At 37.2% G+C, this 141,568-nt stretch overlaps 2 protein-coding genes across 3 annotated transcripts; one reads left to right on the forward strand and one right to left on the reverse strand.

Moving 5' to 3' along the window:
• Positions 1-65,729: 65,729 nt before the first annotated feature.
• On the forward strand, positions 65,730-88,112 carry CLDN16 (claudin 16). 2 transcript variants are annotated; one of them, XM_037039112.1, is made up of 5 exons: positions 65,730-66,366; positions 78,941-79,043; positions 82,156-82,281; positions 85,333-85,524; positions 86,177-88,112. In XM_037039112.1, the coding sequence occupies exons 1-5, from the start codon at positions 66,253-66,255 to the stop codon at positions 86,308-86,310; spliced, it is 669 nt and encodes a 222-aa protein (XP_036895007.1). In that variant the 5' UTR covers positions 65,730-66,252; the 3' UTR covers positions 86,311-88,112. The 2 variants fall into 2 exon arrangements, with proteins under 2 accessions (XP_036895007.1, XP_036894938.1); XM_037039043.1 differs by having other exon boundaries at positions 65,825-66,366; positions 82,117-82,281.
• Positions 88,113-98,495: 10,383 nt separating this feature from the next.
• On the reverse strand, positions 98,496-115,536 carry TMEM207 (transmembrane protein 207). The gene is made up of 5 exons (XM_037040657.1): positions 115,351-115,536; positions 113,458-113,495; positions 109,622-109,666; positions 109,026-109,168; positions 98,496-99,520 (listed from the first exon to the last, which is right to left on the reverse strand). Exons 1-5 carry the CDS (start codon positions 115,423-115,425, stop codon positions 99,384-99,386), a joined length of 438 nt encoding a protein of 145 aa, XP_036896552.1. The 5' UTR covers positions 115,426-115,536; the 3' UTR covers positions 98,496-99,383.
• Between the last annotated feature and the right edge of the window lie 26,032 nt (positions 115,537-141,568).

Below are 141,568 nucleotides of genomic sequence, written 5' to 3' on the forward strand. Positions count from 1 at the left end.
CATCAACCTACAGCCGTCAGGGAATCAGAGGGATGGATTCTGTGGTGAGGCTGAATGTTTTTGTTTTTTTATTCCAGGTCTCTCTGAGGCTGATTACTTCATTGCCCACAACTGTGTCTGTGAGGCTGCGGTGAACGCTGTTTACTCTGCTGTGACCCGTGCCCATCTCTGGCATCCCTGATCCTGTCTAGTTTCCTGCTTTCCTAAGAGCAGATAGATGAGAGAATGCTCAGCATAAATCTATCAACTGAAGAGGAAAAACAACTTACAAACATTAGCCTTTCACATAGAAAGCATAAACAATAGAGACATCCCTGTGACTGAGAAATTGCTAGAAAGGCTGACTATGGAATAGCAAAAGTCTTGTGGGATAGAAAATCTGCTGTGCAGCTTTCTCAGACAAAATTATCTCCTTTCTCTTGCTCAGTTTTCCTATTCTTAACAGTTAGAAATTGACTTCTAAAAGGTCACCCCAGTCTAAAGCTTTATGACTCTAAGTAATAATAGATGACACCTGTGGGTTTAACACACTGTCCTTACCAAGTGATGAGCTAAGACTTTCATAGGCACTATCTCACAGGTGGCAAACACAAGGCCCGTGGGCTGAATCCAGCCTTCCACCTTGTTTTATCCAGCCTGGCACCTTGCTTCTACCAGGAGGCAGCGCCAAGCTCTCGCTTAACAGTTAAGGAGAAATTATATTTATACACCCCTAAAATTATTTTGGCCCTTTGAAGGTCACCCTGGTGAAAACGAGTTTGACACCCTGCACTGTCCCCTTTGTGAAGATGACAGAGACACAGAGAGGTCAGATCGCTCGCCCAGGGTCCTGTGTGGCAACTGCCAGCACTGGTATTCCCAACTGCACGCTTCGACCCTGGCCCATGCCTTTAAGCTCCACCCTACAGTAGTTCCCGGTGTGAGCCAAATCAATGGAGGGCTGTTGACTTTTAGGGTTCAGCCATCCTTATCATGTGTTCCTACCTCCAGAGAGCAGTGAGTGAGATGTTCCACTCGGTGACTGCCCTTCTGCTCCTTTCTGTCCCTTCTCCATTTCTGCTGCTGCCCTCGAAGGTTCTATACCATGGGGGTCCAGAACCCTGTGGGTGGTGTTGCTGTGGAGGAGGAAACTGTGGATGAGAACAGCACACAGCCCACTGGGGTACCCCGTGTCCATGTGGGACTTGGGTTTGTGTTCAGCCATGATCCTGAGAACCAGGAATAAGTAGAAGAGACATGAAAGTACAAGAAAGTACAGACAAGAAAGTGCAGGTGAGACTCAGGGTGATAGACGAGAGTGTAGACAAACAAACAAGCAAACAAGTAAAAACCCACCCCCCACATACAATCCCAAGAACCAGCATGGCAGATTCTAAGGTATGGTTAAAGAGAAAAGTGAGAAAGTCTTTGAGATATAAATTTTTCACTTAGTGACAATGCCTATTAACACTGACTTTTCAGGGCTTCTCAGGTGTTAAAAGCTGAATAGATGGACACATTTTTTTAGTAAAAAATCTGCAATTTGCCATGAAATTATTTAAGGCTTGAAAGAAGAATGAAAGTACAAAGTTGAACATTTAACATGGACTTTACTATTAGAAGATACTTTTATTACTAGAGGATAGTGAGGTATGGGTAGTTATAAGTGAAAACTTTTGAACCCTCGTTCTATTACTTACTAGTAGAGTACCCTTGGAAAATTTGCAACTGTACTTGGGCCTTAGATTTTTCCTCTTTCAGGTGAGTAAAACTACCTCATAGTCCTGTGGTCATTAAGCAAGTCCATAGCTGCACATTACTTAGAATAATAGTTGCCAGCCACACGCAAACATATGAAATGATAGTTATTGTTTCAAGCACAACAGATGTATTTAGTTTGCTAACCCTTTCATTTCTAGATGATACATTTGTTCAGACTCTTGCCTTGACTTTATTAGAATCTTAATGTTATACTAAATCATGGTGACAGAATCGGCGGTGTTTCTAGCACACAGGTGCAATTTTGTGTTCAGAAACCAAAAAGGCAGCAATAAGAGGGGTAGAGGCTACGGAAGAGCCTTCTAGGCCCCTTGTCTGGTTCCTAGACAGGTGTCCCCTCGGAGTCCTGTGTGGTTCCCATGGCTGGGATTAAAGGCTCCTTCTGAGAAGGGGTGGACCAAGAATTTAGGAAGGAAGGAGATATGGTACCGAGTCATTTTTTTCTGCAAATCAGTGAGATTCTTTAGAGAGTTGGGGGGAAATATCACACTGAGTAAGATTTTTATGAAGTCTCTGCTTTATTATCACGTGGATTTTATAAACGCCCTTCAGACACTCCCCTCAACTCCTAGCCTAGCAGGTCTATCACTTTAGAAACAAAGGGGGGAAATAGTGGAACTTCAACCATAAAAATATGCTTTTTAAGTTACACTAATCTACTTTGAAGCAAGCTGGTGAAACAAGACTGTTTCTTTACTTTACATCTTCGCTTGTGTTCCCTTTGGGGAAAGGTTTCCTTTTAATCATCAGGAAGCTAGAAACAGCCCAGTAATTTGATTCTTAAGAATCACAGTCGTGCCCTGGCTGGTGTAGTTCAGTGGATTGAGCACAGGCCTGTGAACCAGGGGATCACGGTTCGATTCCCAGTCAGGGTACATGCCTGGGTTGCAGGCTGGTTCCCTGAAGGCAAGCCTCCAGCAGGGGACGCATGAAAGGCAACCATACATTGATGTTTCTCTCCCTCTCTCCTTACCCTCTAAAGATAAATAAATAAAATATTTTAAAAAAAGAATCACAGTCAATTTACTAAGATAGTTCATTTTTAATTTACTCAGTGTAACACTAACTATACTAGTCAGCATTCTCCAGAGAAACAAAACCAATAGGAGATTAGATGGATGGATGGATAGATAGATAATAGATAGATCTTTGCATTAGACACAGCATTATATGGAGAGCAGGGAAAGAGAGAGAGAGATTAATTTTAAGGAATTGGCTCATGCAATGGTGGGAGCTGCCAAGTTTAAAATTTGTAGATCAGGTCAATAGGCTAGTCTCAGTGAGGGTTAATGTTGCTGTCTTGAGTCACAAATATTGCAGTTTTAAGGAGAATTTATTTTTCCCCCACTGGCAGTAACTTTAGTCTTTGTTCTTAAGGTCTTCAACTGATGGGATGAGGCGCATCCGCATTGTAGAGGGTAATCTGCTTAATCAAAATCTACTGATTTAAATGTTAATTATGTCTAAAACATATCCTCACAGCAACACCTAGACCAGTACCTGAGCAAACAACTGGCCACAATAGCCTACCCACGTGGAGACATAAAATTAACCGTCATACTAACTGATAAGTACTGATCATTTAGAGTTTAAGGCTTTATTTATGCAAACTCACTTAAATCTCAGAAAAGCCACTGACTTAAGTAATAATCACTACAGATGAGGAAATTGAGTCCCATATAAGTAAAGTAGTTTGCCCAAGTTACACAGCTGCTGAAGGATAGAGTTGGCATCCAAACTCAGCACACACGGCTCCCGAGGCAGAGAGCTTTATGCAGGGCACTGTGCTAACCTAGAGCCCCTGCCCATGTTTTCCATGTCCTTTCCGACTCTCCAGAACACCCAGCACAGTGATGATACCCACCAGCGGAGCCTCAGCACGTCCCCAAATCAGTCATATCGGTGTGAGCAGTCGGTGCTCAGTAAGTGTTGGGTCGCTACGTGGTTGAGCGAACAGACAAATGGACTGGGGGAGACTGAGTCTCCGCTCTTTATGATGCGGAATCTGTGGCATTGGAGCACATTGGTGAGCTGCGACCTTCAAGGGGATGCTTGAGAGTTTTAGATGGTGGGTCTGGAGGAAATAAAACAAACAAAGAAAAAAGTGGCAATGTAATAAATATTGTAATTTTTAAAACCTTGGTCTTCGGAATAGGGCAGAATTGAAGATATGACGATGCTTTCCCCTGCATTGGACATGATGCTGGACGAGTGAATTAATCTCCTCATGCCTCTGTTTCCCAAGCTGGGAAATGAAACAAGCACGTGTAGCTCCCAGTGCTGTGGGAAGTGACCTTGATTGGGGGGATGCCTGTAAAATGTTGCCCCTGTACTGCGAACATGGAGAGAGCTTGATACGTGACAGCTGTGCTGTGAGACTGGATCAGTGACCCCTAGTCACAGGTCAGAGGTGGGGAGGCAGGCTGTGGTTTCATCATTTTGAAGTAAATATTTGAACTAAACTCCCAGCTCCGTAAGGAAGATAACATTTTAGGCAAAGAATTCATACTAAAATGTGGAACAGTTACAGATAAGTTAATTGTACCTCAAATATAACTGGAATATGCACTTTTACCTTCCCAGTAATTTCCAGAACATAAATTAGCTTTAAGTTAAAAGTCAATGTATGATTTTACCTAAAAATATAGATTCTGATCAAAACAGAGGCATCCGTACTGTGCCGCTTTAAGTAGTTTCTCCGGTTTCCTGTTTCTCTGCAGTGTCTGCTGTTTCTATTTTATCCATTTATGTCACTTCTCTGCATCCTCAAGGCTACTGGTGTCAATGTATGCATAGCAAGTGCATGTAGTAAGTGGTTGAGTTGGCCAGACTTGCCTACCACTCTCAGGAGTGTGGACTCCATCGTGCACTCAGCGATAAGGAGCAATAATGCAATTTTAATCAGACACCTGAGCAAACTTGTGTTTTAGAAAGATTTTATGGGGCTCCATCCTTGGGAAACAGGACACTGATTTCCTCTCTCTGTTTTAACCATTTCAAAGGTGGAGGAGAAGAAGCTGGGCCTTTTGGGTTTATACAGTGTATCAGTCTTGAATATGGCTTCTCCCTATCAGATTTCCAAGAACAGTTATATTATGCATGATTTTAGTCTCTAAACTCTTTAGTATGCAACAACTCTTACTATCTTGCACAGAGGAATAATAAGATTTGGGACAAGGAGGATTAATGAGGAATAATGAACATTGAGATTATTTCTAATTAATATATAGATGTAAGTGATTAGATCTAGCAATGGTTATTTGAGTTTTTTCTTGAGGGCAACAGAAAAACACGTAAAACTTTTAAGCAGGAGCAAGACATAAGAAGGTTTGTGCGATGATGTTTTTAACATCACTCTGAAGAATGGGGAATGGATTGCAGAGACTGGCCACGGAGGTTGTGTGTTCAAGTTAGGAGGGTTTGACTTTATATTCTGGGTGGGAAGGAGCCGGAGGTCAGGACTATAAAGAGTCTAAGTTGAGAGAAAAGTGGGAATATACTGTTGAAAAGTGTGGTGGGATTAGATTAGTTGTATGATGGAGACCTGTTAATTGCCTAATTAACAGGCTGTTGTTCTATGGTAGGACAGAGATCCCAACCTTTCCCCCCTTACTTTATCATATACATGAGAGAATGCATAACTCTATGTAATCCAGGGACCTTGGCCATACATAGCTGCCAGTTCAAGAATATGAATACAAACACAAGAAAAAAGAAAAAAGAGTATGTGTATAATACCTATACGTATTGAATCCTAATGGCATGCTCACTCTTTTAGGTCCTCAGCCTGAGACATATAGAAACATAAACTTGACTTCCCTCTATTTCACTGAAAATGTATTATTTTATTGCCAAATGTTAGCTCCAAGGAATATACTAATTGGCTATTAAATTACTAGATTAATTGCACTGTTTTATAATATTAATAAATTAATTATGATTCATCTTCTAATAATGTTCCTTGTCTGTGTGTCATAATGAAGCTGGCAAAGTCAGAGAGGCAAAAATGGCTAACAGCAGGGGCTGTAGCTCCAGATTTCTTGGTTTCCACTCCTGGTTTTGCTGCTTGCCAGCTGTGTAGTGTTAGGCAACATTAGTTACTAATTATCCTTTCCATGCCTCACTTCTTCCTCAGCAAAATAAGGATACGAGTATTTCCACCATCATTAGGTGGTGGTAAGGAGAGGGTTATTACATAAATCATTTAGAAGAAGGCGTGGCACATATTCACTTCTCAGTAAGTCTTATCTCTTACAACAACCGGTGTAGGAGGAAGACGGTGAGGATCTGAACCGGTATGTAAGAGTAAGGATGAAGAATAGGGTGGAGGTGAGAGGTTTTGCAATAGGAGAAGCTGCCTTATCGTGCCGTAAAATACAGTCTAAGGAAACAATTTACATCCGGTAACCCATAGAAAAATAACCAAAACTAACTGAAATGAATTTTCCAAAGGCATGTGTGGGTATGCACTTTCTACCTTCAGATAAAAACTGAACTCTCAGGAGATCTGCCCTCTCCCCCATCCCATTTTCACCCCCCATGAGAACACCTTAGAAATGAGTTCTTTTCTTATGAAACTTGTGCAAGGCAGAGGTTAAACCTGGTGGAATCAGGATCAACTAGTAAACATGAGAAACTGGGAGAGGACAGAGTGGAACGTTGCAAAATTCCCACCATTAGGAGTGAATTTAAAATGGATTTTTCTGTTACTCTGACCTGTAATACCGCACATTTGTGGGGTCAGGGCCACCAGGTGTCAACAGTTTGCTGGCTGGGTGTCCCAGACCTTACTGCTGCCGAGACCCCGCTGGCCCACCTTGGGCTGCACAAAGGCATCTTCCCCCAGTGACTGTCTTCCTCTGCCTCCCTGATGTTAATGGTGGGTACCCCCACGTTCTCACAAGCTTCATTAAGTAGTCACTAACTACATAGTTTACTACCCATGGCTATAGTGCTTAGAACCTGTGAGGTCTTGTTTCTGATTGCTACCTTATTTTATGAGAATTGTCTTTCAATTCTATGGTAGGATATCGGGAAGAAGCATTTAATTATAATCCAGATGCTAACGGTGCAGTCCAATTTGGTAGCCACTAGGCGCATGGAACTACTAAAATTTGAATTAATTAAAATTAAATTTAAATATTCAATTTGTTTGTGGTACTTGCATGGGATCTGTTTCATGGGGTCAATTCGTTTGTGGGCACTCACTGCACACTGGGCAATGCAGATGCGCGGCATCCTATGGTCTCCGATTCTTCTAGTGGTCCGCACCGTAGTAGAGTGTTTTCTATTTTTTGAACTTTTCTATTCCTCTAAAAACAAGTGTATTAGTTTTCTTTAGGTACTGTGACAAATTACTACAAATTCAGTGACTTAAAACAACAACTGTATTATCTCAGAGTGTGCTGTTCAGAAGATCAAAATGGCGGTTTACCCAGCTAAAATGAGTCGGCAGAGCTGGTACCTTCCCAGAGGCTCTGTCCCTTGTCCTTGCAGATTCTACAGGCCACCTGACTTCCTTGGCTCCTGATCGTCTTCATCCTTGTCAGTCAACAACTTTGGGATAAGTCCTTTTCTCCTTTGGTTCTGTTTTCTGCCCTCCTCTTTGGCTTATGAGGACCCTTATAATAACATTGGTCCCAGTGGGATCATCCAAAATAATCTCCACATCTCGAGTTGATTAGCAACCTCAATTCCATCTGCCACCTCCAGTCCCCCTTGGCCACAAATATTCCCAGGTTCAGGGAACTGAGGCACAAACTTCTTCAGGTGAAACTATTATTTTACCTAGCTCAATAAGTACATATTTTATAAAAGACAATGATGTTCTTTAAAGAGATTCAAAGTAAGTACATTATAGATAATTATTTGTACGTATCTAATTTAACAAAATTTTTGACTACATCATGAAATAATTTAAATTAGTTAATTGCAAGAAAAACAAGATAATAATAGCTTATACTTAGTGTGCACCAGACGCTGAGGTCTGAGAGCTTGCATGTACGTAATCATGAATGAATGCGTGAGTAGAGACATTAATAGCACTTGATTTTATTTTTTTAAATATTTTACTTATTTATCTTTGGAGGGGAAGGGAAGGAGAGAGGGAGAGAAATATCAATGTGTGGTTGCTTCTCATGCATCCCCTGCTGGGAACTGGCCTGCAACCCAGGCATGTGCCCTGACTGGGAATCGAACTGCTGTCCTTTGGTTCCCAGGCCCAAGCTCAATCCACTGAGCTATACCAGCCAGGGTTAAAACCACTTTAAATAGCAGTGTGGAATAAATGAAGGCTATGTATGGGATATTAACCAGAAAAGTGGGGTTCTCTTTCTAGTGTAGATACCTACTCACATATGAAATTTCTCTGAATTCAACTTTTTACATAGGTAAAAGGAGAGCAGATAAAATTATCTACATGGTCCCTTTCCACTCTTAAAAACATACTCTTTAAGAATTAAGGTAGAAGAGATGATAAAATTTTTTTACACACAACATTGAGCAGCACAGCATTGCTCCACATTGAACCCAAATAAAGCAACATATATGTGGTACCGGAAAACTACAGAGAGGTGATCTAATCAGTGATAGCAGAACATGTCTCATTTTTATCACAAATTAAGGTACACTGCAACTGGAGAGTTTTAAAAATGGGTGAAAATAGGCTTGGCCTGGAAAGTGTGATTGTGCACATTACTTCATTAAGGACCAAGGGTAGAAGAGGGGGTGTCCAGGGATCACTCGTATTTCCAGTTGTGTTAGACTGAGCGTAATTACTAATCCAAACTAGTACAAAAGCTGTTTAAACAACTTTTCATCTCCCTGCTTTATTTTAACCAAGTGTTTAGAAAAACACAGAAATGTTGTTGCCATTAGAAGGGCTACAGATTTAAAAAAAAACGATTTGACATTTCACAAATAAACCTTGGACTCAACGAAGTTCCTAAACAACTGAGATTCTCTGCTGCGGGCATTTGTGTGTGTGAGGCAGGGGCTCAGCGGAAGTTCATCCCGAGGAATGAAGTAAAGGCGTTTCTCTACACGTTCTGCAAGGAGAAGCTTGTTTAAAGATTGTATTTATTTATTGTTAGAGAGAGGGGGAGGGAGGAAGAGGGAAAGAGAGAGGAATGTTGATGGTTGCCTCTCACACGCCTCCAACTGGTGGCCTGGCTGGAAACCCAACACATGCCTGACCGGAAACCAAACCAGCAACCTTCTGATCTGTGGGACAGCACCCAGCCCGCTGAGCCACACCAGTGAGGGCAGGAGAAGCTTTTTGAATGGAATATACCTTGGATTCGAGAACTCTGAAGAGCCAAAGCTCTTAGATCAAGGTGTTTTAAAACTATTTTGTCTAAAGGGTGTTATTCTAGAAATCACACAGATTCTTAGAACTCTTTGGGCCAGTGATACTCTAAATATATTAACAAATTGTCAGTGATGAGTACCTTAAAACACTCTAACTTAAATATATCCTTACTCAAAAACCACAGATAAAAATCACATATATTATTAATTTAAAATTCCCCTTCATAGAAGCTGAAAACTAATCAGATAAAACTGCTAGATCTCGATTTCTGTCTGTATCTCTGTCCCTGGTTATATTTTCTATCTACCTATCCACCTATCTATCATCTATCTATAATATTCTGCCAACTATCGTGTAGCCCACTGAACATGCCACACATATTAAAATCCCATTACAATTTCAAATTCTTCCTCTTATTCTGATGAAAAAGTATGCTCTCTCTGGAAGATTATACTTTCACAGTCTATTACACACATTCACTCATTTATTCATCTTTCATATTCTTAAACAACCTATTATTTTCCAGGCACTGGAGGTACAATAATGAAAAGCTCCTATTCCAGCGATAGGGGTGAAAGGCACTTGAACAAACAGTTATAATGCCCTATGGTAAGCTATATTAAAAAATGTAGGAAAAGGGTTGTGGAGACAGAGGGGCGGGGCATCTAAAATTTGAGACAGGAAGGAAAGGCCAGAACTGGCACTAATAAGATGTTACTTAAAAGTGAATCTTCAACAATATTTATTAATGAATCGTTCATTATTTTTTCCATCCATTTCATTCACCACTCTGTGTCAAACCAGTGCCAAAACAAAGCTATTTCTTTTCTCAACTAATTCAAAATCTATTTGAGAAGTAGACCTATCAAGAACTAGAGTCCAGAGTGTTTGTTAGGAAAAGACTGTGTGTGTGTTTGGAAACTAGGGTGAAGTTGTGATAGGGCAGCAGGAGGAGGTACTGAGGTTGGGGAAGGCAATACGTGGGAAGAAGGAAGGTGACGGGAGTCTGAAAAATTTTGGCCCAAGCATATATTATATCTTCTAGGGAGCCATAAAATACGAAGCCTCATAGCAGACAGGAAGAGCGGCTGTGAAGGACCCTCCATGCTGAGGACTCTGGGCTTTATCTTTACGTTATGTGGAAGCCATAAATGCTTTTATATAGAAGCACAGGGTGTCTTCTGAGTGCTTGTCTACAACCACTCTGCAATATTCTGCACCTTGCTCTGTGTTCCAGGAAGTAAATCTTTATCATTGCATCTGGGGCTTCTCTTGTCTTCCGACTTGGACCAAAGATAAACACCTTTAGGAAATCAGAGGGCTGGAGGAGAGTGATGTGGCAGATGCTAGTGGTGTCCCGCTCTATCTTTTGTGTCAGGATGGTACATTCATTGTATAGGAGCTGCAGCTTTTTACTGACAACTTATATTTTAGCATCAATGAAGAGAGCCCTTGGTGCATGAGGGCCATCTTGCCAGGAGATGCCTAGGAGTTACACTACCTTCCACTTAACCAGTGGCCAGTAACCAGTAGTTGACCAATACAAGGGTAGAACATCCCAGTCCCCTTGGATCTAGACAATACCACCTCTGTGAACAATTGAGACTCCAGAGTACCTTGTGGGTTCAGGTTAAGGATGAATGTTTTGGGAAAACACAGTTTTTTAGCATCTTCCCTAGCCCTATTCTGCTTCCCTTACTCCTTTGAAGTTTTATCCTAATAGCACTCTCTGAATAAAATGTTTACATAAGATTGTCTGCCCAAACTTATCTTCTAGGAAGCCTGATTTAAGATAACCGATACTAGCAATAGTCCTGTAAAGCCAATTCTAAAGATTTAATTCTGGAGTTGTATCATACACCAGCTGGATGACAAGGAAGACCCTGTTTCTTGCAGTAAGTGGAGTGTTGATGGTTTCTTGGATGTCGTAGCAGTGCAGTTGCTAAGGTGATGGTGATGCATGACCTTTTATAGCATCTCTGGCACTTAAGAGAAGCAGGGAAAATAATAAAATGAAGGAATGAGGAATTGGGTGGTTGCATGCCTGCTAAAGCATTCAGAAGAGAAAAAGATTGATCATCAATTCAAAGCTAAGCATGAAAGTCAGAGGCCTTTTAGAGAGCTTGTCACCTGCCATTTGAGGGGACACTGAGCTGCTGACCAGGCATAGGACAATGAAAAGGATAGCAAAACTTTGAGAAGGCTAAAGTCACAGCCAAGGTACAACTCAGGATGGTGCCATGATAAGATATGGGCTTCAGTGATAAGCCATAGAAAGATTCAGTGGCTTATTATGTCTGTGACTCTTTTAGGGATCCAGTGGTCTGGAGCATACTGGGATATCCCCTCCAATGTAAAGCAGAAAGTATTGCAGTTTGTGTATCTTATTAAGAAAGCAGCAAAGTACAGCAATGCTGCACTTGCAAATACTGCACTGGGTGATTTAGCAAGTTATGTGGAAAATTTCCAGTGCTCAGCAAGGACCTTGAGCAAGAAGGGGCATGTCCAGGCTATTGTAGAAGCAGTCCTACAACTTGGGTTAATGGTGCAAGAGTTATCTGCAGGAGATAAAGGTACGAGTGGAGCCTCCGACAAGTCTCAACAAAAGAGTTTCAAAGCAGACAACTGAGATTTGGGAGCAAGATCATGCCACCTGCAGCTGCTGGAATGCTACCAGGCACAATATATTGGTCAGGGTCTCTAGAGAAACAGAATGAACTATATAGATGAAATAAAAGCATATATATATACATATATATAAAACATTATATTAACATTTTATATACAATGATTATATATAATTAATATAAAATACAGCCCTGGCTGGTGTGGCTCATTGGATTACATGCTAGCTTGTGAACCAAAGAGTTGCTCGTCCAATTCCCAGTCAGAGCACATGCCTGGGTTGTGGACCAGGTCCCCAGTTGGGGGTGCTCGAGAGGCAACCACACATTGATGTTTCTCTCCCTCTCTCCTTTCCTTCCCCTCTCTCTAAAAAAATAAATAAATAAAATTTATAAAAATACTATTTTAAAATATAAAATACATATAATCTATAAATCATATGAAGAGGTTTATTGTAAGGATTGGCTCACACAAATATGGAGGCTGAGAAGTCCCTTGATCTGCTGTCTGCAAGCTGGAGAACCAGGAAAGTCGGTGGCAGAATTCAGTCCAAGCCCAAAGGACAGAGCACCAGGAGCACCAATGTCTGAAAGCAACAGAAGATGAATGTCTGGTGTGAGGCTCAGAGTGTAACTCACTCTTCTCCTGCCTTTTTCTTCTATTTAGGCCTGCAGTGGATTAGGCGATAGCCACCTGTGTTGGTAAGGCCTCTTCTTTACTCAGTGCACTGATTCAAATACTAATTTCTTCCTTAGACACCCGCACAGACACACCCATAAGTAATGTTTTACCAGCTCTCTGGGCATCTTTCGCTGTTAGATTGACACATAAAGTTGACCATCAAAGTGCACTCCTTGTCAATTTGGCTTCTACTGATAGATGTATCTCCTTAAACCATACTTCATCTCAAAATAAAGACAATAGCAAAGTGGTAATGCCAACTTACGTGATACAACTATCCTGTGTACAACTGAAAATACACTAGCCCCTTCTCCAGAAGAAGAGGTAATGTCTTTGAGTGATGCTTACTCTGCTCCTGATATCCCATAACTTAAATACTGTGGTGTAAAACTAACACCGATGTAATGTCACTATGTCTTATGTTACATGATAAGGAATAAGAGAGAAAAGAAAACAAGAATATGTACTTAAGGTATGTGTATGTACACACAAACATATTCCCAATAAAATTAGGAGAAAATACTCAGGGCAATTACAGTCCTTGTGTCTGTAACTAGTTTTATGGTCATAACTGGTATCTATAACTACCTTAAACTACCCACTCTATATTCCCTTTGCCTTCAGCAAGCTCCTCAGCAGGCCATGGTTCTTCACCTGGCAGGGTGGCCCACACCTTCATGCCTAAAGGGTCTGTATCATTAGTAGTCCTACTGGATTGGATTATCATTTTTTATTGACCTTAATTACAGGGCATGATGATACCAAGAGGTGTCCTAAAGGATCTCCTGTTGTCCAGACATACTCTTCTTTGCTTTCATTGTGAAATAGTAGTCTAATTTCCCCTTGAAAATCAAGATCACAGGGAAGGTAAATATCTGACCAAGCGACATAAGTAGCCATGAAAGCAGAGCTGCTTATTGTGAACTGGTAACTGCCAGACCCCAAGTCATAAATGTTAGCAGCCTCAGCAGCAATTACTTATAAAATGGAAGGACTCCATTTTGATATACCTTAAGTTGGTCCAACGAGCATAAATAAGCTGAATGAACAAGTATTCCAAGACTTCCATGTCACAGAGCAGCCTCAATGTAGCCTCATGGGAGACATCTTATGACCAGCTTTCTAGAGGATAAGAGCAACTCAGTCTTGGTTCATGTACGGTTCAGCTTGATATTTTAGTGTGGCCTACAAATGGGCTGTTATTACAGTACGGTTCCACCCAGGGGCAGCCTTGAAAAACAGCAGTAATGAAAAACTCTAAGCCGCACACAGGGCTTTGGTCAGTACTACTCACCATCTCATTTTGTTGAGAGACAAGTGGCTCAAAATCAGGATGTACATTAAGGTATGTGGAGTGGTGAATAGCCTGGCTCGTGAGTTAGAGCCCTGTAAGAAGCAAAATCGGCAGACCAGGGGTGAGGAGGTCCAGGGGATATGAATGTGGATGGACATGGGAATAAGTTCAAAATGAAAGGAATTTACCATCTAATATTGGTGCCATCAGAGAGCACCACTATCAAAGAGCTACGAAACAATCTGGTGTGGTTGATGGCTGGTCCAATAGATTATCAGCCAACCGCTGTGCTTTCTCAGTGGACTCATGAATGGAGTAGCCATTGTGACAGAGGTGCAGACTATCTATGGACCCAACAGCATGGGCTCCCTTCACGAAAACTGATCTAGCTCATGTGTTACAGCTAAATGGCCAACCAATCTAGGAACAAATTTTAATGCTGAGCTCCTGATATGACACCTCCTTTAAGGAAGCCAACAAGGCACTCGGAGGCAAGTTGATAATACTGGATCCCTGTCATCCTGACACGGGCAACAATTTGTTCTGAGCAGTAATGACACATATTTTGAGTATGTGTTTACCTTTCTAACCTGCAGCATCAGTCAGCATCAGATACAAGGACTCACAGGACCATCTTATTGGATGGGATTCATCACAATATCACTCCAAATCACGATAAACCCTTTAATGGCAAAAGAGGCATGGTGGTGGGAGTTTACAAAGGAACCTGCTGGTCCTACTCTGTATTGAATCATTTAGAGTCTCCTGACCCAATAGAGCATGGAAATGCCCATTTTAAGGCACAGTTGTAGTGCAAGCCTGGAGATGATATACCCTACTGGGGACGACACTGTCCTTCTGAGAACAGTCTACCAATGGCCATTTTATGGTGTTGTGTCCCAAATAGGCAGAAAACATGAATTCAGAAACCAACAGATAGAGAAAATAGAGGCCCTATTTCATCATTCCAGGAACCCATGGGGAGAAATTTTGTTTCTTGTCTCAACTTTAGACCCTATATGTCTAGAGTTCCTATTTGCCAGTGAAGGGATGCTTCCACTCTGAGATGTAGCAAGAGTCCCATTGTGTTGGGAACCACTCTGCCTGGTTTCAGGAGTTGTAACTGCCCCCCATGGCTAAGGCTGAGTGAGCAGCCTCAGACTGTGAGCCACCAAGGAGACAAAGCTTGTCTCTGGCAGCAGCACTGCTTCTGCTTCATCCCCTGCCCCCAACACTTGGTCGGTTAGTCAGAGACGGGTAAGACCCCTCAGAGGAGGGGCAACCTAAGCCAGACATGATCACTTGGGAGGCCCTCAAGGAAGGACTCAGGGGCTGCAACAAAGAGGGAGTGATGGACCCTCGCCCTCCATTCTGACACAGCCTGAGTCCCCATTTCCATCTGGGAGAACTGTTTCCTGGCTCTAATCCACTTAAGCCTAAAAACCTATGACTGGAAGGTAGTGCAGCCCTTTGCCAAGCGGGATCTGGGGTGATCAGGCCTAAGAAAGAATATGTAAAATCCTGTGAAACCTGCTTTGTTTAGAATGCTCTCATTTAAATGATAAGGGTCCAAGCAAGAAGTTTGTTGCTCAAAGTTTTATGGTTCTTTAGCTATCTGACCCTGACTGAGAATAAGCCCTCATAGTTCTTTAAATGCTATTGTTTGACGCTTACCTGTATTTTTGTGCAAAACAAACCCAATAAAAGCTGTTGAAGAAGAGGCTCTTGGTCATTCTCCTGTGAGGGACTGACCACCTTTCCTCCCCAAGAAGATCATGTCTTGGCAGCTTTATTTTCATCCGTGGTGGATGGGGGGACTTGCGGGCAAAGTTGCCCCCACACCACTGAACTTCAGCTGTGGCTGATATTTGATCCCTTATAAACTTCTTCAGCAAGCATGTAAAGGGAATTACCATGCTGGCACCACTATATACACTGGAGTATTTTAATCCAATTACTCTCCCAGAGTAGGGTTGCTACATAAGGGCATGGAACAATATGTTTGGTACTCGAGTGAACTACAGGTGTCTCTTTACTTTATAGAAGAACAAAGATAGTAATCATGGCCTGCAAAGATATGGTAACTGGGGTGTCAGGTTTCTCCAGGATGAGAGTCTGAGTCATCTCACCAAACAAGCTGCCTAGGCTGCCTGAAGTTCCAGGGAAGAATAAAGGGAATGTTGAAGAGTAGGAGCAGGAGATGATTGAGTAGTACTTACAAACTTGAAACCAATCGCAGCAAAGAAGGCTTTACTTTATCTTATTGATGCTCCTCTTATGAGTCTCCCTGGGAATTGAGACCAACTCAAATTTGAAGAAGCTGCGAACAAATTGGGAAGAGCTTATCACAATAGCAAGTGGATCTGAGAAATGCAAGTGGTGGACCAAGGCAGAAGCTATGGGGACCGCTCCTGCTCCCCTCTGCTGGACTGGTGCATCCATCCCCTACTGGCTGCATGTCTTGGCTGATAACCACTCAAACTGACCTCTTGTTCTGGAAGATTGTCCTGGGTGGATTGAAGCTGCCACAACCAGAGATTTCTGAGAAGTTAAACTACCTTGCCCCAAGGAGTCAGCTGATAGCCCATGACTGACTAATGTACAGATACTGCAGCCCTCCTTTCTCTGAACAGAAAAAAATTTGTCTACTTTGGTTCTAGAGCATTCTATGGGATTTGATTCAGCTTAAACAACCCCAGAAATCATGTTTGCCTAGCTCTATTATTTGCCTTTTCTCGCTTTCCTTTCTCCCTTACAGATTTCATAAATCACTTGGTATGGGACTTTCTCTTATGCTCTGCTTCTAGGTTACCAGATATAAGTCAATTGGCTGTGACAATGGTTACCTTCCTCCACCGAGGACCACAGTCTCCTCTAGTGGTCACGCTCTGTAGCTACAGCTCTCTGAAGGCTCTCTCCTCTTTCCCTTCTAGGATAGCTTGTCATAATGGCTTTCTCCTGTTGAGAGTGCTGGGTTACCACTCCTTGAATATTGCTCACATCTTGAAAATATCTCCTTTATTTACCCCTTCTCAGTTCCCTCATTTTTGTGTGACATTGATTTCTTATCAAAATCCTGGCCTATAAATTAGGGACAAGCAGAGAGCGATCTGATCAGATTTTCATTAGGAAGATCAATCTGATATCAGTGTAAAGGAGAAATAGTAAGCAAGACAAGACCAACTACAAAGAGATCATTCCATATGTTATTGTAATAACTCAGAAAATGTTTGAAACAGATGCAACTTCAATACCCGTGGAGATAACCTGTTGAGGCAAAATCTGAGGTAGGGTGTAAAATTGATTTAAGGGTTCAAGTGTCCCAAGTTCCTGAGAGAACTGCATATGTTATTTTATGACTCCATTAAAACAATGGTTGTGTTCCCACAGATCAAATACATTTACACTTATGCTCTATGAGCTGTATTCTTAAGGGAGAATTATGCTTATGTGGATCGTTGTTTCAAAGGGCAAAACAAAGCAAATGGTATACTAGAGTTATAAGCAAAAGACAGTGAAAGTACAGAGAACAGTCATAACTCTAAGGTTATAAAGTACAGAATTACATTATTTTTTATAACTAAACACATCTTCAATGAAATTACTACATTACCCAAACACTTCTGAGTGATTACTTAAAATTTCCCAAAAAGACATATATGGGTTTTTAGGCATTCATCTCCCAAGGGCTATGTTTAATTATGCCCCATCATATTTGCTACTACTATTAATAGAGTTACAAATAAATTATTATTATTTTTTAAAGATTTTATTTATTTATTTATCTTTAGAGAGGAAGGAGAGAAACATCAATGTATGGTTGCCTTTCGTGCATCCCCTGCTGGGAGTTGGCCTGCAGGGAACCAGCCTGCAACCCAGGCATGTGCCCTGACTGGGAATTGAACCGCGATCCTCACAAATAAATTATTATTAAATATTATTTAAACATTCATTAGCGTTCAATGGGTTCCATGTGCATATAAATCACTAACTCTAAGTTTTCATATCAGTATGGTGGAGTGATGAATGAATAGTGTGTACGTTATTCATATAGACTTTATAATTGTACATGCTGCATACTTTATTACATAGTATATATTTACACATATGAACATTTAAATATATTAACATTTTATAATGGATTAAAATTGCATATGAATATATACTTTTAACCCAATTTTTTCTTTTGTCAGAACACTTAGAATTAAATTACTGTCATCACTTGCCCCTCCAGAAGTGAATAATAAGCAAAAATATGAAAATGTGAAAAATACCTAAAGATTTCAGAGAGCAGTGTGGCTGAAGGATAGAATGTTTATGTCTAGAGAGATTGTTGTAGGAGTTAGATGAAACTAAATTATGAAAGGTCTTCTTGTTTATACTCAGAATGGTTGGAATTTGGGAACTGATTGAATATTGACAGAGGAGGGTCAAGTAACTGAATTTCCCAGGTTGATTGAGAGAGGAGATATGATTTTATTTACAGGCATACATCAAAGATATTGCAGGTTCCATTCCAGACCAGCACAATAAAGCTAGTATCATGATAAAGTGAGCCATAATTGTATTGCTGGTGGAGGGTCTTACCTTCAGTTTATAAAAAACACAAGGTCTGTTGAAGCACAATAAAGTGATGTATGCCCACACTCAGAAGTGTAAGTACAGGGAATAGGAAGACTGGGCTTTTACTGAGAAAAAAACGTATAGGAAAATCGGCAGAATTCTGTGACAGCAGAAATGTTAGCCTAACGGCAGAGTTCACATCAGGAATTGTGGATTTAGGGAGAAAAATCTGACTAAAGACAGCTGTCCCCACTCTGACACACACGCAGCTCTGTTATGTTATCTTCGCTAATGGCATTGTTAGTTGCTGGTTCTTGTTATCTTACCAACTCTGGTGGCAAACAGGGAAACAGCAGCTGACAAGAGCTCTTAGGGGCAAGTAGGCAGGAAGAATTTTGGCTTGGATGGACACACAGTACTAGATGACAGGTCTTTCATAATTTCTTTGTTCCTTCTGTGTTCTATCTCAGTTCAGAGAATTTCTCTTCTCCTTCCAGACCACAGTCTCGCTACACCTCAGGAGTTTAATTTCTCCTCCCTTAGTTACATATTCTCTCACTGCACTTAAGGAATTTGGGTTACTTCCCATCACCCAGTTTTGAATTACCCTATTAGGCAATCCTGGAATTATTTAAAATACTCTCACCTCATCGCTTATTATTTTTGTTCTCTGTAAACACATCTGGTGTTTTCCCCATGTCCATTCTTGCAGTTGTGTTACCTGTCTCTTACTCATTCATTTCTTAAAGGTCCTAGCTCCACCTCTGTTTAGTGTAAACAGCATAAAGCTATGGAAAAACTCTTTGAAGAAGAAAAAGAATTCTGGTTCTAGTTCGGCCATTTGTTGACAGCTGTAAAGCGTTTGAGCAAATGTTTTACCCCCCTGGGTTTTGGTTACTCATTCTGACTAAATGAAATATGGGAAAAGATTGAAATAAATGCACTTTAGTGACTTTCCTACCCATAAAATTGTTACTCTTAGTTTGTCCTAGGTAACCTGTGAGCCTATCCATCTATTCTCCTGTGAAGTCATAATTGTATATTTGTTATTATATTTGAATAATTTATTCATGTATTTATGTAATATACTTTTATTGGAGTAGTGGCTGACTATATGCCAGGTACTGACTGGCTAAGCATAAAGAATAGTACGATTGTGACCAGTCCTTTCAGAGCTTACAGTGTCTCCAGGAATACAAACAAAGGTTCATGAGGATGAGGAACGAAGCAGAGGACAGAAATAGAAGGCGTGAAGGGAAATAAGACAGCAGGATCTCGGCAAATTAGGAAAGCCTCCCTCAAAGGACTTTACACAGAAACCTAAAGGATGAGAGTGTCCTGGGAAAGGAAAGGGAAGCATGCCCCAGGCAGAGGAAATGACATGTTAGAATGTCTGCAGTTGGGAGAGAACAAAGATTTGAAAGAAGGTCTGTACAGCAGGGGAAGAGAGAATGAAGGAAAAAGAAGTATACAGAGGTGGGAGTCTGGTCAGATTACGTTCAGGGTATTTTGAGCTTTCTTAAGGTTTTGGACTCCATGATGTAGACAATAAAAAGCCTCTGGAAAGTTTTATGTAGGAATATGCCCTGATCATATTTACATTTTAAGAATTTCAATCTGGATTTGAATAAACCCTGGCTTACAAAATGAAATGAAAATAAAATAAGCCCTGGCTGGTGTGGCTCAGTAAATTGAGTACCGGCCTGCAAACCAAAGGGTCATTGGTCTTATTTCCAGTCATGGCACATCTCTGGGTTACCAGCCAGGTCCCCAGTAGGGGGCGCTCGAGAGGCAACCACTCATTGATGCTTTTCTCCCTCCCTTACCTTCTGTCTAAAAATAAATAAATAAACTCTAAAAAAAAAGAAAATAAAATATATTTTAGGGCACGCTTACTATAGGCACAGCTCTAAATTCTTTGTGTGAGCTGTCCTACTTAATCTCACAACAACTGTATTTGTTTCTCAGGGCTGCGGCAACACATTGCCATAAACTGTGTGATTTAGAATAACAGAAATGTGTTCTTTCATAGTTCTGGAGTCTAGACGTCTGAAATCAAGGTGTCTGCCCAGTGGGTGCTGGCAATCCTTGGCATTCTTTTCCTTACAGATTCATCACTCCATCTGCCTTCATGGCGTTTTCCCCTATCTCACATCTTCTTTCATCCGCCTGTGTCTTTATGCCCAAATGCCCCGCTTATAAATGTACCGGTTGTTGGATTCGGTCCACAATGATCTGGTATGACTGCATCTCAACTTGATTACATCTACAAAGACCTTATTTCCAAATAATCATGTCCGAGGTCTGTGTAGACATGGATTTGTGTGGAGGGACACCATTCAACCTGCTACGATAACCTGCAGAGGTTAACCCAATTTGAGTGGTGAGGAAACCGAGGCATTGTGAAGTTAAGAAGTATGGTTAAGCTGCTGGTGTATAAGTGAGTACAGCCTAGATTAGTCTACATCAGCCTTGTCAATTCATAAGCATCAAAGTCAGAAAAATGATTTGTCATTAAAACCACTGTGTTTTGGGGTACTTTCATGCATGGCAAATGCTAACAGATTTACCAATCTTTTAAGAAGGTGGCCTATTTGAATAGACTATAGGATAATGAGGTACTGATAGATAAGTCAGGGAAGGGCATGGGAAAAAATATTTAGTCATCTCCAACATCTAATTCCATCTCAATATTTCGTGCACATCCTGAGTCCAGTAGAAAATATCTGCAGGTTTAGTTTAGAAAGGAACATATTTTTGATACTACACTTGATCTTCCCTGAAAGACCAAGAAGCGGTGGGGAAACACAGTTCTAAGACAGGATTTATTTTATTCCCCGTATAAAGCCCGCTAAATTGATCCAAAGTTGGAGGTAAAATGTTACATTTTTTTCTACATGAAATCAGTGCTTGGGGTTTAAGAATTATCATTTATGATGACATATAAGGTTCATTATGAATGCTGGATTGCTTATTAAATTCTTTACCATCTTAAAGATAATGAAAATAATTTACTTAATATTAAAAAAGAAAAATGGCAAAGCCTATTTTTAAAGCAACTAAAATTTTCTAATTCTGATTTTTAAATGTTGAATAAATTATTACCAAAGACAAGAGAACATGCAAACAAAGGTCATGGAAGCTATTACAACCTTAACTGAAAAAGGATGGTGTCTGGAGTCAGGGACACAGGGTGGATTTCAGTGTCGCCTCTGAACTGCTGTGGCGGCCGTGAGAACACACCTCCCAGAACACAGGGAGCATAACTGGCTGATGGCTCTCACTGCTGGCTTTAAAGTCCTTCACTGTGTTTGGGTTGTGGCCATATCTTCCGCAGGTCACTCTAGCCAATGACTGAAAGTGACAGAGAGACGAGGCTGACCCATTCTCTTTTGTGGGTGACTTTGGCTCATGAGCTTTCAACAATTTTGCCAAAACTTTCTTAGACTATAGACATTCCAGGGTGCTTTCACCCAACCTCCTCTTCCTCTCTCCTTTATTTTGGTCAAAATTGTAATATAATCTGGTTTTCCTCCTTTACTCTTACAGCTCCCTGACTATTTTCTTACACAAATATTTCCTCTAATAAAATGTTTGTTCATTTAGTCCCGTGTTGGCAGCTGCTTCTTGAGGACCCAGACTATACCCCTGAGCCTCAGCTTCCTCATGTGTGAATAGAACCTTTTCCATAGGATTGTAATAAGGTTTAAATAAGCCAGTGGATTTAAAGCAAAATTACACAATGACTGTCATTTATAATGTTTGAATTAATTAATGAAAACTTATTATTATTATGACTTAAGTTTCTTTCTCTCTTTTTGTCAAAAACACGCAAGACTTTAGCAGATCTTGGGCAGAGAATTATGTGTTGGTAGAGAGGAATAGATGTAAAACAAATAGATGATAAAATAGTAAATTAAAAGCATGCTATATATACAATTAATGTAAATATAAGTAACCAAAAAAGTCACAAAGACTTAAGGTTATTTTACTGAATAGCCATCTAAAGTGAAAGGCGATATTTGACCCCAGGGTGAAGTAATCCGGCCTAGGTGTCAGAGAGGCACTGGGGACTGAATTCTCTTTTGACTGTGGAAAAATTCAAGAATATTCAGGTTGAATTTGTGCCGTACCAAATATAAATCAAAATGTCAGGGAGAGATCTAGCAAGTGCAGCAAAATATTTTTTCTGGATTGAATTATCCCAGTAATTACATACATTTTGCTTAGGTTAAGGGCACACAGGTAATTAATGGTCTTAATTTGATAGTGATTACAATTTGAATCATGCTTTACTCACCATTATTTGTGTGAAACTGAAACTGGAGTGCAATTTAAAGAGTGAGTTTATTATTTTTTAAAAAGAAAAATTTCTTCATAATATGTAATAAAAGAGGAAGGTAGTGTAGGATCGCTTCATACCAATGTCAAACATAATAATAATAATTATTTTTTAATAAGGAAGTACTACCAAGGGAGTTTAGTTTCCTTTTTTTAGGCATTGTGCCTAGCATGTAAATTCTCAATGTGTTGTATTTAATTATATTGGAGTATTTCAGAAGTGGGACCCAAGATTGGAACCACCTCTATGTAGATCTGACCTACAGATCCACTGGAGAAGGATGAAAGTAAAAGGATGAACAAGTTGAACATTCAAGTTCACTTCCCACTTTAGAAATATTTATTACACTATTTTGGAATGTCTAATCCAAAGTTAAATTCTGCTTTCTGTAGCATAGTACTGTTAACATCTAATCATACAATTAGAAATCAAATTAGCTAGGTTTAGAAAAGTTATATAAGAAATGATTGTATTTGAATGTGATGGCTTTCCCTTCTCTTAGTCGCTCATGAGTATGAGCCAAAGTTACAATTCCAGGACATCAAAAGTACCTTGAAAAGCTGCTGTTTATCAGGGCTCTGTTGATTCTGCTGTATCAGCCGCCTCCAGACAATAAGTTTTAAGCAATTGTGCTAATGCTAAGTTATTTCATGTTTTGCCCTCTTTCTTCTGCCCTTCATCTTGATCTTTAGAAATGTGTCAGACCTTAGTGTGGTACCAGTCATTTAGCCATTATAAAGAAGCTGTGTGACATTAGAAATGACCTTGACCTCAACTTCATTTTAATTTCTCCCTCAACCCCTAATAAAGCACTAAGCCAATAATAAATACTCAATAATATTTGTTGAATATAAGATTTTCTAAAATGGGATTAACATGGGATCTACCCCCCAAAATTATTATAGAGATCAATACAAAGTCACAGATACTGCCACATACTTGATATTACCATGTATCAATTATTATTATTATATGAATTAACTACATTAACTAAAAGATTGTGCTGCTACCTTCACTCATAATTCAGTCTGAATGACATAGTGTGTTTAATGTGCTCCAATAAGCTCATCACTGAGTGTCCTCTTCCACCTCAACTTTTCACACTACTACCAATTTTCTAAAATATAAATTTTAGCATGACAAGCCCATGACTCTGAGTGTCCAATATCTTTCCATGTTTATGGATATGACCTCCAGACTCCTAACAGTAAGAAACAAAACAAAATAATACAAAACAAAACATGTACACCCAAAATATGTATATTTAATTATTTATTTAATATATCCATGGACCACTAAGTTGTTACACTACTTACAAACTACGAACATTTCAAATATCTAAAAATAAACCTTAAAAACCTTGTGATCAAGAGTAAATAAACACTAGTTTGAACGGTTTTGTTTTCAAAGAAAAGAAGTCGTGTGACCTTGGAAAGGTGACTACTTTAGTATTCAAGCCACCATATACACATATACATACAGGTTAGTCTATTCTAACAGGTGAGATATCAAATAATCCTCTTAATATATATTTTTATCTGACTTTGCTAGACTGCTTGAAATCACCATTTTTGTTCATGGAGTTGCTGACAAAGAGCTGGTTCTAGTATTAACAGTGACAGCTCAGCTTCTTTTGTGGTTTCCCTCTTCTTATCTCCGGTCGATGGTTTTGTGGACTGCCCCACGGCTGGCTGCTATAACAAATTACCACCAACTTGGTGGCTCCTGACCCATGAAAACTCTGGGATGATGAATGGATGCCATTTTGAGCCACTGAGTTTGTGGTACACTTTTAGCAACAGAAAGTAGTGATAGAATAGCAGGACAACGCCATTTAGTTCTTTGCTTCCACTGAGGGTAGCAAAAGCTAGATAAAACTGGTCGCTGATAGGGATACACGTACACTGCAACACATGGCTATCTTCTCCGTGAGAACGAGTGAGAGGAAGTCTCCCTCTCAGTCCTGCAGTGGACCTCCCAATTTGTTCATTTTAGGGCACTTTCCTTACCACAAGTTCGACACCAGACTAGTGGACCAGTTGAGTATCTGGCTGGTCTGACACTATCTGAAATCATTGCCATTACATTTGAAAACCTCTAAAAGGTGGTGTCCACCTATTTTTTGATCCCTCTCCCTTAATCTACTTCCTTTTCTCATGGCCCATTTGTGAAAACAGTACTGGGACACTAACTACTCTTCCAAAGCACAGTTCTGTTCTCTATGTTTTAAAAACTCCATTTCAACAGTTTCAGTAAGAATGCCCCTGTTCCCTTTCACTTGCAAAATCCCCTTTCGTGATTCAAGACCTAGTTCAAATATGACCTCTTTGGGAATCTTTTGCAGCCAATGACCATTTTTTTGTATGGGTAAAATTTGTATTGCCATATCTTTGTCCATGAAGCCTTTATAATTGCTTTTGGTATAACACTCATATTACAGTATTATAGTTAATTTTATTGCATTTATTGCCAAATTGTGAGTGGTTTGAGGCAGAGAACTGCTTTTTATGAAAGTTTCACTTTCTAATAACACCTCCATTTCTCTGTAAAATTATTCCTTCTCCATGTGTTTTTAGGGTTGATGGTCTCACTCTTCTGGTCCCCATAATGGCAAGACAGGTGAACCAACTCTGTACCAATTCCTGGGCTGCACACATTCTAGGATGACACCTGACCTAAACTGGGCCAGTAAGAGCTCTTTCTATTTCCTAAAAATGGTGGCAACAGGGAAGAATTCTGTTCTCTTTATGAGAACATGGAGAACAACGTAAGCTTACGACTGCTCAAAACTACGGGTTAGGCCTAGTAGAGCTTCCTTCATTACCGAATGAAGCCAGAAGATAGGGAGAAGCAGAAAGAAAAGAAGGAAAATCTTATAAAGTTTAATACCCTGGATTTGATGTACCTGAGAGCAGCTCGGTCCCCTGATCCTTCTGATAGCCCCACCTTTACGAGCACATAAAGTCTCCTTTGCTTGGGGTAATCAGGCATCTCTACACTTCACAGATTCTGCTTAGCACGTCCAGAGTACCTGCCAAGTGAACTGGCCCACAGCAGGTGTTCAGAGTAGTAGTTTAGTGAATAAGCATTATTCTAAGGATCTTTCTTTGGGTGGTGGGCACTATTATACTTACCTGAAAAAAAAAAAAGGAGACTAGAACTTTAAACATATGCAAAACATTACAAAGTTATTTTGAGAACTCCTTTGTATTAAACTTAATCTTATTCACAACAAACCCACCTAGTAATCTGGCCCTCTTTCTCACACCATTATTACATACTATCAGAGGTAATTAAATGTTTATGATAAATAGGGATTGCCATGGCTAGACTTAGACTCATTTGCTTATGACTTGTTGAACCTTTAATTTTGTTGTTTTTATATGTTCGTGTCTACCAACATATTGATTTCTGTGATCTTTCCTTATTCTACTTCAGCCAGATATTTAAACAATTACTGACTTGTGGAAAACCCCCAGATCCTAACCCTGTCTCTTTAAACTTTTGACTTAAGACAGCGAGGGCTATGTGCCTCTGTTTATATATTATGTTTTTGAAAAATTTCTAATAAAAACTTCTTGAGTAATAATTTTGTAGAAAGCCCAATCTTTCTTTGGGATGATTTAAAAATAATAACAATTTATCTTTATTTTTAATTACAGTTGACATACAATATTATATTAGTTTCATGTGTACAACATAGTGATGAGATATTTATATGGCTTGTAAAGTGATCACCCCAATATGTCTAGTACCCATCTGACACCATACATAGATATTNATATTTAAACAATTACTGACTTGTGGAAAACCCCCAGATCCTAACCCTGTCTCTTTAAACTTTTGACTTAAGACAGCGAGGGCTATGTGCCTCTGTTTATATATTATGTTTTTGAAAAATTTCTAATAAAAACTTCTTGAGTAATAATTTTGTAGAAAGCCCAATCTTTCTTTGGGCTGATTTAAAAATAATAACAATGTATCTTTATTTTTAATTACAGTTGACATACAATATTATATTAGTTTCATGTGTACAACATAGTGATGAGATATTTATATGGCTTGTAAAGTGATCACCCCAGTATGTCTAGTACCCATCTGACACCATACATAGATATTACTTATTGACTGTGTTTTTTATGCTGTACTTTACATTCTCATGACTATTTATGTCTAGTACCCATCTGACACCATACATAGATATTACTTATTGACTGTGTTTTTTATGCTGTACTTTACATTCTCATGACTATTTTTATCACTTCAATTTGTGCATCTTAACCCCTTCATCTTTGCACATAGCTATGAAACCTCCCTCCCATCTGGCAATTATCAATTAGTCCTATGTATCTATGAGTTTATTTCTGTTTTGTTTGCTAGTTTACTTTGTTTTTTTATTTTATTTTGTTTATTTATTTTTAGACAGAAAGGAAGGGTGAGAGAAAGAGAGGGAGAGAAACATCGATGTGTGGTTGCCTCTTACACACCCCTCACTGGGGACCTGGCTCACAACCCAGGCATGTGCCCTGACGAGGAACCCAACCAGTGACCCTTTGGTCCCCAGGCCAGGCCAGTGCTCAATCCAGAGCCACCCCAGCCAGGGTGACTACTTTGTTTTTGAGAATCCACATGTAGGTGAATTCATACGTTATTTGTTTTTGCCTGTCTAACTTGTTTTACTTAGTATAATACCCTTTTGGTCAATCCATGTTGTCACTAGTGGCAAAATATCTTTCTCTTTCTGGCTGAGTCATATTTCACAGTATACATGTACCACTTCTTTATCAGTGGACACTTAGGTTGCTTCCATATCTTGGCTATTGTAAACAATGTTGTGATGGACACAGGGGTGCATCTATCTTTTCAAATTAGTGTTTTAGACTAATTTGGGGTAAATATCCAGGAGTAGAATTGTTTGGCCATACGGTAGTTCTTTTTTCAATTATTTGAGAACTGTTTTCTATAGCGGCTGCATCAATTTTTATTCCTACCAACACTGCATAAGTGTTCCCTTCTTTCCACACCCTCCCTAACACTTGTGTGTTGATTTATTGATGACATCCATTCTGGGAGATGTCAGATGATAATTCATTGTGGCTTTAACTTGCATTTCTCTCATGATTAGTGACATTGAATAGCTTTTCATGTGTGTATTGGCCACTGATATGTCCTCTTTTGAGAAATGCTTATTCATACCCTCTGTCCTTTAAAATTAACAAGAATTTAAAGGAAAACATCAGATTTCAAATTATTAGAAAAATGGGTGATTTACAGTTTTTACATACCATTCTCCAGTAACTCTAATAGTAAATATTTATGTCGTTACAATATTTTTAAAAGAAAAAATCTCTCACAATCCTGAGAGAACCAGTATAAGGCATCTAAATGGGGTGTTCACATTCATTAACATCCCAGTGACATGCACCGAGTTAGTGCCAGGAGATCACCCATATAGAGGGAAAACAGTGATGTAACTAATTATTATTGCAACTTAGGTATGCAAACAAACAAACAAACAAAAATGGAACAGTTTCTGGGTCCATAGTTAGATTTCTAATTTGTGAATTTAAAAACATCTATTTGAGGGACATCTACAGTCCTCAATTTTTACATTTTAGTAAAAGTCATTAGAAATTAAACTAAATCTAAAGAAAATCAGGAGGAAAATCATGATGATTTTTTGCAAAAAATAGTAAAAACCATCATTTTGGTGAATTAAGCATGTGAAATCTTTTTTCTTTGCAGGTTATTATGTCAAACATATCCAAGAAATATATGAATAGTTGCATTCTTAGATAATTTTTGTAACTGCATTTTATGAGATTAACTAACAAGCCTGAAAACATCTTTTTGCAGATTGTTCTGATATAATTGCTGATAAAATATTGCTATTGTAGGCATAATATGATCTTAAAACTATAATAACATTCAAATTTAGATGTTTTTCTGGTAACTAAAATTTTGTATACAGTGAGAATAGACACATCATGTCTGGACTAATCTGTAGATTGCAGACTAAGTGCCTGTTGATGGAAACTTTCTGAGTTGCTGGGCACAAACAACACTGTGGTAAACCAAAGCCATGGTTATCCAAAAGGATTAGACAACCCTTCCCCAATCTCAATTAAAACCTAATGTTATTCATACTCAAACGTATAAAGTAATTTACTTTGTAACAAAGCTGGCATTTGAGAGAAAGAGGAAACAAGAGGAGGAAGGGGTGGAGAGAGAGAGAAAAAAGAGACAGAGAGAGAGAGGGAAATATAAATTTGTTGTTCCACTTATTATGCATTCTTTGGCTGATTCTTGTATGTGCCCTAACCAGGGATCCAACCCATAACCTTGGCATATTGGGGCAATGCTCCAACTAATTGAGCTATTTGGTCAGGGATTCCAAGTGGTCTTTATTTGAAAGTACTTTCTTCTATTCTGGTAAAGTACATCATAACCATTGTCATCGTAACCATTCGTGTGGTATTGAATGCATTCATAACGTCGTGTAATCATCACCATCATCCATCTTCACAACCCTTTTCAGCTTCCCAAACTAACACCCATGCCCATTAAACAATAACTCCTTGTTTTCCCCTCCTCCAGCTCTCCACAGCCACCCTTCTACTTCCTGTATCTGTGATTTCGACTCCTCTAAGTACTTCATATAAATGATCATAAGTGTAAAGGTTCTAAGACCCAATTATATGTGTGGAGAAGTTCCCCTACACAACCACTAAGCAATTCTCTGTGACACAATCTGGTTGTCCTACAAATTAACTTAATTCTTAATTATTTACCTGGAGATAGCATGTGATCCCACAGGTTAAAGGCTCAGCCTCACAAAATGTCTCCCCACCCCCACACACTTCTGAGGCCAGTCCCAAATCCAAGTCACACATATGCTTCTGACCAGTGGCCTACAAATCAGAGATTCCAATGACCCCACATTTTGGTTTGATTAAATTGCTAGAGCAGCTCTTAGGAGTGGCTCACAGAGCTCAGAAAAACATTTACTTATGTTAATTAGTTTATTGGATGATATGATAAAGGGTACAGATGGACAGCCAGATAGATATCTCAGGGCAAGGTCTGGGAGAGTCTCCACCACAGAAATTTCTGCCCCTGTGAAGTTGGGGAAACTCACCCTCTTTTTGCGGATGTGTTCATCTGTTTGGAAGTTCCCTGAATCCAATATTATTAGCATTTTATTGGAGGCTTTCTCATATGGGTATGGGCAACTATTAATTCCATTTCCAGCTCCTACCCCTCCTCTACAGAAGGCGGGAGGAGTGAAAACTCCAAGCTTCTAACCATGGCTTGGTCTTTCTCATGACCAGCTCCCATCCAGTAGTCCACCAAGAGTCACCTTATTAGAACAAAAGATGCTCCTAATGCTCTTAACACTTAGGAAATTTGGGGGGGCGGTTGGAGCTCTGTGCTAGGAACCAGGGACAGAAATATATACACATACCTATATACTATATAATATATGTTATATAGTATATATTTTTATAATCTCACATACAATATTTGACTTTTGTGATTACCTTATGTCCTCAAGTTTTATCCAAGTTATAGCATATGTCAGAATTTCCTTCCACTTTGAGGATGAATAACATTCCATGTATGTATATTACATTTTGCTTACCCATTATCCCTTGATGGACACTTGGATTGTTTCCATAAACATAGTATAACATATTCTTTGAGACTCTCTTTCAATGCTTGGGGGTACATACTTAGAAGCTGAATCATAGGGTAATACTATCTTCAATTCTTCGAGGAGCCACCATATTATTTTCCACAGTGGCTGTATCACTTTACATTCCCACTGTTAGTGTCCTAGGGCTTCAATTTCTCTACATCCTTGCCAACACTTGCTATTTTTTTGGCAGTAGCCAGCCATCTTAATGGGTGTAAGGTGGTGTCTTGTAGTTTTAATTTGCTTTTCCTTAATGATTAGTAACATTGATTATATCTTTGTAAGCTTATTGGCTATTTGTATATCTTTTCTAGAGCAATGTCTATTCAAATTCTCTGCCTAATTCTTTGCTCAATGGTTTGTCTTTTTTTGTTGTTGTTATCAAGTTTTAGGAGTTATCTCTATATTCTGAATGTTAATCTCTTATCAGTTATATCACTTGAAAATATTTTCTCCTCTGGGTTGCCATTTTATTCTGTTGATATGTTTTCTGATGCTCAGATTTTTAAATATTCATGAGGTCCAATTTTTCTATTTTTTCTTTTATTACCTATGTCTTTGGTGTCATATCTGAAAAAATCATTGCCAAATCCAATGTCAGGATGATTTAGTCATGTTTTCTTCTAAGAGTTTTATTCTTTGGGGCCTTATATTTAGGAATTCAATTTATTTTGAGTTACTTTTTGTACATGATGTTAAGTATGAGCCCAACTTCACTCTTTTGCATGTAAATAACCAGTATTCTCAGCACCATTTGTTGAAGACTCGTTCTCTCATTAAATGGTCTTAACACCCCTGTCAAAAGTCTTTTGACTGTACATATAAATGAGAGCTTATTTCTGGACTCCCTACCTTATTCCATCGATACACATATCTGTCTTGATGCTCATATTGCATTGTTTGATCTCTGTAACATTATAGTGAGTTTTGAAATCATTTGTGAATCTTCCAGTTTGGTTTTGCTTTTAAAAGATTATTTTGGCTATTTAGGTTTCTTGAGATTCCATGTGAATTTTGGGATGGGTCTTTCTATTTTTGTAAAAAGGTGCACTAATATTTTGATAGGGGTTGCATTGAATCTATGGATTGCTTTGGGTAGTATTGGTATTTTAACAATATTAAATCTTCCAATACATAAACATGGAATATGTTTCCATTTGTTTATGTGTCCTTTAATTTCTTTTAGTAGTGTTTTGTAGCTTTAATTATACAAGTCTTTTATCTCCTTAAGTTAATTCTAACCACTTTCTTCTTTTTGATGCTATTGTAAATGGAATAGTTTTTGCAATTTCTTTTAAGGTTGTTCATAGTTGGTGCATAGAATTGCAGTTGCATGTGTGTGTGTGTGTGTGTGTGTGTGTGTGACTTTGTGCCCTGAAGCTTTCCTTTGACCATTCATTAGTTCTAGCAGTTTTGTATGTGTGTGTATGCTTGTGTGTAACCTTTAGCGTTTCCTGTGTATTAAATCATATCATCTGGAAACAGATGATTTTACTTCTATTTTCCAACTTGGTTGGTGTTTCTTTCTTTTTCTTTTCTAATCTCTTTTCTAGAACTTCTAGCACTAGGCAATAGTTCTTTAGCTTTTCCTGGACTAAAACAACAAGCCCTACTTTTCTTATTCCAGTTATTCTTCCACATTTTATTCTGTGCTGGTGGAATCTTCCTAAATTCTAAACCTGATCTTTAAGGGCTTGTGATTTTCCAAATATTATAATGTCCAATTTCTAGCACAACACTCAAAGTTCTTTACAAACATGATCTGAACTGACCTTTCTGTTTTACTACACCTTGTACTCTCTGTATGTGGACAATATTTTTTTTACTGATGTTTTACTTATGGTTCTTCATCTGAGACTTGGCTCAGATTCCAAGTCTCCTTATTTCTTACCATTCATACATCTTCCCTCTCCTTTAAAATTTAGTTCAAACAACTCAGCTTGGATAAAGCCATCTTTGGGTCACCCTTTCACTTACATTTCTTTTTTCATGATCTCACAGCAGTTTATTTTAATCTCATGGTTCTTACTACACTTCAGTTAATATTAGCATTAGTTTATCTTTCTACCACAACTTTCAAATTCCTTCAGGGAAGGAATTGTTTATTCTACTTGTACGTTTACATCTTCTCTGGGTCATAGAGAGTGACACAGAAGCCTCTAAGTGGTAAGTATTCAGTACCTAGTTGTTATTGATCGGGATTCTAAGCACAAAAGTTAAACATATTAAGAAGCAAGTAGTAGTACAAAATAGTAGGAGTCTGGGATTTTGAACTCTGTTTCTTAGGTTCTCTTCTTTTTACATTTTTCCCCATTATATAATTTCCTTTGAATATGAGGGAAGTTAGATTTTTCTTGCCTAAAATTCTTGTTTTATAAGTCCCGAGTGTGTCTCAGTGAATTTTATATCATAATAAAGGCCACTGAGAAGTGCTATAAAGATAAGTCAGAAATAAAGTACGATTTATGAAGCATGTGTTCTCTGATAATGTAAGAAAAAAATCTAACCATTAATCCACTAATTTCCCCAATTCAGCAACTTTCAAAGTAGAAATACCACATTGGACTGAATATGTAAAGCAGGGTAAAATTCCAGTGAATCCCTCCTGAATACAGAAAAAAAAAGATCAATCAAATAGAAAAGCTCTGTAAGTACTTTCCCCCTGTTCCAGTCCACCCCCCCCACACACAGAAGGTGGGCCGGAAAGGAAGAGCATCCCCAGGAGCAGCAGCTCCTAGGTGATCGCAGACTGTGTGCAGTTTGGAGATGAAAGCTGGCTGCTTACTTTCAGGACGTTATAATTGGTCTCCACAGTGAATTGTTCACAGAAATGTCAAACATGAGTCCATTTCTCAAGACTTCAACAAGCCAAGATTGCATTAGAAAACAGCTGATGGTCTGAGCCATTGTATTAGCCTGCCTAAATTGAAATTCAATGGACATAGCTTTTTAATTAAGTCCAATTCTATTGCAGATCCTGATTCTTTCTTCTAGTTGTCATTCTAACAAAGACTTCAGTGGTTATTGAAATTTATAGTTAAATTTAGAAGGCGAATTTACCTAAATAAGAGACCTTATGCTCCTTCCTTTGAAGACTGCAGATGGTTTCATTCTAGACTAATTTTCTAATATTTTGTTGTTTTGATATTTTGATTAAATATCTTTCTAATATTTACTTCAGTTAACTGATAAACTGTTGTTGAACTTTTGGAACTTTTCTTATGGCATAGTAAGTATGATTTGTAATCAGGGTATCGATTTTCTGGATATAACTGAATATTTAACATGCTAGAATTTTGTTATTAAAGTGTTTTAAACACTTTCAGTGATTTTTTTAAATTTTCATCTGAGGACATGCTTATTGATTTTAGAGAAAGGGGAAGAGAGAAAGAGAAGGAGAAAAATGTCAGTGTGAGAGAGGAAAATTGATTGGCTGCCTTCTGCATGCAGCCTGACCAGGAACCAAACCCACAGCCTAGGCATGAGCCCCATTGGGAATTGCAGCCACAACTTTCTGGTTTACGGGATGATGCTCCAACCAACTGAACCACCCTGTGCAATCTTGTTTGTATTATAATTTGCCTTACTTCTGAAAAAAATTGCTGAATAAAGATTATCAGTGATTTTGCTCCTGAATAAACAACCTTAATGTACAAATTCAGACTTCATACCCCTTGCATTTGGATATCTAAATTTGACTCTCTTTACCTACTTAGTATTATTAACTCTAAGTTCCTTCCACATATACTTGAGCTCTAACTCGACATAAGTTCTTAGTAAATTCTAGTTGAATTGAATTAGTGCATTCTATTCAACTCATTGTAATTGTACAGTTTTGTCTCTAACTAGTTGATGGGTATAATTATTTGTTCTTTTTGATACATTTCTTTTTCTAGATTATAGCAAACTATATGTTCAACCGACTATCTCTCAGTGAAAATATTTTTAAATATCAACATTAGTATTAAGGACTAAGGGCAAAGAGGAGACTGTGATAAAGTTGTGTTCCTCATAGTTTAATGGCTGGAGCAGGCAGATACTGTTTATAATTTAATGTGACGTGTGCTGGTTCAAAGTAGAGTGTAAGGAACTTGAGGAAGATAAAATGGACTAACTCTGCTTGGGAAACATTTCTCACAGTGTGTATGAGATCTGAGGCAGTCTTATAGGATGAGTGAGAACTTCCAAAGCAGAGAAAATGTTAGAGCATTTCAAAAATAGGAGAAAAGAAGACACAAAGATGAAAAAAAAAATGACAGAGAAAGTCATGCCCATGGAATTTCTGAAATTTTGGTATATCTTTAAACTGTGGCTGAAGAAGAAAGTGTGGGGTTTGATGGGAAGGAAACTTGCTAATACTGTGATTTATAAGATGTGTGTGTGTGTGTGTGTGTTTGTGTGTGTGTGTGTGTTTAGTCATTCAGATGACCAAAATATATTTTTCATATATAGTTGGTCTTCATCCACAGTTCCTTGATTATAGGTACCCAAAGCCTTGGAATTTCCTGAGTGATGGAAGCATCTTTTATTATATTTGGTCTCTTGTCCTCAGTTCCTGAAAACACTTCAGAGCCATAAAAGTGAAAAGGGTGTCTTTTTATTCATGAAAAATCCCTTTCCAGAGCCATTAGGTTTATATAAATGGAGGTGACTTTTGGAAAGCACGTAAGGATGAGGGGTGGTTGCCAGGGGAACCAAGGATGAATAGAAGGTTGGAAACTCCAGTTCTATCTACTGATTTCTGGGGAGAGAAGAGGGAATAGAGATTGAATCAATCACCAATGGCCAGTTAATTAATTAACCATGACTTTGTAATGATGCCTCCCTAAAAACCCAAAAGGACAGAGCTTGGAGGATGTCCATGTTAGGCAACCATAATGATTCTACTCACCACCGTGCAAGGCCCCGGCTGCATAAGAACAGAAGCTCCGTTGTTTGGCAGTTCGCTCTCTCTCTCTCTCTTCATCTGGCTGTTGATTTATATCTTTTAATATCCTTTGTAATAAATCAGTAATCTAGTGAATAAACTGGTTTCCTAAGTTTTGTGAGCCTTTCCAGCAAATTAATCAAACCCAACAGTCTTAGGGAACCTATGATTTATAGCCAGTCGGTTAAAAGTACAGGTAACAATCTGGACTTCTAATTGGCATCCTGAGTTGGATGGGGGGGGTCTTTGGAACGTTTAATTTATAGCCTGTCAGAAGCACAGGTAACAATTTGGGCTTGCAATTAGTGTTTGAAGTAGAGGGTGGTCTTGAGGGACTAAGCCCTTTACCTGTAGAATCTGATGCTATTTTGGGGTATGTAGTGTGTTAGAATTGAGTTGAATTCTTGGACACCCTACTAGTGTCCTAGAATTACTTGCTGGCATGGGGAAACATATACACATTGGGTATAGGGTACACATTGGGTACACAACTGAGTCCAGGAACTAAAATAAAACTATATGCTTGATTTTTAACACTGTAAAGTATTTTCACTATCTTACTGGCCAAGCCAGTGACACTCTGAGAAAAGCTAGGATGTTTAACCGGTCTAGGCTGGCACATGTTGAGATGGGATGAGCTGTGATTGAGGCATGACTGGCCCTAGCCTCTAAATTGTGGAGCAAAGAAGAAATTGACTGATATATTTACAATGAAGTAGACACAAAACCAAGAAATTTTGCAAACTAAGTATATACGCCCAAAGTATAGAAATCTAGTTCAAGAAAAAGGCTCTGAAATATTCTCTGAAAGAGATGGTAACTTGGAAGCAGGTTTACTGAGACGTGCTTTTTGGAACACATCTATAAAAGGGCGAGGGAACAAGAATGGACAGAGGGAGAACTTGAATGATGATACAGTTGCAGTGAGAATTTGGCCACCCCCACAGGGAGCTCTTGATTTGGAACAACCCTTCAGAATCATCCCAAACTGAGGGAGGGAACCATGAATGTGTTCTCACATGTCCTGGTGTGTGGGCTGCTTCCTGGGATATGGGAGTGTATGTTTGGATGAGAAGCTCCCCATAACTTAGAGCAATACCTGTATGAGGGTCTCAGCTGTGACCCACGAGCATCCAATACTTTCTGAAAGCTCAGGAGAATAAGTACCTTAAGTCTTAAAAAGATTTGGGCAACATGCCACAGCTTCCATTATGTTTTATTTGCTATGATGTGAGCTGAGGCCTTGGAAAATAAGGATGCCTGAGGATTGCAAGTCCTTATAATTGCTACAGGGCAGGAATTGGGAGTGTTCAAGAAATAAAATCGGTATAAATATTCAACATTATCATTTGAACACAAAACTTAAAGCCATGGGTTATTTTAAAATGTCTCTCAACTTTGGTGAAGACTGTCTTTACTCATCTTGCTTCCTTTTAAGCAGGGAGTACAAACAAAATTCACTAAAAAGCACTAGGGTGAAAAAGGAGAGGCTTTATTCACAAAAAGAGTTTGCAAACCAAGAAGAAACGGCCTCAGGTAGAAACCAAAAGCAGCTCTGCTGAGACAAAGAAGATGCCCTTTTTTAGAGAAAATGCTCTACCCATACCTCCTATATCAGTTAGTGTTATGTAAACGAGGTTTTCAAATTGTGCAGTTTGGATTGGTTGATGTAAATGCAAATAAGGGTGCATTTTGGTCAGAGTGGGTCACGGTCTATTGGTTGGTTGATAGCAGAACCATGAGGCAGCAAGAAACTCCCCGTAGCATGGACGCAGACCCTGTGAGCAGGCAGGGTGTCGCGTGTGAGAACAACACTTCAGCTTGTGGTTCTGCCCAGCGTGCAGAGTAAGTGAGAGGCCACTGTCAGTGACCTGCCGCTACACTCTGATTTTGAGTTTAGGCCAAGTTAACCATAATCAGGCTGAGTCTGTCTCAATAGACAGACTCCTTCTTGGGGTTCAAATGAAATAATTCTCTTCTCTGGGTCCCCAGGAGATTCATTTGTCATTCTGAGAGAAAAGATTTCTTACTTCTTTATTTTATGTAAGGACAATACCACAAAGGTTTGTATTTGATAATGGACACAGAAATGCATAGTAAAACTGTAGAGTGTGATAGAGAGCAAGATAATACATGTCATTAGCACTTCCAGGAAAAATTGATGATGCTTAACATTTGAAATTATTGGCATAAATTATCATTCCCTCAAGAATTTACTCACACATCAGAGAAAATCTATGAAATAGCAAAATTTGGTCATTGAACTAGAGATTCAAAACTGCTACTCCAGTGAGAATTTCTGCAAGGGGAACATTAAATACAAGCTTTTTGGTGAAGCAAGGAGTGTATACTCTATTAAGATTAAAAAATAATCAAGGTGAAAATTTTCTTCAATGTCCAATTATTTGTCAAAGTGCATTCCACTCTAATAGAGCTACAAAATGTTTTGTTTTGAAAGGAATTTATCCTCTAAAGATTAATCTCTTAATTTTGTTCTGTTTCTTGATTCAGAGCCCACACACTTTATTGTGTGGGGTCTGAGGCCAGAAAAATAACTCACGAGGTTTTTAGCATTCTGTGGGAACTGTGGGCTTTCATTTATGTTGTAGTCCCACATGGTATTAGGAAGCTGATGGTGCTCCTGGCGGCAGAGTGGTGTAGGTGGCTGTGGCCATTGGCTCACCCAATAACCTCTCCCCTCCTGGTATTCACATCTTGTGTAGTCCTCGTCCACACTTTACAGTTGTTGGTCATTTTGATCAATAGAATTGGGCCAAATTGATGGTATGTCCCTTGTCAGATGGGGTGACAGAGTGTGTGGCTTTCTTCTCGAAGCACACTGTCTTTGACTCTGACCACTCAGTCTGGGGCGGGGACGAGCTGCCATGTCATGAACACACTCAGGCAGGCAGTTTAGCGGCCCATATGAGGATCTGAAATGCCCAATCACCAGTGAGGAACCTGGGCCTGCCAAAAGCAATGGATCAGCAGCAGATTCCCTCTGAACCCTGCCTTCAGGTGAGACTCCAGCACCACCCAATGCTTTGACCTCACAGAAGATCCTGAGTCAGAAGCAACCAACTGAGCCTCATCCTGAGCTCCTGGTTGATGGAAACAATTATTTGTTGTTTCAGTCTGCTAAGTATTGGATAATTTGTCTCACAGCAGTAGATACCTAATGCAATAATTTAAACTAAGCCAAGCAGTGCGTTTCATTCCTCTTACCACAGCAATTGAAATGAAGCAGACAATTGACCTAACCTGGTCTCTTCAGAGTGGCTGCCAGACCTTTGAGTGGGGGTTCTAGAACGTGGACAGCTTCCTGTTCCCTAGAAGGTGAAATGTGTAGATGCGAATGTTGGGGCCATTCTGGCCAGATGAGGAAAGCCAGTTGGAGGCCAAAGCTGCTATTCTGAAGGGGGAAGAATACAAAGAATTGTGGAGATGGAGCTAGAACCCTGATTTTTAAAAATGCTCGAAACTCCATCTTTCCCTATGTCTTCTCTTTATGAGACAAGCAAACCCTTTTGTTGTTTAAACTAATTTGACTTGGGTTTTCTGTCCCTTACTATCAAAAAGTATCTAGTGTACACATGGGTAGAAATCATGTCTTTAAATATTAATAAGTATCTTAGCTTATATTATATTATTGAGTAGAAAGAGTAGTGTTGTAAACCATCCTGATTTCCTAGATCTCAAACACCTGGTCATGGATTTTGCCTAAAGAACAAATAAAAGTCTAGAAAACAGCTTCTGTGTTAGTTTGTGAGATTCCAAAATATATATCAGACGTATATGTCAGAATCTGTGTATATATGGATGAAAAAGAAATCATTGAAAAAAGCACTGCAAAGTTAGAAACAATATTATTTGATTATATAACTTTATCTTTTTAAATTACATTTATTGCAGTGACATTGGTTAATAAATTATACAGGTTTCAAGTGTACAGTTCTATGATACATAGCCTCACATTGCAATGTATGCCCACTGCCCAAAGTCAAGTGTTCTTCTGTCACCATGTACTTGACCCCTTTTACCTTTTACCACCTCCCCACTCCTCTTCCTTCTGGTAACCACCACACTGTTGTCTGTGCCTATGAGGTTTTGTTTGTTTGTCTACTCTTCTTGTTTGTTCATCTGTTGCTTTCAGCTTTATATCACACATATTAGTGAAATGATTTCACTAATATGTGCGATATCTTTTTCTGTCTTATTTTACCTAGCATGACATTCTCAGGATTATCCATATTCAGGGTTATCCATTCTCAGGGTTATCCATATCCATTCTCAGGATAATCCATCAATATGGATTATCCATATTCATCCATATTGTGGCAAATGGCAGTATTTCATCTTTTATTGTGGCTGAATAGTATTCCACTCTATATGTGTGTGTGTGTGTATATATGTATACATGTATATGGGTGTGTGTATATATATATAATATTTTATCTAATCATCTATTAAAAGACATTTCAGTTGTTTCTATGTCTTGGCCACTGTGAATAATAAAATGAACATGGGTGTGCATATATTTGAGAATAAATATTTTCAATTTTGGGGGTAGATACACAGAGGAGGGGTTGCTGTGTCATATGATAACTCTATTCTTAATTTTTTGAGGGAACGCCATACTGTTTTCTATAGTGGCTGTACCAACTTTCATTCCCACCAGCAGTAAATGAGGGTTCCTTTGCCTTCACAACTTCTCCAACCCTTATTATTACTCATCATGCTGATAATAGCTATTCTAGCAGGTGTGAGATAGTATCCATGGTAATTTTGATTTGCATTTCCCTCATAGTTAGTGAAGTTAAGCAATTTTTCATATATTTGTTGGCCATTTGTCTGTCTTCTTAGAAGTGTCTGTTCAGACCCTCTGCTCATTTTTCAACTGGATTATTTGTTTGTTTGGTGTTGAATTGTATGAGTGCTTCTTATGTTTTTGCTATTAGCCCCTTGTTGGAGCTGTTGCTATGAGTATCTTCTTCCATTTGGTTGTTGCCTTTTTGTTTTGTTGGAGGTGTCTTTTGCTCTGAAGAAGAGTCCCATTTATTTATTTTTACCTTTATTTCCCTTGTCTTTGGGCTCAAATTCATAAAATCTTTTCTAAGACCAAGTTCTATATAGTGCATATGTTTTAATCTATGTAATTTAATTTTTAAGTCTTTTACTTCTGTTTTTGATCCATGTTGAGTTCATTTTTATATATGGGGAAAAACAACAGCCCACTTTTCTTCTTTTCGTGTGGCTTTCCAGTCTTCCTGGCACCATTTATTAAAGACAGTTTTTCCTCCATTGTATGTTTTTACCTCCTATTTCAAAAATTATTTGCTCTTATACATGTGGATTTATTTGTGGACTCTTAGTTCTGTTTCATGGGTCTGTGCATTTTCCTGCCAGTACAATGATGTTTTGATTACTGCCAGTTTATGGTATAGTTGGAAGTCAGTGAGTATGATGCCTCTGGCTGTGCTCATGTTTCTCAGGACTCCTTTGGTTATTCAGGGTCTTTGCGGTTCCACACAAATCTGATGATTTATTGCCTGATTTATTTTAAAAAATGCCTTTGGAATTTTTGATGGGGATTGTATTAAATTTGTATATTGCTTTGGATAATATGAACATCTTAACAGTGTTGATGCTTCCAATCCATGAGCATGGGATATTTTCATTTCTTCATGTCTTTTTCACTCTCATAACGCTTTGCAGTTTTCAGTGTATAGGTCCTTCACATTCTTTCTTAAGTTTTTCTCTAAGCATTCTTTGTCTTGCAATTGCAAAATGAATTTTTTCCATTTCTTTGTCTGAAATTTCATTGTTAATATATAAGAATGCAATTATTTTTTGTACATTGATTTTGTATCCTGTAACTTTACTGTATTTGTTTATTTTTTCTAATGGTTATTGGCACAGCCTTTAAGGTATTCTGTATAAAGAATCATGTCGATCCTATAAAGTTGAAGCATTCCTGAGAAATAAGAATAAAGTTGGAGAAATGATACCTCATATCAAATTATAACAAGGCAATAGTAATCGAAACAGCATGGTCCTGGCATAACAACAGACATGTAGATCAATGGAATAGAATAGAGAATACACAGAAATAAACCCACACCTTTGTGGTCAGTTAATATCTGACAAAGGAGGAAAGAACATACAATGGGTTAAAGCCGGTCTATTCAACAAACAGTGTTGGGAAAATTGGACACCTCCATTGTGTCCAATTTTTACATAAGATTAAACTCAAAATGGATTAAAGAGTTATATTTAAGACTTGAAATCATAAAAAACCTAGAAGAAAACATAGGTAGTAAAATCTCATTTTTCTTTTTTTAATTTTTATTTTTATTTAATTCTTGTTCAAGTACAGTTTTCTGTCTTATATTCCTAGCCCTGCCCCCCTCCAGTGCTCCCCACCTCCCTCCCATCTCTGCCCCCCACCTTAGTTATTGTCCATGTGTCCTTTATACTTGTTCATATGAGTCCATCCCCTTTTCCCCTATGATTCTCTCCCCTCTGGACCCTATCAGCCTGTTCCATATTTGAGCATCACTGGTATTATTTTGCTTGCTTGTTTGTTTTGTTGTTTAGATTCCTGTTAACGGTGATATCATATGGTATTTGTCTTTCACCGCCTGGCTTATTTTGCTCAGCATAATGCTTTCCAGTTCCATCCATGATGTTGCAAAGGGTAGGAGCTCCTTCTTCCTTTTGGCAGAATAGAATTCCATTGTGTAAATGTATAATTATAGTAGAGGATTTTAACAACCCACTGTCAAAAATGGACAAATCTTCCAAACAAAATATCAACAAAGATATTGCAGCATTAAATGACACCCTAGATGAAATGGACCTAATCGATATATATAGAGCTCTCCATCCCAAAGAAGCTAGATACACATTCTTTTCAAATGCACATGGAACATTTTCAAAGCTAGACCACATGACAGGACACAAAACGAGTCTCAACAAATTCAGAAAAATAGAAATCATACCAAGCATTTTCTCTGATCACAAGGGACTGAAATTGGAAACCAACCCCACAGGAAATCACCCAAAACACCCAAAATCATGGAGACTGAATGGTATGCTATTAAACAACGAATGGGGCAAGATTGAAATTAGGGAAGAAATCAGAAAGCTTCTGGAAATGAAAATGATCTCACAACAACCCAAAACTTATGGGACACAGTGAAGGCAGTCCTGAGAGGGAAGTTCATAGTAATACAGGCTTACCTAAAGAAGACAGAAACATTTCAAACAAACAACCTAACCCGATGCCTGCAAGAACTCGAGGAACAACAACAAAGACAGCCCAGAGCAAGTAGAAGGAAGGAAACAAGTAAGATCAGAGCAGAATTAAATGACATAGAGACTAAAAGCACAATTCTAAGTATCAATGAATCCAGGAGTTGGTTTTTTGAAAAGATAAACAAAATAGACAAACCTTTAAGTAGGCTCATCAAGAAAAGAAGAGAGAGGACCCAAATAAACACAATCAGAAATGAAAGAGGAGAGATTACAACTGATACCACAGAAATAGAAGGGATTGTAAGAAATTACTATGCGGAATTGTATGCCAAGAAATTTGAAAACCTAGATGAAATGGACAAATTTCTAGAAAAATATAATCTTCCAAAACTCAATAAAAAAGAAGCAGAAAACCTGAACAGGCCAATAACAGCAGATGAAATTGAAGAAGTAATCAAAAACTCCCATCACACAAAAGCCCTAGACCAGATGGTTTCACAGGAGAACTCTACAAAGCTTTTAAGGAAGAGCTAACCCCTACTCTTCACAGACTATTCCAAAAAATCCAAAATGATGGGAAACTCCTAAACTCTTTTTATGAAGCCAGCATCATCCTAATTGCAAAACCAGATAGAGACACAACAAAGAAAGAAAACTTCAGGCCAATATCGCTGATGAACATAGATGGTAAAATCCTCAGCAAAATATTGGCAAATCGCATCCAACAATACATCAAAAAAATGATACACCACGACCAACTGGGATTCATCCCAGGGATGCAAGGATGGTTTAATATTCATAAATCAGTAAATGTAATACATCACATAAACAAAAGCAAAGACAAAAACCACATGATCATATCAATAGACACAGAAAAAGCTTTTGATAAGGTACAACACCCATTTATGATAAAGGCATTTAGAAAAATGGGAATAGAGGGAGCATTCCTCAATATAATAAAGGCCATATATGAAAGACCTACAGCCAACATCATACTCAATGGGCAAAAACTAAAATTTTTTCCACTAAGATCAGGAACAAGACAAAGTTGCCCACTTTCACCACTTCTATTCAATATAGTATTAGAAGTTCTAGCCACAGCGATCAAACAAGAAAAGGAAGTAAAAGGCATCCAAATCAGAAAGGAGGAAACAAAACTGTCATTGTTTGCAGATGACATGATAGTGTACATGGAAAATCTCAGACATTTTTCATAGCAATATTTTTCTCATATATCTTCCTGGGTAAGAAAAATGAAGGAAAAAATAAACAAATGCTATTACATCAAACTAAGAAGTTTTTGCACAGCAAGGGAAACCATCAACAGAATATAAGGACAATCTACAGAATGAAAGAACATATTTCCCTGTACATCTGCTAGGGGGGTAATAACCAAAGTGTATAAAGAACTTATAAAACTCAACACTACCCCCCATAAAGTCTAATTAAATATGGATAAAAGACCTGAATATATACTTCTTCAAAGAAGACATACAGATGACCAATAAACATATGAAAAGATGTTCAACATCACTAGTTATCAGAGAAATGCACAATGAGATATCACCTCACACCTGTCAGAATGACTATCATCAATAAATCAGTAAACAAGTGTTTGCATGGATGTGGAGAAAAGGGAACACTTCTGCACAGTTGGTGGGAATGCAGGCTGGTGCAGCCACTGTATAGAAAAAGGTATGTAATCACCCAGTGATTCCACTCCAGGGAATATATCTGAAGAAACCTGAAACACTAATTCAAAACAATGTGTGTACCCATATGTTTATTGCAGTGTGACTACTAATAGCCAAGATTTAGAAGTAGCCCACTGCCTGTCAGTAGATGAGCATAGATTTTTAAAAAGCCATTTTGCATTTACACAGTGGAATACCACTCAGCTATGAAAAAGAAGAAACTCTTACCTTTTGTGACAGCATGGGTGGACCTGGAGAGCATTATGCTGATTGAAATAAGTCAATCAGAGAATGACAAGTACAATAGGGGAGCATTGTTAGGGGACTGGTTGAAAAAGGTAAAGGGCCTAAACAAAAATAAATAAATAAATAAACAAACAAATAAATAAATAAATACTCATATGGCCCTAGTTAGGGTAGCTCAGTTGATTAGAGCAATGTCCTTTATATTCCAAGGTCGTGGGTTTGATCTCTGGTCAGGGCACATAAAGAAGCAACCAATAGATACAAATAAGTGGAATAACAAATCAATGTTTCTGTCTCTCTTCCCCTTCCTCTCTCTCTGTAAAATAAATTAAGGAAAAATACCTCATGGGCACAGACAATAGTAAAGTGATTACTAGAGGGAAAGTAGAGTGGGAGCCAGTAGAAGAAGATAAAAGGGGCATAAATGGTAATGGACAGAGACTTGACTTTGGATGATGAACACACATCATCAGATGATATAGTTTACAGATGATATATTATAGAGTTGTACACTTAAAACATATATAATTTTATTAACCAATGTCACCCAATAAATACAATAAAAAATTTTAAAAACTCAAGTCATCTGTGAAAAGTGAATATTCTACTTATTTGTTCCCAATTTGTATGTCTTTTATTTCTTTCTCTTGCCTGATTTTTCTAGGTGGGACTTCGAGAACTATGTCAAATAAGAAGAGTGAGAGTGGACATCCTTGTCCTGTTTCTGATATTAGAGGAAAAGCTTTCAGTTTCTCAACAGTGTTTGGGATATTACTTAAGGGTTTGCCATATATATGGCCTTTATTATGTCGAGGATCTTCTATGCCCATTTCATTGAGTATTTTAATCATAAGCGAATGTTGTATCTTGACCAATGTTTTTTTCTGTATCTATTGATATAATCATATAAATTTTACCTTTTCTTTTGTTAATGTGATGTATTACATTGATAGATTTAGGTATGTTGAACCATCCTCCTGCCCCTAAACTAGACCCTACTTGATTGTGATGTATTTGTTATATTTTTATGTACTGTTTCATTCAATTTGGGAAGTTCTCTTCAACTGTTTGAATGGGCTTTCTGCTCCCTTCTCCCTTTCTTCTTCTTCTGGTGTACCTATTATTCTTTTATTACACTTTTTGATGGAGTCAGATTGTTCTCATAGAGCTCTTTTATTTTTTAAATTCTCAAGTCTATCTCTTCTCTCTGTGTCATTTCTAGATTTCTATACTTGATGTCACTAATTTTTTCCTCTATCTGGTCAGGTCTATTTTCTAAGCTCACTACTTCATTCTTTACCTCTTTTGTTGAGTTCTTTATCTCCAGAATTTCTACTTGGGTCTTTAAGTTTCAGTCTCTTTGATAAAGTACTCATTTGTTCATTGATTTAATTTTTGAATTCATTAAACTGCCCATCTGTGTTTTCTTACAACTCAGAACTATAACTTCAATTTTCTGTCATTTAAATCACACATTTCCATGTCTCTATTATCTGGAGATTTTTATTTCCTTTCTGAGCTGCCTTATTATCTTGATTGTTCATGGTATTTGGTGGATTTCTTCTCTATGAGTAAGTAGCACTTCTCTAGTAGATTGATAAGAAATCTTTGCATTGTTTTCTAGCGAACAGTACTGAAGCACATCTTGTTTTAGTTCTCTTGCACTGCTCTGGCCTTTCAGATCTCTGAGGACTGGTGGGAGATGTCTTGTGTTCCCTGGGAAGTTGGGCATCTCCTCTGTGTTCAGGCCACCTTTACATCAGGGAACCAACTCTGTGGGGGAATGTGGTGGGTGATAGGGTTCCAAATCCATGAAATCTCAGTGCTGCTCCCTGCAATCAGGTGCTGCCTGCAATGCAGCTGCAATGGTGGGGGTGGGCTGAGCTAGGGGAGGCTGACTGCTGCCTTTGTTGCTTTGTTCTTCCAGTAATGGTGCCTGCCAGACCTCAGCAGCCTTCCCTCTCTATCTCCACCCTACCTTGGGTCTAGTTGAAGAGTTTGCCTGTTGCTCAGAGAAAAAAAAAAAGGTTTCCGTAGTATCAGTTCTCAGGGTTGCAGGGAAATGCTCTGTAACCCAAGACTCAATGCTGCAACCTCTTCTGGGGCCAGTTGCTAGCTGTGGGAGGATGAAGAGAGATGGTCGGCTCTGTGGCTTTGTTTTACTGTCTAAAATTGGCAGACAAACATAGCTCACCTCTGGGCTTTGTTCCTGCCCAGGTCACTGGATTCAGCCACAGCACTTACTGACTACTGGTGTGGAAATGCTCACTATATCTCTCTGCTCCTGCCAGCTTGAAGGAAGCCCCAGCAGCAACCTGATTTATCCCGTCTGTAAACAGAAAATCACAGTGAGCTCTAGGTTGCGAGCTCTTGGCTGTATCCCTGACTCCATGTCAGCTCTTCCTTCTTCCCACCTCCCTGGTTCACTCCCACTTACCCACTTCCAGATGCTTTAATGGGCAGATCTCTCAAATGTGTGTGCATGTGAGTGTGTTGAGCAAGTGATCCTTTGTTGAATTGTAGCTCTTCAAATTGTTGAAACTTGGAGGGTAGAGATCAAGGGGACCTCTCATGCTGCCATTCCTCTTGTTTTCCTAGCCCCTTTTATAGCAAAAGCTATCTATGCACCCTACAAAATGAGCTCTTACTATTCATTAATTACATTTTTATCTTTTAAAATGCATCATGAACATTTGCATTATGCAGAGAAACACAAATATGTCAATTTGTTTACTGAGTCAGAATTTGCTCTGTGTCAGAATAATCATTCTATCATTTATTTCTTCCTGTCTATCTTTAGAGAAAACAGTGACTCAGCCTCTTTCTGATAAATAAATTTTACAAAAGAATGTCTTTAAAAATGACTAAATTAGCTTTGGCTTTGTTGAGACCTGTTTATTAGAGGAAACAACTAAATGTTATTTTTCCTTGCTTGAATAAAATTAGCTGTGTGTAGATGAAACCTGTGAAGATTATGTGAACTGAGTCAGAATTAGCACAGAGTTTTAAGGCAAATTTTATATCTTGAGAAAAAACTGAGGCTTACAGAGAGCATATTTTCTTTCATACTACAGGGCATGACAGTGGGGTGGTGGTGGGCAGCCATGGGTTTCGCATCCAGGACTGTCTCTGCCCTTAAATAGCCTTGGGAAGGTCTCTTTTCCTCAGAAATTTCTTAGAGGTTTTCTAACTCTACTATCTTGAGTCTTTAAGATTAGATAGAAAAATGTAGGGGTTTTTTAGACACATGGAGAGTTAGTCATATGTCCTCCTCAGATACTTTTATTTAATTTGATTTATTTTTTTGCTTTGGCTAGAAAAAAGCCTGGAGAAATATAAAATTTCCTCAATTTATGCCTGCATCTGTAGCTATTTACTCTTGCATATATTAGTTAATTTAAATGGGTTTATTTAACTTAGTATTTTGGAAACTAATTTTAGTGAATGGTTTTAGTGTCCAACCACTGCCAAGTGAATATCAATCATTCCAGCTCTTGATAAAAAGTTTAGGGCTATTGTGACCACGCATGTTCTCATGATGGTTTAAACTTCTCATACGAGCAACCAGGAAGACATGAATAAGGCACACACACATGAGGGTTACATTTATCCATGATAACTCTCTTTTAATATATTCTCCAATATATTAAATAAATAGTATCAGCAGTGGCATTCCTGCTTTCCTACCCTCCAGCCTGACACATCACAGCTTCAGTGCCACTCTAGGCTTTGAGGCCCTTATTAAGAAGGAACTTAATAAGTTATAGCCAGATGGTTCAGACAGACAGAATTGAGTCAAATGCTCTGATATCTTGCCACTGTTATATGCTTCTGAAATCAGGTTCTTGCCTTGCTCCTTGGTGCCTGAATTACTTGTTGGTTTCCTTCTTCTATGGAAAGTACATTCTATGGTGGTAGTCATTTTTGGCTGACTTGTTCACTGATATAACCCCAAGCTAGAACAAATGCTTGAATTCAGTAGGTTCAAAATAAATCATTGTTGATTTGTTAATTAATGAACAGGGCCCAACTCTATTGTGTCCCATTCAGCTGGGATTTTGTCTGCTCCTGAACACTACTTCCAAGTCAGACACCAAGACATCTGCCTAAAAACCTGTCATTCTCCTTGGTTTAGTATGCTGCCAGTGCCTGAACTTTCTGGTACTGGAGCTCAAATGCCTGCTGCTCACTGTGGTTGAACATCTGCCTGCCTGGGTTGCTGCCTGGCCACCATCATCATTGTTTTTCTTTGTTCTATCACCTGAGCTGTTTACCCTCTTATTTCAGAGGGCTTAGTCTGGCTCTGAGAACTTGCTCCTGTGTGAAATATGACTCATCTGTAGGTCCCAGGCCCTACCTCTCACCCTCCCTCAGTCCCCACTTAGCTCACATCCTGATGGGACTTAACTATACTGAAACCTGATTAATGATAGATGTTGCATTTGAACAGCATCCAACATTTTTTTCAATCCCCCAAATTGAAAAGCTTTGCAAAAAGAGGTGGAGCTCACTGTCAGCCAGAGGGCTCATCACCAAAGGCTTTTAATTCTTTTATGCCCCCTGGGCCTTGGGCAAGTTACAAACACTTTCTGAACCTCAGTTTCTTCAAAAACAAAGTGGAATTAAAGAGCTAGCATTTGTGGTAGGATGTGATATACTTCCACAAATGGAGGTATTGGGAGTAGGTGCATTTGGCACCTAACAGTTAAATGTAAATTAGGTTTCCTTCATTCTTTTTCTTAAAGGGAAACATAAAGCCTGGTATTTGGCCAATGCCTGCCTTAAATACCAAGATCTTCCTAACGTAGGTGGCTTGTGTCTGATCTGCTTGCCTGGGCCTGCCTGTTCAGTGCTGCCCTGCTTCCTGATCTTTGGCATTAACCTTTAACCGCTCACTTCTGGCATTTCTGCCTGCACCCCAGTCTTTACTGCACCCGATGATATTCACCTGAACTTCGAAATGCAGCCCCTTCGTTTGTTCTGCCCCTTTCTGTCCCTGGTATAAGCAGCCCAACTCTTGCTGCCCTTCAATGTCCTCTCTTTGATGCATGTAGGGTTCAGGAAATCCAATTTAAAACAAGACTTTAAAGACACAGAGAACTCCCTTCCCTTACTTCCAGTGCTTTGAAAATGAGACTCAAAGCAGTGGAAATTTTCCCTAACATATTGAGTATATATCTAAGTGGGGGCTGAAACCTGGTCTCCCAGAGCTGTGGTGCATTGATTCATTCTCCTGGCCCTTTGTTTCACATCCACGATCTCTCTCCATCTCCACGAGATGACTGAAACCATTAGTCAGCAAATTCTTACTTCACACCCACGACTACAGCAACAGCGGCGTTTTATGAATCATTTCATAAAAGACGCAGGCTAACAACAGGTTATATTTTTAGGAGTGACTCATGAGAAAAGAAATATGTTCCCTGATTCCTAATCTGCTTGACAATCTTAAGTAGAGAAATTTTGACTTAACTCTGTTTTTTTAACATGAAAGTTCTAAGAGAGACACTCCTTTTCTGAACTTCTTTAGTGTGGGAGTGGATATGTCTGAAATATAACTGTAATACATAGTATTTAACCAATTTGCATTGTCTTAAATAATTCTATTGTGCTCAGGATAGATTGTGAACTTGTAGGAAGAGCTTGTAGGAAGAACAGGCTCTTAGTCATCTCTGATTATCTGATATCTAGTACAATGAACGGTGTACAGGGATCAAACAACACTTTACAGATAGACTTTCAGGGCTAGTCTATGACATAGAAACTATATGATTGGTTTTTCAGAACCACTCTATGCCATAGAAACTATAGGACAGTTCAAGATGAACCCATACTTTAAAAAATATGAGACAGACATAGTGTTATTTTGGTAGTCTGATAAGAGATCTGAGACACCCCTATACATTTCTCCTAAAATTAAAAAAAAACAACAACTCATTTTACTCATTAGGAAACTCCTGACCCCAACCTTTTCTTTCCTTTTATGTAAGAAGAAACTTTCCAAAGCCTCTCTCAACTGCTTATCCTCCCTTAGGGGTAAGGAGACCAGAGCAGGGATTTGGGGCAGCAGAATTTGAACTTGTTAGGTTGTATCTCATGTGATCATAGGACTCAGACATAGAAATGTTCTGGAGAGATCAAAAAACAGGAAAAAACTTCAGATACTAAGGTGGGCTCTTCTACTTTGTGGTGGGGCTATCAGTCACTGGAAGTAACAGAGGGGGTTCTCTTCTTTCTCTCCAAAACAGAAAATAGCTGTTCTTTCTTTCCACTGATTTCCCCTGAAGTAGAGCCAGTGGTTCTTACTGTGTACAGGGCCAAAAACTTAAGTTAGCACCGAGTTCTGTGAATTGCTCTAAGCCCAGAAAAAGTTCACGGCTTATGAAGAATGTCATCTTAAGGAGTGGCAAGGTGACTGTTTACTTCCTTCTCCGATGACCTTTCTACCACCCTGAATCACTTCGTTCTTTATCCCTTTGCAGGACTGGACTCACTAGTGGCTGTCTGTTCAGAAAGCAAAACTCTCGTGGTTGAACCCAGTGCCTGCAGCATGTGCAGCTGGGCAGGTAAGATTCGTGAGTTCTCACCCGCAACCAGACACCAACACATCCAGGTAGATCCAGGCACGTTATTTCTTCAACTTCATTTTTTGGTAGATGCTCATATAAAGAATACATAATACTAGTTGTTAAAATAAATAGAAAAGAGTCCTTTTGTTGTTAAAAACTGAAGATTTAAATTCCGAATTTTTAAAAAATTTACATATACTGTAAGGTGAGTTTTAAGCAAAGAATAATTAGGCCCATTGTTGTTCTTAACATCTTCAAATTAAAGGTAGCAGGGTAGAGAACAGTAAAATGAGTTTAAATAGCATTCGACTTATGGATCTTTGGATTTATACTATACTATGTTTATAAAAGGGGCGTATTCTAACAAAACTTTTAAAGAAAAGGGAATGGACTCACATGAATAAGTATAAAGGACACATGGACAATAACTAAGGTGCGGGGTGGAAACAGGAGGGAGGTGGGGAGCACTGGGCCAGCAGGGCTGGGAATATAAGACAGAAAACTGTACTTGAACAAGAATTAAATAAAATAAATAAAAATAAATAAATAAAGATACCTTGCATTATTTTGAAGTGCTATCTTTCTATCTCTCTCCTTCCTAACTCTTGTCATTGTTATTTATTCAGGAGGGATGTTTAAACTCAGCTTAGTGAGAGGCATTTTAGGATAAATAATAAGGAGCCCTATCTTTTTCTTTCACATAAAAGAAAGTCAATATTTATTGACTTCTGAAAGTCAATAAATAGTGTTTGCTTAATAAGTTACTGACAGTATTTTTGCAAATGTTAACTTACCAAGGGGATGTAGGCTGTTTTATTTTGTAGACCTGGCATTTCATTTTGCTTCATCCCCTGGGCCTGGTTGAATGTGTGGGTTATCCCTGTAGCCTCATTATAGACCTGAGTTGTGTTACACCAGGGAAAACCATTGGCCGTTGTAGGAAATCCGGAGAAAGGAAACCCACACGATAGAAGTTAGAGGAAATGCTCCAGATATAAACAGGGCTCCTGAGGAAGCAACCAGTTTATTTTGCGGTGCAGCCCAGTTACAGTGGAGAGATTTAGACATTTCTGCTCAAAGAGAGTGGTAGAGGGTTTAAAGAACAAAGTATGATAGTACTATTTGAATTAAAGACATACATTGAACTAAATATTCTTTAATGCATTTATCCACTCATCATTTATCTATTTATTCAGAATTTAAAGTTATTACAGTTTTTTCCCTTAAAGAGTCTTCCCTCTACCCAACAAGGAATTTATGAGTGAATTCAGAATGAGTGCCCTATAGATTTTTTGTTTCCAGTAGACTCAGCTTCTCCAATTCAATTGTGACTTTTCTCTGATCATTTTCCTTCTCTAATCCTTGTCCGTTTCTTCACCCTTGTTTGGCATTAAAAAATTTTTTTAAATCCCTAATTAGTTGCCTAGCTCCAAATTTCTGTCTCTGTTGTCCCAGCATGTTGATTTCAGCTCCTCAGATCTGCCACAATAATTCCAGTAACCACCACGTTTATTTTGTCAAGTGCCACCGCCGTGCTGTACACTGACGGGTCCGACGTGGATAGTTCAATCTGAAGGAATGGTATGATTGGAAGGCCAGGACCTGGTTGGCAAACTGCCTTTAAAATACATTTTGCTGAAACTATTAGTTACAGATTTATTAATTACTGAGAATCTTGTTTACTTGTACTGATTACATTCCTACTCCAAAGTTCTGAAATCTGATCTCTGTTTCTGTTGGAGAAATATTTGCTTGGAAATCAAAAGCCTTTATATGTGAGATCAACTCGAGTTTATTGGATGTTATATTGGATATAACATCCAATATACCCGTCAGCATACAGCACATTCTTTATTGTGAGGTCATAAGGATTTTGTTCCACAAACCTCAGTAATATGAAAGATTGGAAAAATTAATGCAGTAGCCCTGGCTGGTGTAGATCAGTGGATTGAGACAGTGGAGAGCTGTGTCACAACAGAGACAGTGGATTGAGCGAGAGCTGTGAACCAAAGGGTCACCAGTTTGATTCCCAGTCAGGGCACATGCCTAGGTTGCAGGCCAGGTCCCCAGTATGGGGAATGTGAGAGGCAAACACACATTGATACTTCTCTCCTTCTTTTCCCCCTCTCTAAAAATGAATACAAAAAATGTTAAAAAAAAGAAAAATTAATGCAATTAAAAATTGCCTTTAATTCAACAAGTATGAAGGGGATACATTGCTGATTGTGTAGATAATCACAAAATAAAAAAAAAAGACTCAGTTTCCAAACGCAAGCACTTAGGACTGTGGGAGAGATGCACAAATACATAAAAACACTCAGTTATAAGTTACAAGAGAAAATAAACAAAAATACATATCCTAGTAATGTATAGCAAAGAGAGATTAACCAAAAGTATTATAAAGGTTAGAAAATAAAGGAATAGATATATGTGCTCACATTATTTCCTCACAGAGGAAACAATCTGAGCAAAGAAGCTGATAATTTGCCAGTTTCATATATTCATTTATTCAACCAGCCTTCATTACTGATCTAATGCTGCCTGGCATTAGAGAAATGTGTGTGTCTCTGCCAATAAGGACCATCCAAACTGCTAGGGAGGAGAGACAGAGCAATTACAACTTGATAACTGAGGTAACAGGGAAGGTCAGTCTTAGAGGCTTTATCTAAGGCAGTGATTTCCCAGAATCTCTCAGAGATATTTTAAGAAATTATGATGCCTGGAAATCACCATCTCGGTGGGAACCTGCTTTTGCATAACAACTCCTCAAGTGATGCTGAAACGGTTTGATTTTAGAATCAATCAGCTACGAGGTAATGAAACTTGAGTTCAGAAGAAGGCAAAGAGGAAAAAGCTCAGGCAGGAATCTTACAGGCAGAGGCAAGAGGTTTTTTCAGATGCTAGAGAGTGTTTATTGGTGCAAAGGAGATGTGTGTATGTGTTACGAGTCATGACAAGTGAACCTAGAGATGTAGAGAGGGTCAAACTGAGAAAGGTCCGCAGGCCATACTACTCCGTATCTTATTCTGATAGTGATGGGAATAATTTAAAGGGAAATGGAGAGTGATGTGGCAAAGGAGGCACCAAGGAGGTGCTGCTAATGCATTTGATTCTCAAGGAACTTTTTCTCCTGGATGTTTAAGTTTTGTGGTTGTAACATTTCACCGAAGTGGAGAAGGATCCCATAATTAGTCTTCTTCTTTCATAAAAGTTTTCACTCTCAGACTCCGTTTTGGACTTAATCTCTTTTGGTTAGTTTGATCTCTGGAAATCAGTTTAGCTTAGTGGAAGTTAGTTGATCCCTGGTTAAAAAAAAACACAAAAAAACAGTGTTTTGACCCTCTGTTTAAAGTCTCCTTTGATATGCAATTAAATTATTGCTAGTACTTTGTAGTCTATGTGTTCCATTAATAATCACGATGTACATTGATATCTGTGTGTTCTAATTAGTGATTTCTGATCACAAAATAAAATCCAACAACATTTCATTCTTCAGCACTGGTGATAAATGAGATGTGCGTGTGTGGCGCTGGCTGATGAGAGTGAGAAGGTGTTCCCCACGCTCTGACAGATCTCACAGGCAGCGTGGAAAATGGAATGAGAAGGAAGTTTGGACTGTGTATGTCTCAGAAACAGCTTTATCTTAGTTAAGCTATTTTCCTGGAGCCTCAGTTTCTTCGTCTATAAAAGGAGACAGCTGAACAAGATTATCTTCAAGCCAGCCTTCCAGTGTGAGTCATAAGTTTCTAGGGAAAGGCATGGTGCAAATGCCAGGAAGAAGTCTGTCTTCTCTAGTGCAGCAAAAAAGATTTTCAATCTTTTTCATTTCATGGCACACATAAGCTAATTACTAAAATTTTGTGGCAAACCAAAATATGTATTATGTTTTTTGCCAATCTGACAATAAATAGGTCTAATTTTGATTCACTCACCCTGGATGGCTATTGTATTGGCTGTTGGCATTTTTTTGGCAGCCTGGGGGAAAAGAAGTCAGTGGCCCTGACTAAGTAAATAGTCAGGTATGGCGTGTTTTAGAAATTGTGGTACACTGGTTGAAAATCGCTGGTCTAGTGGTACGAGGACCATGTTTTCTGGAGTCAGTCAGGCCTGGAATTCTGGCTGCATTTTTACAAGTTTTGGAAACTGGAATAAGTTCAAATATCACCATAATCATCCATTTCCTCATCCATAAAATGTATGTTTATAGTAGCAATTACTTTTTATGATTGTTGGGCAAATGAAAAGATATAATATTTTGGAAAATATTAGCTCTGTCCATGGCATATAACAAGCTCTTGAAAATGTTATTAATAGTAGCAAAGAGTTAATATTAATTCAAAGAAGAGTTCACGCACAAAGAGGGGCCTCACACTGCACTGATGGGAAGACAATGTGCAAAGAGTTCCTTAAAGACAGAAGAGAATCTCAGCGGGTGTGCTTGGTGATGAGAAAGAAGAGGCAAGAGTGGCAGGGGAGTTCTTTCTAAAGGAGGTTAGGACTGCACATCATTTCCTCATGAGTATAAAATAGTATACAAAGTACAATACAGCCTTCCACCTTTCATAAGTGATGTCCTGCAATTTCACTGCCTCCCTGAGGGCAAATTGGTTGAAACTATTCCAGTGATAAATTGGGAGAAGTAAAGTGACAGGCCTCATAGTTTCAGCAGAGAGTTTTCCTAATATCAGGATGATAATCGAAGTATCTTGAGTGCCAGGCTCTGATTCCATTCTGTTCAATGGCGGGAAGGATCTTATGTCTGAATTCTGTGCTAAGATCTTCAGAAGTCAGATAACAGGCAGAGCAGAGGCCTGTACCTGCAGGTTTGCCCAATGTTTGCTGGGATAAGTGGGTGTGCTCTTCTTGGGGGGACCTCCACTTCCCTGACTCAGCTACACTGGCTCTCAGACCTTCCTTTGGATGATATCTACAATGGTCAAATTCACTAGACAATGCTTAGAGCTGTATTACTAACATATAATATACTATAAGAAAATCTAAAGTGTACCTTGGAGTGACATCAAGTATATAGTATTTCAGTTCAGTATTTTCTACTATTAAAATATCTTTCTCTTAAGTGTAAAATATATTCCAAATAAACTATATTATTACTGGGGCACCTTAAAGGGACCTCTTTAGAATGCTCATAGTAAACATATCTTTATCTCACAGAGACAGAAAATATTTATTAATAGCCCAAATATTACTGAATTTTCCCCCCACTAGAATATTTGGTTCTTTGATGAATTTCTGGCGTCTAGCATGAGGGCTGGCACATTGAGTTCATTCATTCATTTATTTATTCTCTCAACATATATTTACCAAGACATAGCAATAAAAAAAGCTAGCCAGCAGTCTATCTCCACAGGGCTTAAATTCTTACTCAAACCTGCAAACACCCCAGCATGTGAGCTCTATGATGTTGCAGTCAGTGCGCTTCACATTGTTGAGCATTTAAAGCAAAAGCAGAAGTAGAATAAAGGATTCATACTGCCAAGTTGTTTTATAGGATGCTTGTCGCAGACTTACCCCTCAGTGATGTGACGTGTACTCACATGCGTTTGCCTTTGCTCAGGGTGTTTCCCGTGTCGGGAACACTTTGTTCCCATCTTTTGTGATTACCAAATCCTTATCATTTAAGAATCAAAAAACCATCCTCTTTTCTAAGAAACGCTTTGTAATAATTGCCTACAGATGTTATTTTTCCATCATTTGTCCTCCTAAAATATTTTTCAGAAACATATATTTCAACACAAGATCATTATTTTTATCTATGTATTGTCTGTATGTCCAAGTGTTTAGCCATTCATCCCCTCTTTTGATTGCAAATCAGTTGAATTGTGTTTTATTGATATGTGGATATTAAGTGCCTAACTTTGTGCTTGACACATTGTTCTTGGTGCCCTCTTTTTGTTTTGTTTTGTTAAACATCATCTTGAGACAGTAAACTGACATATAGAAAACCCGAAATGATGACGTGATGAACTGGGGTTGTAAGCCTAACAGACAGAGAGAATAGTGAGTTACAAATATCAAGTCGAGCTTTATGAAGTTAGGCTTCTTCCTTTTGTTGATGATTACAATTATAATAATAAAAGGGATAAAAATAAAAAGCATTTCAGACAGAATAAATAAAATAAACATATGTTCAGAGACAGAAGTAAATAGAAGTTCGGAAAGGAATTGCATAATGACTAGAGTGGAAGCTCCACCAGGACTGAGGGCACAGAGAAGGAGAGCTACGTAACTGTCTGATGAGATAGGTTTTCTCAGGATTTTACAGAGTAACTGAACGAATAGAATGTTATATATGTGTTTATATATGTATAGCATATACTGTGGGCAAGTCAAGTCCCAAGGTCTGCAGGGTGAATGGGCAAACAGGAGACTCAGGGAAGCTAGTTCCAACATCCAAAGATCTGAGAACCATGAGAGCTAATGGCATAGTTCCCATCCAAAGACTAGCAGTCTCTAGACTGAGGAGAAAGAGCCAATATTTCATTTCAAGTCTGAAAATGGGGAAAAAGCTAAGGTTGAGGGCAATGCTGGTGGGATGAATTCTCTCTTACTTGGGGAGGTTCAGCCTTGTTCTATTCAGGCCCTCAGTGGACGGAGTGAGACCCACCCACGTTAAGGAGGGCAATCTGCATTACCTAGTCTACTGATTTCAGGGTTAATCTCAAGCAAATCTACCCTCACAGGAACAGCCAGAGTAATGTTTGACCAAATATCTGGGCACCCTGTGGCTCACTCCAGTTGACACATAAAGTTAACCATTACCAGATATACAAAGAAAATACTAGGAAAGAAAAATGTCACCTCACATTATTAATAGAAGGCTTTCTGAATAAAAGGCATCCAGAAGGATATATAAATTTGTAATAAGTGAATTTGGGGTTCTAGTGGGGGTCATTCCTAAGGACAAAGCAACATGAACAAAGCATAAATCAGGAAAGGACAAGGTATTTGTGGTGTCAGTAATCGTCACTGACATGGAGCACAGCAGCGTGCCATACGGAGAGGGAGTGGCAAAACCCCCCCCCACCGCAGCTCCTCTCCTCTCCACAATCAAGTCCTTTGAATTTCTGTTCTCTGCTCACTTCTTTCTGCTTTTCCAGCTCAAGGCCAGCCATGAAAATACTGCTGGATGTATGGTGTATAAATTATGAAGATTAAAAAATTAAGCTGATAGATTTGTTTCTAAATTAGTAGAATTTTAGGTCACATGTCAAAGAATTAGAAGGACAATGAAGGTGGGAAGTTGCTTTATCTTGGTGAGCAAAAGGAAACGGGTCTTGCAAATTAACTGAAACAAGGTGGAGGAGTCCCAGGAAGCAGCGTAGATCCCAGGATGGGAGATCACTCAGACTGTTCAGGAGGGTGTGTACAAGCTGGCCCTAGGGAGCACCAAAGGTCAAATCTAGGGAATCCAGTCAGTTTCCAATTCTAAGAGGCTGGTACCAGGGTTTCAATGATAAATAAACTCCCAAATCTCTGAATCCAGGAAGTCACTGAAAGACAGTGGTATGGAGTGATGTAGGTCAAAGAGAAAGGGAAGAAATGACGAGGTAGGTCACAAAGTCATTTCCTAAAATAAATTAATTAATTGACTAGGAGTTCTTTATATTTAACTTCCTGCACCTGGTTTGAAGGCTAAGGATTAGGACAGACAGGTTTCAGATTTACAAGTAGCAGTGAAAAGAGGTGCTCCCTGGTTTGACTGCTACTTGATCACTTGACCTATTGTCCAAAATCTTCAGTGCGCCTCAACCAATAGCAAGTTAATCCATGTTACTTGGGCCGAAATGGAGGCTCTTTCACAGTATGACCGTGACCTTCCAGTCCAGCTTCATTTTTCTCTCCTGTTCTAAACAAACTCAACTATGGATATAGCAGAACACTCACTGTTTGTTTACCTTTAACTTTGTTCTCCTGTCCTTATGCCCTTGATAGAAATTACTTTATCATTGATGTCCTTTAGCACTGGTGTATTGAATGAAACCGCAGGTTAGTTATCTGCTGAGGGACTTCCTTTGGGTGTTTGTCCTTCCAAATGCACTGAGTTAAGGATACATCAATTAAGCCAACTGAATTGTAAAGGTGGACATAAGAACATTGCTAAGGACCCAATGTGACAGTTTATAAGAACATCTCTTGCAATTTCCTGAAAATTGCAGTGTTTTCTTACCCAACATAGGTTAAGTATACATGGAACATTCATCATTTAAATAGTCTTTGTGATTTAAAAAGAAGAGCTGAAACTGACTCCATAAATTAACAATTAAATGGGGAAAGATAAAACAAGAAGGAGAAAGTGCTCAATGCTGAGAAAAAAATTAGTAATGGTCAATTGAATGTTTTTGAGTTGATTAAAAAAATTAACTTGTGAAAAAAGACTGCTTCTAATGGCTATTGATTTAGTTCCATTTCATTTTAATTCCATTAAATTCCATCAATTAAGTGGAATTTAATTCAATTTTAATAATAAGTAAAAGGATAAATGTGGAAGGTCACAGGCCATTCAAGAGAAACAATTCCACATTAGGATGGCCTCATGGGTTACCTGTTAACTCAAAGGGAGTCAAATGCTTACCTTTGACACCAGGTTTATTCCATTATGGTTCACACAAAGAACCCTTAATGGCTTAGCCATACTGTAGCATGATGAACATCTGGTCTTCCAGGTGAAATAAGTTACAGAAAGCGTAATGACATATGCATTGCTCCTGAATTTGAAGTATGATTTTTGATGAATGATTCACCAAGTCATCTCTGAGGTTTGACTTAAGTATTATTCAAATTCTATGCAAAGTAAGAAATAAAGTAGGACTATAAATTTTTCAGAGCCCCATGCTCCCCTAAGAATTTTCCAAATTCTTCTTCTATTTGAACATCTCCAATGTCAAGAAACCCACCAGATCAGACCACTTCCTTTTCAGCTGGTTCTAATTGTTGGTACGTTCTTTAATTGAGCACCATTCTGCTTTTCTGTACTTTTTCAATAGTTTCTGAGGCCTGATAATAAGATCATCATTCCTGTACTATATGTCAGCCTTCCTATTATTTAAAAGCCTCCATCACATTCATTATCTCCTCTATTTAATCTTAACTCTTCACCCCAAATTCCTTCAGTTATACCTAATATGAGATGGTTGCCAATCTGTCCCCTAACTTCCCTAACTGCAACATTCTCCCATAGACAGGCTCCAGTTTATCTTAAGTAGCAGTATCTGAGAGTAAACAGAACAAACTCAGGTGTGTTGTGGTCAGGATGAGCACTAGAGTTCCAGTCTAACACTACACAACCCTGTGAAATAGGTTTTTCAATTGAAATCATTTTAGTATTGGTTTCAACTTATGTTACTAGACAATGGATACCACACTCCAAAATGAGATGGTTCCAGGCACAGGTTGCAAAAGAGGTGTCTTAAACCAGTTTTCTTACTTTTCGTGGAACAGCTGTGTCAGCTTTGCCCACCTTACCCTTGTCTGACAGTGAGAGAAAGAGAGAGAGAGAGTGAGAGAGGAAGGAAGGAAGGAAAGGAAAGGGGAAATGGAAAGGGAAAAAGAAAGGGAAAGGAAAGAACATGTTAACTCCGAGAAAGGAGATGAGTGTCAGGAGATATTTTTGGAGAGAACTATCGGTAGGCATTGAGTCCTGCTTCCTGGTCAGCGTGGAGGAGGGTGGGAGTGCTTGTACCTCACCTTAAGCCTAGAGAAAGGAGTTTCAGCTCTTCTGTTATGAAAGCCTGGGATTTGTTCCTGGGATCTGGAGCCACTTAATGGACTGCTGCTGTATGTCTCAGGCAAAAAGAAATTTAAAGGGTAGAGACTATGATAGGTGCATTGCTCTGAGGCCTGCGCGATCTCCTATAATCAGCTTGGCCTATATACAGGAGTACATATATTTATACCTCTGGAATGAGGCCGATTCTTTGTGCCTTAAAATTACAGAAAGAATTTACATTAACCAAGAATGACAGAAATGCCACGAGACTTATCCTAAATTTTATCCAAGAGGCAGGGAAGAATTGGCTCCAACCAAGTAGATTTGAAAAGATCATAAGAGATGAAAATAAAATTTCTTCATGATTAAACCTTTAGTTTCTTCTGTGTTCAGTTTACTAAGTAATACATATCATACATACACAAATGTGCACATACATGCCCATACATGCATACATACATACATGTACATGGGCCTGGCAGAAGTAATGCCTGCTTGAGTGTGGTTGGTAGGGTAATACTATGGGTGAAATAATTTATAGTTTTAATTTGAACATTTCACCTAAAGTGTCATATGGTGTGCTTGAGTGTAATATTGTTATAAAACTACATGCTTATGATTTTGTAATAAAGATTTTTTAATAGAAAAGGGGCACTATTTGTGCTGACCATGTACTGCTAGTGTGCGTGTACGTGTATATGCATACACACAAATACATACAAGGGGGGACCAAAACCCCAAGATATATTTATTAAAAATTGTGTATTTATTCTCCCATGTTTAAACACCACCCACCTTCAAAGTACTTTCCATCTGATGCTAATACCTGCTGAGACATTTCCACTGTTCAAAAGAGTTTTTGAACTGATCAATTTTGATGCCTTTCAGTGCTTCTGACACTTTTCTTTCTTGCTTTCCGCATTGGCAAAAGGTTTTCTTTTGTGGACGTTTTTTCATCAGGGAAACTAAAAAAAAGTTGCTCAGGTGAGATCTGGTGAATAGGGAGGGTAGGGCATGGGGGATCTTGGCATTTTTGGTCAAATGTTGCTGAGCACTCAGCCTGCAGTGGGCAAGTGCACTGGTAAATCAACCATCATGAAATGAACAAAGGCTTTGAAAGAGTCTTCAAAAAAATTCAGTGAAGCTGAAAACAGCTTCTCACAACAATGGCAGCTGGTACACTGATACAGATGGGTCCCTGGAACACTCACCTAGCACGAGAAGCCTGTACTACAAGGGGCCCACTCTCCAGAAGATAATTCCATTTTTTGGCAGTCCCTCCTCATATATATGTTTATATGTGGTACATATGTAGAAGAGCAAGGTTGTAACATAAATATCATAATAGCTATAATTTTTGATTATGTATTATTTTCTAGGTACTGTATCAAGAACTTCATAGATTATTTATTTTTCACCGCTATCTTAGACAGAATTCATTATCCTCAGTTAATTGAGTAAGCTATTAAGTAGCTTGCCCAAGAGCTCACATGTATTAATGACTTAGCCTGAACTTGGGTCTGCCTGGCTCTGAGGTCCAAGCTTTTAACCACTGATTAATTTTGCCATTAATTATAGTCAGCGTGGCCTTTGACAACAGCGGCTGATTATATTGTTTAGATTGTCCCAATGGGCACTGGTCAATTAAAAAGAAGTGAGAAGACTGCTCATAAGATGTAGTATAAATCAGCATATTCCTTGTAAGGAATATAATGATTAGAGCAGCAATAGCTTGAGGCATTAACAGAAAGAACAGAGTTAATAGAAAACAACTTATTTTTCTCAATAGAAAATGCAGAGTTGCTTCCATCTGCAGGACAAAGGGACAATTGCAGTGTTTTTAGTCATACGATTAACCTCCTTTCAGCAACATCCAGGGTGCCAGGCTGAGGGCACCACTCACCTCATCACCAGGTGGCTCTAAAGTTCCAACCAGTAGTAGCACAGACCCTAGCTGCTTGGGAACACAGTTCACAGGAATGGGTTGAATGTCTCAGGGATCATTCTGAACAAAGAGCTTTGGCACTGGAGAGATGATCAAGCCACTGCCGCCAACCTAGTTTTTAACCTGGGGGACCCAGGGTGGTTCAGACAGAGCAAATCCAACGTTACTTCCTCTTCTGTACAATGTGGGGCTGTAAAGACTAAATTAAATTCAATATATTTGTTAAGAGCCTACTATGTGTCTGGCAGAATGTTAAGCATCTGAGGTGTGTTGGTAAAAAACAACAACAACAACAAAGCTGTCCATCTTCAAGGAGCTTAGATGAGATAAAGTGTTAGACAATATTTTGTAAATACTACTGAGCCAATGGGACAATGATCATTGCCCTTTGTGTTTATCCTATATTGGGAAACCCTGCATATTCCTACCTGATGCATCTGTGCACTATTACTGGGAGTGATACTCTCACACTTGGCTGTAATCAGAATGACCTGAATGGGGCTCTTCCCTTCAGATCATGAGCCTGGCTCTGGTCCCCTCACTGCAGCTTCTCAAGGACAGGGGCCAGATCTTCCATCTTTTATTTACTCTGTGTCACTTGAACCTAGTACAGTGTTGGAGTCAGTGTAGGCTCCAATGCAGTGAAACTAAACTAGGCTTGAGTTGATAAAGATGATTATTGGAAGCTAAGAGCATAGACAAAAAGTGTAAGTGATGTGCCTGTGTAGACTTGTGAATGATTTATTATGCATCTGCATGCTCCGTCCTCACCGCTCCCTGCACATTTATCTCTTCTTAGAAGTGCCCTCCCATCCCATCTGTGAAGTCCTTCCTGCATTGTTAGTCTGCATGGCTCTCCTTTCTTGGATATCCTTTCATAGTATGGCGTCACTCACAGAAATTAACATTTAAACATGATTTTCTTATGCTATTCTCTAAAAGTAGTAGACATACAACACTTAGTACAATGTTGGGAATAAAATAAATCATTGATAGTCTATATCTTTCTTGTGAAAGAATCTTTGATTTTCAGGGATCACTGTGTATTTGTGTATGTTTGCATGTAGAATGTGTGCGTGCACTCAGTGTCTTTCCTTTCCTTATTCTTTTCCCTTCAGTTCTGATATTTGGACTTGAGATGTGCTTTTGGTACTAGATAGGAAAGAGTTTTTTACCATAAATGTAACTCTTACATCTCCCTTCACACAGCTTTGTCTGTAATCTGTATGACTCTGTACAGCAGTATGCTGGCTTTAATGCAAATTTTTCTTTCCTTCCTTTTCATTGCTCAAAGCACGATCATCTATTTCAGAATCAGAATGTTATATAAGACATAGGTAAATGTGAATACCTGTCCTCCACTCCTTATTTCCTGAGTCCAAATCTCTGAGGGTTGAACTCCCAGGTACATTAGAGCAAATGGCTTTGGAGATTCCAGTGTTCACTCAAGTCTAAGATTCATTGCCTTAGGGCACACTGTTAGCAGGAAAAGCACATTGTGAAAGGTCTCTGGGTGGAAAGCTAGAAGCTAAGTCCAGGGCTTTTCCTGTAAGGGGCATGTGCTTTCGGAATTAGTTTCCTCTCCCAGATCAATAGAGCATGAGTATTTTAGATTTCAGGGCACAGGGCAAGATTTGCTTGTGAGTCACCAAAGCAGTACGTGCGCATTGCAGCTGACTTACACCAGAGATGGTTGCATTATCTGAATGAGTACTTTTAAAGATAAATATTATTTTCACAATCATTGAGTCAAATAAAGCAAATAAGCAAAATCGAAAGCATCTGTAATTTACCTCACAAAATAATAACCACTGTTAAAGTGAACATCTTTATTTATGGCAATAATTAGGTTAATATTCTAAACATGGTTTTACATCCAGCTTTTAGATTTGATTTTACCTTTAAATTTACCTTTTACATATTTTAATACAAATGAATTAAAATGAGAAAATAATATGTTTTAGTAACAAAATGTATTATTTTAATATAATTTTGATTATTATAAAAATGTAATATTTTAATATAATCTGTTTTGTTTTTTAAAATATTTTATTTATTTATATTTAGAGGGGAAGGGAAGGAGAGAAGGGGAGAAACATCAATGTATGGTTGCCTCTGGTGCATCCCCTGCTGGGAACTGGCCTGCAACCCATGTACGTGCCCTGGCTGGGAATTGAACTGCGATTGTGTGGTTCATGGGCCCATGTTCAATCCACTGAGCTACACCAACCAGGGCTTAATATAATCTTAATTATTATAAAATCTGTAATCAATACCAATTTTAACCTTTTACTCTAAATACTATGACTGAAACATTATTAAATAGAAAAAAGTTATTTCTTCATGCAGTAACTAAAGTAACTTACTGGCTAATTCTTTTCAGAGTAATGACCTATTATATTTCTAGTCATTTTCCCTGTTTATCTTTCTTTCTCATTCTTTTCCCCACCTTTCTCATTCTCTCTTGCATTGAGAACCATGTAAAATATTTTCATTATTGTCACGGAAATTTGTATTTTACTATAGAGAAGTACATTTGATGATGATAAAATAAGGGTATGTATGTCCTTTCAGTTATTATTAAAAGACTACTGGCTATGGAATATTTATACCCAAGAAGGCGACCCATTCAGGTGCAAGTAAAACTACAGTTACCTCCGATATATAGAGAAACTTACAATTTTCTAACATAAACAGATGGGTTTTTTAAGGCAAAATTTCAAACATTGGGAAAAAAGTAATCATATCAGAAATTGAGAATTCTTGGTCATGTTAATATTTATCATTTAGCTACTTTTTTGTTTATAGTAACAATGTCATTTAATTTTTATAAACCTCTTAGGGAGAAAGTATGAAGCCCAAGTGCCCTCAGCCTACTAGCTGCAAACCAGGGGTTTCTACCCAGAGCTCTCTGGATAAAACCGTGCTCTCCTTCCAGCTCTATGATGCTGACAGGTTAGGAGCCACGGCTCTACCAGGGGCTCAGGTGCTAGAAACCCTCCATGGGGCTGTTCCGCCCAACACTCTGGAACGCAGACTCCCTTGAGCAGGCACTTGTTTGGCACAGTTTCACCAGTGGCCTGTCTGAGGTAGTTGGCGAATATCAAAATAGTCCTAATAATAAAATAGCACTCAGTCAACCGTGTAGCCTCCTTAGGGAGGGGGAGCAGAATAGCTCACTTTCCCTGGAGGGCCTGAGAAAGATCAGTTTACAGGCGTCAGCACGGGATATGACCCTTCTTCCTCTCCATCTTGGGGCTGGCATGTGCCTTGGTGACCATCATCTCACATTAGCCGGTGGTCTGGGCAGAAAATATACCCAGGTCTCCGTTTCACCCCCATACGAAACATACACAGTCCTTTCACTGACCTGGCTTCTGATTGGAGGCTGGTTGTTTTGGATAATGACCTCCAGGACCCTTCTGGGGGTTACAGTCTGTTTGTATAACGCTCACCTCAACTTAAGACACCAGCACTGGGGTGTGAGGAAAAGGAAAAGACCAGTAGTTTTACACCCCCAGGTACCAGAGACACAGGAGATTGACAGCGTTCCAGCTACCTGAGTAGGCCGAGGACCGGCAGCGCCCCATGCAGCCCCTCCTGACGGCTGCTCACTAAGATGAGGGGTCTTCTTCAGTACGTCGCCTGCTTCCTCGCCTTTTCCTCCACTGGGTTCTTGGTTGTAGCCACCTGGACAGACTGTTGGATGGTGAATGCAGATGATTCCCTGGAGGTAAGAAGTCAGCAACTTCTTTTTCTCACCCAAGCCCTTCCAAATTTTCTCAGAGCTCCACTGCCTCCCTGTGTCCACTGGGATTAATGATGATACTAGCCAACATAGACTGACGAGTTCTTTATTTACTACTCACTGAATCTTCACTATTAGCTCATTGAATCCTCACAGCTAATCTAGGAGGTGGATATTATTATTCCATTTTACAGATGAGGTAACTGAATAATCCCTCTTTTTTCATAAGGATAAATTCCGCACAAGGTTAGTGTTATAACCCTTGTCACTGAGCTCTCCAGAAATTCGCCTCTTCTGCTCTGCATGCACCAATTTAAAGAACATTCTAGTGCATCCTTTCTTAAATGTACATTTGCTAAAAGTGATGATGGCATTAAGAGTAGTATGGTAGACTTTCTTAAAGAATGGCAATCTAAGAAACTGAATTGAGCAAACTCAAGGCATATCAGACCTACTCAATTAGTATGCTATAGAAAGATGTTGTTTTAAGCAGTTCCCAAGTAGGAGAAAACTTTCTGAGGGAAAATACATCATCCAGTGTGTTCCAAGTGCAGGAGACGGATAAGGATTTAAGAAACCCACATGAGTTTCTTAAAAATGAGTGGCCCTTGGGAGCCAGATGTTATGCAAGAAGGAGTGAGTGGTTGGCATTTGAAGATTTTATTTTTCTCTCTGGAGAAGCTCGGAAAGAATAATTTTGGAATTAAAAGCATTTCCTGTGGCTATTAGAATCTGAGAGACATAGAACTGAGTAAATACCATAATCAGCTATTCTTCATTAAGAAGATTTCAGAAAGTATATGTAAGAAAAAGAAACAATGTATTAGGAACTCCGATAAAGAATATATAGCACCAAATATGCCCTCTTGTGTACATTCTGAAAGGAAAAAATTGTTCTAACAAACACTATAATGTAACCTCTGTGAAGTTTAGGAAAGATACCTGAGAAAGTGTATATATTTTTTCTCTTAATTTTGTTTATTCAACTCTCAAATTGGAATTAAAAATGGAAAGTGATAATCTTTCTATTTTGCTGTGTATTTTTCCTACCATTTTTCTTGGTTTTCATTTTCCTCTGACTTCTACATGACATTTCAAGACCAATGGAGTTATAAATACTTCTTTGGTGCTAAAGATTCTATTTTTGAAAATCGTGATAGAATTAACTACTGTAAACGATGTCTTCTATATGTAAGTCCAGTGATGCATTTTATCTGTTCAGGCATAGAAGCAGTGAATGCAAACAATGCCCTTTGAACAATGCTCAGGAAAAAAAATACAGATAATAAAATTGCTGCCGTCAGCTTGCCAGAATCTGGACTGTCGGTACAAGGTGGATAACGCAGAAATACACTGGACTTGAGCAGACTTACAAGTATGTTTGAAAAGCAAACTTACAAAATTTCATCTAAAAGCATTGTTAAAATATTTTCTAAAATGATATGAAAATCTTTCTGCTTCAGCTAATGAAACTCTTCACTTCACTTGTTAATAAATGGAAGTTTAGAAAGGGTCAGTCCTTACTGAAGGAAACTGGGAGTCCTGGACTTTAAAATGCCTTCTTTGCATTTTACTACATCTGACCGCTTTGCCATCTGCTCTGGGCAAGAACACTTCTAGGTAAAATGAATGGAATGAGCAGTCTAGGTTATTCACCTCGAGTAAATCCTTGCTAACCTCGAGCAAGTATTAGTGAGTATTTCTTAGCTTCTTCCTTATTTCCCATGCTTGAAATATATTACTATAAATATTCTCCAAGAAGTCTCCACATTAAAAGATGAAACCTGTAACAAATGAGGCCCCTTCTCTTCCAATAATCTCTTTATTTAGCAATATTTTTAAAGGACATGAATCGTATTAATTGCTCCTTCAATGGGCCAGAGTATAAAATCATAGTATGATCCATTAATTTGAAGGTTACGACACTCCCTGACTCAATTATACTGCTCTTCTTGCTTCCTCCCTCATATATATACTACCTTTGGCGCATATTAACAGCTCACTTTAAATGACTGTTGAACAAAAAGATGGGACAACAAAAAGTTTTTTTTTTTTGGTAAAGCCTATCCATGGAACACTTTTAAAATAAGGAGTAGTTCAAAACATTTCTAGCTTTGAATTTCTATCTCTGTTAATCTTTTAGGGTGCTACAGGTTTCAGAGTTGGAAAATGAACTCTATAGCTCAATTCAACATAAAAAACATGAAATTTATGTCATGTAAAAGGTACTATGCTAGTTTTTACTAGGTGAGTTAAAGACAAAGAAAGAATGAGTCCAGCCTGACAGGAGTATATATTTAGTGAGAAAAATATATATCCATGAAAATGTAATAAAAACCATAGGCCAATTCATATTTGAAAAAGAAATGAACAGCCCTGGCTGGGTGGCACAGTGGGTTGGGCATCGTCCATGGACTGAAGGTCGGATTCATGGTCAGGGCACACCACAGAAAGAAATGTACAAAGTATACAGAGAAGAGAACGTGAATTATTTCATGTCAGAGACACTGAAGCAGGCTTCGGGGAGGAAAGGGCATTTAAACAAAGCTTCCAAAAGCCACAAAGGATTTAAAAAGTTAAAAATGGCAGCAGGGGCCTTCCAGACAAGAAGATACATGACAAAGTGAAGCGTGAGGAAAAACTCTGGGCTTCTTAGAGGATTAAGGTAAGTAACAGAGAGCACGGAGCAGAAGGATCCTCAAAATACCACAAAGGGTTATCTTGCCTTACTTACACTTGCCTTGAAAGGTGACGTTCTTTGCTTTAAGTAAAACATTTGGAAAAAGAAAAAGCAGTGTGCACAGCCCCAAGTCAGGAACCAAGTAACCTAAGCCACCATACTGTTCCTGTCATTGCTGATTCATTTGTGTCCCTGGAAAGACAGATGTGGTGAAGAGAACTCGGGTTTTGAGATGATTCCAACCTACATTTGTATCTTATTTGTCTTCTGTTGATTAAGCAAGTCACATCTCCTGTCTTTGGTACAGTTTTAAGGTGACATCGGACTCCGTTGTTTTAAGGTCATATTTAGTCTCGACATTCTTTAATATCAGGACCCCTTCACTATGTTTGCAATTCTGGAGAGCCCCCCACCCCCAGAAATTTCCACTAGGAGTCTAGAATGAATATTCTTCTTTTTTCTGTGACTTTATAGACTCTTCCTTCCTTTCTCCAACCCACTATCCCTCATTTCTTTCTCCCTCCTTCTTTTCTTCTTTCCTTTCTTCTTTCTTTCTTTTGCTTCTTTCCCCCCTTTCATTCCTCGCTCCCCTTTTCTCCTATTTTATCCCTTATGCTCTTCCTTTTCCTCCCCCCTTTTCCCTTTGTTGCTTCATTCTCCCTTCTCTCCTCCCCCCATCTTTTTTTCATTTCACAAATATTCTTTGACATGTGCTGTCTACCTTTTAGTGTGGGAGGTACAAGATTATGGAGGGTGAGACCTGGATCTTCCTTAGGTTGCCCCCAGCATATTGTGGAAGATACGCAGTGAAGTGATGGTTAGCGTATGGTATCACAAATAACTCTGAGTGGCCAGCTCACTCATTTGTGCATAACTGGTGAAGTATACCTAAAAGAAGAAATATCTGAACTAAGGACTGGAAGGATAGGTAAGCAAAGAAGGAAAAAAAAGTAGAGAGTGCCCAAGCCCAGGGGATGCTATGGGCAGAGATCCAGGCATGGGAGCACTGTATTTCTGTGGGTTTATATATAATTCAGCATGATAAGCCTTTTCATGTAGGGAAGAAAATATAAGGCCTGGTTCTCAAAGGATTTGTATGTTACATTAACTATACATAGTATGCCATAGACAAGCATCTTCCACTGTAAACAAACATATATATATATGTAATTTAGAAAGATCAATCATCCTGGCTGTTTGTGGAGAATGTTGGGATGGAGTGAAATGAAATATCAGGAGACCACTTAAGAGAATGTTGCCACGGAAGAGGAGGGAAACTGTGGTGGTCCAAGCTAGGATGACAGCATTAGGAGGCATGTGAAGATATGGGAAACTCTAAAGAATTCTAATTGATATGATTGGTAACTGATTGCATGTAGAGGAAAAAAGGCTGATGAAGAGGGAAAAGTCATTTGAAATTCTTTGCTGTTAGGGGGCGATTGGAGGCCTGGTAGAGCCACTCATTTAGAGCTTAAATAGAGGAAAATCCGTCTCTACATAGAAGCCATCAAGCAGCAGACTCACTGAACCATCTCACTATTTTATCTTGCGTAGATGGTTACTCAGCACCTCAAGGTGGGGCAGTAATGTAAAGCTTTATACAGGGGAGGCTTACCGGTTGGACTTGAAGTTAGAGGGACCTGAGATAAAATTCCACCTTGCCAGGCAGTAGCTGCGTGATTTTTGATAGGTGTCTAAGCTGCTATAAACCACATTTTCTCTTCTGTGCAGGGAGACTAAAATATGAACATTGAAATGTCATGAGGATTAAATGAGCTTGTGTACCTGAAGCATGTACCACAGTACCAGGCAAATACAAATCAGTCAATAAATGTTAGACATATTACTGTGCATTTGAAGTTTATTGTTTTGTTTTTGTTCTGGAGGAGGAGATGACATTTTGTATAGTGTTCACTTAAGGGAGAGGTATGAGATTTAAGTTCTATTTCCGTGTCCGCTATTGATTCTCTTGGAAAAATTTTGTTTACTTCTCTGGGCTGTGGTTTGCTCACTTTTATATTTATTGCTATTTTCTTTTCATCTAACCAGGGGAATATGCAGACAACAGAGACAAAATAGCATAAATTATCTATTGAATTCATTTTTAAAAGAAAAGAAATTATAAGTAAATGACATCATTAGTATGTTACTTATATTATAAGACATATAATTATTCATATCTGCACTGAAATAGAAAAGTCATTTCTTCACAAGATTATTGGTCTCTAAATGATCAGAAGAAAAAAATGTTTTCACATGATTATTCCATTTTCAGTTATCTCATGTTAATTATTGACTGAATACCTGCTATAGACCAAGCACTGTTATGATTAAAATTTTATTATCTCAAATTAACATTTCCCATATTTGGATTCACTTTTTCCCCATCACCCAGTTCTTCCCGGAATTACTATTTGCATTAATGATGCTACAATTCTTTGAGGCATAAAGTAAATATTAAAATAATTCAACTAGCACATACTCATGTTATTTATGTAGAAGTTTTACTTTCCAGCTGATTTCATACTCCTTCCGTGGACATCTGGGGCTACAGAATTTCTCTCATTCATATCATAGCCCCTAACATTGACTTCCAAATAATGGAAATTCATGATGCATTTCTTAACATGAATTGACTGGGCACCTATTAGGACACTTGGCATACTTATTAAAAGGCTGAATAAATGTATGTGAATGAAATACAGTGTAAAGTGATCTCTGGAAACTCACATTGAGCCCTAAATGTAAAGTAGCTCTGCAGGGAGATCACCACTATTTTTTATCTTGCCACAGTTTTAATTTTCTCAAGATATGGATTTGGTTTCTCTTTTTAATAAGAGAGAGATGCAAATCTAATCCCCCAGGATATATAATAAAGTTGGTGAAGACTGTAATCTGGTGCAGAGAATATAACTTTTCTGCCTACTGTTTCAAAAAGAGAAAGAAATACAGAAGAGAGAAAAAAGAAAATTAGTATTTTATTATTATTTATTCAACATAAATTATGATTTGTCACTGGGCAGTAGCCATTGCAAAGTTGCGATACCATACTTTCATAAGCATTTTTAAATGTATGATTTAAATTAAACAATAAATGTTAAAATTAAAGTATTTAGATCTTTCAGATATGTGAATTAGGTAATATAACTGGCAAGACCACAAAAATATATTGTACCTACTAAGTTTGTGTTATCCTATTTTTACTATTTATACTTTTAGCTAATGCTCCACAAACAAGCAGGCAGAGCTAAGCCAAATGTATTTAACAAAAAAAGTGCATGGTGACAAATAGAGGAGAAATGGAAAGGTGGCATCTATGATGTTTATTTTAATCTTGGTTCTTCACCCCGTCCAGAGTTGTTTCAGATGCTGGGAGAGTATGAAAAATAAAATAAAATATTAAAATAAAAATTTAGAATATTAGTATAAAAATGCAAGTGTATTTCATGTTAAAATTAAAAATGCTTCAAGTTTTAGTAGTAAAACTACTAAAACTACTAGTATGGTATTTAGTATTATTAAAACTTGGGTGGTAAAACACAGTGCTACATACAGCTGATGCAGCATACAACTGAGGTATTATAGACTTGTGCACTTGAAACTGATATAATTCATTAAGAAATGTTATTTCAATTAATTTCACTAAAAATTAAAATAAAAACTTTTACATATTGATAAATATACTTAAATAAACACAGAAACAGATAAGTTGAATCTTCAATATAAAATGTTAGCACAAAGTTAGTAAATTGCCATGAAAATTATTATTTCCAATAACATGTGTGTGCAAGGTGGTTTTAAAAATACATATCTGCATGACAGTTGACATTTTGGGTTGTGTGCATTCTTATTTCTAAGAATTTGTTTGCACACAAATTAAAGTACATGTGTACTTATAACCTAACGTATTTTGACAAAGAAAAATTGTGTTTGGTAATTATCAACCAAAAATAAATATTTACTAAGCTTACTGTGTATAAATCTCCTATGTAACTGGATGGGAAATAAATGCCACTTAATTATTTTTAAGTTTCTTTAATTCTATATGTAAAATATGTGGAGGGAAGACAAACACACTGAAACTACAATAAACAAGACCAGGCAGGCAAAATTGTGTCTTGCTGCTTGTATTTTTTTTGTTTGTTTTAAAGATTTTATTTATTTATCTTTAGAGGGGAAGGGAAGGAGAGAAGGAGAGAAATATCAATGTATGGTTGCCTGTCGTGAGTCCCCTGCTGGGAACTGGCCTGCAACCCAGGCATGTGCCCTGACTGGGAATCGAACTGCTGTTGTGTGGGTTGCAGGCCCGCGCTCAATCCACTGAGCTACACCAGCCAGGGCTTGCTGATTGTATTTTGAAAGTGATAAGAAAGAGAACTTGGCAAAGACTAGGAAAGAGAAACCTTAATGGAAAACTGGTAAAGAGATCTGAGAAACCCCGGGATTAAGGGACTAGTTTATGCTACTGGAAACTCAGCTGGGAGTCGTCTTCACTATGGTTTCCTAAAGCTTACTCTGAGGGGTCTCCTGCTCATGCTGAGTACTGGTGGTAAAGACTTTCCAGAGCCAGTTGAGTAGATAGGATCAAGACTGATACCATATGAGTATAAACTCTCTTGTCTAAATAATAGTTCTTTGACTCCTAGATTCAACTGTCCTAGTCTATTCACTTAAGTCAGAAGTACATATTAAGCATCAGTGCTTACAGTGTTATCAGTAAATTTATGTATGCCAAAGTTCAAATGAGAGTCATATGTGTGTATTAGGTAGGTCGACAGCTTTCCTTCCTCAATAAACATCTATTGAGCACTTATTATGTATCGAGAAGGAGGGTCTCTCAGCTCCTTCAGGCAAGGTGTCATAACCGTCTCTTTCTTTGCTGAGAAACATGACAGACATTCAGTGGATATAATTTGAAAAATGATGGCAGACAGACTTAGGAGACAGATGTACATAAAAGCACATACAAAAAATAACTTGATATTGTAAATGCTTGAGCAATATAAACAGTTATTGTAAGATCTGGGAAGAAATTAACTCCAGTTAAGAACCTGGAAAAACCTCATGGAAGAAGAGATATCTTGAAAGTGAGATTTAAATAATATGTAGAGCTCTGGCTGATGTGATTCAGTGGACTGAGCACCAGCCTGTGAACCAAAGGGTTGCCTGTTCAATTCCCAGTCAGGGCACATACCTGAATTGTGGGACAGGTCCCCAGTAGGGGGCACGTGAGAGGCAAACACACATTGTTGTTTCTCTCCCTCTCTTTCTTCCTCCCTTCCCCTCTCTCTAAAAATAAAAAAATTAGCCCTGGCTGGCGTAGCTCAATGGATTGAGCACGGGCCTGCGAACCAGAGGATCGCGGTTCGATTCTCAGTCAGGGCACATGCCTGGGTTGTAGGCCAGTTCCCTGCAGGCCAACTCCCAGCAGGGGACGCACAAAAGGCAACCATACATTGATGTTTCTCTCTCTCTCCTTCCCCTTTAAAGGTAAATAAATAAAATCTTTAAAAAATAATAATAAAAAATAAAAAAATAAAAAATTAAAATCTTTTGACTAAGTAAATAAATAAAATGTAGACATTTCACAACTTGAGAGCAAGGGAATTTCATTGTTATATACTGTGAGGGGAAATTTCAGATGCCTATAGAAACAAGGAACTCAACATCCGGGAGAGAGGCAGACTGGGCAGGAACAGCGAGGAACCTGTGAACATAAATCCCACCTAAATGGAAGCAGCTACTCAGCTCATGGTTATTATTGCTACATTGCATTGGGGAAGTCCAGGTGGCCAGACTGACCAAGTTTTTAAGGCAAGTCAGAAATCTGAACTGTTCTGTAAAAGCCGTACGTTTCACTATTGGCAACTGATTAATATTAAGATGTTTCTACTGGCCTTGTGTTTGCAACTTGTGCTTTTATTGTGGTACCTTGGTTAAACTTCTCCCTGTTTAGGAGATAATACCTTCTTTTCCTTCCGGATCAATCACTATTTATTAAAATAACACAAAATTCTCTAATATCGTTCTGTACATTACTCATTAAAATATAAATCACACATTAAAAGGAAAGAGCATAAATTTGGAATCCTCTATTTTGGACAACCCTATGAGATAATTATTTGAAAACATTTTGCATTTTTGCCCTCTAAGAAAGATTAATCAAATATTCTAAGCATCGATTGGCTTTTTAATGACCTTGTCTTAAAACTTCCAAGAATTTATATTGGCTTGCTTTTTAGATGGTTTTTAACAATCCATTGTACATTAGAGATGTAGCGTAAAGACTGCATTATAAACAAGGAAGACTTTCTTAAGTATGACAAATAACATTAAAACCTTTTAACCTTGTCTTTGTGCACAAAGGCACCTCTAAGGGTGTCTCCAGTAAGTGCTGTATTAACACAGAAGTTTAGTTCATTACAGCCAGCTTTCTCACATACCTTAGCTGAGTGTGAATACCAAGCAATCTGTTAGTGTGCCCTGGGCATTAATACCTAATGGAATCGGATTCCTTGTTTCCTCTAATGAGCTCATTGCTTTTCTAAACATGGTCATTGCAGGTAAATGATCAATGGCCTTGAAAATTATACCACTACTGGGTTATTTTGACAAGAAATACTCATTACATAAAATAAGTATTTTCACATATATAATCTCAGGTGACTTTCTAAATAACCTCATGTATAACAAGAATAGCCATTGTGGATTTGTTGGTTTGTTTTAGTGGCTGAGTTAGAAACTGTAGACAGTCTCTCTTTGAATATAGAGAAGAGACTTCAAAGCCACATAACCTAGCTCCAATTGGAATACATTGAATCCAGTGGGTTTCTGTTAATTGAGACACTGACGGGCAGTAGCTTATGAGAAGGCCTGTTATGGTGTGTATAGTAGTTACAGCATATTATGGCTATAGTAGAACAGTTTAGTACAAATAATCTCCACTGTATTTGTTTCCTAGGTCCATCATAACAAATTACCACAAATTTGGTTGCTTAACGTCAATGTTAGAATGCCCACACCTTTGGAGTGTTTTTATAAGAGTTTATTTGAATCAAACTGATGACAAATTCAGGGAAGCAAGATCTTAAATGTTCCAGAAAATGACAGTTTGCAGTTTCTGTTGTACATTTGGAATTAAGAAGAGAACATGAAGGAGATTACATGGAGGTGGGAGCAAGCAAGTCAGATTACAAGATTATGTGCTCCCTTGAGGATGGTTATACCTCTACAGAAACAATGGGCAGAATTTGCTTAAGGCAAAGATAAACCTTTTATTAAAGTGACATGCCCTGGGGGATGACTACCAACCCCGACCTGTCCAGTTAAGAATTTAGGATCAGATCATCCTAATTTCAGTCACTGGACTTGTTAGATTTTACTATAAACTGCCCCCCACCCCTCTTTGTGTCCACAATTCACACAGGAGAAATGTATTATCTCACAGTTCTAGAGGCCGGAAGTTTGAAGTCTAGCAGTTAGAAGCATTGCACTGTCCAGAGGCCCTAGGGGAAAATCTGTTCCTTACCTCTCCCAGCTTCGGATGGCAACAGACATTCCTTGACCTATGGCCACAGTACTTACATCCCTGCCTCCATGGTCACTTCACCTCCTTCTCTTCTGTCAGCATCTCTGTTCTGTCTCTTGTAAGAACATGCCCTAGTTTTAGAATCCACCCAGGTAATCTAAGAGGATCTTTTTATCTTAAGATCCCTAAGATTTGTATGCAAATCTTTTTTCCAAATAAGGTCACATTCACAGGTTCTGGGGATTAGGACTCCTACATAAATCAGTTTGGGGACCAACAATCATCCCATTACATCTACTTTTCTCCACTGCCAAGGTTAGTAAAGCCGAACACTGTCACTACTCATGTTATTTCGATGCTTAAGTGACTTACCAATATGATCATGTACTGATTAATAACTTATACATGTGCGTTTGCATTTTCATCCTTATAACCATTCTAGCATTAGCTCTTCGATGCAGATCAGGACCTAGAGGCTCAAAAAAGGTAACACCTTGCCTAAGGGCACCACACAGCCAACAAGAGTGTCAGTTTATATTTAATGTGTATGTCTTCAATTATAGCTTACATTTATTCATATATAACTTTACACATTCACATTCTGTCTCAGAAATTGGTGTGGTAAAATTTATTCATTAAAATTTTAGTCTCTGTGATGCCTCAGCTTCCTGAGGTAATACTCGATAAATTTCAGGACATTGCTTTCAGATTTAACCTTAGGAAGAGCAAGCCAAAGTGAGGTTTTAATAGAATAAGGACCATAGAATAAGAATGAATTTAAGGCTTACTGTTATACCCAAAGCTATCCTTTGATTTTTATTTCTAAAGTAGTTCAACCCATAATAGATTTAGAATTTAAAAAATGGTGTTAAGTATATTGCAGTGCTTAAAGCCATATGCACAGAGACTGTGGTGTTTGAGTCCCGTCTTCCCCATTTATTAATGCTTTTGTGGAGCTAATCACTTAACTCTCCTGTGCCTTATTTTCCTTGTTTCTAAAGTAGAAAATCATAATGATACCTCACAGGGTCTTTTAAGGAGTCAATTAAATAATAATAATGCTTAAACAGTAACAACTTCATAGTATAAAATCAACGCAGAAATATGAGTTATTATGAATTATTCTACGTAGAGAGCGATAATATAAGCACTGCATTCAAAATCGTGATGGAGTAGCCAGTGGTAGAATTCAGTGGAGTTTTATCTGGCACCCAACACAGCTTCTGAGCAGAACATGGGCAGAGGGGGTCACAGCGTAGCGTACATATCACCCAGTAGGGTTTTCTTTAGCAAATCAAAGTGCTCCATGATCGATCCTTCCTTTCTTCTTCATACCACTTAATCTGCAGGATTGCATTCCTCTCCTGACCCTGACTCTGCTCTGTTATTTATTCTCTCTTTAAGGAAAAAGTTAAGTTTTCATTTTTTCAAGCTAATCCTTGTTAAATCTTACCTATTTTCAGATTTCCAAGGTAATGTGAACCCATAATTGAGTCAAAAGAAACAATCGTATTAGCTCTGTTTCATATGCATGAACTCCGTCAAGAATACTGGAAACTATATTCTGTTGGCGTGTTTGCAATTCTGAGAAATCTATTGTGATACACCATTTAGAGATAAAGTGTGGGAAGGCTCAGGGAACTGGTAGCATTTCTAAGTAAAGTGGTTCACAGCTGTCAGAGTGTATGAAATTAATGCTCAGTTTGTTTACATCCATATCATAGCTCAAGCATTTGTAGTCTGTTGGTGGAGCAGAGAGGAAGTCATGAAGTCTTCATATTTCATTTATTTGCGTTTTCACATATAGCTTTCTGTGGCAATTATTTTAAATTTATGAACCTCATATATAATAACACTTTTCTTTATGGAACCCAGTGTTTGTGTTGAAGACGAATTAAGTACATTCCTAATAGACTCAAGATGTCAACAGTTATTATCTACTGTTCTATTCATTTGGGGAGGGCAATTTGAGTAGATGTCAGCACAGGAAAGTGAAATTAATTGTCTCCATGTTCAACTATGACTGAATGATTGAGTCAGCTGTATGCATGTTCATATATTTAATTTTGATTTCTATCCATCTGAACCGCAACTTACCCTCCTACTCCCATTGAAGAAGCGAATTCATTTTTCAGTAGTGGAAGCCTTTAATTGTCAATGCTTTAGGGAAAATACACTAAAATGCATTGTGTGTGCCGTAAATGAAATTCTGATCTTGCTTGTAACTCAAGCAAGCAATGTAAGTCTGATCTTTGCTACCAAACTCACAACAGCCAAGTTCTCCCTTTGATCAGGGGAATTGAAATGTGTCTGCATGAATTGTTTTACACAGTGTCTTCTCCAACCTCCAGGTGAGCACAAAATGCCGAGGCCTCTGGTGGGAGTGTGTCACAAATGCTTTCGATGGAATTCGCACCTGTGATGAGTACGATTCCATATATGCAGAACACCCATGTATGTATACTTACACATTCCACTCATAGGGGTGGACTATCAAAGAAAATTGAACCCATGTTTCCATTGTGTAGTCTTGTTTTCTACAGTCCTGTATTAAGATTCTGCCCAGTTTTAAATATTTTAAAGAAAAACTTGGTGTATTTCTGAAATAGGAGTTAAAACTTTTTAGCCTACTTTTTCTTTGCCTGTGTATTTGTAAATTCTTTAGAGTAAAAATATTATCTTATTTATCACTGTTTTTTCCAAAAGGACCTCTCATAGTGCCTTATACGCAATAGGCTTATAGTAAACACTTTTAAAATTGAAACAAATTCCTCAGGATGCTGTGATTTTATGATTAGAATTGACAAGTTAGGTGAAAAGCATTTCAGAGATGACTTGTAGCTGTAACTTTGTTCAAATAGGGAGTTTATAGTATTTCAATGGAAGGATTTCTGAGAGAGAGAGAGGGAGGGAGGGAGAGAGAGAGAGAGAGAGAGAGAGAGAGAGAAATGAAAGCAAATTAGTTTTGGTTTCCTTCAAAGTAATTGACAGGTGATGGTGACACATGACCACTTTTCTCAAGGTAAATGAAGAGTAAGCCTTGGGTTGTGACTTCTCCCTGGAAAGCTATTTCATCCAGGGAACAGAATCTACAAAGAGCAGTGCTCTAATATATCCTCCCTTGCCATTTAGGATTTGAGTGTCTGAAACACTTTTAACATAATTTATAAGGTTCATAGACCTTTCTTTCATTTTTTAAAAGTCCTCTTAATTCTTTCTCTTTTTCCTTCCTGTGCTAACCTAGTTCTACCTACAGAGTGGGTAGGTAGAACTATGTAGGTAGAACTCATGATTTTGTCAATAGAAAGAGAAGTTCATGCAGACCTGGGCTATTCCAGAAATACAGTGGTATGGTTACATCTGAGGGGAAAAAAAGATGAAATCTTTCAACCTTTTAAAAACTTATGTAAGAAGAAAATAAAATCACTCATAAGCATACTGCACAAGAGAAAAATCACTTTATATTTTAATATTCCTTTTTAACTTTTCCTTAACTATCTCACATTTTTTATGATAGTCTTAGTTATTAGTTGCAAATAATATCTAAAAGTTGCATTAATTTTCTTTAAAAATTTTATCATATACTTAAAGACAACCTAGATGAAAATGTGTTCTAAGGAAATATTATAACTATACCCTCTAAGTTAGGGTATTACTTATAAGAGGGTAGGATTTTATATTTAGTCTCTGATATGTTTTACACAACCACAATTAACCTTAGATAAGCTTTTCCATTGCTCTGTATACCTAAAATATGCAGACCCAGATAAATACTTTTTTATGGCTCCTGTTGAAATAGTTAATTTGAATTCACTCTTTATTCCCAGCAAATTAGAATATAATTTAACATCATTTTGGCAGCCAAATTTCACACAATCATCAAAAAAAATTCCTGGCTAAACAGTATTAGCAACCTGTTTGCAGTGCTGCTTTCTTGGAAGTGTCCTAGCCATGGGGCCCTCACATGACTTCATAAGCCTGAATCCTGAAGTTCCACAGAGCATCTGAACAATGTTCTGTGTGAGTTGAAGGTCAAGGAAAGGAAGACAGGACCCACAATGATTTCAGGACGCTGTGTCCATGTGGTGCTTCTGTCACTGAGTAGTCTCAGGTTCCAAAAAGAAACTTAGAAATTTCAAGGGAGGTGGTCCACAGGGTGGGACATCTTGGTTTGGGGTGCTGAGTAGGAGTCCCACTTGCATTTATCATTGATGGTCAAAGGATCTGATAAAATTTAAAACCTGCTGCTACCTAATGAGTTACATATTATTTCCCTTCCTCTGTTTTGAGCAAAGTCAACCTGAGATTTGATCTAAATTTGAAATTTCAATTCAATTTTTTATATAATGCCAAATTTTGATATCTTAAAATTTTCATTCTAGAAATGAATTATATACCTATACATTAATAACCCAATAGCATAATCCCTTATTATTAAGGTAGAAGCAGGTCTGATGCATCAATTTTTCTCTTAAATGGATCATATAAATATTTTTTTTATTTCAAATAAAAAATGGTCACACTTTTGCAAGCATCCTATTACTAAATAGGTCCTACAGTTACCTCATTGCTGGAGAAAAATTATTTACAATGCAAGGAAAATATCAATCACTATGAATATAAAACATAATTATTGTACCATTAAAGGAATAAATTTTATTACCCATTAGTTCTGATTTTGTTACAACCCTCCACTTGTAACAAAATTTTCCCATTGTTAATCTAGCAGAACTGTGACTCAGTTCAGGGGGCTTTCCCAGACGAAGATGCTTGCATTGCAGAAGGCGACCGCTACTATTCTACCTCTGTTTATCTTGTCTTCCCTTCCCTGGGTCTTCCACCATCCATTCTCACAGCCTGTAGCTTTCAAATACTCTCAGTTGACAATGCAATGTAAAAGGGTTAATATAAAGTCTTGGCCAGGAAGGGTCAGGACTTGAAGGGATGAAAGAGAATATGATCTGTTTCCCAAAAGTTGTCTTCTACCTAACAACAGAAGCGCCTTCTCCTTTGACAGTTCTCCAATTGGCAAGAGACATCTTAAAGTATATCTTACGCCCCCACATGAAATTAAAAAAAATATTTTCACAATAAAACTTTAAACAAATATAGTGGTTTCAATTGAATATTTATTGACTAACTTCTACAGATCAGATATTCTACTTTCAATTGTTTAAAATTGATTTCAATTTTAAATTGAAAATTTAAAGTTGACTGATTTCAAAATAAGAAGCAAAAAAGAAACATTTATTTAGTCCAGACTATATGCCAGGCATTTTGCTCAGAGGCCAACAAAGCTAAGTAATAATCAGCACTTAAATGAAAAAATAACACCAATAACCTCCTGATATTTTTGCATTTTAATAAAAATTTAAGGGTACTCATTTCCAAATTCATGTAAATTTAAACACACAGCTCTTTCAGTGGTCTGTGTTAATGTATGAGCTTGTCTACATTTTTATGTGTTTCTGTGAGTTAACATGTCTCCTTCATCTAACCATATGTCCCATATGTCCTGGTCTTCCAGTGAAGTTAGTGGCAACTCGGGCCTTGATGATCACTGCAGATATTCTCGCTGGGTTTGGATTCATCACCCTGCTCCTGGGTCTTGACTGCATAAAATTCCTCCCTGACGAGCCATACGTCAAAGTCCGCATTTGCTGTGTGGCCGGAACCACGCTGCTGATAGCAGGTACGGGTCTGGACTAGTGATAGAGGTGGAGATACACATGTAAGGTCTTGAGGTGAAGGAGAATGGCGATGTTCTGAAGCAGTTCATTTTCGGATCCTATGTGACTTGCTTTCCTAAATCAAAGGAAGAAAAAGTACATTCACCAGCCCTATTTTCTTTAGCTTTGAAATCACAGAATTATATATTTTTTGTTATTAGTATGACAGATCAAGATTTATCAAAGTCCTCAAGATATGTTAACTACCTAAAAACTGTACAATGCTTTAATTTAAAAAGTTTTTATTGTGATTATTCCTGAAGTTAAATTCTCAATTAAGAGCCAAGTTTGATTGAGCCCCCTTCCCTATACCATCACCACCAACCCTTTTCAGCAATGAACTAAGTTGTGCCACGTCCTGCTTAGATTTTTCTCATGTGACAACCCTTTCCATCATAAAGGACACAATAAACAGATCATATTATTATCTTCACTTAAGAAGGAGATAAATAAATTGAGTACTTCTAATAAATAAATATTAGAAGACTAATAAATTGAACATGACTAATAAACCATAAGTCAAGAAACACTTCGCATGGTGTTTTATTAGTGAAACAGCAAAATTGATACTCAGGTCTTTTAACCAACTTTAAAGCTTATACTTCCTCTGTCAGATCATGATGCCTTTGAAACTCTTTGAATCTTAACGAGCTGGGTATTTCATTGAAGAAGCCAACAGCAAACACCCTGTAGAGAGAAAACTACCTTCTTTTATGGTAGACGCAAAAAGTTAGCAAAGCAAACGTAAGAAAGAGCCTGACCAGGCACTCTAGGTGGTGAATGGCTAGAGACTGGGGAACTGAAAATACTTGGAGATATGCAAGTGTGATGTATGGCTTTAGACCTGTTACTTAGCCTGCCCCCACAGATCTGCAAAACAGCCTGAAGTGCCAGCAATAGTATCTACTCTGAATTGCTATTGTGATGGTCCAATGTGAGCAGAGTAAGCTCAAAGCAGAGACCCTAACCCATCACAATGTAAAAACCAGGGTCTCCCAGGTTTTTTCACACACAAACATTGAGTCAATGCCCCAATGATCCTTAGGTTGTGTTAAAAATTCACAAGAATTTAGTTATTCTTTCTTTTTAAGATATGCATTCCCATATCCAGTCTAGTGATAACATAAAGCTTTTGTATATAACAATGTGTTTTGTTTAACAAGTTTAAACATCATTTAACTCTTTACAATTTTGTTATAGAATAATTTTTGATACTAGATACTCCTTTATTTCTGATAAAACAAAAAATGAGCTAAATTTAAAGAAAACCAAGTCAATAAAGAAAATTCCTATAGGAAAGTCTGAAGAAAAAAATGTCTCAATTAAGTTGCCAGACATGACCCAATCCTTGGAACCATCATCCAATATCATCATGCTAATATATACTAGGGGGGACCCAAAAATCCTGGAATTAACTTCTGGGGGACATGCCCCTTGTAGTCCAGGCTTCTTCCATGCAGTGAGTATTCTGGGAACCCATCTGTACCAGTGTACCAGCTGACATTGTTATGAGAGGCTGCATTTGGTTTCAGTGAATTTCTTTTAAAGATTTTCAGTGCATTTGCCCATTCCATGGTGGGTGATTTATGAGCACCACACCACAGGTGCTGACTGTTCAGCAGTTTTTGACCAAAAACGGAGGACTCATGTGCCCCACCCACCCTATTCACCAGATCTTGCCCCAAGCAACTATTTTTGTTTCCCCAGATAAAAACAGTCCTCAAAGGGAAACCTTTTGCAAATGTGGAAGAGGTGAAATAAAAAACATCAAAAGCGCTAAAAGGCATTGAAGTCTTTGAGTTCAAAAACTGTTTTGAGCAGCAGAAAAAAAATCTCAATGGATGTATTGCATTAGATGGAGACCACTTTGAAGGTTTCTAAAGTTTAAACATGTAAGAATAAATATACAATTTTTAAATAAATGAATTCTGGGTTGTTTTGGGTCCCCCCTCGCATATTCTGTTTTTGAGTATAAAAAAGGAATTTTCATTCTAAACCTGTGTTTTTACCATATTATAGAAGAGGCAGATAATTTATACCCTGTTGTCTAAAGGTTATAGGATCATGATCTGGTTCTTCTTAAAAACTTCTTGCATTAAACAATTGAGAGAAGAATGTAGTGAAATGGTGATTTAAACAGATATCACAAACTTCCCAGGAGAAAATGTGGAAGTTATTTTGGATACTACAAATTTCAGAAATACCCTTTTCACATAGCCTCTGATTCCTCAACTCCTCATCCTTTTCTTTTCTTGCATCTAGGCCCTGACATGCAATTTATTCTCTAAAACAAGAGGAGCTCAGTGGCATCATGTCAAGCCAGTTAATTATCAGACAGACTAATCTATGGGTATTAAATTTTATTAAAAAGAAATAAATTTTCTTAGTTTATTCTTATGTGTGGGGGTGATAGACAAGGATTTATTATAAAACAGACAATTTTGACTTCATTGATCAGCTTTTAACCACAACACACTAAAATTCATTACTTTAAAAAACATAATTTTTATATGAGAGCTGGTTATGCAGCTGCTATAGCTTCAGTGGTGGGTCTGGGTAGTGGAGCAGGGGAGAAACTGAACACAACTAAAGAAGACCTCTACTTTCAATAAAGGTATTAATATAGAAAGGACACGTGCTCTTCATTATTTGTCTTGGATTTTGTATTCTTCCTGTTCTTCATATTTTTGTTTTGTTCTTAATATTTTTCTTTCTATAATACTAAAATAGCATTGGAAAGATAGGAAAATTAAAGAAAACCATAGTGACCATTTTAGGTTTACAAAAACAGTTGAGCACTGAACTATTTTACTTTCGTATTTCTGAGATACAATTTGGAAGAAATACAGGCTAGAAGGCCAAAGAAGCACATAAAAGAGGTGACCAAAATTCAAGCTGGTGATGAATCCATAGTATCACTAACTTCCCTGGAAATGGTGCCAGCTGTTCTGAGTTGTAGGATTTAAATTTGGGAAAGACCTGCATTATCCTTTTGGATTCTTCCTTTCTTTCAGGTGCCCCAGGAATTATTGGCTCTGTGTGGTATGCTGTTGATGTTTATGTGGAACGTTCTTCTCTGGTTTTGCACAATATATTTCTTGGCATCCAATATAAATTTGGTTGGTCCTGTTGGCTTGGAATGGCTGGGTCTCTGGGTTGCTTTTTGGCTGGGGCTGTCCTCACGTGCTGCTTGTACCTCCTCAAAGGTAAGAACAAATTAAAAGAGCACACTTCCTTGCCTCCAGTACCATTTTTCCCAGATGAACAAAAACACATCTCCCCAGCCTAAACTAATTTTATTTACTTAATCTCTATCTGTTGCCATGAACAATTTCAGTTGTTCAAGGACAACTGATTTCCAATACTCAAATCTGATTATCCAGTTAGTGGCATATTTATCAGAAAACAAAACGAAAAACAAAAAACACAGTTACAACTGTGTCTAATATCCAAACATAGAATGATTACTTTAAGGTGCCATCATCTTACATGTCTTACTTCACCCAATCTGTTAAGTTTATATCTAGAGTTAAACAGAGAAGTAGACCGAGAAGCAAGCCAAATATTTATTGTTACAATATAATTTGGTTTCTAAAAAATACCATTTAAAAACAAAAAGGATTTCTCTCCTTATCAGGAAAAAAAAATAAAGAATTCTTGGTTAAATTTTCAATCTAAAAATTACTTTCAGGATAAAAATCTACCTTGCAATCTAGAGGTCCTCTTAGGTGATTACTTCTTACAATATGTATATTCTTGCTCCCTTAGGGAAGAATATGTAAAATGACATTATTTTATTTCCCAAAGTTTACTCAGCCATAGTTATTTTTATTCTCTACCATTACCTCCCTCAAACAGGTGTGGGACCTGAAAGGAACTACCCATATTCTGTGAGGAAGGCCTATTCGACGGCAGCGGTTTCCATGACCAAAGCATACGCGGCCCCTCAGACAGAGACCGCCAAAATGTACGCTGTTGACACGAGGGTGTAGCGTGCTGCGTATCGGTCTGGGTCTATCTGTTATTGAACTAGTGGATGGATGAGTGCAGGCGAAGAAAATATTAAGTTAACCCAGAAAGAGTTGTTTAAACTTCATGTTCAACTAAATTAATAGTGCACCTTAATCAAAAAGGTTGTCACTTCTTTCTTTTCTATTATTGTCATATTCTTCCTCATTCTTTCTCCACACATCCTTTCTTTCTCTCAAACACACACACACACACACACACACACACACACACACACACACTCCCTGTATTTCAAGATGAGATTCCAAGGTTATAAAAATGTTTGCTTGTTATTTCTTTATTGCTATTAGGGATTATGACATGGTAATATTGAAATATAATGACCCTTTATAAATAGAAAGCAACCTTCAAAAGAGGCCAGAGATTCTCATCTTTGGAGCGATTGATGAGCTCTTAGCTCTTTCCCTGGTTTTTGCTTCACTTTTTGTATTTTCAACTGAATGAGCTATTTGATAACTTTGAAGAAGAGGATTCTAAATTTAAGCTAGTATACCAGCGCCTACTATTGCTCTCCTTCTGTTACAAGAGAAAAAGGAAAATAGCTTTATGTGCCAGTCACTGGTGGGAGTTAAAGATAAGAAATTTCCCCTTCACACTCCAAACGTCAAAAGCAAGTGCTAAATTAATTCTGGAGCCAGTGGGGACTTTTTTCCTCATTACCAATATAAGAGATCTGTATATTGTTGCCATTACTCCCTGTTTGCCTATATTTTACCAAATTGTTAGACTACAGCAGCAATAACTAAGCAAGCAGTTCACTCATTTATAAATTGGATGTCTAAGTATATTTTATGAATGCACCATATTAGAATTCACTAACTCAGGTGTCCTCTCACAACTAGATCCTCAACCCTCTAGCAAAATGTCTGATATGTGATAAAATATAACAAGTATTTGTTTATTGAAAGAAATGAAGCCTTACAACTCTTTAAATAATTTTTCTCATAAAATGTGCTTTTTTGAAAAATATTGAAATTATGTAGACATTTAAAGAAATCAGTGAATGGATTGCTAATGAGATTAACCGATATTCACAATATAATCATCTTGAATTTTTAAATGGTAAACTATTTTAAAAGGTTTTGAAATTTAATCTCAGACTCTATGATTCCTTGTAATACACATGAATAGCATTAATCTTGTAGTATCTTAATGAATTTTTGACTATATTGGAAATTACTATTTTGGAAAATGGAAAGTTAGTGTGTTTAAGTGTTTAAGTTAAAAAAAATAAAAGTAATTTGGAAATCAGATGATGAAAGCCTAGTAAATATATTATTGTTAATGATGTTCATGATTTCAAAAAGTATTTCTCTACCAGTGTTCTCAGGAGAAGTTCTAATCTAGTCTTAGAATTAAGAGCAACTGATTCATGTTTATTTCATGTGTGTTATTAATTATGTAATTCACATTGAAAAAAATTATTTGTAGATCACCTGTCCTAGTTACATGGGTATTACCCTATGCATTTTAAAATGTATTTTGTCTTGACATTTTTTCTCAACATTGTTTTTTTAAAGTTTATTTTCACTTTAATTTTATGACATATTATCTGTTATCTTTCGTATATTTCAATGTGTCTCTTGAAATTCTTCTGGAGAGGAGGAGGGTAAAAATAAATTAAGTAGCTCTTTAAATTTTAAAGTTTCAAAATTTTTTATCGTTAAAAATTTTACTTGTAAGAGGAAATATTTCAAAGGATTATGGTGATAATTGACTTCTGTGACAGTTTTGAACTTTTTCTCAATAAAAGCATTCTGTATATTCTGGGAGGAATATTAGTATTTTTTCTTTAATTACCTTGAGAATATCTTTTGCTTATTTATTATAATTTAATAAAACATCTTGAAATAAAGCATAAGAAAGAATATATTTTGTATTGCAACCAATGGACAACAAATCAAATATTAAATCATTGACATGGTGGTTCTGAACATGTTTAGGAAGAAAAAATAAGTCCAAAGTGTACACACACATGACTATTAGGTGGAAACATTAAAATGACCTATTAAATTCTGAGTACTGTAATTTAGTCATATCTAGGTAATTGTAAGAAAAATAAAAATTATAAATTTGGATAATTTTATTTACTGTACCTTTATTAACTATTACTTTTTAATATCCCATTTTTAATTACAACTAGACTTTTATTATTATAAAAGTTGTACGTGTGCTTTGTAGATAGTGGGAAAGCACGAGGAACCAGAAATATATCTTGTTTAAATGGCAGGGCACCATATTCTCTTTATGTGGATCATCATTACTCCTAAACCTTATTGAATATCTGCATTCCTTCCAGACATTATGCATTTATATACATACACACAATGACACATATACATGTATATTTATTTTTTAGGAGACCATTCGACATGTGTTGCTTATAATCATCTTTTCCCTTTAACTCTCTGCCTTTTTTTTTAGCAATAACCTTATCTAATAACTGATCAATATTAAAATTTCCATAAGTTACTTAAAATTCACTAATACAGCTCACCTGTCCAAACCAGGATCTGCATTTCCTCTGGTTGTTATGCCTTTTAAGTCTCCTCCTTGCAATAAAAGCCCCATGTTTCTCTTGCTTTTAGCTTTGGAACACCTTCTCCCTTTTCCAATTCTTACCGCCAACATTCTTCTTTTCTCCAATAAAACGTCACTTCTCCAGGTAGCCCTCTGACTTCCCCCAGACTGGGTTAGTATTGGCACACCTCTAACATCCAAGGGCTCTCCTCTGTAATTGTCCTCATGGCACTTCACTTATGAGTGTAGCATCTTGTTTCATACCTCAATTTCCTGTAAAGATTACATGCTCTAGTGGGAAACACATTTTCTACTTTGTGTGCTGATCTATTCCCAGCATCTGGCCCAGTGGCTAATGCACAGCAGGCCCTCAGCACACATTTTTGTACAAAGGAGTGAATGAATGGCAGTAATACTCTGACCAGGAAAAGTAATAAATTCATTGCATGTAACTTATCTTCTCATTGTATTATTTCTTCCCTTATTTACATGCATACATTTGGGCAGTTTTATTGAAAGGCCAGATCTGTGTTTTAAAGCAGCCTTGGGGACAAAGACATTTTTAAAAAGTTCAGAGCACAACAAGCTAATTGCTATGATGTAGGTTTATAGAAAATGCCAATAGAAAAAGCCATCTCTATATGTGCTGGTAGATCAGGGAAAGCTTCAGAGAGGAGAAAATTTTTTAGTGGAGTAAATAATGGTGATACAAAAGAAGTCATTCACTTGTTCTCAAATGAATGAACTTGCCCCCTGATGTACAGTAGTTAAATGGAATACAATATAATGTACACTTTAATATGGATTAATCTGTGTTTTCATTCACAAAAACTGGTAATTTGTCATTTAAAATTTTTTTAAAATAATATTATAAAACATAAAAAGATAAGGAAGAAAACATACAAGCTAAACACATCAGTTGTCTCAGCACACAGAGAATCTCTGGAGTTAGAAGAAATATATATATGTGTAAAAATACATTTTATGTATATTTATGTACATTTATTATGTACATTTTTGAAAACTTCATAGTACAGAATGGTAAGAATTAAACAATGTCTCTCTTACTCATGTCTATGTTCTTCCACAACTATTTTTCTCCTGAGAAAAGTTTTTGTAGCCTTTTAAACAAAATTATTGAAATACATATATAGAGCCTTTGAAAATGTATACACTGTATTATTACATTATGTTTTTCCTTTAAAAATAAAATCAATAAATATATTTATTGACAATTTTTCATGTCACATTATTCTTTTTAATAGCTGCACAGTTCATTGGCCATATGTATCCTTATTTTTCTAATTTGTTCCCTTAAACATCTCTATTATTTCCACTTTTGCTATTATAGAGAACATTGGAATAGATGTTTATTTTAAAACATATTTGCCTTTCTGTAGAGTTAAAACTATAGAATTATTTTCTAACTGTGTCTTAAAGTAGAAATACTTAATCTGTGTAAATATATATTATTTCGATAGTTACAGAACAGAAAGAGTTTGTCTACCCAGGGCTAGCAGAGCCAAAGAGTAGACACCAAGAAGTACAGTGGATAAAGAATGATTATTTTTTTTTTATGAATGGAACCACCCAGGAGAATGGGAAGCTAATCTTCAAAACCCCAAACTGCTTGATGGTATATGGGTTAGAGATTGTATAGAGCAAAATCACAAGACACAATGTGTTAGGGGGCTGGAGGTCCCGCTGAGAGCTGATTGGTCAGAGGTGAGGTAAAGTAAGAGCAATGAATCATTTTTTTAGGTCTCGAGAACAGCTCTGGGGTCTTTCCCAGTCTGCCTGGTTTCATGGGAAAGCAACCATGGGATCTGTCCAACTTAGGGCTCAGGAACTGAACCGTAAAGTCGGGAGCATATGTTTGTGATATAGTCTTTCCTGTAAACCGGTCTTCGGTCCTCGCTCCGGTGTCTGACCTGGGCCTGCAGAACCAAAAGCACCGAGCCACCAACTACCACCAGTCCTACAGGTGACACTGGCACTGGGAAATAACAGGGAGCTAACACAGGGGACTGTGCTATGCACTCCAATTTTATTAATGCAGGTTCACTCAGATTTATTAATGCAGATATAACCCAAATCTATACTAACCTAATAACAATACTAATCACTCAGAAACAAGCAGTAATACCATCACACGAGAGATTTGGGGGGTTATGAACCCTAGTCCCAGAGTCTCTCAGTCTGCGGGTCTGGGAGACAGTATGGTGAGCAAGGGAGCCGTCAGCATCTTGCAAGTTAAGCTCTCTGGAGCCAGGTGGGCAGCCGGGCAGACAAAGTCCTCGGTCCAGCAGGGCAGAGCCTCTGGCGGCTGATGCCAAGGGCCATCAGTGTAGTGTGGAGCCGCACACTGGTGTGTGGAGCTCGGCTGTCTCAGCAGTGGTCTGGAACTCGCCTCAGTTTTACCCCCGAAAGTGGTGTACTCCACCCTTCTGGGTCTCTTGATAAGTATCTTGGTTCCCCTGATGGCAAGTGGGGAATTTGCCCAGGAGCCTACCTATGGGTATCCACTCTGCAGCCATCGCTATTCTGGTCACATGTGCAGGTATTGTAGGTGTGCCTCTTTGCCAGATGTGTCTGGCGCCACTTAGGTACTTTCCCTCTTAAACCGAAATATCAAGGCTGAGTGGCAGTTATCTTGGTTACCATGAATGACTCCGTTTTGTTCTATAAAATTTTTGCTATCTTGATCAGACAAACACCATTTTATTGGTCCGGCTCTCCACATGTAACTCAGGTCAAGATGTTATCTTTAACCTGCCAGAGGTCGAGACCCTGTGACCACTACTCAGGCCCAGGTGGCTGTCTACATTGTCTTCTGCTGCCCTGGGGACTGCTGATTATTAGGGGTAAAAGGTTAGGTCTCTGAGGAATATATATGTACATATATACATGTATATATCTATATATCTAGATATGTAAATACATATCTATAGATATATATCAGGATTAGATATATATCTAATATGTATCTCTATATATAGATATAGAGATATATCTATAAATATAGATACAGATATCAGGATTCACAATTAAATTTTGTCAAAGTCATAAAGTCACAAGGACCCTCAGTTTCAATACATATAGCTCTTAAATTGACTTCCAAAAAAAATGTAGTAATTTTACATTTCCACCAGAAGTTTATAAAAGTATTTGTTTTCCCACATACTTGTCAACACAAGAAACTAGCAACCTTTAATATTGTTACCACTTTATGGACAACATGATATTATATTGGTGTATTAATCTGCATTTATTTAATTAAATTGAGCATAGTTAATCAACTTCTAAAATAATCACTAATTGTTTGCATATTTATTTCTGCAGGTAAAAATTGTAAGTTATTTTTGTTTTTATTCCCATGCTATAGCATATCTCCAATTTCAAAGCTTCTCTAAGTGTGTTATTATTACTGTCAATGGTATTAAAATATTTTTGATGGTACATTTAAATACTTTTATTTTATAGACCTCTATCCATTTTTATGTGGATTTAGAAAAGTGTCAGTCTTTCACTTATGATACAATTTAAAGTTTCCATTAAAAATATTTAAGTTTGACACTTAGTTGATTTAAAAATACATTAAATAAAAATAAGTTAAAAAACACCTTTCCAGTATATCAGAAATAAAACTCATATTTGAGTGAATGGACTTTGGTATCCAATGGGTTAATCAATGTAGTATTCTTTACATAAAATATACTGTAAGCAAAAGTTACAGTAGTTTATTAAATTTCATTGCTCATTAAAAACAAAGGAAAAAGAAGAAGGAGGTGGAAGAGGAAGAGGAGGAGAAGAAAAAGGAGGAGGACAGACAAGAAGAGCCATAAACTAGATTATAGTTAGCAAGTAAAAAAATGGACATATGCCCAAATTTAACATATAGGTTTTCTCCAGAGCCCTAAAACAACGAGACTATTCATTTATGTGCTACTGTGTATAATATGTACCAACATTTTTGGCCCAAACTTTCAGGGAAGAAATCTTTAATTTTTAATTCAATTTTATTTATTTACATTTGGGCACTTGTTTTTTTTATTATAAAGGAATTTTAGCATGCATTTTAAACATATTATGGAACAAGAAATTTTATATAGCAAATAATTACAAAACACAAGAACAGATACAATTATTTCAGGTACTACCCATGCATAATGTGCATCCTTATTTTTTCCTTCAAAAATTAGGGCAACAAAAAGTGTGGATTGTATATGGCAAAATACAGTTTTTATTTGACTACACAAAGCAGATCTCAGAAAACACATCATTTCCCTCATAAACACTTCATTATGTGTGTATAAAAGAGAAGGAGTTTTTAACAATTTAACCACAAGTATTATCACAGTTAGCATCAATAATGAAAATTTTTAATATAAAATTTTCCAATGTCTATTTAGTTCCAATTGTCTGAAAAATGTCTGTTTCAATGGGTCTCAAATTGAAAACCCCAAATTATTTGCACTTTGCCATTGATAGACTCTTAAATAAAATACTATAATTTTATTTTTTATAGTCTCTACTTGAACAAGAATTTAGGAGACTTTTGAAAAATGCAGAGAGTACTATGACATTTCCTTTGCAAAAATTTTGACTGCTCCCACNAAAAGAGAAGGAGTTTTTAACAATATAACCACAAGTATTATCACAGTTAGCATCAATAATGAAAATTTTTAATATAAAATTTTCCAATGTCTATTTAGTTCCAATTGTCTGAAAAATGTCTGTTTCAATGGGTCTCAAATTGAAAACCGCAAATTATTTGCACTTTGCCATTGATAGACTCTTAAATAAAATACTATAATTTTAATTTTTATAGTCTCTACTTGAACAAGAATTTAAGAGACTTTTGAAAAATGCAGAGAGTACTATGACATTTCCTTTGCAAAAATTTTGACTGCTCCCACAAAACTGACAGGTTAAATGTTTGTTGAAAATACATAGGGGGATGGGGAAGGAAAAAACTGGAGGAAAAAGAAAATGGAAGTTTAAAAGTAGGGAAGGAAATGCCTTTGTGAAATAGCCATTGTGCAGACAAAGGGAAATAAAGCCAACAAAATCCAGCTATTTCATGGTCTTTCTGAATTTGCTGAAGGAAAGACTGAATATAGGTGAAAAACTGAGGAGGGTTGTTGAAATCATCAAACTTTTTTATTTTCTAAATTAAGTCTTTGCATGCAAATTATAACTCAAAGAATTATGGGGAGGAGTTGAGAGATGCTCTAGTTGTAAGTTCTAGTTTTCCTTTTACTAAATTAAAACAAACATTGTATAATGTCTTTGTAAAACTATTAAATGGGACATATTGATCGACTGGAGGGATTCCATTTTAATGAAGAAAAGCTTGAAGTTTAGTAATGAAAAACAAATTAAACTAATTTGGTTAATATACCAGAAACTGAAGCAGTCAGCAAACCTTGTCAAAAACAGACAAAATAAAAAAAGAGTAAAATTAAGAAAATGCATCGTTGGAATATCAGGGAACTACAATCACAGAGGTCACTGAATCTCATGAAGTTAATATTTCAGTAATGGCTGTTCTGAGCATGTGTCAGCTATTGGTGCCTTCTCAAAGAAATCCTCTCCTTATGCTAATAAAATTATGGTAAAACTATATTTATAATGTAAACAACTTTCTAAAGCATTAACCAGTTTGCTTCTGGTCCCACACATGTACACTGAAAACAGTAAAACAAAAGCCCTGCAGTGGCACAGAATCACCCTTTTCAGTGACCATCTATTGTTACTGAGTGTGTGTCATGGGTAGCTGCCTCCTACTTTTAGCAGCCTATGAAATCATTCCTTTCAACTACATACTCTCCTTTAAGAAAAATCCTTATATCTGCAGAAAGACTTTAGCACCCTAGAAATGTTTTGCTGTCTTTAAGAAATTGACATCCCATTCTTTCATCCTACTCTCCTTATCTAGCATTGACTTATTTTGTTGGCTTTATCACAGGTGACGAGTTTCTTACATGATACCAGGTAAAAATGCAATTGTTCACCAGGTTTTCTTATTCTGTGTCTCTCAAAATTCTTTAATAAAAAACAACAGCTCCTACACCTGTAAATCTGGAAGGCAATTAGTCCGTGATACCTAAGACTCTAACATTATAAATTTATCCAGATTTAGATATACAAGAGAGAATAATCTGGATTGAAACATGATGTCAGTTTTCATATGTGATGGAAAAAATAAAAAGTGACTCTTTATTAAACATAGAGAGGTATAATTAAATTAATTACTAGAGAAAGGAAAATTCTTTTAGTTTGCTTAAGGCATCCCTTAAATGATTTTCCAAAGGGAAAGCCCTCTGCCAATAAGATAATAAAGCTAAGAAATCTGTATTCATTGATAATTTCAACCTTCATTCATTGATAATTTCAGTGCTTCTGAGCAATACCATTTTTCAACTTGTTCCTACAAAAATCTGATATCTTGGTTGACAAACTTTATTTGCTTCATGAGTCCAATAGTCAGTGAAGACTGGCATGATTTTAGAAAGAAAAATAACTATTTTTTAAATTCATAAGCATAAATAAATTTTGTTTTATCACCAAACTATTCCATTTTATAAACAGATATACTTTTATTTCATTTTGTAGAACTGTATTTAGTAAAATAACAAAAAACTATACTATACTATTTTCCAGGATTAAATAGAAAAAAAAATTAAAGAAACCTGAATAGATTTATTTTGTTTAAAATCACAAAGCAAAATGAATTCAAAGTTAAAAGATTCATTTGGAATGTATATTCCACATTTCTTTTTTAAATTGTTTTCGAATGTAGTTGTCTCCATTTTTCCCCATTCCCTGCCTCCCTGCCCCACTCACCCCCACCTCCTATTCCTCAATCCTACCCACCTTTGGCATTGTCCATGAATCCTTTATACATGTTTCTTGATGATTTTTCCCCTTCTCTCTCTCATTAGCCCCCTTGCCCCTCCTCTCTGGTTATGTCAGTTTGTTCTTTATTTCCATGCCTCTGGTTATATTTCTGATGCTTGTTTTTTTTATTAGATTTCACTTATAGGTGACATCATATGGTATTTGTCTTTCACTGCCTGGCTTATTTCACTTAGCATAATGCTCTCCAGTTTCATCCATGCTGTCATGAAGGGTAGGAGCTCCTTTTTTTCTTTCTGCTATATAGTATTCCATTGTGTAAATGTACCACTTTTTTGATCTAGTCATTTACAAATGGGCATTTAGGTTGCTTCCAACATTTGGTATTGTAAATTGTGCTGCTATGAGCATTGGGTTGCATAGGTTTTTTTAAATTGGTATTTTAGGTTTCTTAGGGTATAATCCCAGCAGTGGAATTGCTGAGTCAAAAGGCAGTTCCATTTTTAATTTTCTGAGGAAACTCCATACTGTTTTCCACAGTGGCTGCACCAGTCTACATTCCCACCAACAGTGCACTAAGGTTCCCTTTCCTCCACATCCTCTCCAATACTTGTTGTTTGTTGATTTGGTTATGATGGCCATTGTGACCACTGTGAGGTGATATCTCATTGTGGTTTTAATTTGCATCTCTCTGATGGCTAGTGATACTGAGTATCTTTTCATATGTCTCTGGGCCCTCTGTGTGTCCTCCTTGGAGAAGTGTCTGTTCAGGCCCTTTTCTCATTTCTTAACTGGGTCGTTTGTCTTCTTGTAGTGGAGTAGTGTGAGTTCATTATATATTTTGGAGATCAAAATATTCCTTTTTCTTGTTCTGATTTTAAAAATATTCTATCAAAAGTGGGTTCTCATAGCCAAGACATGTTTATTGTCTCATTTCTGTTATACAATCCTGAAGTATTTCACGTTTGGCCTTAAATATAATATTCTAGTTGAGTTTCATTTCATTGTCCACACAAGTGCTTTTCAATTCTATCCAAGCTCTATTTCATTTCCATGAAAGGTATTGAATTTTAAAGTTGTCTTTTGTAAAAGTTGTACCTAAGACAAAGGAAAACAATTGGAACTACAAAACTGGAAATTAAAGAGGAACTTGTAGTCAGGTGAAAAAAAAGTGGCTGGACCTCCTGGGTCAGGGCTGTAGAGGCTACTTGCCATGTGAGCACTTTACATACACACAACCCTTGTTTTACAGGCCCCTCAAACTCTCTGGTCTCATCCACACAAAGAGGCGTGCATGTCAGATTTCATAGACAGACTCTGATACAGGCATCTCCCCTGATGCTCAGTTTCATTGTGAGCAATATGAGCTAAAGTCCTAGATTCTTCTCTGCAGATTCGAACCTCATGATTAATATAGTTTTCTAGGGTTTATCAAAAATCTGAGATTAATAGTAATCCAGCTTCATGGTTTCATTTAACCACTAAATCAAATCTAGTTAATGGGCTGGAATCACAGATAGGCTTCCATGCCCTCTGCTGGATGTTGAAGGAAAAAGCTACACCGTCAGTAGTAAGACCTTACTGAGAAATTGAATGCTCTTTAATATGCGAAGGAAAAAATCTACGCCTGTCATAATTAAAATATGAAACACCAGGTTAAATAGAACATTAAAAATTTACTGGTGAACCTTAATTTTAATGCAGGCAAAGATTTCCAGAGATGAGGGGATAGAAAAGGAACACAGATTTATCTTTCTAAGTTTCTTTTCAAATGTCATGATAATTTTATAACCTAAATTTGGTTTATTATTATACAGTTCTCAGCGGGTCCTAAAAAGTTCCTGCTACAAAACTTTCAAGTCTCTGGTGGTCAGAGCCAAGTGGCAGAAATTATAGTGTCATTACAATGAATATTTGAGTAAGTTGGAGAAATAAATTCAGACCTTGTACAGCAATTAACATATAACAGTCATTTAGTAGGTATTACTTAGATAATAAATAAAAATGTGACCTCTGATATTTGATGAGATATTTGTCAGAAAAGTTTTTATTAAAACAAACTCTTTTTGCTACCAGCCCTACCCACCTGCTTAAAACCTATCCCCACCTCTCCTCCTATACCTAGAAAAATAAACCAGAGGCCAAGCATATAGTCTGTGTAGACTTACTCTCACACATAAATGCAACTCTCCTAAAAATAAATGCTGATCACTTGAACCTGGACTTTCACTAACTTATGACAACTACAGCTGCTGAATCCTTAGCCCCATTTCCAGAAGTGCATACACTTTTCTAGGTGTTAATTATAACCATTGACTGAATGTTCTGTAACTGGAACAGATTTTAACACACATAACTTACAGGATATGAACACAAATTCAGAAACATGAATAAAAAATAAAATCACCTGTACCCCCACAATTTAAACACATTAATGTTTAACATTTTTCTGATAGTGTGATTTTGTTTGTTTGCAATTGCAAGCCAAAATTTGTAACCTTGCCAAAATTTATTTAACTTTATACTTCTTTTTAATTAAAGTAATGCATGCATTTCATTTTAAAAGACAAACAGTGCTATGGGCCTGTGATTAAAAACAACAATGAAAAACGGCATTATCCTGCTCTAATCTCCATGGCATTATCTCTAAATCTTGTTTCTTGAGGTAATTATGTTCTTTCTTTTTTTTAAAGCCTCACCTGAGGATCTGTTTATTGACTTTAGGGAGGGAGAAAGAGAGAGAGGGATAAAAACATCTATGTGAGAGAGAAACATCGATTGTTTGCTTCCCTTAAGCACCCTGATGGGGGATCAAACCCACAACCTAGGTCTCTGCCCCAAACAGAGTTTGAACTTGCAAGCTTTTGGTGCATTGGACAACTCTCCACTCAACTGAGCCACCTGGCCCAGGCAAGGCAATTATTTTCAGTTCTTGAGTGTTTTGCTTCAGGCATTTGTGACCTAATTTCCAAATGATGTACTTTACCATTATTAATTGATTTTAAAAAAATTTAGATATTATTCATTGACTGCACACAATCTGGAATTAGGATTCAGCTTTTTTATTCTAGTCTACCATCTTCCTTCACACACACTTCCCCCTCTGTCTAGCTTGTCAATATGAATAGCGCTCATTTTAAAACTCAATACTAATTATTTGCATTATTTATAGCTTAAACATTTTTGAGGAATTCGACTTTTTGTTTTTCTCTTTCTGATTCTGACTGTGCACATGTCTGAATTTCTGCTTGAGTCATAATCAAATTATGATAATCATTATTGACTCTATACTAGGAGCAAGGTCAGATTAAAACAAAGATACTGAGGCAGAGAAAGCTGTGATGTGTACTAGAATGGAATCCTAAACTTTCTTGAGGCCTCTCTGAGCATTAATTACTGATTATTAATGAAGAAACATTGATTCAGTTATACAACAAAAAAGTATAACACAGCAGTGATACACTGAATCCACTAATTTACTACTGAAACATCTTCCTGACCAAAATTCTTTCCCTACATTCATTCTTCTTCCATTTTTCCTTTTTCAGGTTATGTTAATTGATCTCTGGAAACTCCTGCTCAATAAAAACACTGTTCCTAAATTTGATGTTTTGGACTGAAAACATCTTTAATGTTTTCAATTGGTGATCCAGATCTAAAATTGGCTTGATTTCAGAATTTCTTCATACGGAGGAGGGGGTCCTAAAGTGTTGACACACGCAGCAGGGTACAGTGTGGGGATCTGGGCTTGAAGGCGAATTCCAGCAGTTGGATTCACAGCTGCTTCTGTCCCTGGAAAAGAAAGATGCGGGTTTATAATCTTTCTACTCAGTATAAAACAGATGTACATGAAGTGCCCAGCAAAATCTGACATTTCTTGAAACACTGGAGCAACAGAAAATTATTCGTGCACTAGAGGAAAAAACTTGCAATCATCTTGGTCACTATAGCAAGAAAATTTGCTCTCAAGGACTGATTACAGTAGCCACCCCTTATTCGTGGTTTTGCATTCCAAAGTTTCAGTTACCTGAGGTGAATCATGGTCCAAAAATATGAAATAGAAAATTGTGGAAGTAAATCATTCCAAGGTTTTACATTGCGTGCTGTTCTGAGTAAGGTGATGAAATCTCAGGCCATCTCGCTCGGGCCTGTGCAGGATGTGCACCATCCCTCTGTCCAGCACATTCATGGTGCACGCTATCTGCTCATTAGTCTCTGACTCACAGGTACCAGAGTGCTTCTGTTCAAGTTACCTTTGTTTTACTTAATAATGTCCCCCAAACCGTTCACATAACTTTTATTACATATACTGGTATGATTGCTCTATTTTATTGTTATTGTTGTTAATCTTACTGTGTCTAATTTATAAATGAAACTTTATCATAAGTATGTATACATAAGGAAAAATGTAGTACATATAGTATATGTATTCGGTACTATCAGCAGCTTCAGACATCCAATGGGAGTCTTAAAATGTACCTCTTGCAGGTAAGAAGGGACTACTCTATACCATTATTGACTAAGCCATCAAAAAGCATTTACAATTTAGCAGCCAAAACTAAAAGAAACACCATTTTTGATAGATCAGAAGACAAAATTCTTGTAGACACATATGGCATTTTAGCTAATGCTCACATTATGGGAAATGTAAATCTCACTTAAATATTAAAATATTACATTAAATATTATATCTGAACTTTATCATTTTATTTATGACCTGGAAACTGCAACTAATGAAGGTAATTACTTAAAAGTTATTTATGATCAATAGTAAAAATATTAAGTTGTGAAAAGTTTGCAACTAAAGTATACACACAGAATAAAGAAAAGGCAATCTTAATTTTTAAATCAAAGTTCTTGATTTTTAGATTATGCATACTACAAGCCATTAAATATAAAAGCCAAGCATTTTCTTTATCAAATTGATCACCTCAAGTGACCATTCACTTACTGCAAAAGCTCTTTTGGAAATTTTCTAAGTATTTTCTTGAAAGGCTTTGGAGTTGCCGGAAATCAATAGTGATATTTTATAACCATCTCTCTTTATATTTTTTCCTTTGTTCACCTGGGTCTTTACCTGTCTGGGAATTATTTCATTGCTTCTTCCCAAAACAATAGTAACAACCTCCAAAAAAAGAAACTAGGCCCTCATCCTGAAAAGTCAAATTTTTAAACTGCTTTTGTATATCAAATTTAACTATCATGCCCATTCATCTACACATTGTCTCAGGCTGTTTTTTTTTTTTTTTTTTTGCATTAAAATGGCAGAAGTGAGAAGTCCCACAGAGACCATATGGCCTGTGAAGCCAAACATATTTCCTACCTGGACCTTACTAGGGAAAGTTTGCTGCTTTCTTCCTTTAGAGGACTGAGATTTGGTACCATCAAGGCGATTCCAAAGACCGCGCTACAGTCATAGAAACAATTTAGGGTAACCACGTACTAGGCAACAGCTGCATCACAGGGACCCACATATAGATTGTTCAGAATTATTACTTTGGAGCGGATAGCATTTATTTAGAATCACGGACTTTTATATATTCGTTTTATTTTGCATTCACTGGTTTGCACAACTAAGCATAATAACACAAATATTAATATAATGTGTGAAAGGCAGAGTTATATTCAGAATATATCTTACCTCCTGGTTCAGCAGTTTTTAAGCAAGTTATTTATTAACTTGAATAATCTACTCCTAGGCTATTACAAGATCTTTCTGTTTTTGTTTTCTTTCGTGTAATAAAAAGATTATGAAAGTATCTACATCTACAAAAGCAGGGCTAAATAATGTAAAGTGCTTAAAGCCTGGGACACAATAATTATTAATTAACATTTAAGTATCATTATTATTACTATAAGTATTAGCATTATTAGTACATATAAAGAACTATACTATGCTAGAAATATACACATTTTCTTTTATTTATAATATTATTTCCCAATCTATCCTGTTTTAATGGTCAGTATTTTAGTCATTATCAGTATTATTATTATAACAGACATTATTAAGTGGAAAATTTTGTGGCATTAGTGTCCCTTGCATTTAGGAAGTTTAGGATGGCGTAAGCTAAGCCTGAGGGACTTGATTAAATGGAATTAACATTCATTAGGTGTGCTTGCCCCAGCACTTCCTTGCCTTGTGGGTACTTGTACTGAGCACCGCCCGTTTTCCAGGAGAACTGTTCCTGGAGTGTTCAATACCAAGTCAGTGGTAATTTAGCTATCATTCTGCCTGGGGTGGTCAACCAGATTGATTCACAGTTAATAGCTCAAATGGTTCCCACCACTGTCATTACCCATACAGTGGTCTAGGCAACAGGATGTCGACAATTTCCCTCTGTGGTAGGCAAGTTTTATTGTTACCTGCTTCCTGTAGATTTGGCTATTGCTCTTAAACTTGCTGTGCCACAAGGCATTCATTTAATAAACAACTGAGACAATGCATTCAGAGAGCTCTTGTAAAATCAAACATATATCAGTTTTCACTTTTTTTCAAATAGTGTTTATGTACAATATCATGTGACTGGAAAAGAAGCAAGTATTATTTTTACTTTTTGATAAATTAAGTATCTGAGAGAAACCAATTAAAAGATCTTGCAAAAATCCTATGGTTCTGACAGAAGGTTAGTGAAGATATTAGAGTCTGTTGTTTAATTATGTGAAACCAATATACTCATTGCTGAGTTTTTAATAGATTTTCCACACAATTATGAGTCACTCCAATGAACTTGGCTTATTTTAACATGCCTTTTCTAACTTTTTTTTTTTACCTTTTTCCTTCTCTAGTTCATCCTTTTCTTTTATATAGGGAGTGGCTAAAAACGCCTGATTTCACAAATCTTTCATCTAGTAACTTAATCTCTAAGTGCCTTTGTTCCAACATCTTTAGAATGTTCAGAAAGATAGTGAACCCCTCACTGAGGCAGAAGGAAAAATAAATGAAATCGGAGATGTCAAGTGTTAACACAGAGCACGACACAGGTAAAAGTTCAATAAATGTGAGCAGTTACAATCATCATGCTTCACTATGAAAGTATGTAAATAAAATACTCTCCTTCCTCACCTAAATGAATCACAGAATATTTATATGTAAAACATAAAGTATTGGGAAGTAACATTTAAAGCGACAGGATCCTAGGTGTGGTGGAGGGAGGAGGGAGTTGAGTGTAGGATCTGCTCTTGCCTCCCTCAGTCCAGCTCTCCTTCCCCTCCCTGACTTGGAGCATTCATATTTGATCACTATGGGAAGACTGGTATTTCTATTTGCCTTAAAATAAGAAAAAGGAAAAAGGAAAGATTATCTTTGAAATAGCAGAAGAAATGGGGTTAAGGAGATTGGATAGTTGAAAGGCAACATTATCAGAGAGATTAGCCCTGAGGAGAAGCTAAACCAAAATGAGTGTCCCTGGAGGTGTGTCTCAGAGGATTCTCACCTGAAGGTCTGTCTACACAGGAAGTCAGGGGACCTGCTTGCTGCTTTGTCAGGGCTGAGGGGACCCAGCTAGTAACTTAATCTATTTCAGTAACTCATGAAACAGAAAGAAAGAGTTTCAATGTAGATTTTGTGGTAACTTTTTATTTTTTGTTAAAAATATGGAGAAAAAACGACAGGGATTCCCTTCTTAGACTCTCATATTCTTTGTTTTCTAATGAACACTAGATTGTGTTCTACCTCAAGCCCTTCATCAGGGGACCCAAACCTTATATTTTTTGTTTTTATAATTTTTAAATGTCTCCAAAAATAAGGGTGTTTTTATTCAGCTTCACAACCTGATTTTCAATGAAAACTTATCAGTCACATTTTCAGTGAATTATAAAAATGCTCATTTATATTAAACTTAAACCCCCTTTTAATGGCTCCTTTGTCATTGCTTCTTTTTTCAAACATTAATTTAAAAATTAATCTAATAAGCCCCCAATTTTATGTCTTCTTCTTGTTTCAGTCAGATGTATTCTCTACTTATTCTTCCTGTTGTATAGTCCTTAGTCTTATGAATTGGAGAGCACTGATCACAGACACTAGAGATTGTGGGGGCAACTTTGCCCATAAGTTCCCCCGTCTGCCACGGATGAAAATAAGACTGCCAAGACAGGATCTCCTTAGGGAGGAAAAGTGGCCAATCCCTCAAAGGAGAAGGGCCAAGAGCCCCTTCCTCAAGGGGCTTTTATTGGGTTTGCATGAGAATATAGGTAAGGATCAAACAATAGATGGCATTCAAAGAACTATGAGGGCTTATTCTCAGTCAGGGTCAGATAGCTAAAGAGCCATAAAACTTTGAGGGACACACTTCTTGCTTGGACCCTTATCATTTAAATGAGAGCATTCTAAACAAAGCAGGTTTCACAGGATTTATCTGGCACGTATTCTTTCTTATGCCCAGTCATCCCGGATCCCGCTCTAGCCTGCAAAGGGCTGCACCGCCTACCCCATCATAGGTTTTTAGGCTTAAGTGGATTACAGCCAGGAAGCGCTTCTCCCAGACGGAAGTGGGGACTCAGGTTATGTCAGAATAGTCGGGGGGGGGGGGTGAGGGTCTATGACGCGCTCTTCGTTTCAGCNCGCCCCCCCCCCCCCCCCCCACCGAGTCCTTCCATGATAGCCTTCCAAGTGATTGTGTCTGGCTTTGTTTGCCCTCCTCTGAGAGGTTGTACCCAATATAGACTATATGACCAAGCATTGGGGGCAGGGGACAAGCTTTGTCTCCTTAGTGGCTCGCATTCCAGAGGTTGCTCACTCAGCCTTAGCCATGGGGGGCAGTTACAAGTCCAAAACCAGGCAGAGCAGTTCCCCAACAAGAGATTTGGAATATAAGTGGTTGTTTGAGGATTTTGATGATTTTTCTCTTCTTCTACCCTACTTTTACTGAAAAACTAGACTCATTATTTTTTAAAAAAATCACCTTCTGGAGCCAAATATGTGTTCTTATTTTCTATTTACACAGTTGAGGGAAAAAAAAGCTTGGTTGTAAAGCTGTGTTTTACACAGCTGTGTTTTCTGTTGAATTATTAGAGGGAAAGGATACCAGAAGCTTCATTAACATAGGTAAAATAATGAAATTTAAAAAAAACTTTCAAACACTATATTATTTTTACTCCTGACAGAGATGCTAAAAAAAAAGCAAAAAATACCTGAATTATACTAGAATTGTTAGTCTCTGGTGATTGAAAGAGAGCAAGAAGGCCTCAGAGACTACTTCGTGGACTACCCCATTCAAGAGCACATGCGGGCAGTGAGCGGGTCCTTTCGGAGATTTCAGCAGAAACAGGGTCAGAGGAGCTGGGGATGAAGGAAGGGTCATGCGGGAAGGAGGGACTATCTGGGAGATCCTGGAGCTGGGTCCAAGAAAGGAATTGGGCCCGAAGCAGAGCAAAATGACATAGTTTTAGGAATAGTATGGACATGTTGATGATGTTAATTCTTCCATAAAATAAATGTTCGAATATCAGTCCTTAAATTAACTTCAACTTCAAACTGCAGGTTCCTTCTCCTCTTAATCTTCATCCTTCCTTTCTCCTCCCCTGCTTTTACTTTCTTCTGGTCTTTCTCCTCTTCCTCATTCTTTAACAGTACCTCCTTTCCCTTCTTATCTTCCATGGGGTAGCAGAAATAATACTTCTCCCTTTTGGGCTCATAAAGACTTTAATCATAGCATGTTTTTCATTTTGGAACCATAGGTCCTATGAGAAAGCAAGGAAACCTGAGAAATCTAAGCACTGGATCAGCTGAGAACTTTGAAAAGATATGTTTATTGGCCCAAGAGGTGCCCCTGGGAGCCAGGTGGTTGGCCAAGATTTCTGAGGACCATTCTTAGACAAAAGTCTCATCAGATATTCAGAAGGGGTAGGCTGGTGAGGCCTTCCTTAAACACCTTGGATGCAGTTCCCAAGCCAAGTGTTTTCCTTCCTCTCTTTAGTAGTTCTAGTCAAAGTAGTTGGCAACCTGAGTCATGCAATATTATCAGAAATTGGTAGTGAGAGAAAGTTCCTATTGTATTTTAATATCAGTAAATTTCAGTTCACTCCAGCCTCCAATAGTCAGTCAAAATTCTTCTGTTGACTTTTTTTCAGTTGAGGTAGACTTCATAGGACCCTGAGAATCAAACTTCTCAACCACAGGTCAGGAGAGCAGAGCTGTTTCAAATAATATATTAAAAAATAGTGGTAATAACTTGAAAGAAGTTACGAAAAAATAAATTAGAAGTCTAGAAGGAACTCAAGGTTAATATAGCAAACCTAGTCCCTTCATTAAAATGTTTTAAATGACCCATTTCCTACAGAGGAGAAAAACCTATCATTCCCTTTGTGCTCAAGGGGTGACAAGGAGTCCAGAAACCTATTTCATGTTCTGCTATGTCACCAGTGTCCTCATGTGAGTTCTCATTTCCCTGCATTTCTAAAGAGTGGCCTTGAGGAAGACTCAGAAATACACCCCGTAATCTGCAGAGTGGGTGCATGAAGCTGGCAGTAACCATACTCAATTCCACATAGTCCGTGGTGCTTGTGGAGGTGGAGGCTGTGGTTTCAGCCAATTGCTTCCTCTTTATCACAAAAAAATCCTGGTAGTGGTTTCCTCACTTCCCTTTTGGATGGCAGCTTCTTCTATGGAAATACTAGGTAGGAAGAATCATTTGTATAAAGAATTGAGAGAATAAAAAGGATCCATTGGGGAAAGGATATCCAGTATGGATCTGGGTTTCCAACTAGCTTAAAATTTACTTCCAAAAGTTACTAGTTAAGAATATGTGACTAGAGGACCAGAGATGAACACTTCTTAAATTACTCTTCTACATTTTTTTTGTTTTAGTGAGGAGAAACAAAAGTGCCACATCAAAGGCTATGTGAATGACTGTTCACTGGGTATACAGCCATCCAGAGTCCTCAGCGGACAGATGGGAGATGGTCAGTGAATGGAATAACCTAACACCCAACCCTGTGTGGGTGAGGGGAAAACATTATGGGAAGGGGCAACTAAATCTGCGACCTCTAAGATGGAAATCGATAGAAGTGAACTTCGTGATACAACTTAAGCTGGGGGAAAGTTTAATTCTTCCTTGATCAAAAAAAGGTACAGAGCTACACCAATTGAATTAAAGAGGAACAGAAGGAATAGGGAAGGCGATGAGGATTCTGGAGAGCAATGCAATCTCTACCATTAAGAAATGACAATATGAAAATACTTGAAAGCCCAGGATATAAGGTTGTGTAGGCTGCTAAGCCATAAGTATCCTGCTCAATATTTTTTTGGCTTCTTACCCTTAATTCTGGACAATTTGAAGTCTATTACTTGACTTAGACAAATATCTGTGTGGTACATTTACTCTGTAGAGTAGATACCCTCCAAGAGAATAGCCACTTTTCCAAACTGGTATTTAGGAACTAGATATAATATCTCAAATGCCCTGGATGTAATGCCTAGCACTTGGTAGATAATGAAATAAGTTTTGACTATGCTATTATTTTAAAAAATGATTTTCCCAAGTATTTTCTTTTCCTGTCCATAATGACTGCAGGGTAATATAGAGAATGTGATTCTAATGCCTTGCACTCAGTGCTATTATAAGCAGATTTTGAAGTACCATATCAGCCTTGACCCCTTCTCTCACACCCACACCTATTTAGGTAAGCTCAGGCAAGTTCAAGTTAATTAAAAACCATGTACATAAACCACCATTCAGGAAATATGAGATCATTAGATAAATGAGGATATAACCATGGCATATAAATTGCCTTAAAATTATAACTATATAAGTGGGTAACTTTACTTAAATTTTTAAAAAGATTTTTCTAAGATTTCAGGAAGTCTTCCTTAGAATACTAAGAGTAAGAGACGGGTCAAGAGGACCTCCGTGAATTCTCCTATGTAGGAACTCAAGTAAGTTGAAAGGAACATAATCACACTTGTTTATTTAACACCTCTAGTTAAATAAAGAAAAATAGACCAAAGTAACCATGTTGACCCCTTCGACTCATGTATTTTGTTAAAAGGTCAGTGACCCTATTTTCTCTATGTTCAGAAGAAAATAATTTTGATTTTAAGAGAACTAACTATTTTCAATGGATATTTTAATCATCTTTCCCAAAACAACCACTTCTCAAATTGGCAATATTCCCCTTGGTAAATAATGACTTCAAAAAAGTCAATAGTAAATATAATCACTAAACCTTAGAGTAATGAATTTTGATATTAAAACATGTTAGTTTATTTTTATGCCACTTTTTAAATTTAGCTGTTAGTTTTTCCAGGACATGCCCTATACTATCTATTGGAAATCTTTTAAAAAATATTTTGTTTATTTATCTTTAGAGGGGAAGGGAAGGAGAGAGGAAGAGAAACATCAATGTATGGTTGCTTCTTGTGCATCCTCTGCTGGGAACTGGCCCCTGCTGGGAACTGGCCTGCAACCCAGGCATGTGCCCTGACTGGGAATTGAACCGCAATTGTCTGGTTCACAGGCCCACACTCAATCCACTGAGCTACACCAGCCAGGGCCCTATTGGAAATCTTATGTGGCCCAAGTTTCTGAAGTGCAGTTGTTAATCTCTACTAAGCATCTTTGAGGCAACTGTGGTATACACAGTGCAGTAACCTAGAGGGAATGTTTCATAACAGATATTCCAAATGAGGACAAGCCTTGGAATTAATCATAGCTCTAAGACCTCAGTTTTTTCTATGTTTTACCTCCTAGTACAGACTAGAAAATAACAGGAGGGGCATGGTGCAGGGGGCGTAGTGGGAGCAGGCAGGATCAGGATGCTGCCAGTGTGTCTGGGGAAAAATATAAATATTTATACTCCATTGCTTAATTCCAAGTTTTTTAGACTTTGCATTGTCAGCAGACAATATAGAATGTGTGGTTCAATGTTACTGTCGATGAGGGAGGAAGAGAACTACTAATGAGACTATGAACACAGGACAGCATAGAATGATATCCAAATCTCAAAAACACTTTTCTGTACCTTCAGCCCTACCATTTACTTGAAGTGACCACCCCCACATATCTCTTGTTTCTGCTTGTCTACTGAGCAGAATATTTACATTCTATCCATACTCAACTATAAATCACTTTCCCAAGACCCTAGTTTTGTTTGTTTGTATTTGTTTGTTTTCTTTTGTGGTCTCCCTATTTCTGAAGTTTTCCCACTTACACCCTTTCCCAGTTCATGGCTTTACAACTCCAATAAACTATGTCTGGTTGTAAAATCACAAATCTGCTTTCCAGGGATTCGTTTTTTTTTTAATTTATTGCAAAACTGTAAGTTTTCAAAGAGCAAGTTCATAAATGTGCAGACAGCTCACCATAAACAGAGTCCAAGTCTCCAACAGCGAAAACAGCCATGGTGGGTCTTGAGGAACCCAGTTGGCATCTCCTCAGCCAGCACGGAAGGCAGAAGAGCACTGCTCCGCAGAGCAGAGCCACCAGGAAAATTAGCATCAAGAACCTGATGCCAGAAGAATAAGGAGAGGAGTGAGGTCTGGAGTGTGAAGGGATCTTAAGAGCTCTCATTACTTTCTGAAAAGGGGGCAGGAACCCACAAGACTCACTGGAGCAATCTGGGAGGCTGAATTGGTTAAGCAACATTCGCACCACCTCCACCCCCACCACCACTTACATTTTCACTGAGCCTGGATGTATGCTGAGCTCAGAGTGGGCAGTGATTTTACCTTTAAAGATTTTCAACCAGGGAGTGAGCTATTATTCTTAAAGCTAGTAAGTTTACTTAAATAGAAAGAGATGTTTCTACATATTTTGATTCACAGGACTTCTATTACTTTCCTAATAGGTATGATTTCATGTGCCATACTTATTATGTAGGAAAAGGACTGTGTGTGTGCACACATGCACACACATATATAACCAAAGGTTTTATAAAACAAAGTGAAGATGTTCTTACCAGATATACCAGTCATTTGGGTATTGATCTTTATAGTTTATGCACCTGGTGATAAAGAACAGTTAGTGTTGGACCTCTGAATGGCCAAATGTATTTTTTGGACCACAATAATTGTTCTGACACCTAATTCCTCAACAATCACTTACTCACTGCAAGTCCCCTGACACAATGAAGCAAATGTTTTCTGTATGCCCACTTCATTCAAGGCACTGAGGATACATGTAAATGGAAACTGTAAGATCCTTAAACAGGTAACTGCACAGTAGTAGGTTCGATGCCAGAGTTACAAATACTGTTGTGCATGAAGAAGATAGTGACTAACTTTTCAGGGGTAACGTGTCATAGGTATTAGATATTAGGAGATAACCACCCCAGCATTCTGTTCTGTTATTCAGAGATGCAAAATTCTCAAAAATGCAAATTCTCCAGGGAAGTTTATAATATCTATCAACCTTTGATATCTTGGGGAATAGCAGCACTTCAACTCTGGTTGGAGAAACAAGTTAGGATAAAAGGAAAATGAATGAATGTGTCCATTTCTACTATTTGCCAAAGTGTTGGAAGTTGATTTTTTCGATTAGGATGGTTAAACCACTTGTGTGCCTCAGTACAACTTAATGTTTCCAAACAAAGGTTAAAAAGATTACACAGAAATAAAGTTCACAGTGTAATTTTTAGGTGGTTTAACTCCCCAGGTTTAGACACTATGTGCTATCCATTCCAGAGTCCCTTTTCATGTCACACATTGTGCTTTGAAAGTATGTTTGCTGACGGACTTCCTTCATACCTCAGTAGATGGGTTGCTGTTAAAATACCCTGGGATTAAAGAGTGGAAAGCTGTTCATCACAGCCCGATAAGCTTCGGAGATGGAGCTGCACTTACTCATGTCTTCTTCAGCCATGGTTAAAATAACACTCAGTACTTCTTAGCTTGAAAGCATTCATAAATGTCAGCTAACTTATTGCTCCCAGTACCTCTAAGGAGAAATGTGTTCCATTTATCACCCTACTTTTCAGAAATGACATTTTAACATATGTGAATGTCAACTTAAAATTTTTACCCCAGCCCTAGTTGGTGTGGCTCAGCAGATTGAGCAACGGACTGTGAACCAGAGGTTCTCCAGTTTGATTCCCAGTCAGGGCACGTGCCTGGGTTGCTGGCCAGGTCCCCAGTAGGGGTCTCAAGAGGCAACCACACACTGGTGTTTCTCTCTCTTTCTTTCTCCCTCTCTTCCCCTTTCTAAAAATACATAAATAAAATTAAAGAAAATTTTACCCCAAATATTTAAGACAAAACTCAGTCACCCAGACAAAAGTTTTTCTGGGTGTTTGTTTTTGTACCTAGAGGGTTTAGTCAAAAACACAGGTACAGATGGCTGGAAAAAATGGCAGCTGAAGTATGACTACAAATCATCCTAACATAAGTGACCATCGATAAAGGATTTTAAAAATAATTAATGGCATATCTTTTTAAAGAAATATTATCTATTTATCAAAAAATGTAGATTTATATTTATAGTTAAAAGCTTTGATAAGTAAAACAATATAGGGCCTTCATTTTTATTTTGTGTATATTTTATACAAATGTAATGATTTCACTAAATAGGTATTATACAGTTGTGTATATACAGTACATCAAATTACTAACAACGTTTGCTTCTTTTGAAGATAGTTCATGAGGCAATTTACCTTTTCTATATTTCTATATTGTTTAAAATTTTACAATGTACATGTATCACTTGTAGTCACATTTTAAAATATTATATTAAAATATGAAAAATCATTAAAATGTAGCATTCTGATTTTGAGATGAATGCAAGGAACTTTTCTTCCTGTATTATTCAAACTTAAAAAAAAATGCTTCTTGTTTTTGAGTCTTGAAATCTAAATTCATGACCAGAAGTGTGGACAGCTTCATTTCCCTCCATATATAAATCTCTGCTGTTCTTTACATTTAAAAATTAACCACATACTTATTATAATGTCAATTACAAGTTTAACTACCTTATTTTATTTCCTAGCTTTAATTTTCGAGCCATTCAATATTTTTTCCTGTGCTAACAGTTATGCAAACTGACTTATTTCACTTTCTGACACTGCACACCTACTGGTGGATTTTCTGATATGCAGCAAAATAGTCAAGAAGCAGTTAGCTTGAGAAATGCAAAGTGTTGTGAAATTTAGGAATTGCAGGCACCTTTGTGATCATTTATTTCCCCCTCAAGATTTTATACACTTCACCAGTGAGACCCAGAAAGTAGGTGGGGAGGTCCCTAACTGCCCAAAGGACTTGACCTAGAATATGGCCCTTCTGGCCCCGTGGCCTTCCTTCCCTTCCACTTGCTGTGCTTTTCTCAAGTTCAATTTTTACACAGGAATTCTTGAGTTATGAAAAAAAGTATCTGAACTGTAACAACATTCTAATTACTCAAACTTTAGACGTAAGATTTTCAGTGTAGAAAAAGTTTTATTTTTTTAAAGATGAAGTTATTGCTCAGAGATATGTATGTGCTTGGTCAAATTGGAATAATGATGCTAATAAGAAAAATGACATTGAGGAAAAGTGTTTCAGACAATGACAATGACAATGACGATATGTTTCAGAAATACATTTCCAATATCAGACTTCTCTAGAAGTAGTTGTTGAAGGGGATCTTTTTTGTCCCTACAGGCGTGACTAGTGCCCTACTTTACTCAAATGTTTTGAAGATGATTTCTTCTCTATGAGGATGGTTAGAGGAATTCATCTTTACTACTGTTCTCAGTGCTGAGAATCTGTGGGCCTAAATAAGATTGACTATTGAAATATAAACTTATTGCTTTGATAAATTCAAGAATATATCATGTCATTAAGCAGCACATGACTGTGAAGAGAACCAAAATTTTATATTTTGAAATATATATTTTAAGCTATTTCTTAGGAAACAAAAGACTCAGAAAGAACTTTTGACCATCCCTATTCCCCTCTAAGAGATTCAGATGGAAAGGTCTACTTCAGAAAGGGGATCTTAGGATGTTAGCCTTAATTTAAATTAAGAATGATAAATAAGAGGGCTTCAGTCAAAAGCTGTTTAGCTAGACTCTGTGTCCCATTGTTTCTCTGTTGCCTAGTAAATATTCACCTGCCTTGTATGCTCCACACTTCCTCAATCACCTATAAATGGCCCAGTCTCACTTTTGCAATCTAAAATCCAGTCTCCTTCTTTCTCCATTGTCCAAAATAATATATATGTCATTTTGCTCACTGTATTTGGAATTTCTATGCTTATGTGAATTCCCAGTGCACATGTATTAAAATTTTGATTTTCTCCTGCTAATCTGTCTCTGTTAACTGAATTATTAACTCAACTAGAAAGACTTAGAAAGTGGGAGAAAAAGTATTGTATATTTTTAGCCCCAGCAAGTATATCTTAAATGCACTTTGAAATGTACATATAACACAGTTTTAAAATGTCATTAATTTGCTTCTATTTGAAACTGGATTATCCAGAAAGTTAACTCCCATGACTGACGTGATTTATAGGTATGAATGCAGCCATAGGTGATGTATTGATTCTTTCATGAACATAAAGAGCTCTCAAAACCTGAACAGGGGGGAAGGTAGTAAGCAAAAATACCTAGAAATCAACAAGGCTTCTTACTTTTTTAACAAAGTTGATCATAATAAAAGGGGATTTTCTTTTGCTTTTAGAAAAATTAAGCAACTTGCATTTAAAACTATTTTCTTTTTCTTGCAAGGTTGTACTAGCCATTTGAAACTCATCTGGGGTTTCTTAAATGACTTCAGCCTTTTTTTATTCTTTGAATTTTGAAAATGCCTGCTGCTATTTACTTACATTTCATTTTCTTCACATGGTGGGTCCGAGAGCACCAACTGAAACACATGTTTAGAACAATAAAATCCAACTATCTTGTCACTCTAATCCTTTAATACAACAGCACCTAGAGACAATGTGGTTTTATATAATTTCATTTGCTTTTTTAATTAAAAGCTTTGGAGCATAGTTTATTGCCAGGCACACAGAATTTTAACTGGAAAAAAGTCTCTTGGTAGGTTTTTCCAACTCAGCAATGGTGGAGATATATATTATAAGTCAGATTTCTATCTTACACACCATTATAGATGGATGTGAAATTGCTTTTTGTGTTTTCAATAGGCAGGTTTCTTGCTCTAAAAAGCTTGTGCACCTTGCATTTTCTCTTTGTTTTCATATTTTAGTTAGAGGAAGAAGGTTAAGTATTTGTATTACTGTCACACAAAGAAATCAAATTCCCTACATGAAAACAGAACTTCATCCCATTAGCATTCATGAGTGTTAAATATATGGCAAGTGGAGTGACTTCCACCTGTTTTAAGGCTCAGATTGATGTAAAGGTACTACATTCCTGCTGATATTTACATTTCTCACTTTATCAAAGAGGGAAACAGTAATAGGTTTGATGGTTTTGTTTTAAAAGACCCAAACCATAAGCAATCCCACACAATTATTATAGTTCTCTGTGTTGAGCCTTACAGTTTACAGTAACTCACAGCACAGGGGAAAGAAAGTCCTCCTTTCTAGAGGTTTTGTTTGTTTGTTTTTTCCCTGCAATGAGACTTCTCCTGTGTATAATAAAAAATCTTTAAATGTCATTTACATATAGTCCTAAATATGAGTTGATGAGGTTAGTGAAGTATTATTTTCTCAGTCTATAACACAGAAATATAAAGCCGAGTAAGTAGTTACAACATTTAAAATTACACATGTGGGAATTTTGTGTGAGATATAACTTTTTCTCTCCTTAATCTCAAATGCATCTTTATCAGCACCTTATGTTTACTCCACCATGTTTATCTGGGCAAAAGGATTTGTGGAGTTGCAGATAGAACCATGCATGAATTGGCCATCAGAGAGCATGGTAATGAACAATTTATAAGTACAGAATGTAAGTTTCAGTCTCTTTGCTAGAATGTTGCAAATACATTTGGATACTAACTGAGAGGAAAATGAACATTCAAAGTTTGCCCATCAAGAGAGTTTATGTACGAGTACATGAAATCATGTGGGGTCTAGTTTAACAGATAAACAAATAATGCCAGCACTTCACCTTTGAGTCACTGCCTAATCTTCTAGCAGGCTATACCTTAGCAAAAAAATGAGTACCCAATACATCACTATTACTACCTCACTGTCAATGCATTAGCCGTCAGACTTCAGGTTATAAGGAAATGGAGAGTGAAGTCTTGTATTTTCAGATCCGAATCTTTCAAACACATTGCATTCAAGTAATACAGCTACAAAGTTGTAGGTGTTAGTCTCAGTGAGATGCTAGAGCAGAGGACCCAAAATAAACTCCAAGATGGTTCTGTCCATTGTTTAGCAGTGGAAAACTGTCAAGTGTCAAGTGTGGCTCCAGGCAAGAGTAACGGAAATATCTTAAATTAAGATATAGCATTTTGCTATGTCAATGGCATTTTTTATTTAAAAACATTTACAGCATAGCAAAGTTAAGCAAAGGTTGCACTGTATTATATATCTTCAAAAGCAACAGAACTGAATAAAGAAGAAATAAGACTAAAATCATGAACCATTTTGTTTTCAGTATCTTCGGCTCATAAGAGTCTAGTAAAACTTTCTGAAAGGAAATCTTTGAAATGTGTGATTGAAGTTACCCAAAGATCAAATCCATAACCAATCAGGTCCATAGAGGACACCTGAAAAGCTTTCCCCAGAAAGAGAGATGGTTACCTGGAACAGTGGCGAACACACGCTTGCCGTTTTGGAGATCACTGAAGTGAAACTAAAAGGTCTGGATCTCGACATACTTAAAGGACAAGCTGCTCAAAGATAGTGGTTTGCTGTCTGTGTTTGTTTTCCTCTTTCTCAGAATGTGTTAGCTTCTGTATAAATCACGCTCCCTTCCAGAGCACTCATTAATGATGGCTCCTTATGACGGGTAAAGTGCATACTGGGGCAGGAATGTTGGGTGTATGCTCACAGGTACGAGAGTTCAAGGAATTTCAGGTTAAGGTCAGAACCCTGGTACTGTTTGTCAAGCATTTAAAAGCTGATCTGCAACATTAGCTGGCTGTTTAAATAACTTAACAATATTCAAGTGCATGTTCTATTCCAGGGCATTTCTGGGTTTTATATAGAATCTTGTACTTGAACATTCACTTGGTTTTCTCCCCTTTGTTGGTCCCTTTGCTTCTTCTCCTACACATTATTTTCAGTCCCAGATCTAAGCCAAGCCTGGGCATAAAAATTTCCATTCCTAATAATGATCACACCCTACTTTTAAACAGATTATATTTCAATGTTTATTAAAATAAAACCACACAACCGCCAACAAGAATGTTTGCCAAAATATCTAAGGAATTCTGAAAAAGAACAATGAGGAGGCATGAAATATTCTGTATGTTAAGATATTAGAAGAGTAGAAAATTTTATAAAAATTGGCACTAATACACATAAACAATAAGATAAAGCTACCAGAATAGAGATCTCAGAAATAAAACAAACACGGAGAGCTATTTTTTCTGCCATTTCAAACCAGCATGGAATAGATATTATTTGGAAAAGGACAAATAACTAAGTGATTAGGCAGAAAGAATGTTAAAATGCCTAACCATGTCCATAACTGGTTAACTACAACTTATAATTATACCCACAATGACAAGTTTAAACATTCATTATACAGTGAGAGGGGATAGATATGGGAGGCAAACCTTGTCGTACATGGCTGGGAAATTGGGATAACCTCTCTGGAAGGCAATTAAGCAATATTTATATACCTAAAACCTCACTAAATCCTTTGGCCATGAATTCTTCTTTCAGGAATGTATCTTACAGATATTACTGCACGTGGCACAACAAATTACAAGCAGTGATGTTCACGGAAGCAGCATTGGTAAAAGCAAAACATTGGAAAAAGCTGATGTCCATCAAAATGGGACTCGTTAAACACAAACTGATTATATCCACTCAACAGAATACTAGGCAGCTATTTAAAAAGGTGAGGAAAGATCATCTTTTTAATGTTATGTATAAAAAGGCTTTCACGAGTTATTAATTAAAAAATAAATTGTAGAGCATTATGTTCTCTAATCCTGCTAACTTTTGTGAAATAAATGAACAAGTATAGCTATAGTGTTTTCCCCCTGTATAAAACTTACATATACAGAAGTCTGTCTAGAAAAAGTCCAGCCATTATTAATGTAATGAAAAGAGTTTGTATGACATCAATGTAGCCCGGCAGCCAAGGAGACTAGACTAGAATGTGCATGTGCAAAAAGTGATGACTTCACTGTACTAGTCAGTGGGGGTGGTATAACCCATTGAATGAGCATGTGGACTGTGTCATCATCACATTCAAAATGACTGAGTGAATAGAGCAACAATCTGCATCATATTTTGCATTAAGCTTGAACTTTGCTCCACGGAAACTATTCGCATGTTTGAGTCAAGTATGACACTGGCGCTACAAAGATGGTTGAGAATCTGTTGAAAGTGATCCACATTCTGGAAGGCCTGCCACAAGCAGAGCACCTGAAGATGTCAAACTTGTGCAGGCTGCAATTAACAAAGATCGGAGAACTGAGTGAGGTCTCAAGGTGCCTACGTCTAAAGGGGACTGAGGTGTCATTGTCCTGTGTACAATGTTTCTTGTATCTTGTATCTTCTTCAATAAGTGAAGATATTTTTCATAGTAAATGGCTAGAGACTTTCTGGACAGACCTCGTATACTCATATATGCATAGAATGTCTCTGCTTGAAACTATTAATAGTAATTTTCCCTGTAAAAGGGAGAGTCTGAGGAAATGAGAGTAGAAGAAAAATTTACTTTTGATTGCTCATTTCTTATATGTTTGACTCATAATAAAGTCTTTATATGTCATTTACTCATTTTACACATACATTTCTATGGGTCACTTTTGAATCTAGACATCTAGAATTCAGAACAAGCAGGTTGTAGTTCAAGTCCCGTAGAGTTCACTGAATCCAGTTCCAATGATAATACCTAAATTTGTTTATGGTCACATCCATAGATTGCACTAAAAACAAAGCGGCCATGTCAGTTGTCTAAACTACTGTTCCAAAATGGTCATTAAGGTACATGGATTAGTTGAACCGCATCTGGACTGCTGAGCAGGCTGTGGTGGCCTCGGCCTGTTTAGTATGCAGCCACAGACACAGCCATGCATTTCAAAGCAGAGAAAGGCATGGTGCCAATGCCAATGGGAGATAAGGAAACCAAGCCCATGGTATTATTTGTTCCTAAGACAACCTCCATTTTGAGTGTCTCTGAAGCCTGTAATTAAACAGAATGGAAAAAAGGCTTTTCACTGGTGAACTTATTATTTACTAGGCGGTTGGTCAGAAGCCTGACTTCTGTCAGTGGAGTCAATAATTTTAAGAATTGCTGGGAAAGGACGGGAAGGTCAGATGACTAGAAAAGAATAGAAAGGAAACAAGAGCAGCATGTTTGGCTTAGCTTTGGAAACGGGAACTATAACCAAGATACAGAGCTTAAATAATTCTTACAAAGAATGATCCCATGGCAGATAGACGACTGGGATTATGGCAGCTGATTGAAGGTGGAGTCCATAGTCACAATAACACTGCAAACAATGCCACTATATTTGCTGTGAAAACAAAAAAAATATTTATATTTATTAGCACCTTTCTTTCCCCTGATCACTATCTATCTATTTACTCACATGGCTCTGTCATTCCACTCCCCGAGGCCAGCGTGGTAGACTTTGCCTGAGACAGTAGTCTCCCTAGTGCATTCCTCTCCCATCATTATAACAGTTCGATAGTCTCAGAAAAAGAAGTCTGTCTACGGAAGTCCTTCTACATGCACAGTTTTTTAAACATTTCATTTCAGTATACTTCTAGATTCACCTGCAGGTGTAAGAAATAACACAGAGGTATATATTCTTCACCCAATTCTCCCCCATGGTAACGTCTTAGCTAACTGATATACAATAATATGGCAACTAGAAATTTCAGAGGTGCCATCCACTTCCTGCATGAGTTTTGTAACTTGTGTTCTATCGTTTAAAAATGTGTGTGATTAATCCATTGCATGCCTGTGTATGAACTTAAGGTGGTGATTTACTGTCACTGAGATGTCAACCTGAATATGGATGATGGCTATTTGTAACTACATGCTCTCATTGCTAATAATATATGAACTTCTGATGTGTTAATATAAGGGCCGAAGGAAGCAAAACTGTTAGAATCAAGAAGAAGAAAAGAGAGGACATATACTGTGGCAATACATGAGATTACAGTCACAAGATGCACTGAGTGGATACTGGACCCTGCAATTCTCATCTTGTAGTAAGAGAATGGTAGATGCATGTTTAATAGTACAGTGCTGGTCATTTACTCAGCCTTTCTCCTATTTTAGGAGGAAGTAAATCCTGTAGGAAAGGATGGAGATGAGGGGATATAAAAACTATTTTCTGGATCAGAGCCTGGCAGAAGTCTAAATTCCCTAAAGCTCTAAAGTCATATTGATATTTGTCCTTAAAGGTCATGGTGTGCAGCTGTTTAAAAAAAAAAAACCAACCCCAAACCCAAAGACCAAAATTCAAAGGATTACATAAGAATAAATAGGAGGTGTGAAAAGAAGTGAGCAATGCATAAAGAAATGTTCAAAGACCAAGAAAGAAAGAAGCACAAAACACTCTTTTTATGGGAATGAAAGTAGCAAGGTAAGGTTCTAGTGCTCAGAAGCTCTGGGCTGAATTTATCTTCTTCAAAAACTGTATGTTCTACAAAACAATGATAATAACATTGACTCATCTCCCTCACATAATTTTTGTATAAGATCAACTTGAAAATATCAACATGAAATCAGATAAGACACAAATAAAGGGATTGATTACTGCAGCATAATAAAGCAAAATAAAGAATTCCTAAACCAGTTTAGTTCATGAAAGCTATGGAGCCACAGCTTACATAAGGAGTACTTTAAGAAAGGCAGCTTGTCTGCCTGTTTGGTTTCCTCATTTGCTTCATTCCCAGTAGAAGGAAATATTGATTATATTGCTAAACCAGTGGTCAATTTTCAGTCTTTATCTTACTGGACCTAAGTAGCAGTATTTGACATGAATATTCATTTCTTCCTTCTTTAAATACTTTGGTCACCTGGCTTCCAGAACAATACATTTCCTGATTTCTCTTCTAATTTATTGATTGGTACTCTGCCAATATCCCTCATCTCCCCAGATCTAAAATATTAGGGGTGACCTAAGGCTGAGCCTAGGCTTCTTTTTTTTCTGAATGCATTGACACTTTGGGGAATCTTATTTAGCCCCACAGATTGTCACCTGTAAACTGATAACTCCAAAATCCCTATGACCACTCAAGATATCTTTCCTGAGCTTGTTTAACCAACCGCCGCCCACTCCACATCACCATTTGGGTATCTATAAGACTTCTACAAATAAACTTGCCCCAAGTCTAGCTTCTGAGATTTGCATGTGCCCTCTACCCATTTATGCCTACTGATCTTTTCTATATTAGTGTATCTTTGCTTTTGGTTTTCAGGCCAAAAATACTTGTAAACATTTTTGAGCACCTTCTTTCATATACCATTTGCAATCAACCAGCAAATCCTGTAGTCTCTACTTTTAAGATATACACAAACCATCACCAATTTTTTATTACCTTCACCAGAATCTTTTCACCTAAATTGCTCACAAGTCACCATCACCTGTCCCTTGAATTATTTCAATAGCTTCCTAACAAGTCATTCTGTTTTACCCTTGTTGGCTCACAGTCTCTTATCAACATGGCAACCACAGTGATGTTCTTCTCTATATGTTAGTTTCTGTCCCTCCTCTGCACAAAACTCGAGTGGTTTCATATTCCCCTCAAAGTGAAAAATGGAAGTCCTTGCAATGGCTTACAAAACCTCCTAAGGTCTGTTCTCTCTTTCCTTTCTGACCTCACGTTCTACTGGTCTCCTCTTGACTCTCTTGCAGGTACACTGGCTTCCTTGCTTTTCCTAGAAATTCTCACGTGTTCTTCTTCTGCAGGTCCTTTGCATTTGCTCTTCCCTCCACGTGCAAGGCTTCTCCCTCATTTATCTACATGATGTACTCCTTTCCCTTAAGCAATCTGCTCAAATACCTCATGCTCGCTGAGGCTTTTCCTGACTCTATGATGTTTGCTGTTACAACAACCTCTCCCTCAGCCAACACTCCCTATCTTGTTTTTGCCATATATGTTTTCCAAAGAATTTTGGGAAAGGCCTATTTGTCATATTACATTTGTGATCTTTATTGTTTTCCCTCCTTCCTCTGCAATGAAAATTTAATAAGGAGAGAACATTTTGCCTATTGTGTTCTTCACGTAACTCTAGTACCTAGAATAGTGCCTTTCACATACCAAGCACTCAGTAAGTATTTGTTACATAGATGAATAAATTGACTAATAAATAATGAGTGAATGAGCTGGCTGAGAGTCTGTAACAAGAGCATCCCAAGCAGCAGGCTGACTAGAGAGAGCAAGCTGCTCTTGGGAGCTGGGGGCCAGACATTCTTCTACAGTGAAGGCATTTTCCAGGTAGTGTGAAAGGAGACCAAAATAAGTATAAATTTTGGGTTATTTTTGCTGGAATTTGGCTGACCAAGAGCTATTGTTACAAGAATGCAAGATGGTGTCAACCAGAAAAAAATGCCAAAGGAAGAAAGGCATCAGGGTTGCTACACAGACACTCTTGTTAGATGAACCTCAATTGAATTGGGGAGACAGTGTCTCTATGCCATTCTGAATGGAAAAACTTGACATTGGTTTGTTCTACATTCATTAACAGATTGTACCAGCAACTAAGAGGCCATGTCTGAAATGGACCATTAAATGTAGTCCTTTGCAGATTTAACACAAATTATATCACCCTGAAGAGTGCTTTGACATAACTTGGAGTTAAACATTTGCTGTAAGTGACACTGCCCATGGTAATAATTGACAAAGCGGGCCTAGGTTAGATGTAAAAGTAGGAGTTGTTGTATTAACTGGGACCATTATTGAATTGCTAAAAATTGCAAGTTCTAGTTGTGCTTTGAAAACCATTGGGTAAACATTGCTGTTGCTAAATAGCTGAGTTTATTGCTCTGTTAAATATAATGTGACATATTAAAATATACATCTTAGTTCCTTTCACAAACTTCAGTGGAATTTTTTCTTGTCAAATACTAAAAGCTTAGGATTATAACTTCCAAATTTGGTTTTATAAAGCATTACTGAAATCTTTTTCAATGCATGAGGAAATAAATATTGTTAGTTTCCCTTTCATATCTCACGTTACTTTCTGCTATACTTTCATTTGGGGGTGCCTGGTTTATTTATTTTTTCACATAAAGATTAGATTTAATATTTTTTTAAAACAAATAGTAAAAAAAATACTTTTTAACTCTTTTTTTGTTTTAAATCCAGAAGAGGTGATGGAAGAATTCAGAGATTATTAATTTTGCTAGCTTTGTTGCTTGACATTTAGTAAAAGGCATGTGTCCTTCTAGGTCCACGTGTCAGTATGGAAACTGGCTCTGTTTCGTTTGTGGAATAAACACATGCTCCAGAAAGCTTGTTTTATTTTCATAGTCTGTGTTGACCTAAACAGCCATAACTTTCTGATCCAAGGAGACTATATGAACTGTAGTGACTAATTATTAAGTCTCTGTCACTGACCTAACATGGATTCACTCAAGACTTACCACATTTTAGTTTCATGTAAAGCCATTCCATTTTACAGATAGATAAAGTAAAGCTATGAAACTCACATGAACTTTCCAAAGTTCATGAAGCTGTCAAGTTACAGCTGAGATTAGAAATGATGACAGTGACTGCCCACAGAATGAACACACAAATGTTTTAATCCCTTTAACTTCCACTTACTGCCTTCTAGACATGGGCTAGAGTCATCATTCTGTTACCAGAATATACCAGTGATGCCCACTCAAATGACATTTGCTTCCACGGATCTTTGTTAGTGCCCAATGTGTGTCAGATCTGGAGACACAGAAATAAAATCTCAAGTCTCTTCCTCATTGCTAACTCAGACTGACTGGAATTGACTTTCCTTGATAACTGTAGAAAGTGTAATTGGAATGTAGAGGTAGCAATTAGTTTGGCATTAGAAAACAATGGTTTTGTGAAACTACTTCTTCCATTCCCATGAGTGGCTCAACCATTTGTGTTGACCATTTATTCACTTTGTGAATAAGTAGTTTGGACATGATATGTAACCCATGATAGCACATTTTTACCCTTAACCTGTCCAGTGATCTTCCCATTTGGAGCAGTTGACCCAGTTACCGACAAGGAGACATGATAGGAAGTATGTCATGGGGAACATAAATTACAGAAAACATTTCTTCACAAGTAGGAAATGTTAACCAGAAAATGATAACAAACCTTCCTGACTTTGGATGTTTTGTGGTTAAAATGTTACGGGGAGAGGTGGTAGAGGGATTGAGCAAAAAGGAAAAAAGAGAGAAAGACAGTGGACAACAGTGTGGTGACTGGGGAGGAAGGAGTGAGGGTGGAGGTGGAAGAGGGTATGGGAGGACAAATGGTAATGGGAAAAACACAATAAAAACCATGTAAAAATAATAAGTAAATAAACATTATGTTTATTTCACAACAGATTGCATGGAGGAGACAATACTGGAGATGAACCTTGAAGGATACAAAGAGCTAAATTGAAGTGCAAGGCCATCTTGGGTGGAAATAACAGAGTGAACAAAGGGGCAGAGTCATGACTATGTAAGGTACAGTTGGGGAATGACAACCAGAAATGCAATGTAGCTAGAAGCAAGGGTGGGGGGCCCAATAATGAAGGCCTTAGATGTGTATCAGAATAAAGGGATTGAGTCCTGGCTGGTGTAGCTCAGTGGATTGAGCATGGGCCTGCAAACCAGAGGATCGCAGTTCGATTCCCAGTCAGGGCACATGCTTGGGTTGCAGGCTGGTTCCCTGCAGGCCAACTCCCAGCAGGGGACGCACAAAAGGCAACCATACATTGATGTTTCTCTCCCTCTCCTTCCCCTCTAAAGATAAAAAAAAAAAAAGAATAAAGGGATTGAAAAGTCTTTCTCTTCAGAAAATAAAAGTTCTTAGAAGATTTTGAACAAAATGACATCTACATGATCAGTATTTTACCTACAGAAGACTTGGGTTGGAGAAAGCATCAAGTGAAGTGTTTGAAGTTGTTAATATCTAGATCCAGAAAATGTTTGCCTGTCATCCAGCATGTTATTAATAATCACACGTTTACTTAGTTTTTATTCAGATGTTAGACATACTAATAATTAATTGGATTCCTAACAGAATGATGAAAATAATTTAGACTGTAACTATACTGAAGTGTCAAAGAAGCAAAATATTTCTTCCTATTGCATAATTTTGTCAGAAATTCTCTTGAATGAAGAATGTGAAAGAAAATGAAAGACTGACTATTTCATGCCCTAGGGAACAAGTTATGCTCCACACCGTCCAAATTTCACTGTGGCCGAGGACAGGAGCATTTTGTGTTTGTAATTTAGACTAGAATTAGGATTGTAATAGAGTGACACTAAGTGGCTGAAAAGGGAAAGGTTTAGTTCATAGAACCAAAACAAGAACAAAAAATTGCACTTACAGTGACATGTATGACTCCCAGATAGCAAACTGGAGAAAATTCTACTCATAGTAACTTGGAATCATTAAAAGAAATCAACAACTAGCAATTTCTTTTCTTCTGAACACTTTAAAACGCTCATAAATGAATTATAAAAGCTGATGGAAATTAAAACATAATAAGCTGAATTGGTAAATAAGATTTTTTCCTTTTAACTAAAAAAATGTATTTTGCTATTGATTTCCTGACTCAGAGGTATAGTTATGAAGTAACTATTTCTTTTTCTAACACTAATAATATTAATAACTTGGCTTTTTAATTTATAAAACTTACTATGGATTTTATTTTTTGATGCCTTTTTTAAAATTTAATTCTTGTTTAAATACAGTTTTCTGTCTTATATTCCCAGCCCTGCCCCCCCCCAATGGATTTTAAATGCAACATCTCTGAGTNTAAAAAAATGTATTTTGCTATTGATTTCCTGACTCAGAGGTATAGTTATGAAGTAACTATTTCTTTTTCTAACACTAATAATATTAATAACTTGGCTTTTTAATTTATAAAACTTACTATGGATTTTATTTTTTTGATGCCTTTTTTAAAATTTAATTCTTGTTTAAATACAGTTTTCTGTCTTATATTCCCAGCCCTGCCTCCCCAATGGATTTTAAATGCAACATCTCTGAGTAAATCTATTCAAGTAAATAAATATGTACATGATACTTAACTAAAATACTGCCTTTGGACCACTTCAAACATTTCCACTTGCAAGCAGAAGAAAAGATGATTTCATTTGGCAAACTCTGCAGTCAGTGTGTGTTGTTTCCCTTAGTGTTTTTTAGGGCTGATTTTTTAAAGTAACTGCTTTAACTCACTGATATTAAGAGGACTTTCTAGTCTAGTATTCTCTCATTATTTATTAGTCTTTTTCATTCCATAGATACTAGACTGACCCATACACAATTATCATTTTATTGGTTAAATTATTTAAATATTGGTACTTATGTATTATTTAACTCACTGCTTATTAAATATTTCTAGATGATGGTGATAGATGTATGGTATCTTTATACTTGGACCCCTGATCCTCTCTTTTGTGACCCATCAAGCTAGTACAAACTGCTTCTACTGGGGCAGTTCATTTTATCTGTGGATAATTCTGACAAAATGCAGAATTTTTCTTCCTTAAGTTGAGCTGAAATCTTTTTTTCTGGACTGTCTACAGATTAATTGAATACACACGCACACACACACACATACACACACACACTGTGCACACAACCAAATCTACTCTTATATGTAATTCATCTCCAGATATCAGAAAAACAATTCTGCACTTATTTCTGCTCCTATCTTGTGGTTTTACCTTCCATGAATTTAACAGTTTAATTGCCTCATCTGAAATATTGTAATCCTAAATTGGAATTTGAAAATGTTGACCCCCCCATCTTCCCGATATTTTTTTCTCTCTGGGTTTCTGTAACATCCCTCTTCCTAGGCTTTCTTCCTACTTGTCAGGTTTTCCTTCATTTACTCAACATTGTTTCTCTTATACTAACCCCTTCAGTATCAGTGTTTCCAGTAGCCCATCCTTAGCCTTGTTCATTAAAGGCATCCTATGCCTAATTGACCTCTTCTCACCCCTTAGCCCCAGCAATCACACAAGCTAAATTTTCCACCTGTAGCTTAAACCTCTCTGAACTGCAGTCCTATGTTCAACTACCCCATAGATGATGGGGTAGTTGCCATCATCTACTTGCCAGTTCCATCTATACCTCCAGCTGAACAGTCAGCTCATGTGCCTATAATACAGCATCTTATATCAAGTTTTATTCATTCTGTGGTTTTTGTACCCTATCATTTAAAGAAGGGACATATCTCCTTCGATACCATCATTCTCATTCTCTGCTTGCTCCTCATTCTCACAAACACACAAAAGTAATTAATCACTAATAGCTGCAAATTTTGTCTCCTTAGCGACTCCTCAAACCATCCCTTTCTATTTGCACTAATTCAGGACTGGATCTCTGTAGTATGTCTCTTGTTGTTGTTGTATTTTTGGTTCGTTTTTTACTATTAGCTCCTTGCCATCTCTTGCCCTGTCCCAATATAACCTCAAAGCTGTAAAATTGATCAAGTAATTCTGTTTCTTAAAAATCATACTTAGGCTTTTCACACATTTTAGGATAAAATTTAAGATCTCTAATTTAGTACAAAAAACGTAAGAAGAGGAATATGAAGTAGTTCAGATGTCATAATGAGTCAATTTACCTTCTTTAATATGGATAAGAAGATAGCGTATTAGAAAAAAAGGCAAGGAGAGAGGGAGAAGAAGAAAGACAGAGAGGGGGAGAGAGAAGGAGAAAGACAAGGGGAAGGAGAGAACAATAGAAAAAAATTCAAATATCTTTAAAGTTAGGAAGATAGCCAAGGGAACTTACTTCCTGAGCTATATGAAAGTATGAGGTACAAGAGAGAGTTCAACACCCTGGGTCTACATGGAAATGGCAGCCAGAGTCAACTCATCTTCCAAATAATTTGATAAAGTTACAGACACAGAGGCAAACAGCTGTTTTCAGTCTTAACCTGTCTACTGATCTCCTTCTTGTATTAATTATTATTGCCTTGAAATCTAACCATTCTGAATAGATTTCCATTTTACCTGGGGTAACGGTAAACGTACACAGAGGTAGTATTTGCTAGTAGGAGGGCATTGCTTCTGTTAACTGTGCATTTCAGTTTCTAATCTATTATGTTTTTATAAAACTTGGCAACTCAATATTCCTTGCATTATAACTATTTGATGAATCCACTACCAATATGGTTCACATTCTCTTATCTTATCTAAAAGATTATGAGAAATTTGTGTCATTCACTAAGACTACAATATTGCCGAATGTAATAGTTATTAAAAATCTGGAAATTGAAAGGAGGTAAATTGGAAATAAGTTGTTCTTTAATGAAAAATTTACCTCATTTCACTCTTTTGGTTTTATTTAAAAAACTTATTGTAGTACAATAAATGTCACATGAACTATAAATTATTTAAAATCTATAGTTCAATGAATTTGACATATGTATACACTTTTAAAACCATTACCATTATCAAGATGCTGAACAATTCCACCAACTTCAAGTTTTCCTCAAACCTCTTTTCAAACCATCTCTTCCTCCAATCAGTCTCTAAGCAATCGCTGTCTGATTTCAGATGCTATATGTTAATGTAAATGGAATCATACCATACAATCTCTTTTAAATCTGGCTACTTTCATTCAAATTCATTCATGTCGTTTTATGTTCCATTAATTAATTTTATTATAGTGCTAATATTATATTTGCTGCAATTTAACCTTCTAACTTGTTGATGGGCTTTTTAAAGATTTTATTAATTATAAATAATGCTTGTATGAATGTTCATGTACAAGTCTTTGTGGAAACATGTCATATTATCTTGTTTTTTGTAATAGTTATAATGAGATATAACACAAATAGTATGCCACTATTTAAAGTATACAATTTATTAGTTTTTAATATATTCACAGACCTGTGTATCTGTCATCAGTAAAAGACAGAAAACTGTACTTGACAACAAATAAATTTTTTAAAAAAGAATATTTGTATTACTCACAGAAAAAAACCTGGTACTCTTTAGCTACCATTCCGTAACCCTTCATCCCCTCCATCCCTAGGAAATCACATCTACTTCCTGGCCCCATAAATTTGTCTATTCTGGGCATATAATATGGATGGAATCACACCACGTGTAATGTTTGTACTTGGATTCTTTCACTTCATATAATGTGTTCTAGGTTCACAGATATTGTGACATATATTGCCATGCCCCTCGTTTTTATGGCCACATAACACCCCGCTGCAGGGACATGTCTCATTGAGTTTATCCTTTCATCAGTTGATAGACATGAGAGTTGCTTCCATGTCTTGGCTATTATGAATAGTGTTGTAGCGGACATTTGTGTACAAGTTCGTATGTGGACATGTTTTAGTTCTGTTGAGTACATACAGAGAACTGGAATTTCTAAGTCAATTGCTAACTTTGCATTTAGCATTTCGAGGAACTGCCAGCCTGTTTTCTAAAGTGGCTGTCCCATTTTACATGCCCTCCAGCAGTGTATAAAGGTTCTGACTTCTCTATATACTTGCTAACATGCTATTATCTAATTTTTTCACTCCAGCCATTCCATTGGGTGAGAAGTGGTATCACATTGTGGTTTTAATGAAGATTTTCCTAATGGCTAATGACTTTTAACGTCTTTTCTTGTGCTTATTGGCCACTTGTATATCTTATTGGTGAAATGTCTGTTCAAATCCTTTGTCTTAAAAAATTTTGTTGTCTCTTTACTACTGAGTTATACAAGTCATTTATATAGTTTAGATGTCACTCTCTTATTAGATGTATGATTTGCTAGCATATTCTCCCATTTTGATGGTTGTCTTTTTCTTTATAATATCCTTTAAAGCACAATAATTTTTATTTTGATGAAGTTCAATTTATATTGTTTTCTTCAGTTTTTTTTTAGTTGTCATCTCTAAAATACCATTGCGTAATCCAGGGATATAGATACACACTTATACTTTCCTTAGAAATTTAATAGTTTTATTCCTTACATTTTGGTCTTCAGTCCATAGACATGGGTTTCTTTCGATTTAATCCTGTTTAAGAGTCACTGACCTTCTTGAATCTCTAAATGTATACCTTTATTTAAAAATTTTAAGGATTTTTGTCAGTTTTTCTTTAATTTTTTTCTGTCCTTACCTTTTTCCCTCTTTCTTCTGGGGAAGCAATTGCACATATGTTAAACTTACATGCATTGTCTCAAAGCTCTATGAGGCTCTATTTACTTTCTTCAACCCCTTCCCTCCACCCCTTTTGTTGTTGTTTTTCAGATATGTGATTTCTGTTAATCTATTTTCAAGCTCACTGACATTTTTCTCTGTCACCTCAATTTTGTTAGAGCCCAGTTTTAAATTTCCAATTTTGCAATACTAGTTTAAAAATTTCTTTGTTGATCTCTATGTCTTAATGGAGATTTTAAATTTTTTTCTTATTTTATTTTCTTATTTAAATTTTACCCCATGAAGCATAGTATAATAGCTACTTTATCTTTTTTATCTTTTGTAAAAGATTCTTTATTTATTTATCTTTAGAGGGGAAGGGAAGGTGGGAGAGAGAGAAATATATGTATGGTTGCCTCTCATGCGTCCCTTGCTAGGAACTGGCCTGCAACCCAGGCATGTGCCCTGACTGGGAATCGAACCATGATTGTTTGGTTCTCAGGCCCGGGCTCAATCCACTGAGCTACACCAGCCAGGGTGATAATAGCTACTTTAAAATTCTGTCTAATCATTTCTATATCTACATCAGCTTGGTTTAGCATATGTTGATTGTCTTTTCCCTTTTCAATAGTTTACCTTTCTTATTTTTTTGTATGACCATTAATTTTGTTATGAAGGGGCATTGCAAATGATGTATTATTTAACTATAGATTCTGCTATAATTCTTTGAAAAATATTTTTATTTTTCTTTAGCAATAAATCAACCCAATGATATTTAAATTATAAGTCCCATCTCACCTTCTAAAAATAGTGGCTCAAAACTAGGCTCAGTTTCTTAAAACATAACTTCATTGAATCAGCCTTGTCCGGGAATTTAGGCTGAGACTTGTATGAGTTCATTCCCAGAATCGAAGGTTCTTTCCCTAACTCTCTGCCATCTGCCCTCGCCCTCAGCCCACCCATGTTCCTTCCCTTGTTCCCTACGGCCAGAAAAAAGGTTTCGTTGCTGGAACTTGAGCTGCTCGCACGGTATCACCGCTCTGCAGCTGGGATTCATGATCAATGCTGCCCAAACAGGGAAGATAAACCCTGAGAACTCGCTCCTGTGCTGTGGCTTCACTATGCTCTGACTCTTCCCATAGTCTGTCTGTATTTGTTTACTCTCACTAGTAGACGAAGGATAGCGGTTGTTTTTGCATTTCGTTGAGAGTTTACAGTTATCAGCAGAAGGGTGGGTTATTGGATACTCACATAACCATACCAGGACTGGAACTCGCACTTTGTAAAGTGTTCTTTTCCATTTTTTGTCATATATTCCAGAGGAAGTTACACTAGGAGGGAGAAAGGGTTCTGGCTGGAGAGGGCTTATTCAGGTATTTATCCAGGACCTCCAGGGTATGATGAGGCTCATGCTATAGAAGAAAGAAAATGTGAGCTTTATTCCGATTTTAAATGAATTGTTTGTGTTTGGGAAAGTCATTATGCTGCCCTGAACATCAATTTACTTAGAAATACATTACCAGAGTTCTTTGTAGAGTTTTTTTATTAATCCCATATTTCTACAGAAAATAAGGCATTGTTATATTCAGAATCCTGACACAGTTATTTTAATAGCTAATTTTTCTTAGTATGTTTGGGTTTTAAGGGGCATTTGAACATTAATGCACTCATTTTACCAAAGTGGAAGAGGAATTTATGAAGCATACAGAGATTGGGTTTTGATCTGTGACTTAATCTATATTGTTGCCACCCCTTAGTCAAGGTAGAAACGGTCATTATCTGCTGATTCATCACATCTTCTAAGCATAATTTTCTTTGCCTAGAAGTAGGAATCTATGTTAGAAATTATCCTATCTGCTTATTAGCTTACTGATCAGTTTGATGTTTTTAAAAGCAATTAAGAATATGATGAGCTTACAGTAAGAGTCTCAAAGTTGTTTATGATCCCCACCACTTAGAAAAATAGCATGCAGTAAAACACATCTGAAATATATGGATTTAAAACTTAAAGCATTGTGACTATAATTTTTCATTTTAATAAGCTTTTTACTCAAATGAAACTGAAGTAATTTTTGAACTACAGCTGGTCTTTCATGCTGATACTTTTATTTCTGCCTCCGCAAAACATACCAATTTGTTCATGAGAATTTGTATCCAGATATCACTTAATTGACTTATATGTAAAGAAAACTATGACAAAAATAATTTATTTGGGATTTCAAGCCTTAAATTTTACATAATCAATGGAAGGAAGGGATAGAAAGGAAGTAAATGACTTTTAAACATAAAAGTTATATTTTTTCCCATTTTTGAAACACTGATACAATTTTTAGACTGGACTTTGAAATTACATAATAATAGCTGGCACTTTTTATGAATCATTATCAAGTCAATTTCCTTGATAATGTTTCATTCCTTTGCAATGACTACTGAAATATATTCTGCTTTAAGGTATTTTTCTCACCTAATTCATGCACATTGTAATAGAAATTTTCCATTCAGGTGGTATATATGAATGCATCATGATGAATACAAAAAATGATTGTTGAGAATCTCTGAATTTTAATGGGTGTGAATAATATGTTTTCTCTTTTAGTTCAGATTTTCAAAGAACTTGTCCATAATTCTCATTTTAATATAAGTCAACGTTGTCATTTTTTACTCATAATTCTTTTATTAGTAACATCTCAGGAACCACATGATTTATTGTATTATTATGACCTGGATATGAATTTCAGCTCTTTGAAACTGTATAATATATGGGAAGATCTTAGAAGCTAAGCCAGAAGTTTCTGAGTATCTATTCAAAGTTTTGCTAAACAGCCTTTGACAAACCAAGTTACAAGTGGTTTTCTACCACTTGTAAATGGAGAAATACTGTTGTCGTTACCACAACAGAAGTTTGAACTAAAAGCACTTTGAAACGTGTTGTCTTATTCGCCTATGTCTTAGTGCATGGCAAACTTTCAATATATAAAGAACTGATATTGATATGTAGTACTGTCCCATCTGATTTCGGTAAAATGATAGACTAACATAGTATAATATTTCTCCCACTATGAATAACTAGACATGTTATTGTAAGGATATTAATATACAAAACATGTGACTGAACTAGCAAGATGAAATGAGAATCCTTAGTTGGTGGAAAATTCACGAGCTGAATCTTTGAAAACCATAAGGCACAGTAGATAAAAGTATTGAATATCAGACTCAGTATGTTCAGCACTAAGAGTCCATTAATCTCACTTGAGGAAGAAGTTGGAAAAGAGACCGATGCATATAAAGAGAACTGAGTCCTGACTGGTGTGCCTCAATGGCCTGCCAACCAAACGGTCACCAGTTCAATTTCCAGTCAGGACACATGCCTGGGTTGCAGGCCAGGTTCCCAGTATGGGTGCATGAAAGGCACAATGATGTTTCTCTCCCTCTCTTTCTCCCTCCTTTCCCCTCTTTCTGAAAGTAAATAAATGATTTAAAAAGTAAATGTTGGTGTGTAAACCCAAAAAAAAAAAAAAAAGTGAACCAAAACATCAGTAAAAGGGTAAGCTGAAATAAAACATGTATTAACTTAGGAAGCAGGTAGACAGCAAAAAATCTTCTCTCTGCCTAGACTCTGGATAAGAACAGAGAAAAGGAACTTGTAAAACCAGACTCAAGTCTGAGTATTAACATCTAAATTGTCAATGAAATCTCCATCTCAATAATTAAGATAAATATAGTTTCCAAAACAGTGTGTGCCAAACAAAGACAAATATAAAACCATTCTATGCCCTGACTAGTGTTCTTCAGTTGGTTGGAGGGTCATCCTGTAAACTGAAAGGTTATGGGTTCAATTCCAGATCAGGACACATGCCTACGTTGTGGGTTTGGTCCCAGGTGAGGGCATATACCAGAGGCAATTGATGGGTGTTTCTCTCTTACATCAATGTTTCTCTCCCTTTCTGTCTCCTTCCTTTTCCCTCTGCCCAAAATCAATGAACATGTCTTTGGATGAGGATAAAAAATAATTCTCAAGAGACATTTCACAATCCAGGTTCACAAGAAAATCTCACAGAAGAGGACCTGTTAAAATGATATCACAATAAAAATATATTACTGAAGGTTTTTTAAAAAGTTAAGAGTGAATTATAGAATTAAAAGATAAATTGGAGGAAATCATCTGTAATTCAGCCCAGAGAAAATGAGATAGAAGCATAGAAGACAGGTTTAGAGACAGAGAAAACAGAATAAGAACACTCCACATATGTTTGATAGGCATTCAGAAGCAAGCACAGAAAACAGGGGTGTTTATATTCAGACAACATGGTTGAGAATTTTCAGAGTTAAAATTCTTAATCTTCAAGAAATATAAGTTGTATAAAGAATAAATAATTTCACACTTAGACATATTTTAGTAAACTTCAGAATATCATATCTAAGTGATTATATAATATAGAACTAAGTAAAAGGCAGATTACACCAAAGAGCTGTAACTAAATTGCCTATAGATGGCTCAGCAAAAACAATGAAGATCATATTTATGAATATCTTCATGGTGTGGAAATAAATAACTTAACCTATAGTTCTCTGCCCAGCTAATATATCAAGAATTGGGGTCATATAAAGAAAATGTGAGCCCTGGCTGGTGTGGCTCAGGGGATTGAGTGCCAGCCTGTGAAGCAAAGGGTTGCTGGTTCAATTCCCAGTGAGGGTATATGCCTGGGTTGTGGTTCAGGTCCCCAGTAGGGGGCATGTGAAAGGCAAACACACATTGATGTTTCTTTCTCTTTTTCCTTCTTTTCCCCCTCTCTAAATATAAATAAATAAAATCTTAAAAACAAAAGAAAATTCTAGATCAAAAAAGACTGAGAGAATTCTTCCCTAACAGGCACCACCTTCAGGAAAAATGATTTTAAGTCTTGGAAGAATTGGGATACAAGAAGCGATAGTGAGTAAAAGAATGGGAACTATGTGAATAAATGTATTCTTATAATTTTTGTTTTGTTTGTGTGGAAGATAAAACTCTTGATTAAACTTAAAGTCAAAGATGAAAAAAGTAGCCACAAAAGGAAAAGAGCTGATGAACAAGGCCAGCTGAGTGGTGGTTGTGGGGGAGGAAGGAGAAAGGGGGAAGAGGAAATGGGGGGTAATGGTAACAGATGAAAAAAGAAAGTGTAAAACCTTAAAACTAGTAGTGATAAAAAAGAAAATAAATTATGTGACACTAAGATTAATTCAATGGAAGAAGGGGAAAAAGAAATAGAGCAGAGGAGAGTATGGTATGGAAAACATAAAATTATATACACAAATAGTTTTTGAGCGCTTATAGTAAAATTAGCCAGCATCATAAATGCATTAAATGTGTTTTACTTAATTTTTACAACAATGTCAGACGATTGTTATCATAAATGTGCTGTTTTAAAGATCATGAAATTAGCATGCACATTATTTAAATAGTTTGCTAAAAAATCACATAGTTAATAAGTAGCAGAACTCAGAGAATGCAGTCTCAAGTCCATTCTCTTACCACTATAATTTTTCTATACAAAAGACAGTGACCAGAGGGGAGAGGGGAGGGAATTTCAGGGGAAATAAGGGAGGGATTTAGAGGAACCTATATAAAGGATACATGGACAACAACTGAGAAGGGTGGAGATGCGAGGGAGGGGGGAGGATGGGGGGTGGGATGGGATGGGAGTAATAGACAGAAAACTGTACTTGAAAAATAATTAAATTTAAAAAAGCTGAAAAAAAAGATTAAAGTGGTAAATAAATCTAAATTTGTTGGTAATTATAGTAAATGTAAAGGATCTAAACTTTCTAGTTAAATATAGACAGTATAATGCTGCCTTATTAAGAGACTCTGAGAATGGATTAAAACAATAGCAACAACACATTCTGCTATTTATGAGAGAAGAGCCTAACAAAGTAAATAGCAAAATGATTAATAATAAAGTATAAGGAGGAAAAAAGATACCAAATAATATTGATCAAAAGAATGCTTAGTTTGTCTATATTAACAACATGCAAAACACACATCTACACAAAAAATTATATTTAGAATTAAGAGGGTCATTAAATGATGACAGGAATAATTTGTCAAGAAAATGGACAATGCTATTAAATTGCATTTTTAAGATCAAAGCAAAAAAGTGGACATCTAAAGAGTTATTTGTAAATATACAAAGGATTAGATAAAGAATATTATTCTCACCTTGATATTTATCTATTAGAAAACACTCATGGCACAGTTTCCTTCTAGTTTTACAAATGCACTTTGCTAAGACTCATGCTCGACACTTAAACGAATCGATATCATTCAGAGCTCAAGGAATGAACATTTTACCCCAAACTGCAAACACATCTCATATATAGTGTCAGTAATAGTTCATCTTAAACAACTTTGTATCGAAAATTTTTCTGATGTTTCCAACTAGGTTTGTTCCTCCCTATTTGAATCTCCAGAGCACTCTGATGATAATCACTTTGCGGAACCTTTCTTCCTCTCACGTGGTGGTTCTCAGCCAGGGATGATTCTGCCTACAGGTGGACATTTGGCAACGCCTGGACTTTTTTGGTTGACACAACTTAGGGAGAGGGCTGTGATGGGTAGAGGATAGAAATGATGCTAAACACCCTACAGTGCAGAGGGCACTCCCCAGCAATAAGGAATATTTAGCATAAAATGTCAACAGTGCTGAGATCGTTTAGTTTGTGGTATACTGATTTGATTTTTAAATCTTCTTTAAATACTTTCAATTAAATTGTAAGTATCATGGCCTGGGTCTTATTTACCCTGGAGTTCATGTAATATGTATTGTTGTGTCTGCTGCATGATAAGTCAACATATGTTAAATTGAATTTTCATTCAACATCAATTTTTAGTGACCAGCATGTCTTGTGTGAAAGAGCCTAAATAGGCAATCTTTATCCTCTAAGAATTCCTAGCTTAACAGTGAAAGAAACATATAGATGATTTATAATGTAATACACTATATACTTAAAACAAAATATGAGGGAAAATGTATAAATGGTTTAAAATACAATATACTATACACTCAAGCAAAAATATGAGGAAAATTATTCAGTGGAAAGCCAAACTAAGCTGAGGTTAATTCTGCTTGGAGGGGAAAACTGTACTTAAGAGAGGGCAGTGGCAGCCTCAGTGTCCATCCACAGATGAGGGGATAAAAAAGCTGTGGCTCATTTACACAACAGAATACTACATGGCCATAAAAAAGAAGGACATTTACTTTTGCAACAGCATGGACAGACCTGGAGATTATTATGATGAGCGAAGCAAGCCAGTCAGAAAAAGACAAATTACTATGTTTTCTTACTTATGTGTAGTAACTAATTAACAACGTAAACTGATGGACAAAACAGAAACAGAAACATGGGTACATTAAATAAACTGACAGCTGCAGGGGAGTGGGGAGGTGGTACTGAATGAAAGAAAGGGAAGGGAGTAGCCAAAAAATCTATATACATAACCCATGGACACAGGCAACAGTGCAGTGATGGCCAGAGAGGAAGGGAGGATGGGGGCTGCGTGGAGGTGGGCAAAGGGGGGCAATGGGGACATCTGTAACAGTGTCGAGAATAAAAATAAAGAAAACATGTTTTAAAAAGGGCTGAGTTGTAATTTGAAGAATGAAAGTAATTTCATCAGGTAAAAATAGAGAAGTGGATGATACAAATTGTGGTAGATAAATGAATAAATGATTCTATTCTAGCACTTTCATGACAAATCTAATAAAAATAATTGATGAAGTTACTGTTTTCAGTCACAAAATTGCAAAGCAGGAAATAATCTTAGAGTTCATCTCCTCAAACTGCACATTTTATAGATACTGGAAACTGAGTTCTAGATGGCCGGAGGAGGGAACAGTGTCTCAAAGAGGTTCTGGCAGAGACTGACCTGGGACTCAGTCATCCTGATTGCTGTCTGTTCATCCTTTCTCTGATGGTGCATTGCCCTGCTTCACCTAATGTTCAAGGAGCAGCCTATTTTCACCAAATTATGGATGCATGGGATGGCTGTTTTGCACCATTTGTAATTTAGTCAATGTACTAGTCAGGGTTCTACAGAGAAACAGAACCACGAAGGTTCTGTTTTCTGCACAGAAAACACACACAGGCACACTAAGGAATTGAGGCACGCATTTATGGGGGCTGACAAACCTCCCAGACCTGCAGGTGACCAGCTGGAGATTCAGAAGAGCTGACAGTGTATTTCAGTCCTAAAGCTGGCAGAATTGATATCCAGAAAGAACAGATGTGTTATTTTGAATCTGAAGGCAGGAAATAAACCAAAGCATTGATGTCCCAAGTTAACTAGAAATAAACCAAAGCATTGATGTTCAGTTAACTAGAACTCTCTTTTACTATGCCTCTATGCTCTGTTCAGGTTTTCAATTGATTCATGAGGCCTACTTTCTTTTTTTAAAAAATTTAATTCTTGTTCAGGTACAGTTCTCCGTCATATTCCCAGCCCTGCACCCCAGTGCTCCCCATCTGACTCCCATTTCCACCCCCACCTTAATTATTGTCCATGTGTCCTTTATACTTGTTCATGTGAGTCCTTCCCCTTTTCCCCTGTGATTCTCTCCCCTCTCCACTCTGGACCCTGTCAGCTCATTCTATATTTCAGTGTCTTTGGTCACATTTTGCTTGCTTGTTTGTTTCGTTGTTTAGGTTCCTGTTAACAGTGATATCATATGGTATTTGTCTTTCACTGCCTGGCTTATTTAGCTCATCATAATGCTTTCCAGTTCCATCCATGATGTTGCAAAAGGTAGGAGCTCCTTCTTCCTTTCGGCAGAATAGAATTCCATTGTGTAAATGTACCATAGCTTTTTGATCCAGTCATTTACCAATGGGCATCTAGGTTGCTTCCAAGTCTTGGCTATCATAAATTGTGCTGCTATGAACATCAGGGTCCATAGGTTCTTTTGGATTGGTACTTCAGGGTCCTTAGGATATACTCCCAACAGTGGAATTGCTGGATCAAAAGGCATGTCCATTTTTAGTTTTCTGAGGAAATTCCATACTGTTTTCCATAGTGGTTGTACCCGTCTGCAATCCCACCAACAGTGAACTAGGGTCCCCTTTTCCCCACAACCTCTCCAGTGCTTGTTGTTTGTTTCTCTGTTTATGATAGCCATTCTGACTGGTGTTAAGTGGTATCTCATTGTGGTTTCAATTTGCATCTCTCTGATAGCTAGCGATGAGCATCTTTTCATGTGTCTCTGGATCCTCTGTATGTCCTCCTTGGAGAAGCGTCTGTTCAAGTCCTTTGCCCATTTTTTAATTGGGTTGCTCGTCTTCTTTGAGTGAAGCTGAGTGAATTCTCTGTATATTTCGGAGATTAAACCTTTGTCTGAGATATCATTGGCAAATATATTTTCCAAAGCTGTTGCTTCTCTTTTTATCGTGATACTGTTTTCCTTAGCCATGCAGAAGTTTTTAAGTTTGATGAGATCCCATTTGTTTATTCTTTCCTTTACGTCCCTTGCTCTAGGGGACATATCAGTAAAAATATTGCTGCATGGAATATCTGAGATTTTCCTGCCAATGCTCTCCTCTAGGGCTTTAATGGTTTCTCAGCTTATATTTAAGTCTTTTACCCACCTGGAATTAATTTTGGTGTATGGTGTAAGTTTCATTTTTTTTGCATGTAGCTGTCCAGTTCTCCCAACACCATTTGTTGAAGAGGCTATCTTTACTCCATTTTATGTTACTACCCCCTTTGTTGAATATTAATTGACTGTAGAGACTTGGGTTTATTTCTAGGCTCTCTGTTCTATTCCATTGGTCTATGTGCCTATTTTTATGCAAGTACCAGGCTGTTTTGATTACAGTGGCCCTGTAATACAGTTTGATATCAGGTATTGTGATCCCTCCTACTTTGTTCTTCTTTCTCAAAATTGCAGCTGCTGTTTGGGGGTCTTTAATGGTTCCATATAAATTTTTGAAGTGTTTGTTCTATGTCTGTGAAATATGCCATTGGCACTTTAATAGGTATTGCATTAAATCTGTAAATTGCTTTGGGTAGTATGGACATTTTGATGATGTTAATTCTTCCAATCCATGAACACAGTATATGTTTCCATTTATTTGTGTTTTCCTTGATTTCTTTCTTCAGTGTTGTGTAGTTTTCTGCATACAGGTCTTTTACCTCCTTGGTTAGGTTTATTCCCAGATATTTTATTTTTGTTTTTGCTATATCGAATGGGATTTTTTCTTAATTTCTGCTTCTGATGTTTCATTGTTAGTATACAAAAATGCCTTTGATTTCTGGATATTGACTTTGTATCCCACTGTTTTGCCAAATTTACTTATTATTTTGAGCAGTTTTTGGTAGAGGCTATAGGATTTTCCGTGTATACTATCATGTCATCTGCAAACAATGACAGTTTTGTTTCCTCCTTTCCGATTTGGATGCCTTTTGTTTCTTTTTCTTGTCTGATTGCTGTGGCTAGAATTTCCAATACTATATTGAATAGAAGTGGTGAAAATGGACAACCTTGTCTTGTTCCTGATCTTAGTGGAAAATATTTTAGTTTTTGCCCATTGAGTATGATGTTGGCTGTAGGTTTCTCATACATGGCCTTTATTATATTGAGGAATGCTCCCTCTATTCCCACTTTGCTGAGTACCTTTACCATAAATGGGCGTTGTACCTTATCAAAAACTTTTTCCGAGTCTATTGATATGATCCTGTGGTTTTTGTCTTTGCTTTTGTTTATGTGATGTATTATATCACATCAAGGAGGGCAATATGCTTTACTGAGTCTAAGAATTCAAATGTTAATTTCACCCTGAAAGGTCCTCACAGACACACCCAGAACAATGTTTGACCTTGTGTCTGGACACCCCATGGTCCAGTAAGGTTGACCTATAAAATTAACCATCAGAGCGACTAACAAACAACTAATGGTTTTTGTTGGCACACCAAAAAGTGCTCTGGGGGGATTTAGTTTGGAAAACTTGAGGAGATTTTATAAGGTAAATCAAAACAAACCAGGACCATTTGGTCTACAATAACACTGGAAAGTTGATTTGACTATTTTGGCTAGGTAAATTAGAATTAAAAAACAAAATGAAAAAATATAAAGGTATAACACTAATAAAAAATTTTCTGCCAAACTGGAGAACTTTATTAGGTTTGCATAAAAGTGGGTGATCTCCTTGAACACATCTTTCAATGATTCTCTTGAATTATTTATGTGGACAATTATTTTAATTTCTAAGAATTCTTCCTTGTGTTCATTTGTACCTTTTCCATGTTGCTCTGTCTCTTATTTGTTTTATTTATTTGTTAACCTTACCTCAGGGCATGCTTATTGATTTTAGAGAGAGAAGAAGGGAAGGAGAAAGAAAGGGAGAGAAATATCAATAGGCTGCCTTTGATACACACCCCAACCAGGGTCCCTAATCCACAACCTAGGCACGTGCCCTGACTAAGAATTGAACCATGACCTTTGGTTTTCATCCTGCAAACTAAAAAGTCATGGGTTTAATTCTTAGCCAGGGCACAAAACCCAACTTAGTCACACTGACCAGGGCCATGACATTGTGTTTTTATTTTATTTATCTTTTAATTTATTTTTTACTTCTTTTTTATTTATTTTTATTGTTGACAGCATTACAAGCATCCCCATTCCCAGCCCCCTACCCTCCTCAACCCAGCCTCCACCCCTCTTCCCTGTGGCCATTATCACACTGTTGTCTCTGGGTGTACGAGTTGCACATATATTCTTCAGCTAATCCAGTCACCTTCTTCCATCTACTCCCCTCCTTCGTTCTGTCTGCTGTCACTCTGCTCCATGTGCCCATGACTCTACTTGTTATTTTGCTCATTAAATTTCACTTACAAGTGAGATAACACAGTATTTGTGTTTTTCTCACTGGCTTGCTTCACTTAGCATAATAATTCCAGATCCATCCATGTTGTCACAAAAGGTTATGAACTATTTTCTCTAATCACTCTGAGGCATCTGATTACTGTGTTGATTTTATATGAAGTTTTCTTTAGTGTTTAAAAAAATATCATGTTAGCCCCAGGAATACATATTTTCTCTGCTTATTTTTTTAGTCTTTTGTTTTAAAAGATTAATTTTATGTTTGATTATTGTTTATTTAGAACTGCTTCATTAGAATTCAGTGAGGTTCCTATACACAAAATTGTTATATAAAAAATAAAACATTCCTCTCATATTTAAACAAGATCTGTGTGAACACAAGCTTATAACTCATTTTAAAATAATAAAAATAACCATATTACTTATTAACATAAAATATTTTAATGAAAAATGCATTAAAATTTGCATGAAAGCGCATTGCTTTACATTTTAGCTAAAGTGAGACACTCCCATTGACTTTCTTCTCTAAAGTGTTGAACTTTCTTCTCTAATGTGTTGAACTTTCTCTTTATAGCTTCTTGAAACTGTACTGTGCAGTCAACAGAATCTGAGAGAAAAAAGGCAAATAACAGTTTATTATGATTATAAAAAAATTTTTTTACAGTCCTTCAAAAAGTTTCTCTAGTGC

Source organism: Sturnira hondurensis, unplaced genomic scaffold (genome assembly GCF_014824575.4).
Source record: "Sturnira hondurensis isolate 20B ecotype Veracruz unplaced genomic scaffold, ASM1482457v3 Scaffold0000396, whole genome shotgun sequence".
Taxonomy (NCBI): domain Eukaryota; kingdom Metazoa; phylum Chordata; class Mammalia; order Chiroptera; family Phyllostomidae; genus Sturnira; species Sturnira hondurensis.

What these genes read in the sequence shown, in the direction of transcription:
- TMEM207 (XM_037040657.1), bottom strand. Translation starts at nt 115,425, where the DNA reads ATGTCGAGATCCAGACCTTTTAGTTTCACTTCAGTGATCTCCAAAACG. An exon ending in TGTGTTCGCCACTGTTCCAG is followed by an intron (nt 113,496 to 115,350) that starts GTAACCATCTCT and finishes CATGTGTTTCAG; the next exon opens with TTGGTGCTCTCGGACCCACC. An exon ending in CCAAATGACTGGTATATCTG is followed by an intron (nt 109,169 to 109,621) that starts GTAAGAACATCT and finishes TTCTGGCATCAG; the next exon opens with GTTCTTGATGCTAATTTTCC.
- CLDN16 (XM_037039043.1), top strand. Translation starts at nt 66,253, where the DNA reads ATGAGGGGTCTTCTTCAGTACGTCGCCTGCTTCCTCGCCTTTTCCTCC. An exon ending in AACCACGCTGCTGATAGCAG is followed by an intron (nt 82,282 to 85,332) that starts GTACGGGTCTGG and finishes CCTTTCTTTCAG; the next exon opens with GTGCCCCAGGAATTATTGGC. An exon ending in CTGCTTGTACCTCCTCAAAG is followed by an intron (nt 85,525 to 86,176) that starts GTAAGAACAAAT and finishes TCCCTCAAACAG; the next exon opens with GTGTGGGACCTGAAAGGAAC.